The following is a 144,179-nucleotide window of genomic DNA, read 5'->3' as shown; positions in this document are numbered from 1 at the left end:
GTGTGTAAGTGGGGGAACTGCTCTCTGTTTATGGTTTTATCAAACATAAGTTGAGTGACACTTTCAAATTGATTTAATTTATAAAGACAATGGAAAGAATGAATGATGCAAACCACTGTGGTAACATCCAAATCCCCTAGTTGGAGCTCAGTGCCTTCTACACATCCGCACAGCCAGGCCAACCTTTACACAGAGGAGCTGATAGGATCTCTGTCATTTAGGTCATTTGCTTTCTTTGTTTGCTTTTCTAACATTCCTGAACATGAAAAGTTTTATCCACCCTGGTAGTAATGGTAGAGTATTTCACAGTGTTCAAAATGTGATCACATTCAATCACAGTGAGGGCTTAACTGAAATAAGACCCCACACTAATACAAGATAGTCGATAAACTTGAATCTGTAAATGAAACACTTGGGGAGGACTCCAGGTTTACAATATATAAACCACAGCAGATTTGCTGCTGAAATAAGAGAAGAGAAAAAGAGAATTAATGTTGTTCAACTATTTACTATATGCTAGACCCTCGGGGGTACAGTCTTTGTTTTCTCTTTTAACTCTTGCTACAGCTAATGAAGTATGTGTTCTTATTCCTATTTTATAGATATGGAAACTGAGGCACAAAGAAGTTAAGCCTCTTGTTCAAGGAAGATTTCTAATGAGTATAAGAGCCAGGATTTGAACCCAGCTGGTTTGACTTCAAAGTCCACACATTCTCTTCTAAACCAAAATACCAGTGGAAACACAGTTTAGTTTGATTGTAATGAAAAATAAAAACAAACCAAAAATGGATCAACTAATTCAAAGTGAAGCTACCCGTGCCTATGTATGTTTCAGCCAATTGAACTGATATAGCACACTGGCCTCCAATAAATCATTCTCTGTTTTTGAGATAAGATCGTGCTCTATCACCCAGCCTGGAGTGCAGTTGTGTGATCATAACTCACTGCAGCCTCAAAACCTTGGGGTCCAGCCATCCTCCCCATGTCAGCCTCCTGGGTAGCTGGGACTACAGGCACATACCGCTACAGCCAGCCAATTTTTTTCCCCATTTTTTGTAGATATGGGATCTCACTATTTGCCCACCTTGATCTCAAATTCCAGCTTCAAGTGATCATCCTGCTTCAGCCTCCCAAAGCATAGAGATTACAGGTTTGAGTCACCACACCCAGCTCAATAAATTAGAAGAGATATAATATTTTCTGTAATACCTGTGCCAGTTTGAGAGTCATTCGACTCATTTATTTACTTGTTTGTTTGTTTTAAGGTCTATGGCGTGATGCTTTGACATACATATACCTAGTGAATTCATTACTATAGGCAAGCCAATTAACACATAGATCACCTTCCACAATCACCTTTTGTGTGTGTGTGTGTGTATGTGTGTGTGTGTGTGTATGGTAAGAGCACCAAAAATCTACTCTTAGCTAATCTTCAATATACAATACAATATAGTTAATGTTTGACTCCCTTACTCAAATCAGTGGTTTTAGGAGGCACTTTTATCTTTCTCCTTCCCCCAAGCACATCCCCAAGAGATTTTCAGAGCTGGTTCTAACCTGGAGCTGTCAGTTCTAGGGTTCAGAGGTCTCCATAAAGATTTACCTTCTGTCTCACGGCAGCTTCAGGGTGAAAGCAACAGATGAAGGCACGTTTGCCTGGTGAGGGTCCCGCTACTACCGGCCAGCAAGGCTGAGCCAGCTGTTGAGACCCAGAATGGAGCCAGCCCCTGGAGGCCAGAGCTGCTGAGAAGCCAGTTGGAAATCCAAGTATCTTAAGCAGAATGGTCAGGCCAGGCCCAGTCTGCGCTGCCAAACACAGCCGGCCACGTGGAGCAATTCCTACACTGTACATTCCCATTGATGCAGCAATCCCCCTTCTGAGAATTTGTCCCAAGGGAATTAATGTGGAAACTACAAAGATGTGGCTACCAAGTATCTTTCAGAATTGATTATAGTAACCAAAGATGAGAGGTAACATAAATACTCCACATGGGGGATTGAATAAACCAAATGCAACAAACCCATGGAACGAAATATAATTCAACCATTAAAGGAATGCCAAAGAAAAAGTAATTTTTTGACATAGAAAGTTGTTCTGTTAAGTGAAAACAAGAGTTAAGTCAAAAGGATAATAAAGCAGTGTTTTCTGTCCATCTATGGATCCATCTCCCTACCTGCAGTGCCTGACAGTGTACACCTGCTGGCAATGACAGAGCCCAGCCACGGAAATTTTTATGCTTCCCTGTACTCTCCAGACTTTTCTGTAATTTACATGCTATTCTTTTAAATGATAAAAAATATTTAAACACAAGTAAAATAGAGCCAGAGTCTCCTAGCTTTGTTTGGAGAAGATCATAAGATCTCAGATCTTCAATAGTCTACTTTCCAGAGGTGACACTCGTGATCTTAAACGTGTATTTAGGCCACTTCCCCGATGAACCTGGAGAGCTGAGAGCAGGTCACGTCATGGCTGTGGGACTCTGGGAGCTCTCTCGCCCCTCCCCAGGACTGCTACCTCTTAGCAGAGTGGGCTCCTGTGTGTGATTGGCACGTCCCCTGAGGAGCCACAGAGCAGCTGCCCGGCAGCCCACCAGGTGTGGGAGGCCCAGTGCCTTGCACATGATTCCCACTCGCTGCGTGTTTGTTGATTGACTGATAGAGCTCAGTGGCTGCCCTGGGCGGTCCCTCTATGCCCGGGAGGGAGGTCAGCCCATAACCATCCCACTCTTCACTAACCTCTTCAGATAGAGAAGGGCTGACAACACATGCTTTAAACACACTCATAAAGATGAGACACTTTCTTTTTATGCCTCATTTGTGTTCATGCTTGCCATTAGGGAGCAAGCGTTGGCTTGGGGTCACTCAGACCCCCACTCCTGAAACCTCATGGAAGAGAGAGGCCCCACCGGCTCCCAGCAGGTGAGAACCAGCAGGGCCACGGGAGGTGGGCACAGGGCAGGCGGCTCCCCTCACCTCCACGTCCCCCTGCAAGAGGACCTGGGGCCAGTCGCTCATCTTTCCGGGCCTCAGTTTCTGCATTTTAGGAACAGGAATGACAATCCTCCCTGCGCAGGGTTGCCGTGAGCCTTAAGTAAGGCTGGAAAACACGTGGCTGCAGCTGTGTCACAGAGCGTGCGTCCTCTGTCTCAGAGGTTCCCTCATTCTCCAAAGCCACCCTGGTGGGGCTTCCATCCCAGCTCTCCTGTCCACCCACGGGGTGGCCTTGGGCAAAGGAATGAACTTCTCAGTGCCTCCGTTTCTTCCTCTATAAAACGGGAGTAATCATAGAAATACTTCGTGTGTTTTTTCTGGAGATCAAATGTGTGAAAGTATAAACAGACCGTACAGCAGTGCTCGGCTACATACGTAATAGCTGTTTGCCATTATTATCATCATCATTGTGATCTTCTCACTCTTTCAGCAAGGGAAAAAAATGGGATGTGCAATAGCCACAAGGCAGTAACATATTGAAGAATAGATTTAACAATAGATTTGTTAACCCTTTAGGATAAAAATTATAAAACTTCATGAGCCTTAAAAGAAGATGATGAAATTTCAATGATCTGTCTGATAAGACAACTCACTCCTTTTTTTCTTTCTCCAAGGTTTTCTTAACTACTCTTTGTGCCTTTGCTCTTCCAAGACAATCGTAAAATCAGGGGAGTTTTCAGATGGATTTTGTGAGGCTTGAAATCTTCATGATGTTGAGTCCATGTTGCTGGACTGGAGTGGCCCAAGCCCCACGGGACCATTGGCCTCCCCCACACAGTCCAAAGGGCCATGCACAGATGAGCCTTTCCCGTGTGTTCATGGAATGGTTATGCGGCTCTGGAGCAGAGCAGAGGAGCAGAAGGGAGAACTCACAGGTATCCTCATATAGGAGGAAATTTTATCATCTCCAGAAGTACCAGCATTGGTCTGTTGGGACGACAGGGATTATTCGATAAATGGTACAGCTAGTTATGTATATACACAATACAATATTAATAAAATTGCTTTCTTACCTCATGCCAGGAACAATATTCAATTTCAAATGAGTTGAAGACCTAAATGTAAAAATGCAAAATATTATAATTTTCTTTAATGTAGGAGAATATTTTGATGACATTAAATAAGGAACCACATAACACAAGCAGAGAAAGCTCAAATCCTAAAATGAAACACAAATAAATTGGACCATACGCATGGGAAAAACCACTGTGAGTATAGACAAAAGGTCAGTGATCCAACTGGAAAAAAAATCTACAATTTATGTCACAGACAAAGAGCTAGTTTCACCTACAAAGAACTTTTGCCATTAACTAAAGTACCAATAATTTGATATGAACAGACAAATCACAGAAAAGTATACATAAGTGGTCTTAAAAATGTAAAACTATACAATTTCTGTGCCCTAAGTGCAACTTCACCAATAGTAACAGAAATGCAAATCAAAACCACTCTGAGATCCCATTTTCCACCTATCAGGCTGGTAAAAATCCAGAAGTCTGATTTATGATATTGTTCTCCATGGAGGAAACAGACCTTACAGTGCTGCGGGGAGTGAAGTTTTCCAACCCCTATGGAGGGAATCGGCAAGATCTATCAAATCACAGTAGCACAAACCCTTTGGCCCTACATTTCCATATGGAGGAATGTGTTCCCCAGACATATCCACACACATGCCAAGATAAAAGACCAAGGTTACTCAATGCAACATTGCTGGTAATAGCAAAAGATGGGAAAGAAACCACTAAATATTAATCAGCAAGGAACTGGTTAAACACAAATTGCAGTACACTCATACTATGGGCTATTATGGAGCCGTAAAAAAAATGAGGAAACTCTTTTAAGTATAGTACCAATGTGGAATAACCCCCAGCATATGCAGTAAAGGAAGAAAGAAACCCAAGGTGAATAACAGTGCACACACTATGCTAATACTTGGATTCAAAAAGTGAAAATACTTATTTATGTTTTGTTTTTATGTACACAGGTAATTCTGGGAGGAGACCAAGGGGAATTGCATGATCGAAGAGACAGAAAAGAGATTTTTCAATTTGTCTCTTGAATTCCGAGCTTTGTGCATGTATTATCTTTCAAAAGAAAGATTAATATATAGATTCAGTAAATCGACTACAGTAAAATTAAAATTTGCGATACAGTCAAACGCATCATAAAAAGTTTAAAAGATAAGTAACATATGAGGAGAATGTATTTTCAACACATGTAACTGAGGAAAGACTAGTATCCAGAATTTGAAATCAATAAGAAAAAGAAATTTAGTATAAAAATGGGCAGAAAATACAATTAAAGCATTCACAGAAGAAACATGAATGGCCACTCAACATAATCAAAAAGGCTCATTGTAACAATGAGGGAACTATAAATCAAAATAAGCTTCCATTTTACTGCCAATAGATTGGAAAACATTTGACATTATGATAGTCCCAAGTATTGGTGAGGATACAGGATATGGAAAGCACTCTTACCTTCCTGGTGGGTGTGTAAGTTGGTCTTTCCACGTTGGAGAACTACATGGCAGTAAAGCAGAAAATATTCCTGTCCTTTGACACAGTAACTGTACTTTGTTGGAAAACATCCTGGAAAACTTCTAGCATATCTGCATAAAGAGGTGCACAGAAAATATCCACTGACCTATTATTTGTATTAGCAAGGAACAACAGGAAAATGGATAAATAATAGTATTATTACAAAATGGAATACTGTATAGCAATATTCCTATACATGTCCACATGCATAAACTGCAAACACATACAGGGGAGTGAAAAGCAAATTTAGAAGGATACTATTTAAATAGAATTTTAAAACATTAAAATAATTCTATGTAATGTTTCTGCTTATCTACATATGTAGTAAGAATATAACAAATATACTGGAATTAGAAAGACCAAATTCAAGTAATGGTTACCTCTGGGCATAGAGGGAGGGTGACAGGACTGGGGAAATGCTTATGGGCTATTTTCTGTGGGAATAATATATATATTTTTAAAACCAATGATTGAAAAGAACAAATAAAAAGGTAACCAAAAAGGTAACATTTTATACAACTGGTTGGTGGGTACAATAGTATTATTTTCTATACTTTTCATGCTTGAAATAGTTCATTAAAATTAAAATTAACACAGGAATTTAGTACAGAATACTAAAAAGCACAGGGTTTTTATTTATTTTTTTGCCTGAGTTTACTTCCTAGCTTTACCATTTGTAAGCGTTATGACCCTGGGCAAGTCACATAATCTCTTTAAGCCTAATTTTCCTCAGCTGCAAGATGGGGATGAGTAGAGTACCCAGGAGATGAAGTACGATAACGCTCACACAACCTTCTCGGTGCCTGAGCCTTGCACACAGTAAGTGCTGAGTGTCAGCCAGTCTCAGCACCATCTTCATTTGACAGGGGAAGGGCATTCTTGAACCCCTTTGACTCTCTTCTCTTGACTCTCTTCAGAAGGTGAGAGGTGGGTGTCAGGTTTGCATAAGGAGTCTCTGGAAATGAGGATGTCACCCTGGAACATTTTTTAAGTCTGATTTTACCAAGAAGCTGAGTTCTGACAAGGAGCCGCTGATGAAGTCTGCGAGGACACGGTGCTGATTAACCCAGCTGTACCTGCTGGGAGACGGTCCTCTGAAAGCATGAAAAGCTGTCAAATTCTCCCAGCGCTGTGGGGCCACAGTTACATGCCCAGCTCGGGGGGGCTTGTTTCATGTGATCCGCCAGGACACCCACAGCGGCGCCCACTGCAGGCTTCTTGGTGGGAAGACAGGAGCTCATCCTGCCCAGTCCCTCTGCAGTCACCCCTGTGCACCTGCTCCCTGCCTGCATCACACGAGGGCTGGCTGTGACCCGGATGTGCCCTGGCCTTATCAGTCAAAAAGACCAAAGAACTAAGACTGGAACGTTAGGACAAAAGTACGTAATCAACTGCTTCATGGACTCTGAAACAATGAGCCCCGACAATGCGTAGGAGGGGCTTCCACAAAGCCCCTGCTGGGAAAGCCTGCTCTAGCTTAAATGTCAGACTCAGGGAGGTTGGGAACCACCCCCCTCCCGCCTCCAGGGAGGCCCGCCCTTCCCAGCCCTGTCTCTGGCTTGCCCAGGGGACCAGCTTTAGCCAGTGGGACCTTAGTGGAAGTGACCCGACCGAAGCCTTCAGATGTGCTTGCACAATTAGTTCTGCTTTTGAGTGTTTTTGCGATGAGACTGTCAGGGAGGAAAGACTTTTACTCTACCCTCTTATGTTTTTGTTCCCAGGGGTTGAGAATTAAAGCAACAAAAGACAGATTGACAGAAGACATACAAGTTTTAGGAATATTTTACCTGCACAGGAGTTGACAGAAAGACCTTAAACTCAGGTTGTTAGAGTCAGGGTCTTACGTACCATTTTAACAAAGGAAAGGAGCCAAAGCTTGGGAAAAAAAAAAAAAGCTTGGAAAGGCTTGGAAGAACGATGACTCCTGGGGAAGTGACTAGGACACTAGGGGAAGACGGAGTCACTGTAGTCAGGTGTGTTGTGCAGACTCCTGCAGGTGCTGACTCTCCACCTCTGGGGAGGAGTCTCTCTTCCTCCTCCTACACGGAAGGAGGACAACTTCCCAAGGAAGATGCACACCCTGCTTGTAGGCAGCAAAGGGGAGGGCACGGAACTCTTCTGCCTCCACTGACTCTCAATAATCCCCAAACCAAAGTGGCGTATTTGGGTGTGGCAGACACTGGTCCCACTTAAGACACACATGCCCCACTTGCCCACTGATGCCAGAAGAATAAAACTATGTGGGACCAAACCTGGACCTACTATCGCCTGGAACCAGGTCCCCTGAGTCCCCCTACCCACAGGGGCCTGGGTGAGAAATAAACATGTAAAGCTATGTCCCTCTGAGACTTTGTGGTTGCTTATTACTCAGTGTTATTACAGCAATAGTTTATTTATCTGTTAAATGGCGAAACATTTATTGATATCTTAACTTGCAGTGGTTTTATGAGGATTAAGCAAACTATAAGCCTAATGTCTCAGATTGCAACATGCTGAGGATGCAGCAGTGGTCACACTGATATTGCCACCTGACTTGCAGTGGCTCCTCTACTCATGAGGAATCTCCCTTCCCAGAGGAAGCTGCACAGATAGTCCTGATGTTGCTCAGTGTCACTGCGATCCCCACACGCCGACCCCACTGCCAGCCGCTGGTGCTCAGGGCTCTGCCAGGTGACACTTGAAGTTGAGGTTCAGCACCTGCTGATAGACTCAGCCTTGTCATTGGGTGGAGCTGTCTGGAGAGTCACAAACAGCAGAGGTCTTGAACTTCATCATGCAAGACAGCTCCACTCATCTGTTTACTTAGCAAACATCTACCATGTACTTATTACTCTCTGAGCAGTGTAGTTAGTGTACACTAAGCCAGGTTCAGGACTTACAGTAATTGCTTTGAGAAGGGGGATGAGGGTAGAAAATATTCTCTCCCTCTTTTATACTCAATTAGTGAAGTCCACAGCCTGGTACAGCCCCAGAGAGTCAGAACTGAGTGAAATGGCTCTTTCGATTTTGAAATGTTTCTAGAATGGCAGGCTTAAGGAAAGCTCCGCTGATACTGCAACAGCAAACCCAAACCACTTTGCCCTGCAGCCTGTGGCCGAGCCTGGGTCGCAGCTCCCTACAGTCAGTTTCCTCTCCAGCCCCTCTAAGTCCTTCCCGGCCAGTGGCCCCCAAATCTGTCAGGCATGTCTGGCCATGTCCCAGACACAAGCATGAATAACAGAGAAGACATTTCCCCACAGGACATTCCAGTCTCCATGCAAATGTGAGTCCGCAGTGGCCTCTTGAGAGCTGAGGTGTCCTCCAACTGTTCCCAATGCAGAGATGGGGTCTTTGCTAGAACCAGCTGACAGAGATGATGTATGGAAAGTGCCAGGTGAACAGTAGCTAGTAGTCAAGAAGTGTCAGCTCTCTTCTATTTCCTGGAGTGGAGGAAACATGAGTTTTGGAGCATTTGGAATGACAAAGGGAAGGGCCAGAAAAACCCAATGTTGTACTTCAGACCTTGATGACAGCTCAGAGACATCAGAGTCAAGCCAGTGAAGTGGTGTGGCTGTTGGCTGCTGGAGCTTACCCAGTGGGGAGAAGAGGCCAGGTGTCCTTGCTCTGGGTAATTTCAGACATGGAGATACAAGACACCCTTTGGGTGGTGAAGTTATTAGAAGGCTTCTAGGAATTCCTGTAAACATTTCTAAGTACTAATAAATACTACTTACCCAATAGTACTATTTACCTAATAGTACTACCTAATAGTATTATAAGTACTATTTTTCTGACATTTGTGACTACGTATTATTTAGGCCTGCCATAACAAAAGACCACAAGAATTTATTTTCTCAAAGTCCTGGAGGCTGGAAGGCCAAGTTCAAGGTGTTGCCAGGTTTGGTTGCTTCTATGGCTGCTCACCTTGGCTTGCAGACCGGTGTCTTCTCTGTGTTCTCACCTGGTGGTCTCCCTGTGCACTCGTGCCCCTGGTATCTCTGTGTCCAAATTTCCTCTTCTTATAAGGCCACCCTGTTCGATTAGGGCCCACCCTAATGGCCTCATTTGAACTTAATCACGTCTCTAAAGAACCTCTCTCCGAATACAGTCTCATTTTGAGGCACTGGGTGTTAGGACTTCAACATTTTACATGTTGAAGGGGACACCATTTAGCCCATAACACTCTTCTTCAAATATAAATTGGCATTATTCATCTAAAATGTCATTGCATTTTTATTTGGGGATGGAGGCGGGACCCACATGTATAACCATTGTGGGAACCACTTTGCAGTCTCCTGGGCTTGCCCTGGCTGACCTTGCCTGTGCTCCTGCCCAGACACCCTTCTTCCTGCTCTTCAAAGCTGCTAGTCCTGCGGTTCACAGTCTCTGTGCCAAGTGGAGGGAAGAGCAGGAGGGGGCTTCACAAACCAGCAACCCCTGAGACACGCTGACACTCCAGATGCAGACAGGAGGCCTGGGGTGCAGCCCATGATGGGAAACCAGGGTCAGAGGGAGAGAGATCTGGTGCCTGACAGGGACAATTAATTGAAAGCAGCTTTGGTGGGGAGGGGACAGGCTGTGCCCAGGCATCAGAGCCACACCTACCAATGCCCTTCCTGGTTTCGTGGCCTCTGAGCAAGATGTTCTGCCTGGCTGAGCAGCTGGGCCACAAGAAGTGATGTGACATGTGAGCCAGGCCAGTTCTCGAAGCTCACTCCAGTACATATTCTGCAGGGAGTGAACACACGGTAGAAAAGAAGAGCTCGCCTTGCAGGGTGCCAGCCAGCTTTGTTCCCAGCCCCGGATTTCCTTATGTTGACGACAGGGGGAGTGACTGCTAGTATGTCTAGTGCCTCAGACTTGCCCCCTAAGAACAGGCTTGGTTTCCTCAAGTGACACATTGAAGCTGTTTGCTACTCTGCGAGTTGTCATTGGGCCACTTTTAGTTTCTGGACCCATGGAGGAACCAACTGACATGCGTTCAGGTAGCCACCTTCTCTGGCTTTCTGTTTGCATAGTTTCCAGAGGGCAAGTGCAGGCCTGTAGACAGCTCGCTCACGGCTGAGTTCCTGGGTCACGCTAAGCAACTGGGCTCCAGGGCTCTGTTGTCAACAGAAGCGTCTGCCCTGCTCTCTTTCCCACTGTTCCTTGAAACGCCATGTGCACGTCCTCACCCAGTGCCCTTGCTCACATGGCTCTCCCCATCTGACACGTCCCCTCCTACCTGCCTGACCCAAATCCTGTCCACCCATCAAGACTCAGCCCCTCCCTGTGACCATCTTGCCCTTCATGGCTGCCACCCATTGCCCTAAATAAAATAAAAATAAAATAAAATCCTAAGCCCCTCGATACACTGAACAGATCCCTCTTGGCCAAAGAGACTCCAGGAAAACTTTTTAAAAAATGAAGTGTCCCAGCCGTAATGAGACTGGAGGTCACTCACACCTCAGTACACCCTTTTCCTCAGTGCCTGTCACCAGACTTTTTTTTCTGAGAGTTGAAAAGAAGTCAGCCCTAGAAAACGAAAAGGAAGATTCCTCCACTGACTTCAACTAACGGCTTGATGCTGTGGCCAGAGCCCTCTCCCTTTTTAAGTAGCTGGCCTGTTTACAAAGCGTTTCTTCCTGATGAACAACCACTGACCACCGGCCAGGGACTGGTTCTGCCCTATTTACGAAGGCCGTGCGCAACGGGCGTTTGTGTTCTTTGTTTCACCTTTTCATGTACAGAGACGAACTTTACTGCATCTTAAGGTTAAGTCTCTACCCCAAAGTGAACATGGCATTTATGTAACACTCATGTTTGCTTAACACACGTGTGCATGACCGCCTTCATGGATATTCACAGCTCCTCCTCTGATACGTACCTGTTCAAGGTGTATATTTAGCCGACCCATTTAGGGTAAACCCTTGTCCTCCCTTTCCCCGAGGGAGGTGGCTGCTTTTGGTCTCATCTCAGCCAGAGTCCGCTTCCCAGCCTGCCGGTTGCAACCTATCATGAGAAATACGTTGACACCCTTGATCATCAAATGCCTTGAAACAGTTCTTGTATTAATATTATCTTCATAGTGGGGTTTCAGATTTATTTGCAGCACACTCAGCTGTGCATTTGAATGTGTTTCTGGATGTAGATAGGGGTGTGTGGCGGAGGGGCTTCAGTGAACTATTTAGTCCTACGTGACAAGCTAATAGGGTGCCTTTGGGTGATGCTCAGGTTCTTTAGGTAAAACGCCTCCTCTCCCAGGATCCCCCTGCCACAGAGATGTGATCCCTCTGTACGCTGGTACAGTGGCAAAGCCTACTGGCTGCTCCTGTTGGCTAACGTATATGTTTTGCAGATACATTCTCCAGGTTTGTGGCTTGCCTTTTCATTTCTATAACAGTGTCTTTTGAAGAATAAGAGGTTTTCGTTTTGATCAGGTCTGATTAACTAATATATTTTTATAGTTCATGGTTTTTTGTGCCCTATTACAAAATCTCTGCCAAATTCAAAGGTACTAATATTTTCTTCTAGAATTTTTATAATTATGGCCTGTACATTTAGGTCTGTGATCCATTTGAGTTAATTTTTGTATATGGTGTAAGGGGTCAGGTCTTTTTATTTTTTTTTTCATATAGCTATCAAGTTGTTTTTACAAAAAAGATTATTCTTTCTCCAAGGCAATTAGATGCTTTGGGAACTTTGTTGAAAATCAATTGACCACATATGTGTGGTTCTCTTTCTGGAAACTCTATTCTATCCGATTTATCTATGTATCTATATTTATGCCAATACACTGTCTTAATGACTATAGCATCATAGTAAGTCATGAAATCAGGTGGTGTTAGTCCTCCAACTCTGTTACTTTTTTTTTTTTTTTTTTTTAACATAGCTTTAGGTATTCTAGGTCCACTGCATTTCTACATAAATTTTGGAATGAAGCTGGTTAAGGTGATTCACTCCTGTAATCCAAGCATTTCGAGAGGCACAGGGAGGAGGATTGCCTAAGACCAGGAATTGAAGACCAGCCTGGGGAACATAGCAAGATCCCATCTCTAAAAAAATTTTTAAAAATTACTCAGGCTTGGTGAGTGAGGAAGGGGGCATAATGGGATGTGACCAACCTCCTATGTCATCATCTCATCATGGCTGGGAAACAGTTTTTAAAAAGTTTTGCTGGAGTCTCTTTGGCCAAGAAGGGTACATTCAGTGTATCAAGAGCTTAGGATTTTATTTTTACTTCACAGGGCAATGAGTGGCAGCCACTAAGTGCAAGATGGTCACAGGGGTGGGGGTGAGTCTTGATGGATGGGCAGGATTTGGGTCAGGCAGGTAGGAGGGGACGTGTCAGATGGGCAGAGCCATGTGAGCAAGGGCACTGGGTGAGGATGTGCACATGGCATTTCAAGGAACAGTGGGAAAGAGAGCAGGGCAGAGGCTTCTGTTGACAAGCAGAGCACTGGAGCCCAGGTGCTTAGCGTGACCCAGGAACTCAGCCGTGAGTGAGCTGTCTGCAGGCCTGCACTTGCCCTCTCCAAACTATGCAAACAGAGAAGGTGGCTACCTGAACGCACGTCAGTTGGTCTCGTAATTAAAAAAAAAAAAGAAAAAAAGAAACTGAAAGTGGCCCAATGACAGCTTGCAGAGTAGCAAACAACTTCAATGTGTCATTTGGGGAAAACAAGCCTATTCTTAAGGGTAACTATGATGCACTAGAGATACTAACAGTCATTCCTCTGTGGTCAACATAAGGAAATCAAGGACTGGGGGGAAAAAAGAGTTTTTCTTTTCTATTGTGTGTTCACTCCCTGCAGAATATGTACTGGAGTGAGCTTCGAGAACTGGTCTGGCTCACATGTCACATCACCTCTTGCAGCCGAGCTGCTCGGCCAGGCAGAACATCTTGCTCAGAGGCCACGAAACCAGGAAGGGCATTGGTAGGTGTGGCTCTGATGCCTGGGCACAACCTGTCCCCTCCCCACCAAAGCTGCTTTCAATTAATTGTCCCTGTCAGGCACCTGATCTCTCTGACCCTGGTTTCCCATCATGGGCTGCACCCCAGCTCTCCTGTCTGCACCTGGAGTGTCAGCGTGTCTCAGGGGGTGCTGGTTTATGAAGCCCCCTCCTGCTCTTCCCTCCATGTAGCATAGAGACTGTGAACCGAGGACTAGCAGCTTTGAAGAGCAGGAAGAAGGGTGTCTGGGCAGGAGCACAGGCAAAGTCAGCCAGGGCAAGCCCAGGAGACTGCAAAGTGGTTCCCACAATGGTTATACGTGTGGGTCCCACCTTCATCCCCAAATAAAATGCAATGACATTTTAGATGAATAACACCAATTAATACTTGAAGTGTGTTATGGGCTAAATGGTGTCCCCTCAAAATTTACATGTTGAAGTCCTAACACCGAGTGCCTCAAAATGAGACTGTATTCGGAGAGAGGTTCTTTAGAGACGTGATTAAGTTCAAATGAGGCCATTAGGGTGGGCCCTAATCGAACAGGGTGGCCTTATAAGAAGAGGAAATTTGGACACAGAGACACCAGGGGCACGAGTGCACAGGGAGACCACCAGGTGAGAACACAGAGAAGGCATCTGTCTACAAGCCAAAGTGAGCAGCCATGGAAGGAACCAAACCTGGCAACACCTTGAACTTGGCCTTCCAGCCTCCCGGACTTTGAGAAAATAAATTCCTGTGGTCTTTTGTTATGGCAAGCCTAAATAATACGTAGTCACAAATGTCAGAAAAATAGTACTCATAATACTATTAGGTAGTACTATTAGGTATATAGTACTATTGGGTAAGTAGTATTTATTAGTACTTAGAAATGTTTACAGGAATTCCTAGAAGCCTTCTAATAACTTCACCACCCAAAGGGTGTCTTGTATCTCCATGTCTGAAATCACCCAGAGCAAGGACACCTGGCCTCTTCTCCCCACTGGGTAAGCTCCAGCGGCCAACAGCCACACCACTTCACTGGCCTGACTCTGATGTCTCTGAGCTGTCATCAAGGTCTGAAGTACAACATTAGGTTTTTCTGGCCCTTCCCTTTGTCATTCCAAATGCTCCAAAACTCATGTTTCCTCCACTCCAGGAAATAGAAGAGAGCTGACACTTCTTGACTACTAGCTACTCTTGACCTGGCACTTTCCATACATCATTTCTGTCAGCTGGTTCTAGCAAGACCCCCATCTCTGTATTGGGAACAGTTGGAGGACACCTCAGCTCTCAAGAGGCCACTGTGGACTCACATTTGCATGGAGACTGGAATGTCCTGTGGGGAAATGTCTTCTCTGTTATTCATGCTTGTGTCTGGGACAGGCCCAGACATGCCTGACAGATTTGGGGGCCACTGGCCGGGAAGGACTTAGAGGGGCTGGAGAGGAAACTGACTGTAGGGAGCTGCGACCCAGGCTCGGCCACAGGCTGCAGGGCAAAGTGGTTTGGGTTTGCTGTTGCAGTATCAGCGGAGCTTTCCTTAAGCCTGCCATTCTAGAAACGTTTCAAAATCGAAAGAGCCATTTCACTCAGTTCTGACTCTCTGGGGCTGTACCAGGCTGTGGACTTCACTAATTGAGTATAAATGAGGGAGAGAATATTTTCTACCCTCATCCCCCTTCTCAAAGCAATTACAGTAAGTCCTGAACCTGGCTTAGTGTACACTAACTACACTGCTCAGAGAGTAATAAGTACAAGGTAGATGTTTGCTAAGTAAACACATGAGTGAAGCTGTCTTGCATGATGAAGTTCAAGACCTTTGCTGTTTGTGACTCTCCAGACAGTTCCACCCAATGACAAGGCTGTGTCTATCAGCAGGTGCTGAACCTCAACTTCTAGTGTCACCTGGCAGAGCCCTGAGCACCAGCGGCTGGCAGTGGGGTCGGCGTGTGGGGATCACAGTGACACTGAGCAACATCAGGACTATCTGTGCAGCTTCCTCTGGGAAGGGAGATTCCTCATGAGTAGAGGAGCCACTGCAAGTCAGGTGGCAATATCAGTGTGACCACTGCTGCATCCTCAGCATGTTGCAATCTGAGACATTAGGCTTATAGTTTGCTTAATCCTCATAAAACCACTGCAAGTTAAGATATTAATAAATGTTTTGCCATTTAACAGATAAATAAACTATTGCTGTAATAACACTGAGTAATAAGCAACCACAAAGTCTCAGAGGGACATAGCTTTACATGTTTATTTCTCACCCAGGCCCCTGTGGGTAGGGGACTCAGGGGACCTGGTTCCAGGCGATAGTAGGTCCAGGTTTGGTCCCACATAGTTTTATTCTTCTGGCATCAGTGGGCAAGTGGGGCATGTGTGTCTTAAGTGGGACCAGTGTCTGCCACACCCAAATATGCCACTTTGGTTTGGGGATTATTGAGAGTCAGTGGAGGCAGAAGAGTTCCGTGCCCTCCCCTTTGCTGCCTACAAGCAGGGTGTGCATCTTCCTTGGGAAGTTGTCCTCCTTCCTTGTAGGAGGAAGAAGAGAGACTCCTCCCCAGAGGTGGAGAGTCAGCACCTGCAGGAGTCTGCACAACACACCTGACTACAGTGACTCCGTCTCCCCTTAGTGTCCCAGTCACTTCCCCAGGAGTCATCGTTCTTCCAAGCCTTTCCAAGCTTTTTTTTTTTTCCCAAGCTTTGGCTCCTTTCCTTTGTTAAAATGGTACATAAGACCCTGAGTCTAACAACCTGAGTTTAATGTCTTTCTGTCAACTCCTGTGCAGGTAAAATATTCCTAAAACTTGTATGTCTTCTGTCAATCTGTCTTTTGTTACTTTAATTCTCAACCCCTGGGAACAAAAACATAAGAGTGTAGAGTAAAAGTCTTTCCTCCCTGACAGTCTCATCGCAAAAACGCTCAAAAGCACAACTAACTGTGCAAGCACATCTGAAGGCTTCGGTCGGGTCACTTCCACTAAGGTCCCACTGGCTAAAGCTGGTCCCCTGGGCAAGCCAGAGACAGGGCTGGGAAGGGCGGGCCTCCCTGGAGGTGGGAGGGGGGTTGTTCCCAACCTCCCTGAGTCTGACATTTAGGCTAGAGCAGGTTGTCGCAGCAGGGGCTTTGTGGAAGCCCCTCCTATGCATTGTCGGGGCTCATTGTTTCAGAGTCCATGAAGCAGTTGATTACGTACTTTTGTCCTAACGTTCCAGTCTTAGTTCTTTGGTCTTTTTGACTGATAAGGCCAGGGCACATCCGGGTCACAGCCAGCCCTCGTGTGATGCAGGCAGGGAGCAGGTGCACAGGGGTGACTGCAGAGGGACTGGGCAGGATGAGTTCCTGTCTTCCCACCAAGAAGCCTGCAGTGGGCGCCGCTGTGGGTGTCCTGGCGGATCACATGAAACCAGCCCCCCGAGCTGAGCATGTAACTGTGGCCCCACAGCGCTGGGAGAATTTGACAGCTTTTCATGCTTTCAGAGGACCGTCTCCCAGCAGGTACAGCTGGGTTAATCAGCACCGTGTCCTTGCAGACTTCATCAGCAGCTCCTTGTCAGAACTCAGCTTCTTGGTAAAATCAGACTTAAAAAATGTTCCAGGGTTGACATCCTCATTTCCAGAGACTCCTTATGCAAACCTGACACCCACCTCTCACCTTCTGAAGAGAGTCAAGAGAAGAGAGTCAAAGGGGTTCAAGAATGCCCTTCCCCTGTCAAATGAAGATGGTGCTGAGACTGGCTGACACTCAGCACTTACTGTGTGCAAGGCTCAGGCACCGAGAAGGCTGTGTGATCGTTATCGTACTTCATCTCCTGGGTACTCTACTTACCCCCCTCTTGCAGCTGAGGAAAATTAGGCTTAAAGAGATTATGTGACTTGCCCAGGGTCACAAAGCTTACAAATGGTAAAGCTAGGAAGTAAACTCAGGCAAAAAAATAAATAAACAAATACTATTCTGTGCTGAATTCCTGTGTTAATTTTAATTTTAATGAATTATTTCAAGCATGAAAAGTATAGAAAATAATACTATTGTACCCGCCAACCAGTTTTAGAAAATGTTACCTTTTATGTTACCTTTGTGTTTGTTCCTGTCAATCATTGGTTTAAAAAATATATATATTATACCCACAGAAAATAGCCCATAAGCATTTCCCCAGTCCTGTCACCCTCCCTCTATGCCCAGAGGTAACCATTACTTGAATTTGGTCTTTCTAATTCCAGTATATTTGTTATATTCTTACTACATATGTAGATAAGCAGAAACATTACATAGAATTATTTTAATTTTTTAAAATTCTATTTGAATAGTATCCTTCTAAAATTTGCTTTTCGCTCCCCTGTATGTGTTTGCAGTTTAAGCATGTGGATATGTATAGGAATATTGCCATATAGTATTCCATTTTGTAATAATACTATTATTTATCCATTTTCCTGTTGTTTCTTGCTAGTACAAATAATAGGTCAACGGATTTTTACTATACACTCCCACCGGGAAGGTAAGAGTGTTCTCCATTTCCTGTATCCTCACCAATACTTGGGACTGTTGGAATTTCAAATATTTTCCAATCTATTGGCAGTGAAATGGCAGCTTATTTTGATTTATAGTTTCTTCATTGTTAGAATGAGCCTTTTTTATTATGTTGAGTGGCCATTCATGTTTCTTCTGTGAATGTTTTGGATTGTATTTTCTGCCCATTCTTATACTGGATTTCTTTTTTCTTGTTGATTTGGAACTCTGGAGACTAATCTTTTCTCAGTTACACATGATTGAAAATTTATTCTCCTGGTATGTTACTTATCTTTTAACCTTTTTATGATGGTTTTACTATGTCACAAATTTTAAACTTAATGTAGTTAATTTACTAAATTTAAATATATTAGTCTTTCTTTTGAAAGATAATGCATGGACATCCTTCAGAATTCGAGAGGTAAAGTGAAAAGTCTCTTCTCTGCCTCTTCAATCACCCAATTCCCCTTGGACTCCATCTAGAATTATTTTTTGCACATAAAAGTAAAATATAAGTAAATATTTTCACTTTTTAATCCACGTATTAGCATAGTGTGTGCACTGTTATTCACCTTGGGTTTCTTTCTTCCTTTACTACGTATGCTGGGAGTTATTCCACATTGGTACTATACTTAAAAGAGTTTCCTCATTTTTTTTTATGGCTCCATAATAGCCCATAGTATGAGTGTACTGCAATTTGTGTTTAACCAGTTCCTTGCTGATTAATATTTAGTGGTTTCTTTCCCATCTTTTGCTATTACCAGCAATGTTGCATTGAGTAACCTTGGTCTTTTATCTTGGCATGTGTGTGGATATGTCTGGGGAACACATTCCTCCATATGGAAATGTATGGCCAAAGGGTTTGTGCTACTGTCTGTGATTTTGATAGATCTTGCCGATTCCCTCCATAGGGGTTGGAAAACTTCACTCCCCACGGCACTCTAAGAAGGTCTGTTTCCTCCATGGAGAACAACATCATAAATCAGACTTCTGGATTTTTACCAGCCTGATAGGTGGAAAATGGGATCTCAGTGTGGTTTTGATTTGCATTTCTGTTACTATTGGTGAAGTTGCACTTAGGGCACAGAAATTGTATAGTTTTAGATTTTTAAGACCACTTATGTATACTTTTCTGTGATTTGTCTGTTCATATCAAATTATTGGTACTTTAGTTACTGGTAAAAGTTCTTTATAGATGAAACTAGCTCTTTGTCTGTGACACAATTTGTAGATTTTTTTTCCAGTTGAATCACTGATCTTTTGTCTATACTCACAGTGGTTTTTCCCATGCGTATGGTCCAATTTATTTGTGTTTCATTTTAGGATTTGAGCTTTCTCTGCTTGTGTTATGTGGTTCCTTATTTAATGTCATCAAAATATTCTCCTACATTAAAGAAAATTATAATATTTTGCATTTTTACATTTAGGTCTTCAACTCATTTGAAATTGAATACTGTTCCTGGCATGAGGTAAGAAAGCAATTTTATTAGTATTGTATTGTGTATATACATAACTAGCTGTACCATTTATCGAATAATCCCTGTCGTCCCAACAGACCAGTGCTGTCACTTCTTGGAATCAGTACCATTTCCATGTATATGAGGATACCTGTGAGTTCTCCTTTCTGCTCCTCTGCTCTGCTCCAGAGCCGCATAACCATTCCATGAACACACGGGAAAGGCTCATCTGTGCATGGCCCTTTGGACTGTGTTGGGGAGGCCGATGGTCCCGTGGGGCTTGGGCCACTCCAGTCCAGGAACATGGACTCAACATCATGAAGATTTCAAGCCTCCCAAAATCCATCTGAAAACTCCCCTGATTTTACAATTGTCTTGGAGGAGCAAAGACACAAAGAGTAGTTAAGAAAATCTTGGAGAAAGACAAAAAGGAGTGAGTTGTCTTATCAGACAGATCATTGAAATTTCATCATCTTCTTTTAAGGCTCATGAAGTTTTATAATTTTTATCCTAAAGGGTTAACAAATCTATTGTTAAATCTATTCTTCAATATATTACTGCCTTGTGGCTATTGCACATCCCGTTTTTTCCCCTTGCTGAAAGAGTGAGAAGATCACAATGATGATGATAATAATGGCAAACAGCCATTACGTATGTAGCCGAGCACTGCTGTACGGTCTGTTTATACTTTCACACATTTGATCTCCAGAAAAAACACACGAAGTATTTCTATGATTACTCCCGTTTTATAGAGGAAGAAACGGAGGCACTGAGAAGTTCATTCCTTTGTCCAAGGCCACCCCGTGGGTGGACAGGAGAGCTGGGATGGAAGCCCCACCAGGGTGGCTTTGGAGAATGAGGGAACCTCTGAGACAGAGGACGCACGCTCTGTGACACAGCTGCAGCCACGTGTTTTCCAGCCTTACTTAAGGCTCACGGCAACCCTGCGCAGGGAGGATTGTCATTCCTGTTCCTAAAATGCAGAAACTGAGGCCCGGAAAGATGAGCGACTGGCCCCAGGTCCTCTTGCAGGGGGACGTGGAGGTGAGGGGAGCCGCCTGCCCTGTGCCCACCCCCCGTGGCGCTGCTGGTTCTCTCCTGCTGGGAGCTGGTGGGGCCTCTCTCTTCCATGAGGTTTCAGGAGTGGGGGTCTGAGTGACCCCAAGCCAACACTTGCTCCCTAATGCCAAGTATGAACACAAATGAGGCATAAAAAGAAAATGTCTCATCTTTATGAGTGTGTTTAAAGCACGTGTTGTCAGCCCTTCACTATCTGAAGAAGTTAGTGAAGAGTGGTAAGGTTATGGGCTGACCTCCCCGCTGGGCCTGGAGGGACCGCCCAGGGCAGTCACGGAGCTCCATCAGTCAATCAACAAACACGCAGCAAGTGGGAATCATGTGCAAGGCACTGGGCCTCCCACACCTGGTGGGCTGCCGGGTAGCTGCTCTGTGGCTGCTCAGGGGACGTGCCAATCACACACAGGAGCCCGCTCTGCTAAGAGGTAGCAGTCCTGAGGAGGGGGGAGAGAGCTCCCGGAGTCCCACAGCCATGACGTGACCTGCTCTCAGCTCTCCAGGTTCATCGGGGAAGTGGCCTAAATACACGTTTAAGATCACGAGTGTCACCTCTGGAAAGTAGACTATTGAAGATCTGAGATCTTATGATCTTCTCCAAACAAAACTAGGAGACTCTGGCTCTATTTTACTTGTGTTTAAATATTTTTTATCATTTAAAAGAATAGCATGTAAATTACAGAAAAGTCTGGAGAGTACAGGGAAGCATAAAAATTTCCGTGGCTGGGCTCTGTCATTGCCAGCAGGTGTACACTGTCAGACACTGCAGGTAGGGAGATGGATCCACAGATGGACAGAAAACACTGCTTTATTATCTTTTTGACTTAACTCTTGTTTTCACTTAACAGAACAACTTTCTATGTCAAAAAATTACTTTTTATTTAGCATTCCTTTAATGGTTGAATTGTATGTCGTTCCATGGGTTTATTGCATTTAGTTTATTCAATTCAATTCATCATGCTATACACTTTAAAACAAACTAGTAAGTAAATAAATAAACGAGTCAAATGACTCTCAAGCTGGCACTGGTATTATATAAAATATTAGTTCTCTTCTGTTGATAATATATTTAGCTGGGGGTGATGGCTCATGCCTCTAATCTTCCTGCTCTGGGAGGCTGAGGTGGGAGGATTGCTTGAGCCCAGGACTTCGAGATCAGCCTGGGCAGCATAGCAAACCCCACCTGTATAAAAAATGACAACAAAGAAAATTAGCTGGGCATGGTGGTGATCACCTGTGGTCCCAGCTAGTCAAGAGACTGAAACAGGAGGATCACTTGAGCCTAGGAATTGGATTCTGCGGTGAGCTATGATCAGACCCAGTGCACTGTAGCCCGAGTGACAGAACAAGACTCTGCCTCAAAAAAAAAAAAAAAAAAGAAAAGAAAAGAAAAAATTTATTGGTGGCCAGTGCACTATTTCAGTTCAACTGGCTGAAATATGCATAGGCAAGAACAGCTCCGCTTTGAATTAGTTGGGCCATTTTTCGTTTGTTTTTCTTTTCCATTACAATCGAACTAAACTGTGTTTCCACTGATATTTTAGCCTTTAAAAGAGAATGTGTGGACTTTGTTTTTTATTTTTTTCCTGAGACAGAGTCTCTCTCTGTTGCTTGGAGTAGAGTGGCATGGCATCGGCCTAGCTCACAGCAACCTCAACTCCTGGGCTCAAGCGATCCTCCTGCCTCAGCCTCCCGAGTAGCTGGGACTACAGGCATGTGCCACCATGCCCGGCTAATTTTTTCTATTTTAGTAGAGACGGGATCTCGCTCTTGCTCAGGCTGGTCTCAAACTCCTGACCTCAAGCGATCCTCCCACCTTGGCCTCGAGAATGTGTGGACTTTGAAAGCATACCATCTGGGCTGAAGTGCTGGCTCTTATACTCCTTAGAAATCTGCCTTGAACGAGAGATTTAAGTACTTTGTGCCTTAGTTTCCCTATCTGTACAACAGGAATAAGAACACCTACTTCATAAACTGTTGCAAAGATTAAAAGATAAAACAAAGATCGTGCACCTAAGGGCTTAGCATATAGTAAATACTTAGAAAACATTAATTATCTGTTTCACTTCTCTTAGCAGCAAAGCTGCTGTAGTTTATGTATTATAAACATGGAGTCCTTCCCAAGTGTTTTATTTATAAATTCAAGTTTATTGACTATGTTGAATTAGAGTGGGGTCTTATTTCAGTTAAATGCTCACTGTAATAAAATGTGAATACATTCTGAGCACTGGAGAGTACTATGCCATAACCACCAGGTTGGATAAAACTTTTCACATTCAGGAATGTTAGAAAAGCAAACAGAGAAAATAAATGACCCGAATGATAGAAATCGTATCAGTGCCCTGTACAGATACTGCCCTTGTGTGCGGGTGTGTAGCATGCGCTGAGCTCCTACTAGGGGATTCGGATGTTTCCATAACGGTTTGCGTCATTAGTCCTTCCCACTGCATCTTCTAAATTAAGCCATTTCGAAAGCATCACTCAACTTATTTTTAATAAAATCATAAACGGAGAGCAGTTTCTCCAGTTACATGCACGGCAAAAGCTCTAGAAATCTTCCTCACTACTCTTTGACATGCTGAGGAACCTGTGCTAGCCCCTCCCTTGTTCCCAGACCATTCTAGATACCGATCCTTTGCGGGTGGGAAATGCCTTCTCCCTGTCCGTCACCTGTCTACCAACTGTGTCTGCGGTATTCTTTCTTGAACAGAAATCCTTCATTTTTGGAAAAGGAAGATATGTTTATTTTTGCATATTGTTTAAGAAACCTTTCCTCATTCAATATGTGTAAGATTTTCTCCTACATTTTCTACCACTAGTCTTGTATTTTAACTTTCACAGTTAAGTTTTAAATTCATTTGGAGTTTATTTTATTTATTTATTATTCATTCATTCATTTAGAGACAGGATCTCATTCTGTGACCCAGGCTGGAGTACCGTGATGCAATCATAGCTCACTGTAGCCGCAAACTCCTAAGCTGAAGGGATCCTCCTGCCTCAGCCTCCCATGTGGCTAGGATTACAGCCACATGTCACCATGCTCAGCTAATTTTTAAAAAAAATTTTTGTAGAGACGTGGTCTTGCTATATTGGCCAGGCTGGTCTCGAACTCCTGGCCTCAAGTGATCCTCCAGACTCGGCCTCTCAAAGTGCTGGGATTATAGGCTTGAGCCACTGCATCCAGCTGGAGTTAATTTTTTTTAATAAAGGACATAAGATATAGTTCTAATCTTATTTTTTTATATATGATTAGCCAATATGCTAACTCTATCTACTAAATATTCCATACCTAGCCCAGCTGGTTTGCGATGCCTCTTTATCATGTACCAAATTTCCATATGTACCTGGTCTGCTTCTGGGCTCTCTATTCTTGTCCATTAAACCATTCGTCTATTCCTGTGTTACCGCCTCATTGTTTCTGTTATTATGGCCATGTAGTACAGCAGTATTTGGTAGGTCAGTTCTTTTTTCTTTTCTCAAACCTTCCTTAGCTATGCATGGATTTCTGTTCTTTCATACAAATTTTAAAATCAGCTTTTCAGTTCCTCACAACTCACACAATTAGAACTTTGAATGGAATATCATTAAATTTGTACATTAATTCTGAGGAAAATTAATATATTTGTGTATTACTACTCTATCCATGAACATGATATATGGCTTTATTTATATCTTATGTCCTTGAATAGAATTTTTAAATTTTCTTGGTAAAGATCTAATGCGTTTATTGGTTAATTTTTAGACACTAACTGCATTGCTATTTTAAATGAAACCTTATTTACATTTAATATTACTTTGTATTTAAGTTTCTAGTCAGTTACGGCTGGTGTAGGAAAACACGAATGATTTTTCTTCAATTGGCATTTTGGCGTGCAATTTCATTGGATACGTTATTGGGATGCCAAATCACCGGCTGTTTGTCAACTCCCTCTACCAAAGATTGCAAAAGAAGACTACCACTTCCTCAGCTCCCAAAGGCTCAGCAGTGAGTAAGCAGTGTGTGAATTTGGAGGTCTCTCTCAGACTTGCCACAGTGAAATCATTAAGAATGAAGCGAAGGAGCTCCAAAGCAGGGACCGTGAATTGCCATGCCTGCATAAAGGAATAAGTGGTCTCAGTGTGAGGCAACAGGGAATAGTGAGGACTGGGGCGAGAGGTGTAACCAGAAGGGGCAGACCTACTCAGCCTCCACTACCTGTTGCTATGTAGCAACGAAAGTCCAGTTTTTCTCACATTGTTAGAGTTTTAAGGAGAAGCTCTAAAAATCCTTGCTTTTACGATGTTAGAAACTGAGATTTTTAAAAATATTGAGTGGGCCAGAAAAATTACATCTGTTGGCTAGATTTGTTTTGCAATCTACTGGTCCACACCCTTGGTCTAAGAGTGTCCCAAGGGGAGGGGACAATAGGGCAATAACGGATTATCACCTCTGTCCCCTAGCCTCCATTCCCTTTTTCCATCCCCCTACCCCATGTTGCCTTCACTGTGCAGGGCTCTATTCCAGCCAGCTTGGACACCAGCCTTGTGGGAAGATGGTTTAGAACTTAGGGAGAGAAGGTCGAGGCTTGAGATGGTCTGGGATGGACCCAGATCCTACACCCTTGGGACCTCCCCAGAGAGCGGAAGTCTCAGATGGGACAGGAATTGATAGTTGGACTACCAGCTTCACCTGAAGTGGTTTGGGCCTGGAACCACACCGGCACTTCCTGGCCGCACTTAAAGAAGAGCAGTATTTGAACAACCATCTCAGATCAGGGTGGCTTCCACGCATGAGCCCATATTCTGGGCCTGAGCCAGCCCTCCACAGTGTCTTAAGTTGCTGGTCAGGGCTGATTGGTGTCTCCTGCACCCACCCTGCCGAATTCATTATGTTAAAGTCCTAACCTCGAGCACCTCAGAATGTGACTCTATTTGAGGATAGGGCTTTTAAAGAGATAATTAAGGCAAAATGAGGTCATATGTGTGTGCCTTAGTCCAATATGACTGGTGTCTTTGTAAGATTAGGACACAGACACAGAGGGAAGACCCTGTGAAGACACCGAGCAATGACAGCCATCTTATAGATGGCCGAGGAGAGAAGGCTTAGAAGGAACCAACCCTACTGACACCTTGATCTTGGACTTCCAGCATCCAGAATTGTGAGAAAATAAATTTCTGTTGTTTAAACCACCCGCTATATGGCACTTTGTTATGGTAGCCCCAGCAAACTAGTACATTTGGGAAATTCAGGTACAGAGTTGGGTGTGAAGGTTTATTGGGATTGATGTTAGGAAATCATACAAGAATGAGATGAAGGCAGAATTGGGCAGAGTGAGAAGCTGGACTGCAATGAAGTTGCAACCAAGGTGGAGTTCTGGAGCTGGGATGTCCTTCAGGGCTGTTCCAAATTGAGGAAAGGGACCTTTGCTTTCCTACATCAGTCATTCTCAAGGTGAAGGGGTATGACTTGGCTCCCAAGGGAATATTTGGCAGTGTGTGGAGACAGTTTTGGCTGTCATGCTGGAGTGGGGGGATGTTCACTACTGACACCCAGGAGGTAGAGGTTAGGGATGCTGCTTCCCGTTCTACAATGCACAAGGCACTCACCCCTTTCAACAAAGAACCATCCAGCCCACACGTCAGCAGTGCTGAGATGGAGAAACCCCGCCTCCATCAACATGTCGACCACCATTGGCACGGGCTGCTCTGGCAAGGGCATGACCTTGGGCAGGTCTCCGCAGCCGAGGCCCATTCCCAGGGAGGGGCGTAGCTGTGAGCTGTCAGTATCCCGTGTTCTCAGCAGGGGCGAGATGGGTGTGTTTGCCATGAAGAGAGGATCTGGGCAGAGCAAAGCGTCCACTCTCTGAACCCTCAGATTTCTCTAATAAAAATCCCAACCAACTGTGTTCAGGGCACTATCCCGGAAGCTTTGCCTATGTTATCTCACTGAAGCCTCGGGAGAAGCCCAAGAGGTGGGTTTTATAAGCCCATTTTACAGTCCTCTGCTCTGCCAGCTGAGCTATCGAAGGGACTGTCAGCCCAATTTATAGCACAGGAACCTGAGACTCACAGAGGGTTACCCCCTTCCCCAAGGTTACCGAGTCATAGGCCCAGAATCTGAATCCAGGACTGTGAGCCTCCAAAGTCTGGCTCTTTTGCAAACAGGAAGGACAACATTTGCTAAAATGAGAGCAGCACACATAGGAGAAAGAAGATGAACCACAGGCTTAACCCGTAATTAATATAAAACCCGGCGTCAGAGCAGCACGAAGTCCTGAAACAAGGTCTGATACTGCGCAAACATCACGGGGCCAGACCCTGAGCTCAGGATATCTGGAGCAGCGCCTCCTGCCACCTTTGTGTCCACAAACATTAATGGGTTACCAGAAATAATCCCCCTCAGAAGGAGGACTTTTATTTTTGTGGCCCCAAGGAGAAAGCATGGACCTTAGGACTTTGTAGGACGACAGAAACTACGAAAAAGAAGAAAAAAGCCACGTCCCAGTAGTCAACTGTATAAAAATAATTTTATTTACTACTGTAAATAAAGTAGTGCAAAGAGTAGTTTGGACCCACAATATTGCATTACTGATTTATTTACTACCTTAGCAGCATATAGTATACAGACACTCTGCTCTTCCTCTTATACACACACACACACACACACACACACACAGAAACACACACACACACACACACACACAGACTCAGGCAGGCATAAGGGGTGGGGATGACACTATGAGCTAAAGGCTTGCTTTCCGCATATTCCGTTGCTGCCAGTCTATTCTAATGGGTAATTCATGGAGAAGACTACACTTAAATACTAAGAATCTCCTAAATGTTATTTCATGGATTGCAATTGAAACGTAAAAGATATCCAACAACATCGTTAAATGATTTGGAAGCATTAGGACCCTAGAAAAATTCAAGGAGAAAAATGTAAACCAATTTACAAAGCCATCGCCTTCCCTGCCTTTCCAGCCATAAACTATTTATTTCAAGGTGCCTTATAACTGCTGGGTCTTGGAAGTCAAAGAGAAATCTGTCAGTTCAGCTTTGAGGCAAACATAGGTACCAACATATTACCTAGCTTGTAGAGAAGTCTCAGTTTTCTGTTCTCATTTTCAATAAAAGGGAATGAACGATGCACTAAGATTCTTAAAATACATCTTAGCGTTTGAGAATCCAGATACGCCACAGGGGAAACTGTGACTCCTAGTACACACAATCACAGGAACGACAGTCTGTGATGACCCAGTAACCTCCCCACGCCCCCCGCCCCCCATATCCCACGATCAAGACGCTCCTTATATGTGTTTGGTAGCCTTTGGTATGACCACTGCCTGCTCTGGGCACTTCCTTATAATTTGATTTTTTTAAAAAAACGACACCAAGTGCAAAATTCGCATCCAGTTGACAAGACATTTAAGGTGTTTATCGGGATAATGCCCTGACCCCAGCTTTCCCATACCAGCCGTTTAAAGGATTCTCTCTCATCTGGAGAGACCTGGAGTGCACAGTTCACCCACGTGGCTCCGGGTTACTAGCGACCGTGGGCTGGTCCCGGTCAGAGGCATCTGCAGCTGGAGTCACAGCTGGGCTTGCAGCGGCTGCGGTGGGGTCTGAGGAGGCGCGAGCTGGTGTTGGAGAACTGCTGGCTGCAGAGACACACGTACAACAGGGGCTGAGCATTCGAGACAGTGCACGCAGGACACACAACCACACCTAGACTCTAGCAAGCCAGGAGGACATGCCTCCAGTCTGGTGACCCTGACGCTAACTAGACAGGCAACTTTGGACTCATTATTTAGGTTTTCTGGACTTTGGTGTACCCTTCTATAAAATGACAGGTTGGAATGGATATGCAAGGATTTCTGATGCTTCTGATATCCTGAGATTCTAAGCTATTATTAATACATGTATACCGTGACATCCAGATAAATATCTCAATTTAAACAAACAAACAAATAACCCTTTGATTTATGTTTCATGAGCTGTGGTTATATCTTTTTATCCTGTAGTGTCAATGGAATTCCTACAATGCAAGCTATGAATTATACCAGTCAATTAGGAGCATTGGTTTTATTCACATTCTTATTCTATTTGATGATGTGCCAAATTTGGTTTAAATTATTTAAATAAATGTGTATACATTTTGAAAAACATAATTACTAGGTTTAATTATGTATCAATCTACCTTTAGTAAGGAGGCCGGACCACCATCAACTTTAGGGAGGCTTAAAGTTTAATATTTTATGTAGTTTTCAAATGGGGGCAATGTTGCCTCCCAGGGGACAGTTGGCAGTGTCTGGAGACATTTTTTTGATTGTCACCAGCCTGGGGGAGGAGGTGCTGCTGGCATGCAGTGGGTCAAGGCCAGAGGAGCTGCTGAGCATCCTCCAGTGCACAAGACAGTACCGTCCCCTACCGCAAAGAACAATCCAGCTCCAAATGTCACCAGCGCTGAGGCTGACACACCTGCTTCACGTACCGAGACGGAGACATATCCCGGTTAAGACTCTAGGCTCTGGAGGCTGCCTGCTCTGCCCTTTAACAGCTGTGCGGCCTTGGACAAGTTACCTGCCTTCCTTCTGCTTCCAAAAGGTGGAGAAAATAAAAATGTCTAGACCTCCTTCAGCTGTTGTAACAGTTAAATGAGTTAACGAATATAAAGGGCTTAGAACAGTGTCTGACATTGCTGAGTACTCAACACATGTTAGCTACTACCACTGGTGACCTGGTTTCCCATGGAAATGTGTTAAGATTTATTAATTTCAGCTGCATGGCTTATAGGACTGATAAGAGTTGGTACATCTGTTTCTGGGATGCCTAAAGTTCTCGTTTAGGCCCGAGTACCCTGAGAACACAGCACAAACTTTGAAACCAGAGAGACCAGGAGTCAAATAGCTCTGACATTTAGCAGCTGGGTGATCTTGGGCAAGTTCCTTAACTTCTCTGAGCTGTAGTTTCTTCATCTGTGAAACACCGATAACAATTTGCAGGGTTTCATGATGTATGGTTAGCTCAGAGGCCATAGTTTGTGCAAACAATTGTTAGTTTGCCTTTGAGCAGCAATCTTAATTAACCTCCGCAATATTTTAGTCTCACACAATTTTCAGTAGGTGGGGCCATTTTTAAAGCTTCCCAAATGTCCATCCTGAAATGTACAGACTTTAAGAGGATGCCACTGCATGCTGACAATCCAACTTCTAGATAAAAACCCTCCAAGAGTTCCACCTCCACGCACCTATAGTCAGCCCAAGGGGCCATTCTAGGAAGTTCAGGAATGGGCCCGCAAACCTGGCCTTCCTGCATATATGTTCAGGAATTCTCCTTAGGTTCCCTTTCCCACATCTACAGAGGATGCTGTGGACTCAGAGACTATTCTGAAAGAACAGGACAGTGCGGGGAGGGTCGGATGTTGTAGAATGACGCGACGTTTCTAGGGTCATGAAAGCTATCCCTGTTGTAGGTGATCCTGTCACTAGAGGCCCAGTAATGAGGAAAGAACCTTTCGCTGCAGTCAGGAGACTTGGTCTAGCCAAGTCCCATCTGCCGCTAACAGGTGACCTTGGGACAGATACTGGATGGCAGACATTTCGGTTCTAAAATGGTTGAATCTTATGGGCCTCAGTTTCCTCATAGGGGAACTGAGGGTCTTGGATTAGGAAGTGTGCAAACCCCCTTTGATCCTGAGATTTATCTTTCCGACGATTTCTGAGGAAGTTAATAAAGTACTAAGGCATGTATTTTCAAGCTCAGGGAATGTTTAAATCACCATGGTAACAAGATAAATCAGCAATCAGTTTTCTGATTGAAAAAAAAAGCACCAGTGTGTAAATGTAGAAGGAATGCATAATTAGCGTTGCTACCATTTAAATCTTCTGGTAAGGGCATAATAAAAATGCGTGATGTTTCTACAGTAAATTTGTCATTATCCGTGCGAGAACTCTCCCCTTCCACTGGGGGTTTGCAATCACTGCAAAAGCCCCCCCACGGCCCATCCTAATTTTAAGGTGGCCTCTCTGTCTCTGCTTACCTGGAATACGTGCTAATTTTATTACTAGACAAGAATCAAGGTAGCCAGAAAAATAAGCGTGCTGTTTAAAAAATTACAGAGTATATTGCAGAGCCAAACAGAGGTGATTTGTGGATTACTTGCTGCCTGGGGGATCATTTTCTGTGCATGAGTAAGAATGATCAAGAGCTGGCCCAAACCACGGCCCACGGGCCAAACGCAGCCACTGCCCGCTTTTGTGCAGCTCACGAGCTAAAAATGGGTTTTACATGTTTACATGGCTGAACAAAAATCAAAAGAAGAGTAATATTCACAACATGAAAAATATATGAAATTCTCAAGTAGTTCTTCTGGAGTAGTAATATATATATTTATGAAATTCAAATTGTGTGTCCATAGGAGAGTTTTATTAGAAACCTGGCCACAATGGCTGCTCTTGAGCTAAGAAGGCACAGTTGAATAGTTGTGACAGAAATGGCCCTGAAAGCCCAAAATGTTTATTATCTGGCCCTTTACAGAAAAAGTTTGCGGTCCCCTGTTATGGATCATTGTAGGAAAAACATCTGCTTGCAATTGACCAGATGGGAGCATAAAACAAAGAAAAATGTGACAGAAAATATTGGGTTAATCCTGAAATGGCAGAATGTTTGCAAAGATGAGAAGCCCTAGAAAAGCCCTAGAAATGGTATGCTATGGATAAGATCTAGCCTACTTCATTAGAGCCTCTGGGCCTAGTGGGGCCCAGTACAGGTATAAGATTCACATCACTGAACCATTTCCTTTTTTTTTTTTCCGTTTTCTTTCTTTCTTTCTTTGTTTCTTTTTTTTTTTTTTCTGAGATGGGATCTTGCTATGTTGCCCAGGCTGGTCTCAAAGTCCTGGCCTCAAGTGATCCTCCCTCCTCAGCCTCCCAAAGTGCTAGGATTACAGGCATGTGCCACCATACGGAGCTGAAACATTTCTTACGAGTGGCCATACTACTAAGTGCCAAGCGTAATGAGATGGGACCAGAGTACAACCTCACCATTAAATCTCTCTGACAATAAGGCTACTGCTTTTTTCATGAGCACCGCTTTGTGACATTTTACTGTAATTTTAGTACAAACCTCATTAACTAGAAATGCAGAAGACAGGAAAAGAGTAGGAAAAGGATTAATGAATCTTGTTCATATCATCTTACTCTTTTCAAATGAATGCTAGGCTAACCACTTAGCCGGAAGGGATGCGTTGGCTTAAATTATGAATGTATTGACTAGACTCACGTTGGTTTAAAAGGTTACCTAGTTGTACCCTGGAGCTGGTAGTTCTGCAGCTCTTGCTCTGTAGTGTATATTCTATTGAGACATAAAGTTGGCACTAACACAAGCAAGGCAGGGCTCCTTCTTTGAAATGGTGGCTTCTATTTTCTCTCTGTTCTTCCCTTTCCCTGCCTTCGGGCGGCTGGTCAAGCTCCATGGTTTTTTTGTTTGGTCTCAGGGGAGATTTGTGGAAGGGCAGAAGTGGAAATGGCTCCAGACATACTTTACTTTGGGATTTTTTGTTTCTCTAAAGTCTGATCCATTAAGGCAATTATGTTTGGTGTCCTTGACCGAGACAGGAGAGGGAGAGTGCTTTTGAGATGCACGGGCAGGAAGAGGCACTTTCTGGAGTCTGGGAAAGGGGCCGAGCCTGTCTGTGGGCAGTACCCGCAGCGGGACCCTTACCTTTCTGCTTCAGCAAAATCAGAAATGAACACGGACGGGAAAAAAGGCAACTGGTGCCGGCACTGGCAACGATGATGGAGCTCCCGGGTGACCCAGAAGCCGCGAAGCCAATAACCTGGAGGGATGGCCTAGGCCCAGGGTGATCTGTATTCTGCTATCAGACTGGTGACTCTCTGAGTGACCTAGGGCCACCCAGGACCCAGGGACCTTTGCTCCACCTCGGGAGGCATTAGCCTCAAGAATGACTGAGCTGCCTGGAACACGAGCAGAAGTCAAGAACAAGTTCCCTAAAAGGACATAAAAGTGCCGTACAATATTTTTTGTCCACTCTCTTGGTACTTTTGATAGATTTGTGGATGTCTTTGTTTAGATGCTTTAAAAAAGAGTTTTACGTTTTAGAAAGAGTCTAACAGCATAGAAAAGCATGCGAGGCGCTGGCCATTAAGTCTGTTACTTACTGAAGTAAATCAAGCTATTTAAGTGCAGGCGCTACCTGGTGTCAGCGTGTTTTAATCACAGCTAAGATGCCCCGCACGGAGGACTAGTTCTTGGGAGCTACCAGCTGGCATCTTCAATTGCCTTGTCTTGTTTGCTTCTCTCAACTACGACAGGCCATAGGTGTCCTATTATTTCCGCTCTTTTACAGAAGGGGAAACTGAGGCACAGACGGGATCCCTCCTTTGCCCAAGGTCACACAGCCAGCAGCAGCGCCGGCTCGGCCGCCTGACTCCCGCGCCGGTGCTGGTGACTACCGCCCTGCACTGCCAGCCTTCCGAACGCAGGACAATTGAATGTGGCAAATGCCGTGACGTGTCGGCCATATATCACCGAGCTTACAAACTCAGGAGGAAAATGAAGGTAGTTGGAGCTGAACGCAAAATGGATGGACAGCTCAATTGAAAGGCTTGACTATAAATCATTGATTTATAAAAACAACCGACTGGAAAAAATGCAAATCACGAAATGACAAAGCTCCCCAACTTGTAGCAACAATCCTCACCCAAAGCTGCTGATGGGAGCTCCTAACTTTTAAATCCATTTCCTCTTCTTACACTGTCACTCGGCACCCAGAGTGCGTTACTGCACTTGCTTTACAAGGCCCCGGCCACGCAAGCACCTACCGCTGCCTCCCCCGCTCCGTGGGACAGGCCCCAGAACCTCGCACTCCACTTTATCAGGGGGACTTTGGCCTCTGAGCACCCCCCTGCAGCTGCCCCCCCCACCTCCTCTGGGCCTCGGTGTCTGACTCTCATCCCAGCAGTCACCTGCTCCACTGCGCTGACGGGGTGCCTTCTTATTTCAGAATTATTAACAAATTGGCATTTACGATGAGGATTTTAAAAAAGATAAAACATAATTTATTACATGTTGCGACTCTTAGCATTAGTTCTTTTTTTCTTGTCTTTTCTTTTTTTCTTCAAGACAAGGTCTCAGCCTGTCACCCAAGCTGTAGTGTACGTAGTGCAGTGGTGTCATGATAGCTCACAGCAGCCTCAAACTCCTGGGCTCAAGCCATCCTCCTGTCTCAGCCTCCCAAGTAGCTGGGATCACAGGTATGTGCCATCACATCCAGCTAATTTTTTTTACTTTTTGTAGAGATGAGGTCTTGCTATGTTGCCCAAGCTGGTCTTGAAATCTTGGCCTCAGGAGATTCTCCTGCCTCGGCCTCCCAGAGTGCTGGGATTCCATGGGTGAGCCACTGTGCTTGGCCTTTATTATTAGTTTTAACAGGCGTGGTGGGTACCAACATGAAGGCATGCTTTGGAAATGTGTGGAGACTTGTTTTTTTACTTCTAGTCTCTTACTACTCAAAGTACGGTCTACTGGATAGGCATCGCCTAGATTGTTAGAAATGTGGAATCTCAGCCCCGACCCCAGGCTTCCTGAACCAGAATTTGCATTTAATAAAATCCTGGAATGATTCATGTGCACATTAGAATTAAGATGCACTGGGCTAAAATTTACATATTGAAATCAACATTATTTTATTATAATTAGTTTCTTTTTATTACTCCTTTTATATTGCTGTTAGAGCACTGTATTGATTTTTTTTTTAAATGTGTGTAGGTGGGTTAATTATCATGAATTTCATTTCAAGGTACTAAAAAATGTGTTATAAAATATTTCTCAGGTGAGGGGGCGATGGGTTTCAGACAGATGACAACCGCCGGTTTAAAGTATTTTGATTCCGGGAAAAAAAGTTTGAAAGTCTGCCGCCATACATCCTTTCTAGGCTTTTATTTCTCTATTTGGGCCAGCAACTTCACTCTCCATTTCCTCATTTGTAAAATGAAGGACATAGAATTAAGTAATTTTTAAGGTCCTGTCCAGACGTAGCCATCTCCAGGCTGGTGGAGAGGGAAGGAGGTATGTGCTGGAAGAAGCATATGAAGAAGTTTGGGGAAACAAAGAAAATGTGTGAAACAACCATGGGGACACAGAAGGGAAGAACACATCACAGGACGGGAGGGACACAGAGACAAGAATGCCAAGGGACTGATAATGCAGCCGTGAAGACAGGGAAGAGGTGACTTCTGATCAAAGCACTTGCACCCGCCCATGAATTTTCATGGCTACCAGCTGGCATAAAATCATAAAGTCAAATTTCGGCTCCTCTAACGGAATTGCATTTGTAATAATCACAACAATATTTCTACAGAGTAAAAAATGACAAAGATAATTTGAAATGGAAAACACTGACAAGATGCAAAATAAATGTCTGTACCTGGCAACAAATTTAGGGACGGGACAGAATTTGCATGAGGGAAATTTATTAACTGGCAGACTACGGGCGTCAAGCCCGGAAGGTTGTGATGGTTCCTTGTTAACCTCCTCAGGTAAATCAGAGGGAAATGCTTCCGTAATAGCCTCTCCCAACGGTGACTTCCTTATCGCCGTGGAAGAGAAGGGGATGCACGCTCCTTTCGCTTTTCATTATCTGCAACATGAATAACAGCTACGCAAATGCTCAAATGCCATGTCCCCTCCTAATTTATCCATTTGTGAATGTCTCTGTTAGCTTTTGTGAGTTATTATGTCTTTTCGGAGCCGTCCAAGATGGTGGGAGATGAACTTTCCATCGGGAGACGTTTGTGGGCGTTTGTGAGCACCTACTAAGTGTGACGGGACTAGGGCCTTGCTCTGACCCAGCTGATGGTCTAGTAGGAGAGAGAAACATTGTAGCTGACATTTATTGGGAGGGTTTTATATGCCAGATAAATAGAATAGCTAATATTTAACTACAGTTGTCATTTTGATAAGTGTCTTACGTGCACTTTTTTCACTTAACACTTTTTCCATTTCACATCTTGGAAAGTAGCTGCTATTATAACCTCATTTTATTGAGGAAGGTTAAATAACTCACCTAAGTCATAGAGCTAATGAGTAGCCAAGCCTGGATGCTGAGCCCGAACAGAAGCCACTGTGGCTCCCATGTCCTTAACGACTCTTCTACGCTAGCTCAGAGAAGCAGCAGTCAGTGGAAACCATGCTAGACCAACAGCCCACTTTGTATTCCTGCTCGGTCCCTCCCTTTCAGCCCATGTGCTGGGTATTTTTATTCATTGTGAGTGTGTGTTTGTCCTCTCCCGCATTTGATTGCTTGACTGGAATGAACTGAAGACTTCACGCTGCAGGGGGCTTTGGAGCTAGATTTTCAGGCACACAGAGGTAGAATTTGATAGAAGATGAATTTTCTTTCTTTCTTTTTTTTTTTAATAAAATATTCTTTTCTATTTTGCGTTTGGATTCAGTTGGAATAGAAGCTGACTTTTCAATGGGAGAAGTAATAAGTGTTCAGTTTCTTAAGTTCTTTTAAGAAAATCCTGACTTGGAAAAACACGATTACTTTGCGGCCTCCCGCCAGCCAGGGATTCTGACACACCCCCCCGGAGGAACCCTCACCCAGGGGAAGGACACCCTAAAGACAGCAAGTAGCAAGACCAAGGGCGTGCGGAGGGAGAGTGTAATCTTTCTGGTGAAGAATCCCTACTTTTTTATATGGCCTCGTTTTTTTATAAATCTTTACCTGAGACAGACTGGAAATACTGCACAGTCCAGGCGATCAATACAGACAGCAGAAAGGTTCCCAGAAAGTAGATCTGCAAACATCCGAAGCACGCGTCAGATGGCTGACAAGGGGCAGGGGCCACAGGGGCGGGGCTGGGGGAGTCTGACACCCACCAGGGCTGAGTGCAGGACGGCGCCCCAGACGAGCCGCAAGCGAAGGTAGAGCCAGGCCAGGGAGCAGGGGCTGAAGGACTCCTCGTTGCTGTGGCTCCAGCACCTGCAGACAAAGCCCAGGGCATCGTGACGTGCCGGCCAGCTGTGGTGGCACGACGCGTGACTGGTATTTTCAGATCCTCAAACCTACGTTCTTCTACTTTCGGACAAAAGGGCACACTCGAGATGCGAGACAAGGAAATAAAGCCAGTTCTAAGTGGTTTGGCCTGACCTGAAATTCTGGGATCCGAGCAGAAATCTCAGAAGAAAGGTCAGTCCTATCTATCCTTAATTAAAAGTCAAGGAACTCTGAAGCACAGGGCCAGACAGAATAATATTTCTGTCTGAGTGTGTGTCCAAAGTCCAGACGTAGAATATCTCTCTATCAGAAAAGCATGTGTTTTATTTTTTCCACTCTCGTAGAAATTCTTGGTCAGCACTTGAACGTCAGGTCAAGCATCTTCTATATATTGAGCCTCAGATACTAAAAAGGGGAAGTGGCTGAGTGTCTCTAATAGAAGCAATTTCTGGGTCCTTTTCATAACAATTGACATTACAAAATACGGGTAAGACTCACTTTAACCAAGAAGCACACACCGCCCACTTGGGTTCCTCCAGGTTCCACAGCACTAGAGAGGCTCCGAGCTCACCTTTCGTATAGTTCCCGGAGAATGGAGATGTTATTAGAATGGATAGTTGAGTCAATTTCCAAGAAATCCAAAATATGGTGTGGGATTATAGCACCTTCCTCAATTAGCAGGGCCAGGTTAAAAAATCCCTAAAAACAAGCCACAAACCAATCTCATCAACTCCTTGTAATAAAACCCAGACACACACCCTTCATCAGAATGTAAACTTTTACAACCTCTAAATTTTTTTTTTCTGTCCTAGAGCCAGATGGTTTTGTCATCTTCATTGATGAATTGTTTCCCTAAATATATGCATCTGAGAAATTTATTTGCAGGAGAACCAGGAGGCTTTCAGAGGATGCTGGGTCCCATCTGCTCAGAAGCCAGTCAACCGGGAGATGTGTCCTTTCTTGCTCATTCTCTCAAAACAGAACTTGCTGGAAAACGTGCCCTTGTATCATCAACAAAACCAGAATACCGAGTCGAAGGCAACGTCCGTCACTTACAGACTATGCCCTCGGTTGCCATCACCCAGTCAGACATCTGACAAAAGGTTTTTGTGGCTGAGGGTGTGTCCCATGACTGTCATTCCAGTGCAGAGTGTCTCCTTTATGCACAGAATAACGTCTGGGCATTTGCCTCGGCTTTCCTAGGTCACAATTGCTCTTGGCACAGATCTCCACCTCTTCTCCCACCTCTTCCTTCAGCATCTCGTTCTTGCCTCTCAGAAGTGGGACCTACCTTATTGGGCTGTATGGATCCAATACAGTGGCACAGTTAAAGGGCCTGATCTTTAATAGAGGATGGATACTATCGCACTACCTGGAGGAAATGCACTCTCCACCACGAGCTAAGAAACAAGCAAAAACCAATGTGGTACTTACCATTAGGGCTTTACAAATTAAACTGAATTGTTGCCCTTCAAACAATCCACGATCATGGGTTAATGGCTTACATCCTCCCTCTGACCTTGCCTTTCAGTTGCCATTGACAACGATCTAAGTGAAAATCACCATCCACCAGGTTGTGCACTCCAGAATTCTCACAACCATCTTAGGTAACAATCATGAAAATACTAGCAGCTAACATTTTCTGAGTGCTTGCTGTATGCAAAGCATTGTTCTGTTTATATATATATTCATTTACTTCTCATAACAACAAATTGATACAGGTACTATTATCCTCTCTATTTTATAGATAAGGAAACTAAGGCATAGAGAAGTTAAGGAACTTGCCCAAGGTCACACAGCTGGAAGGGTGGCAGAGCTGGGATTTAAACACAAGCAGACAGGATCCAGAGTTTCAAACCTTAACCTCCACCATCGTGCCAAATAACCTCTGAATAGATGAAAGTGTTAAGTATCTTTAAGATGCACGCGCGCGAGCGCACACACACACACAGCAGAAAATGAAATACTTCTTTACTCTTTGAAGGGAAGGCACTATTAAAACTTGAGATAATTAAAAGGGAAAAAATGACTTTATAAAATTTTAAAGTCTCTGATCAATGGAATAACAAGATTAAAATAAGAGAAAATAGACTAGGGGAATATTTGTATGCAATGTACTAGCTTAAGGTTCATTATCTAGTAGGCAAATATATGAAGAACTAATTATGATTGGAATTTTAAAAAGCATCAAAACTTCAATAAATAAACAGGCAAAGAATAAGAATAGAGAATTTACATAAAAAATATCAAAAGTAAATTATCATAAACAAGTATATGTAAAAGTGTTCATCCTCGCTAGTAATTAAATAAATGCAAGTAAAACCAATAAGGAAGTATCAACTTCTCATTATTCAATTAGTAAAATTAAATCATAAAAACATCCAGCGCTGACAAGATTTCAATCATCTTTCTCTACTTAACCACTGCTCAGTGAGGTATTAATTGGAAAACCCTTTCAGAAATCAAATTGGCAATACACTATCGTGCAGTCATAAAGCCATTTAGACGGCTTGATTCAGTAATCCTATGTTTCAGATTATAAGTATTCAAACAAAGAGAAAAGATGGAAGTATGAAAATGTTCATTGTAGCATGGGCTGTAATTGCCACACGATAGGAAACAACCTCTAAGTCTTCCTTGGTAGACTCTAAATCACATGAAGGCAAGAATATTATCTGTCATTTTTATCTCATGTTCCCACTGCTAAGCATTGTCTAAGACATGGTAGGATTAGCTAAATAGGTGCTGAAACAATGAATGAGTTAGCAAGCAAAAGAATGGTGCCCACCAACAAGGTAAAGCGTAAGATATTACAGTCCATTAGCTCAACAGAATACGGGGCAGCTGTTAGAGTAATAATTAAAGAGACCATGCAATAAAATGCACACAGTCCTACAATGAATGATAAGACAGATTTTAAAAGTGGCAGGTACAACATAGATAGCATCACAGACACATTTGCCTGTCGGCAGAGACTACAAGGAAACGTAAAGATGTAATGGAGTAAAAGTCCCTGCCATGGAATTATGGGTGCATTCTTTGATTTTTTTTATTTAAAAATTAGCCTTTATTGTACCAGCTGGACAACAGAGAGAGATCCCCATGTCTACGGAAAAAAAGAAAAAAAATTATTCTTTATTGCTTTTGTAACATTGTCTTCCCAAAAAATACAAACCAAAATTGAAAAAAAATTATCCAGGCCTAATTTTAAATGACAGGCGATAATCATCTAAGAGAGTTTGTTTCTACAGAAAATCCCTTTAGGAGCAACTCCTACTTCGTAATAATAATAGAAATAATAATAGAATAGATCATGTTCATTGAGTGTACCCAGCATTGGGCTCAGAGCTTTATACCGAACGTCTCATTTAATCCTCACAACCTATGAGATAGATGCTATTATTACCCCTGTTAACAGATGAGCAAATGGACGCGCAGAGATTTAGTGACTCGCCATGCACAAAACGCTACGGAGTGAGAGGACCTGGGATTTCCACGCAGGTCCACAACTGCTCTGAGACAGTACCTCCATTAAAAAAAAAAAAAGATAAGACTCAGGTAGGAATGAGTCTCCAACTTCTGCTCTTTGTTCAGATTCTAAAGCACAACACCAGAAACTTGTTGCATAAAGAGGATGACAATAATTCCAACATCACAAAAATGACCCTGAGAGCCTTGCAGTAGAATTTCAATTAGCTAATGTAGAAGGAACAAGGGAAACAGAGTCGTCATTAGAACACCACAGCGATAACTGTTGCAGGCAAGATCTGTTAAAATTTGTGGGTAAAAGTTTGAGAAACAAGAGATCAAGTAGTTTCAGACTATCTCCCTAAGGCATCTACAAATCAGAAAGGGAAAAATACTGACTTTACCGTGGAGAAACCACCCTACCCAAACAACTGAGCTTGATCTCGCCAGTAATAAGACACACTGGCATCACCTGCCCCTGCCTGACTCAACGTACCGAGGACACAGCGCCTCTACAGCATTCTTGCCCCAAATGCATAACTTCAATCTATTCATGAGAAAACAGAAGATTTAGACCCAAATTAGGGGACATTTATAAACTACCCAACCAATACTCTCCAAAACTATCACGGGTCATGAGGATAAGAAAAGACTGAGGAACTGTCATAGATTGGAGAAGATTGGAAAGAAACATAACAACTAAATATAATGTGGGATCCTGGGTTGGATCCTGCAACAAAAAAAAGGACATTAGTGGAAAAACTGGTGAAATACACATAAAGTCTGAAGTGTAGTTGATAATACCACGCCAACGTTAATTTCTTAGTTTGACAATTGGCATTGTGGTTATAAAAGATGTTAACCTTAGAGTAAGCTGAGTGAAAGGTATACAGGAACTCCCAACTCTTTCTATAACTTTTCTATAAATCAAAAATCATTTCAAAATAAGAAACTTCAAAAAAAAGTCATTGAGAGAAAAGTCGTCTCACTGATGTACGCATTTGTCTAGCCGTACAAGCAAACCACTTCGTATTAGGGGCACACTTCTAATTTCCGAAGTTTCCACCTGGTAAGTTAGTCTGATAGAATCTGGTAGAAACACTCTCAGGTTAGGAGCCAGAGACTGGGTTTAGGCTCTGGGTGCTTTGTTTACTACTTGATTTTTTGGCCTTCAATAATTTATTACCTTATTGTATCTTTGACTATAAAATGGGCAGACTGGTCCCCACCCCCCACCGGGTTGTATGAGAATGGCATGAGGAGCACGGCGGATTTTCAGCGAAGGTCACCATTACGGCTAGTGTCCTCACAGGGCTGTTGCGTAGGGTGTGTGACATGGATGAACCATGCCTGTAGACTGTGCGGTGTGAGCAGACAGAAAGGATTATTAGGACCCCAGGCCTCACACGCTCACAGATGGCCACCCCCACGAGCTGGTTTGCTGCTGTTTACCTGGGAGTCTCCGTCCAGCGCTGCTTGGGCATACATCTGCACGGACAGCTCCAGGTCCTGGGACTGGTTTTGGTGGCCATAGTAGTAAAGGTCTCCCATTTTCAAATACGCTGCAGGACACAAAGCACAGAGGCATCTGTCGAGTGGTTTTATTTCAGACTTTCATTTTAAATCACTGGCCCACTCACGTGACTGAGCGTTTTGCCTGTTAGAATCTGAACACAGAACATCTTTGCATTTCCTTGGCATGTCAAGAGGAACAAAAAACAGCTTTGCCCCGAGCACCCCTATTTCTAGACACATTTTCCATTCTGCCAAGTAACCCTCCTAGATAGCTGTTGCAGATTCTCAGTCTGCAACCTCGCAGCCCCATCAGCCAAGGCTGTTGTGGGCACTTTATTTCACATCTGAAATTTTGCTGCCCATGTTCAATGTCTCTTATGGGCATCTCTTGGTTTTAGCCACATATTTTATTTTTCCTCTGAGAAAAAACTTGTGTTTAAAGGTGCATGTATCACTCAATGTCCAATCATAAAAACAAAAATCCATTTCAGGTGGTTCAAAAGAGGGATTTTTATCATGGGAAAGTAGTTAATAGGGTGTTGGAAGAGCTGAAAAGACAAATAGAAAACAACAGGTAACCCAGAGATCAGCAACGAGGAAGCCACTATTATCACAAGGGCTGGGGAACCAGAGGGTGGGTGTGATGTCACCAGAGCCCAGAGCCTCATGGGAGCTGAAACCAAAGAGGGTGGAGTTGCCAGGCAGGGGCTGGGACCACGGAAATGCCGCCACTGCCAGAGATACAGTTCAAAGCAGGGAGAAGGGGAGAAATGTTAATACTTGGGCTTCTTCTCCCATCCTGCAATCTTCTGCCAGTGCCTCCTGTTGGCTGAAACTAATCAGAAGCCGGTGGGCAGAGGGGTCTGGGAACTGCAGCGCCTGGAGGCAGCCCCCTACCATGCAGAGCACAGCGGAGGAAGCCCAGAGCACATATGAGGGCAAAAAGGTGAATAACTGGCCCAGGGAATCGCTCCGTCGTAGCTTTCTCTTTTGAACTCTCATTGACTCGGAAGAAACGATGGGTTTGAGCACACAACGGGGCAGTGGGTGAGGAGAGTGTCTTGCGGGAGGCTGAGAGCAGAATTTAGCCATGATCTTAATAGCAGAGACTTTTCACTTTCTTTCCTAATTGCTTAGAAATACCACACTTCACACGAAGCTGTTAGATGTTCCCTGTTACTAAAGACTGAAAGCCGCTAATGCTTCAATTTTGCACCCGTTTTTCTCTATACATACCAAATGAAGGAGCATCGATTTGAAAAACAGAGAAATTATAGTATCTCCAAACACAATTAACACCCAAGTATCTCCTGGCAAGATCCTAAGGGGTAGAGGGGAGAGAAAGTTAATTCATTAATATTTTGGCCAAGTGACCAATTTTGCCTCTGTAAAACCCAATTCATTATCCTTAACCTCAGAGCTTCTACTCGGAGAAGAATACATTTACTTACTGGCCTCTCCTCACAGATGTGTGCTAAATTTGTCTGTGACACTTCAATTCCAGTTTCTGCTGCTAAAACATAATACAGCAAAGCTTCATGCCTAAAAATAGATGATTAATAATAAATTTCATATAGTGGCTCCTACTAATATTCACAGAGAGCTTTATATTCAAACATAAGAGGGCACAAAATAAGCAAGTTTTTTTTTAAAACCACAAAATCATGAGTTGTTTTTTTTTTTAAATAAATACTGTTAAAAATACTGCATGCACTGATTTATTTTCTATCTTAAAGGCTGAACTCACAGACAAGGCTGGGGAGCTAGTTGATGCAACAGCTACCTCTACTGGCTGAGTGGTGTGTCGGTGCTGGCTACTAGTCTTCAGTCCTCGAATCCTTCTTCCATCCTCACTTACAGGAGATAAGTGGTATTAAGAAAAACCCATGTCCTCTAGAGACCTCTGTTTTGTGAAAGGTTTTGTAGCACTTACGATTCTGAACAAGCTTAATTAAAGCTGAGCTTTTGTTGTGCATTAGAAGTGTGGCAAAGGAGAGGGAGTTTACAAGGGGCTTGACCAATGGCCAAAACATATTTGAAACAATAAATATTCGACACCACTAGTAATTGAATAATTGCAAAATAATGAGTGTCCACTTTACATCTGTTGAAAGAGTGGCACAAGATTCACATATGGAATAATGGCAAGGGCTTGGAGAAATGGACACATTCCTACAGCCATTGCCAGGTCGAGGGCCAATTAATGAGATGGTTCTGGAGGACAGGAGGGGAAAGTCTTAAAAATGCATATACCGGCCGGGCGCGGTGGCTCACGCCTGTAATCCTAGCACTCTGGGAGGCCGAGGCGGGTGGATCGCTCAAGGTCAGGAGTTCGAGACCAGCCTGAGCAAGAGCGAGACCCCGTCTCTACTAAAAATAGAAAAAAATTATATGGACAACTAAAAAATATATATATATAGAAAAATTAGCCGGGCATAGTGGCACATGCCTGTAGTCCCAGCTACTCGGGAGGCTGAGGCAGGAGGATCGCTTGAGCTCAGGAGTTTGAGGTTGCTGTGAGCTAGACTGACGCCACGGCACTCACTCTAGCCTGGGCAACAAAGTGAGACTCTGTCTCAAAACAAAAAAAAAAAAAAAAAAAAAAATGCATATACCATTCGGCCCTGCAGGTCTCCCTTGAGGGTGGTTTTCTAAAGAAACAATCAGAGACATGTGCAAAGATTCCATTGCCACAGAGTTCATGGTAGAACTGTTTACGTGAACAGAAAAAGCTGGGAAGAACTTAAATATCTGAAAAATCAGTGATTAGTTAAATTAACCCATGGTGCAGCCACTTTCAGATGTGGCCATTAAAAATGATGTGTGGAAGAGTGTTCAAAAACACAGAAAAATTTTTATGCAAAATTTTCCATTCAGTGGAAAAAAAAAAAAAGCAGAGTATAAAACAATGCCTCCCATTTTGCAAAACAAAAATAAAGCTGAACACACACGTACACACATACACATACGAATATATGCCAAGAAAAAAAATTTAAAAATATCTACCAAAATGCTAACAATACATATCTCTGTGTGGTGAGGGTGCAAGTAATTTTTATTTCCTTCTTTTCACTTATCTGATTTCCTCAATTTTCTATGTTACCCAGTTTAAGAGTAAAAATCTATTTTAACCATAAGTACTTGTTCCTAAAGCTTTTTTTTTTTTCATTTTAAGTAGTTGATATTAATAACTTCTTAATTTTAGCTCCATCTAGGAACTGATTTAGGGAAGGGTGGGGGAAGATTGGGTGAGGGTGAATAAAGGAAGAAGATTCTGAAATCATCTTTGCTAAACTGCTAAAAGCAGTTCCTGGCAGACCATCCCTTGGAGACCGAGAGAGGTTTGGGGTTCAAATTAGGACAGTCAGACCTTCAGTCAGACATGCTGCAGGTCACGGGCCCCATGGCTGCTGAGTGAGCCAATTCTCAGCCTCTGCGATACCTAAGGCAGCTGACCAATTAGCCATGACTCATGCTAAAGCGAGACGAGGTCGGCTAAGCAGTGTCCCCTGCAGAGGCAGCCAGATAACAAGCCTGCAGGTGCAGCTGCAACAACAATGCAAAAGACACTGGGAATTTTCTAACAAAGCTGCAAAAATCAAGTTTGGTTGCAAGAATTCTCAGGGCAGACCCAAGACCCCAGACAGAGGGCCTGCAAGGGAGGCCCAGTGGAAAGTCCCCATCATTTTGCAACAAGGTCCTGTTCCTACGGTCTTACAATCTCAAGTGTCTTCAGAGACACCCAGGCTTATGCCAGTGCCTCAGTTTCCACCAAGGATCGATAAGGGAAGGAGATGGTGTAGACCTGCAACCCAAGGTCAAATATCATGCCAGCACCTTCTACCACCACAACTGGCCGCCATGTGGCTCATGTTACTAAAATGCAATAAAATGAGTTTTTCTTGGACAGCAGAAAACCAGTAGGCTGGCTGTTAGAATTGGGGGTGGAGGGAATGCAGGTTGACACTCTCTGTAAGAACACTCACTACAATAAACTTCATAAAGAAAATATCCTGTCTCTAAAGTTACCTTGGTGGTGGAGGATGGAGGAAAGAAACAAGTTGTATAGAAGACTTCTGCCAAATTATCATATAAACCAGGAGGAAATGTCATAGCATTCTCAACCATTTCCATTGAGGAAGCACTGAAATCCATCAAAAAGAGACGTCTAAAAAAGTACTTGATGTCCACAGAAGCACTAAACAGAAACCCCCAGAAACTGTCTTCCATCTTGCAGAATCAATCCCCAGACACCTGTGCACCCGAGACCACCACCATCTACTTTCAGATATTGGTGTGTGAGCTCCAGGGAGGGGCTGCGTAGTCAAGAGCAGACTTTCTCAGCTTATTGAAACTTACGAGACACGACGCCTCTGCAGAAACCCTATCCACACTTAGCCTCCCAGCACTGGGCTTTCACTTAACTATGTTTCAACGAAACATCTGAAGTATTTATTACAGATATTTCTACACTTACATTCATGGAACAAACATTTACTCAGCATTTGCCAATTGCAGGAAGCCCAAAGACAAGCTACAAAACTATTGTCCTTCCATGAATTTCCTTAAGGTTTAGGAAGTCAACCGGAGCTTCAAGCCTTATTTCCAATGCATTAAAGTAAAATTGTCCCCCAGACAATCATTTTGACAGGGATGGGGTTGGGTGGGTGCAAGAGAGAAGGGGATTGAGAGAAAAGAAATAGTTTAGGGTCACATTTACTACCCTCCCATTTCAAACCCAGCACATGCATTTCTAGAACTTTTATAATGAGATATCTTAATAATCAATCCTTTGGCTGTTTGCTGTGAATTGTGAATTTGAGTACCTCTGAGCAGTTTCTTAATTATATTGTTTTCTCTGTGCTTCTTACTGCCAATGCCTGAAGCAGCTCAGAACGGAAGGATAAAAAAAACTTCTAAGGTCTCAGTGGAATTCAGGACCCCTGCTCTATCGCAAAAAGTGAATCTCTTTCAACGGAAACTTTGCATGCCTACTTGTCTTGCCTCGAGCCCGCTATAATCTGGCTAACCTCCTGGGTTAAGTATTTTTGGTATATTTAAGACAAAGGACAATAAAACACATAGCCTGCAGATGAGACACATGTAGGGGGAAGGCAGAGAGAAATGGAACATGACAGCTGGCCTTTCCTTCCCTAACTTCTTCTGGTGTCCGAGGACAGCCTGGGGCATGACAGCATTATCTTCCGTATTATGCCGATACAGCAAAAAGCCCTTTTCTCAATCACGCTCCTCTTTTAAACCACCCCATATAAATCTTGGAACACCATAGAAAAGCACAAGCTCATCAAACTGACACATGTAATTTGAAAATAACGTCCAGAATAAATTCACTCACACAAAAATGAAAAAAGGAGATGGACTGGAGACATTGATGGATGAATTTAGTTCTATTACAGCAAAATAGATGGTACCAAAAATCATCACGTTGTGGTGTGAAAAGGCCAACACACATATATTATATTTCCTGTTTAACCCCTGGGGAGGGCTGGAGGCTTGGAGAGCAAGAAGAGATAGAAGCATTTTGCCCCAAATATATGTTGACAAAGATTTTCTCACGTAATGGATACTAGATGCTTCTTCCTGTGGATACTGAGATGGCTCAAATCCAGACTGAGACTCATCTTTAACAATACTTAGCATCAGTATCAAGGTTCGCAACGACATGGAGAAACAGAAATTTATACCTGGTGGCAAGAGAGTAAATTGGTGAAACCACCTAGGAAAACAATTGGCATCGTCTTGTATGGTCGAACATGAGTACCCAAAATGACCCGGAGCCCCACTCCTAAATGTAAATTCTAGAGCAACGCTTCCTAGGTGTACTAGGAGATACATAAAAAATGTTCATGACCACACTGTTCTTAAAAACCAAGAAAAAAAAAGAAAGAAAGGAAATAAAAAAGAAAAGAACCCAAACATGCATTAAGAGGAGAACTGGTAAATCAGTTGTGGTCTCTTACAGCAGTAAATATGAATAACCTACAGGTACATGCATCAAAATGTATGAATCTTAGAAACATAATATTCAGTAAAAGAGCAGTTGAAGAATTATATATAATATGATTTTAATAACATAAAGGTCAGAAATAAGCCAAACCAAATCCCTTGCTTTGGAATATATCCATATATAGCAAAACATAAAGAAAGCAAGGGGTGGATCAACCAGAGAATAGGACAGGGGTTACTTCTGGGTGCTGGGCGGTAGGGGTCAGATTTAATTTGGGAGCGACATACAGGGGCTTCAACAGAACTGGCAATGTTCATTTTGTTAAGTAAGGTGGTAGGTTTTCACCTGTTCATTTTATTTTTATGCCTTGGAACTTACAATTATATCACATATTATTTCATATGTATCAATGATTATATGATAAAAGAATAGAAAAGCCACTCAACCGGCTCATGCCAGTTCAATGCTCAACTCCTTTTACCTGGATTTGAACTAGCTCCCCTTGCGGGCTCTCCCTTCTCATCATCATGCACAGCTGTTTGGTTAAGCAGCTTAGAAACGGGATCTGTCATGTCACTCTCTCTCCAAAACTATCAATGGCTCCCCATTGCTTCACAGATGTATAACCTGCCATTCAAAATTCCATAAAGTAGCACCTTTTTGGGCTCATTATGTATGACTTTCAAGTCTTACTCTCGTGGCAAACTGGATGGCTTAAAATTTTCTAGGCTCACCCAGAATTTTCCTATCTCTTTGCTTTTGTTTCTGCAGTTCCCTTCACCACAAACGTTGTTCCCTGCATGGCAAAGTGCAAGTTCCTTCCATCCTTCAAGGCCACATCACCCACTCCGTCCATCGTGAAGGCTGTCCGACACTTCCCAAGCCAGGGAGCACCTTCTCCTCCTCAGAATCCACAACGCTCTTTACACACTGCTCGTGGCCCTTGAGTTACAGCTGTCCCCTCTATTTGCTTTAGTTCATTCATTCAGTAGTTTCCGAGCACTCCCAGATGCCCCCATACGCGGGGCATTGGGACACAAGTCATGGGCCAACTGACATGTATGGACATCATGCAAAATTCATGGAAGGACTGAAGGGAGTAAAGAGTTAGGCAGGGCTCCTGGGCAGAGGGAAAAGTGAGTACAGAGGCTCAGGGATCAGACGGAACATGGGCAGAGGAGAAACTGCATGCAGAACAGATGAGGCAGCGAATTCCCCCAAGCCCCACTCGAGGCATCCCTGGAGGTGCACAGAAGGCGTCCTGCATTTAAGCATACTCAGTAAACCTGCTGAACTGAATCAAAACGCACACACAGTGCGGGACACACTTCAGTTCTCCTTCCTTCCCCACAATAACAGCAGAGAAACCCCATGTTGTGACTAAGTATTCTAAGAGAGAGAGCAAGCCACAAAAATCTTAACTCCTATAGCCCTTCATAGCAAATTTTTTAAATGTGCTAGCTAAAGTGTTTTGCAATGGTAAATTCAAATGTAGTCCAAAAAGCTAAGCTTTTTACACTCTCTTTCTGGGAAAAACAGTGTCAGACATCCTGGGGCGGGTATGTGTGTGCAGATGTTTTTACAGGTGTGCTCTCCCTTTGGGAAAACCCCACACAGAAACACTTCGATAGCTGAACGTTCAGTTCACCGTAAGAAGTTTGCGGCGAGCAGAGGGTGGGAGGCTGGCAGGATGAGAAGTAGAAAACGAGTTAAAGTCAAATTTGGGAATTTTAGGAACTGAAGTTCACTTGGGAAACAAGATAAAGCGCCACAAAAATTGTAAGGTACAATTTAGAATTGGGAAACAGTGATTTCCTTAAAAACATTTCTTTCCAATTGTACAAAGTAAAGCCACAGATAATAAACTTTCATAGGAGGATAATAATAAACATTTATATTTGGTGCTTTCTTTCACTGGGCTCATTACCTCCACATGCTCTAATTTAAGATTGAAATCTTGAGATGCTAGTTGTTGGTCGGGTGTGCAGCCATGGACTAAGGGAGAAAATGCATTCTATTAGACTTATATTTTAATTTTTAATTAAGGTTCAGATCAGAGTGTGAGCGATGTTAGGTCTGGTTTAATGTCTTTGAGGCAGCGGACCAAGGGGATAGACGCTGATTTGCATATCTTTTTTAGTTATGACTGAAATACCCAGATCATTTAGGCAATAAACCAGCCAAGGAAATGTGGCCCAAGGGAAAATGAAGATGGAGTGCTAGAACTGACAGAAGAAAACAAAAAACTACTCAGGTAGAGTTTGGAGAGGCGTCCCAAGTAACAACAAACAGAGGGCATTTGTAAGTCCTCGTGTGCCATGTCTCATCCCATACAGGACAGGATAAAATCTGCTAACTCCACCAGAAGGTTAGGAAAGGGGGCATCTGTTTGGCTATGACCCTGGGCACTGGTGAGTGACTGACTTCCAGCAATTCCAGGGTCCCGGTCATTGCAGATGTAGTAACATATTTATGGAAAGAGGCACCCTGAGCCTTAAACATACTGATCTCTCTTCTTCCTGGGAACAAGATGGAAATCCTGGACTTCCGTGGCCTGGAAGTGAGAAGCGGAGGGTCTCACCCAAGATCCCCTGTGCTATCTCCAGGCTCTAAAACCAAGAGCAACTGGCTTGAAGGAAAGAGAAGTCAACGTATTTGTGTGTCTCTCAACTTGATGAATGTGGACGCTCCCCCCCAGAGAACAAATTTTTGTGTATAATTAAACATGGAAATGCTGTTTTCCAATCAACAGCCAATCAGTCTGTGATACTCTGAATATCATTACTGGGAAGCTGTGATTTCCCTGCAAATTGCTTTTTCAGTTGCATTTTAAGACTCCTTCTGATAAGGCTATACTGACAGACTAAAAGTTAAGGGCTGAGAAAGGGCATTCCAAAGTGGGTCCCAAGCTTACCATGAACCCTCCAGGTAGGCATTGAGGCCTTTGCGAATGACATGGCCCAGGTAGCCATTTTTCTCAGCTACGTGCTTTGCCCATCTGAAAAGAAAAGGGAATAGAAAATATGCAAACTGTGGCAAGTTTAATAATCACTTTTTTCTTCATATGATCCCAATAAATCCCACTTGGGGAATATTTTGCTTGTTAGAATTTTTATAGAGCAACAAACCAGAACTGAATGTTAAGAAGGTAAATAAAATGCATTTTGAAAGGTTTTCGTTCAATGCCCTTTCTTATGATTGCTTAGGTGTTGCATTTATGGAAACAATGACATGTAAGGTACATAATGAAAAATGTCCACGCATTCGGAAAAATACAATCTTCACCAAGAGTTACAGTACACTCTCTACAAACATGTTCACTAGTTTATTGTTAGGTTTCTATATTTTGTTTCTGTCCCCTAATTTATCTTGGAGGGGTTTATTAGTAATGAACTAGTTTGTTGTAATCTTTAGACTTATAACCACTATAACAATAATATAAGAATGCATAACTATTATAATAAGCTAATAGAAGGGGGAAATGGAATAACTTTTAAATATATTTGATTAATACAAAAGAAGGGCAAGAAAAGAGAAAGAAAGGCACACATATAAAAAAAAAAAAACCCCTATATGGGGCAAATAGGAATAAATAGTAAACTGGTAGATTTAAAGCCAAACATATCCATAATTATATTAAATTTAAATGGACTAAATCCACCAATTAAAAAACTAAACCTGTCAAACTGAATAAAAATATACAAAAATTCAATTATATGTTGCTTACAAAAGACATACATTGAAGTTAAAGAATGGAGAAAGATTGAAATAAAAGGATGGAAAAAGATATATAAACTCTAAGAACAAAACCTGGTATAATTATATGAACATCAGAAAAAATAGACTTTAAGGCAAGAATCATCAACAGAGATAAAGAGGACATTGTAAAATGATAAAAGGGTCAAGTAGAAAGGCAAAATGATTCTAAATCTGTATGACCCAATAACATACATTCAGGACATATAGATGTAAAATTGAACTATAAGGATAGATAAGGCAACACACATAGTTGGAGGTTTTAACATATTTCTTTCAATAACTGACATAACAAGCAGAAAAAGAAATGTCAGAAATGATAGAGAAGATCTGAACCATATAATTAACAAACCTGATATAATGGATATATATGTAGACATTGTACCTAACAAGTTCAGAAAACACACTCTTTTGAAGAGACCCATAGAGGATATGCCGAAATTGACCAAATACTGGTCATCAAGCAAGGCCCAGCAAATTTCAAAGGAATGAAGTCATTCAGAATATGTTCTCCGATCACAGTGGAATTAAACTAGAAATCAATAACAAAAGATTAACATGAAAGTCCATTAGACATGAATAATTTCTTCTGGGAAGATGCTTAAAACAAACAAATAAGCAAATCCATGAATATTCATGCCAAATATTCTAAGTAACTGTGATGAAACCTTCAAGTCAAGTTTTATCACTGAGGTCAGGGGTAAGATTGGATTTGATCCCAAATGTCTTATGGAAAAATATTTTGGAGAGAGGAGGCAGGACGGCTGACTAGAGACATTCACCAGATTGTCTCAGAAAGAAGGAGAAGTTTTAGATTGAAAAAACATAGCCCAGGTGTAATTCGGAGGCAAAAGTGCCAGAAACTACCAGAGATTCCATGGGAAGAAGTTGTAGAGCAGAATAAGTAGTAAGGTTTCAGCAGAGATCAACATCTGAGGAATCTGTAACTCTGTGGAAAGGGTAGGTGTGAGTGTTTGTTTTTCTTCCCCTCACCCCTCTGGCAGAGTGCAGACTCCCCAACTGCTAGAGCACTTCTCTACCCTCTAGCCCAAAAGTTGCTGCCACCAGTGAACTGGGAGCTTCTTGAGAACAGAGCACCGGGCTGCCAGCCCCCTGAGGTCGCTCCCCCTCACCACAGACCCGGGCCAAGGCGGCAGGCACCATACTGCCTCTCCACCCATCGTGTGCCTTTATCCTCCCCAGGGAGCTTCAGACCTTCAGTTTTCTTGTCACTTGTTTCCATGCAAACATTTCCCAACTCCTGCCAAGACTGCGGTGGCCACAGGGGAACTGTGTGATCCCAAGGCTTGGACATTAAGGGCAGGCTACCTTCAGGGGAGAGGAGAATGCAGCAAGCCAGGGGAGTCCCTCGGGACAAAGGGGACCAGAGTGGCCAGCTCTCCTCCATGCAGACTCTTCTCCTCCTCCTTCTCTGCCCTGCCCACAGCTGCCAACGCAGCCATGGCAGTTCCCACATTGAGTCGGCATGGGCGCCCAAAGGGACGATTGAGCTGGAGCTCTCAGAAGCGGTGCTTGCCCTCTCTTGGGGCACCCACCACACTGAGGCTTCCCCAGAGAGCAGAGCTCACACCTTTCTTCTTAAAGACCTGCAGTGGACCAAGGGGTGCTCGAGCTGTGAGCTCCCTGCCTGTCTGCCCTGCTGGTGCTGCCCACCTGGCTGCTCCAGTAGAGCAGAGTATATTCCAAAGTGGAGGGACATTAAGCCTGCTTGAGCATTACATGGGCAACTTGGGACCAGCACGCTTCTCTCTGGCACAGTCAGGGGGGACCAGAGGACAGGCTTGCCGGCCAGATCCCATACCCCCAGGACTCAGTTCTGGAGCATGAAGAGGAGATTTGTGAACTAATCTTAGAAGGCAAGGGAACCCACACGTGCAGAACTAAACAGAGAGTGCAAGTGCGGGTCTGAGCTGCGGTGCACTTGCGCAGCACCCTCCCCTCACAGGAAAGCCGCTCTTTGGTCTGGGGCAGGGTGCTGGGCAGAGAAGCTTCCAGCCTGTCATAGCACTGCTGGTGAGCTCTGCTGGTTTGGGCTGCTGCTTGTGGTCAGATGCTAGAAGGAGACCCACAGAGCAGGGGAGTGGAGGAAGAACGAAACTCACTCACAACAGCTAGTGAATCTGGAGCTATACTGCTCCTCCCCAACAAGCAGACTTTCTGGTTTGGTGGGGCCACTTCAGCCCCTCCCTGGTGGCTTTCCCCAGTGGCCTGGGAGCTGACCCTCGAACCTCTGCTGAGACAGCTCTTGTGCCTGCCTTTGTGGAGCCTGAACACAGGCTTGTCAGACCCAGACCTGCCCAGCTTCATTACTCCACCCACCTCTGCTGTGGTGGAGAATGAGTCCCTTGGCAGGTCCAGGACCCCACCCACTGCCCAGGGCATTGGAATGCTTCTCCTGATTGACTAGAGCTGGTCACAGGTCCCAAGAAGCATCGCTACCCTGGCTTTTTCCAGCAATCGCTACCTTCTGGCAGGGAGGATAACTTGTACAGCCCATTACAGTATCTACTGACTCAATGACACAGAGTGTGGCTGACTCTTACCACAAGCACCATCTATCTCAGAGATTAAACTGGGAGTCCCAATATAATTCACGCTGTTAAGAAGACCACAGGGCTAGGGAAAGAGAAAGGATTTTAAAGACTTCCATTTCCCCTAGTCCACAAGGGAAAGAAAATCTGCCCATGTAGTACACCATTGCTACAGCCTACAAATAACTAGCAATTGAGAAAACCACTAGGCTAAGAATATCTATAACGAAGGTATCCATCCAGAACCTACCATCAAAGTACCCACAAGCAAAGCCAAAGGTCCTTACCCAACATATGCTACACTCTTAAGAGTGAAGGAAAAAAAAACAAAATTCAAAACAAGAGTGACAGCTACTCCAGATGAGAAGGAATCAGTACAAGAACTCTAGAAGTATGAAAAATCAGAGGGAAAGGACCCAGCACCAAAGGAGCACACCAGCTCTCTACCAATGGCTCCCAATCCAAACAAAAATTGTGAAATGACAGATAAAGAATTCCTAATAGGGATTGTAAGGAATCTCAATGAGATCCAAGAGAAAATGGAAAAGCAACTCAAAGAAACAAGAAAAATAATTCAGAAAATGAATGAAAAATTTACTGAAGAGATAGATTAAAAAAAAAAAAAGAACTTCTAGAAATAAAAAATTCATCTAGGGAAATATAAAACACATTGGAAAGTTTTAAAAATAGACTAGACCAAGCAGAAGAAAGAATTTCAGAGCCTGAAGACAACTCTGTTGAATTAACCCAGTCAGTCAAAAATAAAGAACAAAGAGTCAAGAGGAATGAACGAAGTCTACAAGAAATATGGGATTATCTAAAATGGCCAAATATAAGAATCACAGACATCCCTGAGGATGAAGAAGAAAAAGCAAAAGGCCTGGAAAACCTATTAGAGGGAATAATTGAGGAAAAATTCCCTGGTCTTGCTAGAGATTTAGACATCCAGATATAAGAAGCTCAACAAATACCTGGGAGATTCATTGCAAAAAGGGCATCACCAACACATACAGTCATCACATTGGCCAAAGTCAACATGAAGCAGGAACTCCTATGAGCCAAGAGGTGAAAACATCAAGTAACTTACAAGTGAAAACCCATCAGACTAAAAGCAGACTTCTCAAAAGAAACCTTATAAGCCAGAAAGGAATGGGGTCCTATTTTTAGCCTCCTTAAACAGAATAACTACTGGCCAAGAATTTCATATCCTGTAAAACTGTTTCATAAATGAAGGAGAAATAAAATCTTTCCCAGACAAGCACACACTAAGGGAATTTGTCACCACTAGACCTTCCCTACAAAAATGCTTAAAAGTGTTCTATACATGGAACAGAATAATTAATATCTACCAGTGTAAAAATACCCAAAAGTTAAAACTCACAGCTCTTATAGAACAGTAACACAAGGAAGAGAACAAAGCAACTAGGTAACAATCAAAATGATGACCAGAACAGTATCTCACACACCAACACTAACATTGAACGTAAACGGTCTTAATGCCCCCCTTAAAAGATGTAGATTGGCTGAATGGATTAAAAAACACAACCCAAATATATACTATCTCCAAGAAACCCATTTAACTAGCAAAGATTCTCATAGACTCAAGGTAAAAGGGTAGAAAAAATATTCCATGCAAATAGAAACCAAAAGCAAGCAGGAGTAGCTATTCTCACATCAGATAAAGTAGGCTTTAAATCAACGATGTTAAAAAAAAGACAAAGCTGGTCATTATATAATGATAAAGGGATTGATTCAACAAGAAGATATAACAATCCTAAATATATATGCACCTAATACAGCAGCTCAAATTCTACCAGATCTAAGGAAAGAAATAAATAGCAACATAATGGCTAGGGACTTTGACACTCTACTAACAGAACTGAACAGATCATTGAGGCAGAAGATTAACAAAGAAACACTGGAATTCAATGGGACTCTACAACTAATGGACCTAACAGACATTTACAGAACACTCTACCCCCAAATTGAAGACTATACACATTCTTCTCATCACATTTTTTCAAGATAGATCATATGTTAGGTCACAAAACAAGTCTCAGCAAATTTAGAAAAATTGAAATCATACCATATATTTTCTCAGAACACAGTGGAATAAAACTAGAAATCAATTCCAAAAGAAACTCTCAAAATTACACAAATAGATGGAAATTAAACAACCTGCTGCTCAATGATCCTTGGGTTATTGATGAAATCAAGATGGAAATTTAAAAAGTTTCAAATTGAATAACAAAGGTGACACAAGCTTCTAAAAATCTATGGGATAGACAAAAAGCAGTGCTAAGGTGAAAGTTCATAGCGTTAAATGCTTACATCAAAAACACAGAAAGATCACAAATTACCAACCTGATGTCACACCTCAAGGAACTAGAAAAAGAAGAACAAACCAAACCTAAAGCTAGCAGAAGGAAAGAAATAACAAAGCTCAGAGCAAAACTAAACAAAATGGAAACCAGAAAAACAATACAAAGAGTCAATGAAACAAAAAATTGTTTCCTTGAAAAGATATACAAAATCGATAGAGCACTAGCTAGATTAACCAGAAACAAAGGGGAAAGAACTCAAATTAGCTCAATCAGAAATGAAAAGGGAGACATTACAACTAAAACCACAGAAATACAAAATATTATCTGTGACTACTATGAAAACCTCTATGCACACAAACTAGAAAACCTGGAGGAAATGGATAAATTCTTGGAAACACACAACCTCAAGCCCTGGACCAGATGGATTCATAGCTGAATTCTACCAGACTTATAAAGAACTGGCACTCATTCTACTGAAACTGTTCCACAACATTGAGAAGGAGGGAACCCTCCCTAAGTCATTCTATGAAGCCAGTATCACTTTGATACCAAAGCCAAGAAAGGACACAACAAAAAAAGGAAAACTACAGACCAATATCCCTTATGAATATAGATGCAAAAATCCTCAAGAAAATACTAGCAAACTGAATTCAATAGCACATCAAAAAGATAATCCACCATGATCAAGTGTGTTTCATCTCAGAGATGCAAGGATGGTTCAACATACACAAATCAATGTATGTGACTCACCACATAAATAGAAGTAAAAACAAAGACCATATGATCATCTCAATAGATATAGAAAAAGCATTCAATAAAATCCAGGATCCCTTCATGATAAAAACTCTCAAAAAACTAGGCATAGAAAGAACATACCTCAAAATTATAAAAGCCATATATGACAAACACACAGCCAACATCACACTGAATTGGGAAAAGATGACAGCATTCCCCCTAAGCACTGGAACAAGACAAGGGTGCCCACTGTCACCACTTCTATTCAACATAATACTGGATGTCCTACCCAGAGCAATCAGGCAAGAGAAAGAAATAAAGGGCACCCAAATTGGGAAAGAGGAGGTCAAATTATCCCTGTTTGACAATGATATGATCTTGTGTCTAGAAAACCCTAAAGACTCCACCAAAAGACTACTAGAATTGATAAATAAATTCAGCAAAGTCTCAGGTTATAAAATAAATGTACACAAATGAGAAGCATAGCTGCAAAGAAAATATCTAGGAATATACTTAACTAAGGAGATGAAAGATCTTTACAGGGAGAATTATAAAACACTGATGAAAGAAATCATAGATGATGCAAACAAATCGAAAAAATTCCCTTGCTCATGGATTGAAAGAATCAATATTGTTAAAATGTCCATGCTGCCCAAACTGATTTACAGATTCAATGCAAATCCCATCAAAATACCAATGTCATTTTTCACAGATCTAGGAAAAATAATCCTAAACTTCATATGGAACCAAAAAAGAGCCCAAATAACCAAAGCAGTCTTAAGCAAAAGGTTCAAATCTAGAGGCATCACATTACCTGACTTCAAATGATACAAGGCTATAGTAACCAAAACAGCACAGTACTGGTATAAAGGTAGAGACATAGATTAATAGAATAGAGAACCCAGAAATAAAACCATATAGCTATGACCAACTGATTTTTGACAAAGCAGGCAAAAACATGCACTGAGGAAAGGATGCCCTATTCAATGAATGATGCTGGGAAAATTGGATAGCCACATGCAAAAGAATGAAATAGTATTCCTATCTCTCGCCATATATAAAAATGAACTCAAGATGGATTAAAAACCTAAATGTAAGACCTGAAACCACAAAAATTCTGGAAAAAACCATGAGAAAAACTCTTCTAGACATTAGCCTAGGCAAAGAATTTATGACTAAGACCTCAAAGACAAATACAGCAATAACAAAAATAAATGGGACACAATTAAATTAAAAAATTTATGCACACCAAAGGAAACATTCAACAGAGTAAATAGACAACCTACAGAATGGGAGAAAATATTCACAGTCTATACATCTGACAAACGGCTAATATCCAGAATCTATAAAAAACCTAAACAAATCAGCAAGAAAAAAACAATCCCATTAAAAAGTAGGCGAAAGACATGAACAGAATTTTTTCAAAAGAAGATATACAAATGGCCAACAGACATATGAAAAAATGCTCAACATTACTAATCACCAGGGACATGCAAATTAAAACCACAAGGAGATACCACCTTAACCTTATCAGAATGGCCATTATTTAAAAAATCAAAAAACAATAGATGTTGGGTTGGATGTAGTAAAAAAGGAATGCTTATATACTGTTGGTGGGACTGTAAATTAGTACCTCTATGGAAAACAGTATGGAGATTCCTCAAAGAACTAAAAGTAGACTTAGCATTTGATCCAGCAATCCCACTGCTGGGTATCTACTCAAAGGAAAAGAATTCATTACATCAAAAAGATACCTGTACCCAAATGTTTATTGCAGCACAATTCACAGTTGCAAAGATGTGGAATCTACCTAAGTGACCATCAACTGATGAGTGGATAAAGAAAATGTGGTATACATATCCCATGGAGTACTACTCAGTCATAAAAAGGAATGAAATAATGTCATTTGCAGCAACTTGGATGGAACTGGAGAATATTATCCTAAGTGAAATATGTCAGGAATGGAAAAACAGACATCACATGTTCTCACTAATAAGTGGGAGCTAAACGATGGGTACACATGGTCATAAAGTGGTGTAAAGGACACTGGAAACTAAGAAGGGGAGAGAGTGGGAGGGGAGTGAGGGGAAAAAACTTACCTATCAGGTACAATGTACACTGTTCTGGTGATGGATAAACTAAAAGCCCTGACTTCAGTATTATACAATTCATCCATGTAACAAGAACACTTGTACCCCTAATATTTTGAAATAAAAATTATGAAAAAAGAAAAACCACCTTTTGGAGAGCCAGGTTATTGGTTTGCAGAAGTTGGCAAACTTTTTTCTATAAAGGGCAAGAGAGTAAATATTTTAAGCTTTGTGTTGCACATTCCTCTTTGCTTGTTTTATAACTCTTTAAAAATGTGAAAAGCATTCTTAGCCCTTGGAACCACACAAAACAGGCACCAGACCACATTTCATCTATGGGCTATAGTTTGACAAGCCTTATAAAACATTTTCATATATGCTGAATCTCAAAAATGTGCCTCCTCTTCAGCATTCATTCTTCAGAAAGTTGGTCTCTACCAAAATATAGGCGCAGACCACGAAAGAGAAAGAAAGGGGTCCAGCAAAGAGGAGAACCAAAAAAGAAAGAGAGAGAGGGAAAGGGAACTCCTACAATGATGACAAAGTTCATCTCAGGATGATAGCACTGTCCTGAACAGAAACTCCAGGACAGATGTTGCCAAGAAGATTAAATTGATAGAATACCTAGATAGGTCTGGACATACGGAGAAGAAATTTAGACACCTGGAGGAGAATTTGGAGATGAAGTACATAGAAAATGATAAGGATATGGAGAGCTAAGCAAATAAACAGCAATAAAAAGTAATTAGTATGTCATAGAAAAGAAGAAGTTGTGCAAGAAAGAAAAAGTAATCATAGTATACTACATGGCTCAGCTGTGAATAGAATTTACATGGTCATAAGAATGTAAACCCTGGTCCTAATCTAAACAAAGTGATACACTTACTGGGAAGATGAAAGAGGGCAGGACGTGTGAATGTGTGGAGTAGTGGGAGGTGGCAGAGAACTAAGTCTTCACCTTTCACAGTGGGACAACAGTAGACAATGCTTATGATGACAATACCAAGAAACAGTGGTATAAGCTATGTTATTTAGCGACAGGCAAATAAAAAAGAAATAACTAAAAGGTTAAAAGTGATTTATTCCAGGGAGTAGGAAATAGAGTCTGGAGGTGGGGTGGGGTGAGGCCGGCAGAGTTTTTCTGGTTTTTTCTTGTCAAATTATTTTTTAATTTTTGCTTTGTCAAAAGATTTGGCTTTTTAAAGTACATGCATGCATAACTGATAAAAATAAAAACTCAATTTAAGAAATGCTCAGGCATAGTGAATATGGGCTACAGCTTTCCCTGCACATGCAACATTCGACAGATTCTTACACAACGGCTTTCTCGGGATCTCTAGGGAATGTCTCCAGGTTGCCTGTGATATAGTAGAGAGAACACCATAAGGTCCCTTCCATGTGTCCGCCTTGCGCAGCCTTATGGAAATATTCACCAGCTAACGTCTGTAAAGAGAGATGAACAAAACATCGAGTCCTCCTGACCGGGCTGGTTTCACCAGAGACAAGGTAGTGAGAGACTTAAAGCCTGGCTTGGAACTTCTGACAGCTTTTAAAAAAAAAAACAAAACAAGAAAAACCAAACCAGGGTAAGCCAACAGTTCCGGGAAGAAACCCAATCACAGAAGCCAGCCTCTGGGACGTATGACCTCGCCTCAGCTATTCTGTTGATTAAGTTTACCCAATAAATGAGACAATGTGTCACTATGAATAGCATTGCCATCTCATTTGATCCTCACATAACCCCTGCAGGCTGGATAGAAGACTTTATCAGAAGTCACACCAGGTGAAAATCCAGGCATTTGCTTTCCTAACCTCACTTAATACTTTCTTCAAACTCATGCGTAAAAATTGCATTTCCAGTAGGAAGGTGAGAATTAGAATTTGACAATAAAAAATCCCACACTCCCAGATGTGTGGGAGGGTTACCAGACATTTGCAATGCAGAAAAATATACAGCCTCCTGTGTCATCACAGAGGAAGAGGGAGAGAGTAAGAACAAATACTTAAATGGATACACTTCCACTGATTACTGTTATTTTTCTCAGGCAGTTAACTATGGTTTTTAAAAGCATGGGTTTGAAGTCAGACAGACTTGGGTTCAAATTCCAGTCCCCCTCCTTACTAGCTGTGTGGCCTTGGGCATGTTAGTTGATCTCTCTAAACCTCTTGCCTTCAACTGAAAAATGTGGCTTCTGTTAGGAAAGGGTTGTTGTGAGGATTAAATGAGATAACATATTCTTGAGGTTTAGTGCTTAACGAAGAATAATCTTCCAATCCCCCCCACACTCAAATCTGCTGCTGCCCCAGTCTTGTCCCTCCTAATAAATGCCACCTCCATTCTTCCATCTTAAATGCTGAACGCCCTGGAGTCATCCCTGACACCGCTCACACCCCACATCCAATCCATCAGCAAATTCTGTCGCCTGGACCTTTCGAATACCTGTCGGATCCAATCACGTCTCAGCCCTGCCACTGCTCCTGCCCTGGTCTCACCCACCATCCTCTCTCGCTTGGATCCAAAGCAGGAACCCCCCACCCCACTGCCACCCACGCCTCCCTTCCGTTAGTCTCTGCTAGGATCCATCACTGCCCTGTTCAAGACTGTCCAGTGGTTTCCATCTCCCCCAGAGCAGAAGCTGAGTCTCACACTGACCTTGTCAGCTACCTCGCCAGCCTTATCTCCCATCCTCCCCACCTCTCCTGCTCTGTGCTGGCCTCTCTGCTGTTCCTCTAGCACGCAGAGCCTGCTTTCCTTCTTGGGGCTTTTGCTCCGGCTCTTTTCCCTCCCTCTGGAATGTTCTCTCTCAGATATCTGCAAGACTCCTTTAGGAGTCTGTACAAGGTCATCTTCTCAGAGAGGCCTTCCCTGGTGTCCCTTGTGTAATAACATCCCCCAATCTCCACCCTGTCTTCCCTCTCCTGTTTTATTTCTCCCCGTAATAGCTGTCCTCCAGTCTTCCTTACATTGTATATTTATGTATTGTCTTTCCCTTCCATGGGAATGAAAGCTTCATAAGAGCAGGGACCCTGCTATATCCCCAGGGCCCAGAGGAGCGCCTGGCATTGGGTGGGTGTTCCCTAGATTTGGTTGAATGCAATGAGCTCGGGCTATTATTATCATTATCAATATTGCTATTAATAAAGAGGGCTTACATTTCACACTGGGGCCAGGTCCTGACTCCACTGAGTGTATGGCTCAAAGTTACTTAATCTCTCAGAGCCTCAGCCACCTAGTCTCCAAAATGGACATAACCACAGTGGCTAGTTGGGAGGAGAGGCAGGATTACATGAGACAGCACGTGGAAGGTGTTTCGCCCGGTGCGTGGCACAGAGGAAGCGCTCAGTAAACACTGGAGATTGCCATTGTTTTCGTTATTATTAAATCTGGTCTCACACCAAGCAACGCTATCTGGACTCAGCTCTCTTTGCTTCTAGGAAGATCAATCTCTGCACCATCTCACACTCATTCCCCCTTGTATCATCTCCCTTTTCTCCCCCCTGTTCGACCCCCCACCCCCCGCCCCCCGCCATGAAGCCTTCCTGACTGCTTTCCCCACCACCCCCCTCTCCAGAAGTGTTTGGGTCATGCCACTGACCACACACTTGGCACTTGGTTAAATGCCACCCTTTGTTCTGCACTATCTTATCTTCCTAACTGGACCCCCTGAGCTCTGTGAGGGCAGGGATTGTGTCTGGGGTGTGTCTTTGGGCCCCACAGTGCCTGGCCCAGGCTGGACCCACAGTGCACCCTCGAGTGGCTGCCCAGCTGCAGAGCTGCCTCAGGTGCAACTCACTTGATTCCTGCCAGGAACTCCTGGGAAAACGCCATCCAAATACAGGACTCCAAGATTGTACGATGCGTCTGGGTTCCCCATATCTTCTGCTTTTAACCAGTACTTTGCCGCTTTGGTGTAATTTTTCTTGAATTTGTGGTAATACCATCCCAAGCCATTGACTGCTTGATGCAATCCCTGAATTTTAGAATAAGGAAGAAATTAATTTTTTTAATGAAATCTAAAGAGATTTGGAAGCAATTGTTATGGAAGCATTCTGCCTGAGTCTGAACAAAACCTTCCCTTTCTCTATTTTGGGGCAGATGGCATTAAAGAAAAGCTAAGTGCCAGGAAACATGAGTCCGCCTCAGTGTCTTCCCAGGTGAGTCTCCCAGGCTGCTGCCAGGATTTCTGGCTCCAGCTCAATGGTGCTGCTGGCCCCAAATCACTGTTCGGCTCCTGTGGGCTCCTATGTCCCGCCCTTGTCTACGAAAGGCCTCCTATCGCCCTGAGGTATCAGCAGTGCCCTTAAAATTCATGAGCACTTGGCTGAGGCCTGAAACTTGCCCTGGCTGGGACAGTTTCTAGGTGACCTGCTTGCCCATCTTTTGATTCCTCTGCCCTGAACACCGACATGCACTCTGAGCGAAGCAGCCACCACATCCTACTTGCAAAGCACAGGTGCTCTGTGTCTGCTGGGCACCCCAGTTCCGACAGGAGATATAGAGTCTGGTAGAGGCAGAAGCAGAAGGGGAGGGTGGTGCAGAAGACGGGAGAGTTTCAGAGCTGTGTCTAAATCTGGACCTGGTACCAGAGAAGGGCCCACCCATGTCCATCTGGCCTCCAGCCTCCTGTTCTTGTCGTATTCATTCTACAGGTACTGCTGTCTGCTTGGCCCAGATGCTCCCACTTGCGTCGTATGACAGCCTCGAGCCTGCTTGTTAAAAGCTCAAGAGTCCTGCACAGGTGCGAGTGGTCCTGACAGAGCCTCCTGCCCAACCGTGAGACACCTGTGTGCACACCTTGGCCTACAGCACTCTCATTCCTCACTTCCTGCCAGAGCTGCACAAGACCATGAACGAGCAGGGGAAAAGAGGGTTTGAGGGGCAAATAGTGCCCTTGCCTCAGTAAACTTGTTAAGTCAGAGTCTAAGTGGGCAACCAAATCTCTTTAGCCTCCCCTATCACCAGTGAAGAATGGGTGTCTCTGGTGTCTCTTTTTTTTTTTTTTTTTTTTTTGAGACGGAGTCTCACTCTGTTGCCCAGGCTAGAGTGAGTGCCGTGGCGTCAGCGTAGATCACAGCAACCTCAAACTCCTGGGCTTAAGCGATCCTCCTGCCTCAGCCTTCCAAGTAGCTGGGACTGCGCCACCATGCCCGGCTAATTTTTTCTATGTATACTTTTAGTTGGCCAGATAATTTCTTTCTATTTTTAGTAGAGACGGGGTCTCGCTCTTGCTAAGGCTGGTCTTGAACTCCTGACCTTGAGCGATCCACCCGCCTCAGCTTCCCAGAGTGCTAGGATTACAGGCGTGAGCCACCACGTCCGGCCTTCTGGTGTCTCTTAACAATAGACAGATGCCCAGAGTCCAGCCTGCAGCTCTCCCAGCCTGCAATGGCTCCCAAAATGCTAAACTTCTAGTCTGCACGTTGTAATCCAGGTGCCAGAATGACCGAGTGAGAAACTAGCAACGCTCGTTAGAATACAAGCTCCATGAGGGCTGGGATCTTGGATTTGTATCCCAATCACAGAGTAGGCACTCAATAAATAGTTGACAAATGAACAACAGCCACTCTCTGAATGATGCAAAACAAAGTGGAATCCAAATCCTAACCCTCAGGAGGGAGAGTAGGGCTCACATCTGCAGACTTCCCGAATACCCGACCTTGGAGAGCCACGTGTGGAAACGTCAGTGCCGTGGATCCGTCACGGAAGCATTTTTCCATGACTTTTTTCAGCTTCCAAGGTAAGCTTCCACTAAGTACTGCAGAATGCGCTTTAACGAGGTAATAGACCAGGCCACACTAAAGTGGCAAGAGCCATCTTTGGGACAAGCCCACAGAAGCTACACAGCAAGATGGCTTTGTGTAGCTCAGGAGAACACAGCTTTATTCAGATGCACCCGTCACTGCTCAAAACATTTTCAAAACTCCTTGTTTAGGAATTGCATCGGGTCCCAGTTCAGGAGACCCACAAGGAATCCTGTCTTACTGATGAATGCTCATACTTTGTTCTGGATATTCACCCAGCTCGATCGACGGATCTGCCTCTGTGTGCCCTTTGGCTAGTTCCAAAAATCAAATTATGTGCACTCTTCGCCACAGCGTCCAACAAGGAGTGGGGACTTAATAAGGCCTTGCTGAGTGAGTAATGAGAATCCCATAAACACTTTCAAGGACATGACTACTCCAGACCATAAAGCTGCATTTCCCAATACTTCTCTAAGCTCTGCTAAAAGCCATTCAAAATACAGCACAGTAGACATCACTTCACCACTAGGAAACCCCCTCTCTGCCCCACTTTTTAGGGTGCACCGGAACCGACACCCTCAATGACTACCATCAAGTTGCTTTTCTATGTCTGCCCTATAATTTGTGTTGAGATCAGGAGCTGGTGTGCACATCAGGGGTGCCCTCTTCCTGGCTTGTGTGCCCTCTGGACAGCACACAGATGGAGGAAAGGCCTCTTGGGTCTCCTACTCCATGCTCTGACTTCCTGCTCCAGAGAACGAGACACTCTGAGCTCCTCAAGAAAAAAAGAACGGGGAAGAAAAATCAGCATGGTCACTTGAGTAGTCTTCATTGTTACGGCAAATACTAGCAGCCTTAGAAACAGAGCCCATCCAAGAGCCAAAAGGGTTATAAAATGCCTCATCAAGGTGTAGAGTTATAAGTTTCTACAAATCCGTTTATTTGCCCCTCTGTACGCATGCACACGTGAGTGTGCGTGTGGGTGTGCATGCACTGGGCGCGCGCGCGCGCGTGTGTGTGTGTGTGTGTCCTCACCACCAAGCGACATCACAACCTCTATTCTGTAGCACTGCATAGAAACGAGCTGACTTGAAGACACCACTGAAGTGTAAATAATGACAAAAGCAAAATAACTCCTAAACCTGGCAATAAACTTGATAAACAGCCCAGTCATCAAAGCACAAGAAGCAAATGGGAAATGGACACGACAGGGTTAACCTTCAAAGGAATTAGGCTTCTGGTTTTCCTAATTCAATGGCATTTATACCCATTCAGTCTCCAGGAGTCCCGCTGCTTGTTATCAGGGCAGTTCCTGATTATAATTTTAGCCTTCAAACAAAATCAGCCTGAATTCTATTGACTGGAAGGTGAATTCAGCTTTTGAATGTTGCTGCCCCCATTGTGGCAAGTTTCTGCACGGATTGTAGCTCAAAAGTGACTAATCACGGGCAGTGCCACCACCCCTCCCCACCTCACCCCGTTTCCACCTTGGGCTTTGTAGGAAGAGGCCGGCCCTTTCCTCTTTTAGACGTGTGAGCGTGTGGGTGTGTGGCGGAGCTGTTTCCCTCCACAATGTGCGTGCGTTACCTTGGAAGCTGCTTTCTTCATCAGCTCTAAGGCAAGCCGTCTGTTCTTTTTCACTCCTTGACCCTAAACATTGATAAACTGCAATGATTATGAAGAAAATAAACCCAGAGCGCACTCAACAGCATCACACAGATACATCAGAGTTTGATATGAAGTATTTAAGAATAAAACCCTAAACTTCTCCATTTAAACCCAATATTAAAGATCTATATGCAGCGCTGTTACATCACCACCGTCACCGTCATGTTATTATTTTGCTTGTATTTGAGGAACAGAGGTAACAAACCTCCACCTCCCAGTTTAGCAGTCACCACCACGTGAACTGCATTCCCGTCAACCCACAGGTGCTGTTGGGAGAAGCCAGGAATCAGGTTAAATGAGTTTAGTCATCCTGGCTGCTGTCCCCTGGGGATTATCTAATTGGCCAGCCAGAAAGCACTTTATATGTGTTGGACAGTCCAGAGTTATTAGGCTATCACTTGCAGCCTTCCTCGGTCCTGGCTGGGGTCCCCAGGGTGGAACATCATGGCTTCAGAGCCAGCTTGAGGACCTGCCATGGAGGAGACAGAACCCAGAGGAATTGGTGGCCTCAGATGCAACTAACAGAAAACTAACAAGCCTCTTCCAGCAAGAAGAATATTCTTCCAGAAGAGGTGGTATTTCCACCGCAGAGCCAACATGGGCCGTGGGGCTCTTGTTACAAGACAGGAACTCTGCAGACCACGCTGAGATGTCTGGAGGACCCTGTGGGGAAGTGGTGGGTCTGAGGGTGGGGTGCAAGGGGGTCCCTGAGGTCTCTCTTGACACAGACGAGGAGAGCCAGCTGAAAACTGCAGCTGCTTCCAAACTCACTTAGAATTACTGATGCTGCCCACCCCCCACGTGCCACATAGGGTCCTCCTGGACTCAGACACAGCGGTTGACAGGATCGCACGTGACATGAATATGAGAGGGTTTTGCAACAAACAGCTATTAACTCTATTTAAGTGCTTAGCGGGATGGTAAATGGAGACAGCACTAGTTAACATTCCTGCGTTACTGAACGTGGGCCAAGCACTGTCTAGTACATCCAATCGCCACGTCAGCCCACCCGAGGTGCTGCTGTTATTCCCATCTGAGAAACTCGCCCAGGGCCACACAGTGAGTGGGGAGTGAGATCAGGATTGGAATCCGGGCAGGTGGGCTCCAGAATCCAAGCTCGTAACACCATACTCTGTTTCCTTCCGTATGTTTCAGCTCATAACCTCCTCGTAGGGTACGGTGAACTTGCTTGACTCGCTATTTTTTATGACCCCAAATAAAACTGGGAATCCAACCAAAGGTTAAAATTATACACATCAAGTTTCTACTAGACTTTAACTTACCTAGTTAATAAAACCCATGAGCTGAAGCTAAGTGGAGGATGAAAATATTTTTCAGAACTGCATCATTACTTCATTTAATTAAAGAGGGAGACGAAAGAGGGAAGGGCATAGGATACTTGGAATAATGGGATGGCAAATGAGACAGTTTCTTTGGACTTCCAGAAAAGCATCAGAAACACCAGAATCAGAGACCGTTAGAACCTGGTTGGACTCAAAGTTTATCTTCTCCAACTTCTTTGTTTTGAGGGAGTAAAACTGGGGCCCAGAGAGGTTGGCTTATCCAAAGCTTCACAGTTAGAGCTGCAACTACAACCCAGATATGATTTCTAGAGTAGGGATGTGTCCAGGGTAGCTGCTGTTTAATCACAAGTGGATAACTTCTCGCACAAAGACCTGCACTGTACATGAATCCGAGCAGTACTGGAAGTTGTTAAATGAGAGAGGCGTAAAGTCCTAGTACACAGGTAAGTACGTAGCAAGTACTCGGTGATTATCCACTGAATGAATTGATGGGGGGCAGTTGCTGCCGTCAAAGCCAAAGCTTCGTCCTCATGTGGATGCAGGATGGGACCCACAGGACTGCCAAGAACCAATCACAGCCACCAGCCTGGGGCAGTCTTCGCACACAGCAAGCCAGGAGCCCACATGGCCAAGTGCACTTGCTGTTCTTTACATATGGAAAGCACATTTCCGCACGGGGTGCTTTCACGTGGAATATCCCTGGGGAGACCTTCCGGCCAGAGGTGAAAATCTTCCCTGAGATGCTGATCAAGGGCCTGCTTCATCCCACCAGAAATAGCTTAGCTAGATCATAGAAACCCCCTAAAAACTTTAGGGTGTGGGGACATCAGACGCTGAGGAAACATGTCACTTCCACAGTCATTTAGTTACATGTTTGCCTCTCCCCCTAGATTGCAAGATCCCAGTGGGCAGAAATAATGCCTGATTTGTGCCTTTATCTTCTCCACACTTTGGACAGTGACCAGCCCCAACTTTGGAGGACAGGTGCCGCCCCTCTGCTCCTATTGACCCTATCTTCTGTCGTCCCTTCCAGCGTATGAGCCCCCAGAGGTCAGGGACGTGGCTCAGGCGTCCCTGTGCCCCTCCATCCAGCACAGGGTCTGGCACTGGTCAGCCCTGCATGGTGCCTGTTAAACAAACACACCAGTGCCCTGGCACATGGCGAAGGCTCAAGCAATTCCTACGCTGGCTTGGCAACTGGAAAGAGACGTCTGGGCTCTCGGTGTGGAAACCATAACAACCAATAGGTTTTCAGCCTTTGGCACAGTAGCGAGGGTTAGAAACGTAGCAAAAGTCATGGTTGTCAGCGAGCGAGTGGCCACAGCTGTGCTCTGGAGCTAGGCCTGGCCATGTGCATACATGTCCTTGTTGGAAGACACTCGCTTTTGGGGGGCAGGCAGCTGCTTTCTTTGGGCATGAACATAAGGTCCAAGAGTTTCCTCACCAAAGCCACAGCTTTTTACTTTTCCAAGGTTGATGAATTGGTGTCTCTGTGTTTGGGGATGAAGAGCACAGACTGTGAAGCCAGACTGCCTGGATCCCAGACCTATGTCGAAAATGTCCCAGTTGGGAGACCCTGGGCAAGTCACAAACCCTTTCTGTGCCTTTGTTTCCATATATTAATATATAAACAGCAATCGCAATCCACTAAGGTGCCCACCTCATAAGCTGGTGTGAGGACGAAATGCATTAACCCATGTGAGGCAGGTAGCAAGCGTTCAACCAGTGTGAACCGTTACTTATTTCGTGCAGGGCACACAGCACTGCAGTTCCCACAGCCCACTGGTTATACTGTCTCGCTCAGTCTGGTGGTTGCCATCATCCCACGAGATCAGATGACTCCAGGGACATGCACAACGGGTGCAGAGGTGGGACTTTAACGCCCGTCCTCATGTCCTAGGCTCTTCCCACCCCTCTCCTGTTGGCTTACACCCAAGATCTTTATTTTCATCAGCGGGACTGTCGGGATCCAGCCGGATCACACTCTGTGTTTAGGCTGTAATTCAAGGAGAACAATGCGGGTGGCAAACTCGCAGCACCTGTGGGGGCTGGCGGCCGCGTGCCAGTCCCTAAAATATGGGTGTCTCCTCCAGGAGGCCACAGTTCTTGCAAAAGCAAAGAGAATCCAGGTGCCAAACATAAGGCTAATGATTAAAAATGAGAACAGAGATCTGCTTGTGACGCTGCCTTTTCCACCAACATCCCTTTCCATCAAGAGTGACAGCAGCATACACTAAGCTGCTTCAACTGCCGGCTCTGTTTGCCTGCACGCCCACAGGAAACTGCTTGGCATGCCTGATAAGAATTGCATAATTCAGTACAAATTAAGTGACTCGTACCTTGAACAGCACAATGGCATAGTCGTATATTAACGCGGGATCCTCGGTCTCCAGGGCACCCTTGGCGTACCACTCGATCGCGGCTTCCGGATTCTTGGCCACACCTTGCTGCCCCCAGAACAGCATCTGGGCCAGTCGTTGCTTAAAGACAACAGCAGTTGAGAACAGTGACTTTCCTGTGTAATGCTTAATATAGGACTTTAGAAGGTGGGAGGACAAACCTAGTTTACATGTTTTATATTAAGAAGGAAGGAATCGCTAGACACACATTGTATCTTCCAACTGGAGGCCAGAGCTCTGAACATGGACTTGTGTAAATGCAAACCCTTAACACAAGATGGAAATGATCCACGTGTGTGTGTGTGTGTGTGTGTGTGTATCTACTGCACCCAGGGCCAGAGCTGGATGGAGCTTGGTCAACAATCAGAACTCTCTCCCCTCCCCCACTGCCCACTCCTTTGGGTGCTATTGCCCATCTTTTTGGCCCAGTGATCAGCGTGGTGTCTGCACACCTGGATCATTGGGGCACCCTTCTATAGCACTAATCTCCTGTCTCCTCATTGGTCAACATGGCTGGCTCCACCTCCAGACTGGAGGCTGGGAGCTCCTGAGGGGTAGGACCCCCAAGGTGTTATTTGTCTTTGCCCCCGTCCCCTTGGCCCCCACCAGCAGAGCTCAACAGAAGCTCATAGAAGCTGCTCAGCAAAGATTTGCTGAATGACGGAAGGAAGACGTGCCCATTGTCAGGAAAGTTAATGCAGGCCTTAGGGCACCTAGGAAATGGCTCTGGCATTGGCATTTCCAGAACTACGAACTAGAATTCCTTCCTAGGAAAGACTGCAGGCTGGGATCAGGTGCCCAGGGATGGGACCGGGGCAACGTGCATTAACATTCTGGCCTCATATGTGTACCTTATTGCCTGTCTTTCTTCCTACTTCTCCTCTCATCTCCTTCTCTTCCTCTTTCCCTCCAAATACTTACAACTCCCAGCAAAGTATCTCCTGAAATGCAAGGCCAAAGTCTGCAGAGGGGTGAGAGACTGGTTACAAACGAGCCTCTGAACTGCTTGTTGGTTAATGCCTGTGACTCTTTTCTCTTTTCCTTCCCTTTTCCATCTCTGGTCTTCTGCCCGCTTAGCAGCCCCAGACAGAGGGTCTTCCCAGCGCTGCTGTGCTTGGGAGCACTAAGCTAAAGCGAAACCCACCCTTTGGGCAGGAGGCTTCTGCCCAGTACAATCAGCCTTAGCAGGCTCCCATCAAGGGCTTTTCTTCATGGTGAACTCAAAGCCAGGGGAGTAGAGAGAGGATGTCTTCCCAGCCTCCTGCCCTTTCTTGCATCTCTTAAAAGTTCATCCAAAAGACAAGAGATGTTCAAAAGACAAGGTTGATCCTTGTGGCCTAAGACACCAGAAATGATTTTCTATTATTTTCCTAGCTGAATTCAGGGCCGTCTTCTCAATGCTCATCTAATTTCTCCTGTATCGCACGATGCTTCTTGTTTTTCTCTCTGATGCATGCACCAAAATACACGACGGTAATCTTTAGGGGTGCTCATAAACATTGTGGCTCTCTCTCCTTCTGGGTGAGTGGCAGGACTACATTCTGGCCCACTTGAAGTCAAGAATGGCCATGTGACTTGCTTTGGCTGATGAAATGTGAGAAGTGACTTGTGCCACTGAAGTGTTAAGAGCCAGCCTGTAATGTGCCATGGCTGTGGCCATCCTGCGATGGTTCTGGAAGCCTCTGTCAGCTTGGGCTCCTAAGGGACTGTGACAGCAAGGCCCCCTGCCAACCCCCACTGGACATGCCATGTGAACAAGAAACCAAATGACATCGTTTTTAGCCACTGAGGTTTGGGATGTTTTGTTACCATGGTATAACCTGGTCTCTCTTAGCTGATAGAATCTCCAAGACAGCAGATTGCATTTACCTGAGCTGCTGCATTGCCTCGGGTAGCTTCGTGCTTCAACCACATAAAGATGTCTCCATCTTCTTTGGTTTGTACCTTGAGTATTTCGTCATCTTTTAGTCTAATTGTTTCAACATAAGCCTAGGAAGGAAGGAAGGAAGGAAAGAAGGAAGGAAGGAAGGAAGGAAATATCCAAATGAATAATATGAGCATGCAAAAGACATGACCTTATTCTTAAACCAGCACTTGCTCATGCAAAAACTATACGAGTAGTTGAAATATGAGGTGTGCCTACAATGACAAAAGATCAAACTCATTTTAAATGAATATATCACATCTCTTACATCTAAATGGGTGTTTGTTCACATCAAAGTATTTGCCTTGGGAAGCCAAAATTATTTCCACTTCTCCTTCTATTGCTCAAGCTTGTTCAAAAGTCCACTTTGTGCCAGTGATTTCAGAGCCAGATTATACACATGCAGCATCAAAAACGGTAAATCAATATTTTCTAAGTATAACCTTATTTTTGATCCTAAAGTATTACCACCCTGCATGGCTAACCCCTTTTATTTCACAGGCTTAGCTTCAAATATCTTTTGGCTGTTTCCAAAAATTAAATCTACCCTGAAAAGAAGAGGGCATGTTAACTCTGAGCATGCGAGAAAGAATGTGCTAGAGGCGCTGAAGATGAATCCAAAGAGAAAATTTAACAAAGTGTTTAGAATTTGCACACAGCCTCCCAGGTATCTGGCTCCTTTGAAGAAAATAAGATTCATTTTGATGTCTAAATTTTTGCTGTTTATTAAAAATCCGGTCCCGTTGTTTCACGGTCTCGCCTTATGCATAATGAAATCTATCTAACGGTGCCATGAGGGGATACTGGAGGGGACTTCCCGTGCCCACAGCACGCCACAGGCAGATGGTGACAAAATCGGATGTGGACTAGTTTGGGGAAGAAGCCTCAGAGAACCAGGAGCCAGGCCCGATTTCCCTCCTGACTGTCTGCCTGTTTGGTAAGAGTACGGAGAGTCAGGAACTCCAGCCTGCAGCCTGTTTCTCAGAAGGTCTCTCAGCTGTCACCTCCACCGTGGCCGTGTGGAGCCAGGAATCCCTTTCAGGGGCATTAGGGGGCTGAGACTTGGGGACGGTGCCAGGCTCAGAACCCAGCAGGTGGCCTTCCCTGCTGGACATCTAACCCGGGGAGGCCACCAAGCCAATAGCACCAGTTAGAATAATGACGGTCACTACCTTTTATTGAAACAAACTCTGTGCCGAGTGTTCAACAAATATTTTTTCATTTAATCCTCACAACAAAGCTGTGGCCCCGGTATCACTGCCCCCAATTTATAGGCAAAGAAACTGAGACTCACAAGGTAAAACCATGAACTCAAAGTCAAATTATGGAGCTGGTCCTGGAAGCCAGGTTGGCTTGACTCCAAAGACAGCTCTCCAGAGCGCCTACAAAACATCACCCTCTAGCAAGAAGGCGCTGGAATCCAGGCTGGGCACAAGCCACTTTGTCTGGTCTCCTCTTTGCCAAGCGTGTGGCCAGCGTGTACGGAGGGCGCCCCATGAGCGGGTGTGTCAGCTCAAACTCCAGGGACTCTGTTCTGCTGCGAGTCTGGAATTCGGCCGAAGCTTGAGCTGCCCTGATAAGGAATTCTCAGCTGGAGGGTTTCTGTGCAGCCAGAGTGTGGGTGTTTTGGGTTCTGATTGTTTTTCTTCTTCTCCTTGTTTTGTTCCTTCCTCCTTCTCCTTGTCATGGAACTTGAATGAAAGACATGACACGTGGAGACATAGTACCCACCCTGCAGAGATTTACACTCTTCCATCTTTCTGCCCCTCTCTGGCAGAGATAATGTATATATTATTATTATATTCTTGTTATATAACACATATAACAACCATCATGTATGGTGTGCCAGGCATTGTTCTGATGCTTTACTCAGATCGACTCATCAAATCTCTGTAATCTAACAAGACAGTCTCCATCCATATCCCCATTTCACATATGTGGAAACTGAGGCACAGAGAGGTTAAGTAACTTGCCCAGGGTCAGACACTGAGTTCTTCAAATTTAGGAGTCAAGTCCAGGCCAGGTGGTTGTGGGGCCCCCACTCCTCAGCCAGCCTTACCATCCCGTGAGGGACTCAGGCATCTGGGAGGAAGAGCTGGTGAGGTGACTGTTTCACTACCGCCCTACCCATAACACACTCCAGCTAACAGTGCTGTCGGGGGGTCTTGGCAGAGATCCTGTTTCCAGGGGACCAGTGCAAAACTGTGAAGAAGGAACACATTTGTCTTTTGTATCTGTCCGATGACCTAGCCCTGTCCCACTCCCCTGGGTGGGGCCACTTAGCTTCACAGAAGGGTGGTGCCATCAGGAGCACCACCTTTCATATCAGACCCTGGGGACTTGAATTGTAACTCACCACTAACTACCTGTGCACGTTGGGCCAGTTACTTTATTTATCTGAGACTCAGTTTCTGCATTCATAAAATGGAGTTTAGCAGGGTACTTGCTATACCAAAAGCACTCAACCTATTAGCCATTATTTTCTACAACGCATAGAGTTAGAAAGACCTAAGCTCAAATCTAGGCTCCACCACTCAGTTGCTGTGTGACTTTGAGCAAGTTCTTTAGCTTCTCTGAGTCTCCGTTGCCTCATCTGTAAAATGGGAATAATATTGGCCTCATAGAGTTGCATGAGGATTAAATGAGGTTGTTTATGAAAGACCTTAGCAGAGTGCCTGGGTTATGGCACGCTTTCAGTAATGGCAAATCAGCATTTTTTTAGGGCCTTAATTCATTCTAAAGTGTACAAAGCTGATAGCAGCTTAGAACATTAGCCCTTTGAGTATTTGCAGTTTTATGCAGCTCAAAGCCTTATGCTGTGGGGATGAAGATGTACCTAAGATAATTTTATGCTTCAGAAAACAGAAAAAAAAAGAATTTGTGGGTGGGGGGCAGTGTTGGGGCCAGAAACATTTTAGAGAGCTCACACTGCATGCTGGGCTCAGCTCAGCATGTGGATTGACTTATTTGTGCTTAACAACCACGTGGGGCACAACCGCCATGGCGCCCACTTCACAGGGGAGAGACTGGGCAGAGCGGCGAGCGGAATTAGTCAGGATTTCACGCGCAGTGAACGGCGGGCCTGGGACCCGCACCACACTGCCTGCTATCCCCAGGGGTTGCTTCTCCATGGTTCTGGGGCCACCGCAGTAGCAACTGGCACCACACTGCGAAAGCAGACCACCTACAAAGACATCTGCAGAAGGAACGGCCTTGAAAAACAGCTGTGCTACTGTTCATTCACTCACACGACACTTTGTGACCAGGAAACGCCGGGGAGAAACTGCGGGATGGGGAAGAAACATTAGGGGTAAGCTGGGGGATGCGGACAGAGCCGGGGGACGCTGGCGGGAACCGAGAGTCCCAGACTGACCAGTTCTGGGATCTTCCATGGCTTCCAGGAAGTTCTTTTGTTGCCATTTTACAAAATCGATATCTCTAGGATGAGCAGCTCAAAAGCAGGAATAAAACCTGCTGGCCAGGTCACCAGAGCCCAATGTCTGGAGCCACTGCACTCCTCAGGTCACCCTGGACCAAGCCCCAGAGAAGGCCCCACACTGTCCCCGAGACAAGACACTTCCTTCCCGCCGGTCAGCCTGCGCCTGCCAAGGGCGGCGTCCCATCAGGTCCACGGTCCGTGTCTGTCGCTGACTTCAAGAAAGGGGAGAGTGGGGAGGGTGAAGAGAGAAGTGGAGACAGAGAAAGGAGGAGAGATAGTGAGAGGAAGGAAAGAGAAAAAAGAGAGAGAAGGGGAGAAAGAGGAAGGAAGAGAAGGAAAGAAAAAGAGACAAAGGAAGAGAGAAGAGGGAGGGAGAGAAGAGAGGAGAGAGGGAGGGAGAGAGACAGAGGGGGAGGGGGAGACACAGGAGGGAGGAGAGAGAGGAAAGGAAGAAAAGAAAGAAAAGGGGAAAAAAGGGAGGGGGAGAGAATGGAAGGAATACAAAAAAAAAAAAACAAAAAAAACCTCTAATTTATGAGCTGGGGAGCGAAGGCTGTCAGCGGCCCCACATTTTCCAGAAGCATCTGCCTTCCCTGAAGTCGTGAAACACAACGTTCCGCCAGCACCCCTGGGACCTGGGGAGCAGGCCCGGCCAGAGGAGCAGCAATTTCCCGGCCCACACTGAAACCACCTGCCACCACTAACTTCCTGCAGGCCGTCAGGAGCACCGGGAGGGACCTGCCTCTCAGAGTGTTTAAAATCAGCTCTAATGTTTGGCTTCCAGTAGGGGGGTGTGTGGTTTTTTTTTTGGCTGAAATTTAACACTGTAGAGATTTAAACACAGGAATGGGGAAATATCAGCTGTAACAGTAGGGAGACAGAAGCAAATACCCAAGAGTCCCCAAATGTGGGCTGTCACATACGAAAGCGGTGCTGAATGCGAGAGCAACAGAGTCTGAAGGTGAGTGCCCTGGACACCTGCCTCGAGGATGACACACTGGTCTCCTCGAAAAGCACCAGCACCCGCAAGACACTGCAGTCCCTCTGTGTGCATCCCTGGGTGAGCTCTGCCCTCACATCCTATCGTCACCCCATCGGTGAACACCAAGCGCTGGCTACATGTCAAGCCCGGCGCTGAGCCCTGGGGTCACCGAGGGAGCTCAGTCTACCGGGGCGCCGGCTCCGTGAGCCTGCACACAGCCCCCAGCACAGGAGCAATGACAGAGGCGTGCCCAGGTGTTATCATGGCACAGCAAGGAGAGATCCAGGGAGGCTTCCAGAGGAGGTGACATCTGAGCATGAGTTAACGTAGGAGTCAGTGGGGAAAGGGGAGTGGGTGTGGAGAAAGAAACCAGATCAAGGCGCGCCCCACACGGCACGCGCTGAGCTAGACTTATTCTTCCGGGTGGGCACTTCCCAACCCCGGCTGCACGTTCCAGTCCTCTGAGGAGCTTTTACAAAGCACACGTACACATATCCACATATCCACATTACACACGTGTGCCTGGGCCCCACCCCACGTCACTTCTGTAAGACCCTCTGCGGTGAAGCCTGTGCAGAGACACTCGGCAAACCCCGGGGGACTCTGACAGCAGCCCTTATCAGTGGCCCAGTGAGAAGAGAATGTGAAGGGACAAGACTGGTGACAGAACAACCCATCAGGAGGAGTCTCAGTCTGCTGGGGTTGCCTTAACCAAGTTCCACAGCCTAGGTAACTTAGACATTTATTTTCTCACGATCTGGGAGACTGGAAGTTCAAGATCAAGGTGTTGGCAGGGTTGGTTTCTACTAAGACCTCTTTCCATGGCTTGCAAGTGGCCACCTTCTTTCTGCATCCTCACGTGGTCCTCCCTCTGTGTTGTCTGTGTCCTAATCTCCTCTTTTTATAGGGACACCAATCCTGCTGGATTAGGGCCCCACCCTAACGACCTCATTTTAACTTAATCACCTCTTTGAAGATCTTGTTTACAAGGATGGTCACATTCCGAGATACTGCGGATGGGGACCTCCACGTGAATCTTGAGGGGGCACGATCTAGCTCGTAGGAGGAGGCTGCTGCAGCCGCTCAGGGGAGAGATGACGAAGGACGATTCTAGGCCATGACAGGAGGGGTGGGGGGGAGAGAGAAATTGGCATGGAGAGCCGTTGAGGGCTGTGAATCAATAGGATGATGGGGGACCAAAGGTGACTCCCCAGTTCCTAGAATGGACGATGGTGCCATCAGTTGAGGTGTTTGCAGGGAAGAGAGAGGAGGAGATGATGTGTTCCCTTCGTAGTATGTCATGATTGAAGATGGAGATTTGTAAGAAAAATTTCAGCCACAGATGAGGGTCAGAGTATCACCAGTGTGTGGAGGGCAGCTGAAACCAAGAGGGTGGAGGAGACCCCTGTCCCCTCCCAGAAGACGCAGAAAGAGAAAGACGAGGCACCATTCCTTGAGGAAGAGCAACGTCTAAGGAGTGGGCAGAATGAGAGGCTTAATCATTTGCAATTAAGCCACAAAAACAAACAGAAACACTAGCCGTCTTCTCTCTGTTTAACCTGAAGCAGAGTCCTACTAAATCATAAAGAAGTGACAAGGAGAAAGATTACTAATAAAGAAGATGAAATGATGTGAACCACGAGTGACACAAAAGAGAAAATGAAACAAGAATCAAGAATCAAGAAAGGAGTTATTGATGGATCCTTGGTTTGTTAATTAGGGGTCTGCCTTTCTGTATCTCCTCATTTGCTACATTATGTTGATGAATTAATAGATTTCTCAACAAAAGGACATTTAAATCAACGTATGACACCTGCTTAAATTCTCAAGAAGCCATTAATTACACATTCTTAAGAAAATGAGCTATGACACAACTCTTCTAACTGCATAATTCCTATCTGTGATTCTCAATCAGACGACTTTCAGCTGCAAGATGGATCTTTTCTGTTCATCTCCTCTGGTTCTGACCAATTACACGTTTTCTTTCATAATCATAACATTTCATATGCCAAATCTTCAAAAGAAAGGGAGCTTGTTAGCAACATACCATTTCCCATTGCTAATTTATGCTGAATTCGAACTCTTAAAAGTATCATATAGACATATAGGACATTATTAACACATTCAGGCTGAGTAAAAAAACAACAGTGATATTATTTTGTGGCTTGATTTTGTGCAAATGTTTTTCAGGACAATTCTTTTTTTAAAAAAAAAACGTTACCAATTAGTAAATTAATTGGTTCCTGCAGATTGAGATCAAATTTTGCACATAGCTTTTACAGACGGAGCAAATACATGTACAAATTATAAGGCTAGGTTTATTCAGAACGAATCATTATTTTCTAAAGGAGTTAAAATGCTGATATAAACAGTCTTTTGGCGTGTTACAGCTCGACTCATGTGTAACGTTCACTGACAGCACACATCTTCGAGTCATTTATTTCACCACTGTACAGCGGCCACTGTAGATTTCTGTTCCAGAAATGATCCCTTCCCAAACATCAAAGTGTAAATTTTCTGCACTGTCAGTTTCTGAGCCCAATCCAGGAGCAGAGCTGGGGACCAGTGGTCTGGTTCCCGGTTAGCTGCTCAGCCAAAGATTCAACAATCCCAACGGAGCCAGGCCCTACCCCTCAGGCCTGCTCACCAAGCAGGGGAAAATCAAGAGTTTGCGGCAGAGACCGGGGCCAAATCTGGCCACGCAGTTACATACTGTCTGTGGCTGCACAACTCGGCTATTCAGTGTGTTTACATATCGCCTATGGAGAGTTGAGTGTTTGCAACAAAGACTGCATATGCAAAGCCTAAAATATTTACCATGTAGCCATTTACAGAAAAAACATTTGCTGACTCCTGATATAGACTATTTGCACTTCTCAATTCCACCACTTCAAGCGCTATGACCATGAAAACTGTTCCTGGAGAAAGAGGATATATAACCCATTCTAAGATGCCAATCACTTCACTGTCTACTACCACTCGATGCAGATCTGCGTCATGAAGAGGCAGCTTTCCTCTGATTCTTACACTGTCACCTTTAGTGAGTTCCTTTTATTCCCTGTCCTCAAATGAAGTCTGGAAACAAACCATCAGCTGGTGTAATGTAACACGTTATGGTTTTTTAGCAGATGTGAGCCACTGATTTCTTTGCCCAATGAGTCATTAAGATCTGGGAGCCTGCAAAACTAGGGGCTGGAGTTAGTGCCCCTAATTCAGTCCTTCATCTGTGATGGGGCGGAGTCTTCAAACACCAAGGCCATTGTCAGTCACCCGAGAGCAAGGCTCACGGGATGGGGCCAGACATTTCTCAAGTGCCCAGCCGTGGGAGCCTAGCTGGGCATGAAGCTTGCTTCTGTATATTGCAGACGCTGCTTGCTCATTGGGTATTGATGGGAGCCCTCGGAGCTCACTGCCTCCACTCAGTCTGACTCAATCCCACCTCACCTCTCCAGGCTCTCCCATCTCACATGGTCTTAGAACAAAGACAAGATGCCTAGTTTCTGGCACACACGTTTTGCAAAATCAAAATCTGTCTAAGGCTAAATTTACTCTTCGTATACCAGTGCTCTCACTAATGAGAAGCTTTTCATGCATAGATGTAGGACTGTACCTGTGCTCAGCCTGAGAACATAGTCAGGAAATATGAATTGGAGAGTACAAAAAAGCTTTTCTCTCCATTCGATTTATGTTCATCCTCTGAAGGCCAATGGCTAAACCAGCCACAGGTGCAGACACTTCATGCAATCATTCAGGAAGCCCTGTAAGCAGGGCCATGACCATGTCTACCCTTTTCTCTCTCTCTTACCTGATCTCCCTGTAGCGTGTGCTGGTCAAGGGGTGTCTTCGTGGCAATGTTGCTGTAGTAGGCATACGACAGTTCCCAGTCCAGGGGGTAGGTGTCAATACCCTGATAGTGTTTGTACCCGAGATTCATTGAAGACAGCCTCTCACTGCCCTGGCCTCCAACCAAACTATACAGCATGCCCTGTTAGGAAGAAATTGGCAAAGTGTTCACAAGATTATAGATAGGATCATAAAGTCCTAATACTGAAAGGTCATCTGGCCCAGTTCCTAGATATAATCCTAGCCATTCCAGAAATATGTTAATTTGCCTTTTTTAAAAAAAAAAAAAAACAAATCTTGGCCGGGCGCGGTGGCTCACGCCTGTAATCCTAGCACTCTGGGAGGCCGAGGCGGGTGGATCGCTCGAGGTCAGGAGTTCGAGACCAGCCTGAGCAAGAGCGAGACCCCCGTCTCTACTAAAAAATAGAAAGAAATTATCTGGCCAACTAAAATATATACAGAAAAAATTATCCGGGCATGGTGGCGCATGCCTGTAGTCCCAGCTACTCGGGAGGCTGAGGCAGGAGGATTGCTTGAGCTCAGGAGTTTGAGGTTGCTGTGAGCTAGGCTGACGCCATGGCACTCACTCTAGCCAGGGCAACAAAGCGACACTCTGTCTCAAAAAACAAACAAACAGACAAACAAATCTTTTGAATGAATAATACTTGATAGCACAACAAAGTGACTATAATCTACAATAAGTTAGGGTATACTTTAAAATAACCCAAAGAGGCCGGGCACGGTGGCTCACGCCTGTAATCCTAGCACTCTGGGAGGCCGAGGTGGGTGGATCGTTTGAGCTCAGGAGTTCGAGACCAGCCTGAGCAAGAGCAAGACCCCCGTCTCTACTAAAAATAGAAAGAAATTATATGGACAGCTAAAAATATATATAGAAAAAATTAGCCGGGCATGGTGGTGCATGCCTGTAGTCCCAGCTACTTGGGAGGCTGAGGCAGGAGGATTGCTTGAGCTCAGGAATTTGAGGTTGCTGTGAGCTAGGCTGACGCCACGGTACTCACTCTAGCCTGGGCAACAGAGTGAGACTCTGTCTCAAAAAAATAAATAAATAAATAAAATAAAATAAAATAACCAAAAGAGCAGAATTGGAATGTTCCTAACACAAATGATAAATGCCTGAGGTGATGGATAGCCCAATTACCCTGATTTGATTAATTCACATTGTACGCCTGTATCAGAACATCACATGTACCCTGTAACAATATACAATTATTAGTGCCCATAGTAATTAAAAGTGAAAAAAAAATTTTTAATAAAATAACAAATCTTCAGGAAAAAAGCCAACCCAGCTTTCTAATGGTTTCCAAATTCCCAGCTATCTGTCCTTCCTAATGTCTAATAGTGTAAAATGCCCTGACTTTTGCCTTTTCTTGGTAAAAGTGGGGATCGTTCCTGACCTCTCTCACAGCACCCTTCTGTGTATCGGCCAACTGTTCTAAGCATCCCCGATCTGCTTCAGCCACAGGATTTGAAGAGTGGGTCCGTGTCTCAATCTCACGCTCTCGGAATGTTAGTGCTAGAAGCGTCTTTAGAGATTGACTGGTCCAACAACTGATTTCATATTTGAGAAAATAGGGGCCCAGGAAGGTGAGGTCATTTGTCCATGGGTCCACCAGCCCCTTTGTGGCAGAGACAGGCCTAGAATTTTCTCACTATTCCACTTTACGGGGGCTGCTTCAGGGACTCAGGAAAACATGCCATCATGCAGGAGCATCTACCGACCAGAGACTCCACAAACCAACCACTAAAAAGGAACACGGAGCCACTGGGGTGCCTCTAAACAGTCCGAGTCTCCCCACACCGAAGATAAACAACCCTGGTTTATCCTTGCAAATGTGAGCAGTGTAAGTGATCAGGGAACATTCAGCAGTACTTATTGTGATGGCTAATTTTATGTGCCAGCTTGACTCGCCATCAGGCACCCAGATAAAACATTATTTCCGGGTGTGTCCACGAGAGTGTTTCCACACGAGATTAGCATTGGAATTGGTGAAGTGAGCGTAGCAGAATGCCCCCTTCAATGCCGGTGGGCTTCACCCAATCCTTTGGGGGCCTAAGTGGGACAAAAAGGCAGAAGAAGGAGGAATTGGTCTCTGGTTGCTTCCTTCTGCCTACTTGAGCTGTGACATCGGTCTTTTCCTGCCCTTGGACTGGGATTTACAACGTCGGCTTCCCCGATACTCAAGCCTCCAGACTTGGACTAGAACCACACCACCGGCTTTCCTGGCCCTCACTTGCAGACTGCAGACTGTGGGACTTCTCAGCCTCCAGAACTGCACGAGCCAATTCTTCATAATAAATCTCCTCCTATATATATAATCCCATTGGTTCTGTTTCTCTGAAGAACCCTGACTAATACACTTATGAAAATGTGATTCTAAATGTTAGGCAAGTTGCATAATAAATTTGGATTCAAAACCAAAAACGAAACCGTCTGGTATGGCATTTGTTTTGATGGTAGACTCGTGGATGTAACAATACTTTGCTTAGAAGTCCAAATGACTTCATTTAGCTAAAAAGGAATATGGGATAATAGCTTCGCAGCCAGAGCAGTCACAAGAATTAGGTAACAGGCACCTGTTCTTGAAGGATTGGGATGCTGGCAAGCATCTAGGTGGCATGCCAGTTACACCCCCAAGGCCGTGTCCAGAAATGAAGTACTCTTTTTCCCCCACTGGAAGCCGGGGATCCTGTATTCAACACAGCCCCAGGACATCGCTCCTGAGTGTGAAGATTTTTGAAGGACTCCAAGGAGCTGCAACATGTCCAGTTCTACCCGTGGGCACGAGAGCATTTGCTCTGCAAATATAAGGCGGGTGACGGATGTTCCTGGAGCCCGTGATATACTCTACCTGCAGCGGATCCCGAGGAACACTTAATCCAGTTTCATAAAAGACTGCGAGGTAGTAGGATGCTTTATGGTATCCACAGCAGCTGGAATCCATCAGAAAGGGGACGATAGAGCTAATTTGGTGAAGCCCATCGACGCTAGAGAGTCTCTTTATAGCCTTTTCAAATATCCTCCCACCGATTTCTGATACAGATTCATTTTGGTTCCTTGGCACTGTAAATAATCCAATAGAGAGCACACACAATCAATTACCATGGGAGCGACATGGCTTTAGAAAAAGGAAAAGTCAATTGAATCACCTGTGTTATTGATATGGTTGGCCCTGCAGTGCCTTGAAATATACCACCTTCCGGGGAGGTAAATTAAACCTTTTGAGGATGCCAGGGTGTCATTCTGTAAATAGCTTTTTCTTTGGCACTAAATGACAGCCTGTATCTTGGGAAAAAGGATGTGCCGTAGGTAGCTGAGGAAGTGCCTCAAGAGAGTAATTTACTCAGTGTAACCACCAAATCAGGACCACGGAAACTTCCAGAGAGACTTTTTTTTCCCTCTAAGACTCTCTAAAGAAAAATGTTTTATCTCAGAAATAGTTCCTAGGTGCTGCTCTAAAAAGTTGGGCAAAAGAACTTTATTTTTAGATGCTTTCTTAACATTTTTTGCCTCCAGTTTTTTTCTCATGGGTATCTAAATATAACAAAAAGAATGTCAACTTTTATCGAGAGCTTACAACATGCCAAATACTGGGTTAAGTGTCTTACGTAAATTATGTCGTTCAATTTGTACGGTTTTAAAAGACAGGTGCTATTGAAACCATCCCCATTTTTCACATGAGGAGCTTGAGGCCTGGAGAATAACTTGTCTAAAGTTACAAAGGCTGGCAAGAGGCTGGGTCCAGCTTGGAGCCCAGGTTGCAAGTCACTAAAGCCAGAGTTCAGTCACCCTGCTGCACTTAACCCTTGATGAACAGGTAATCAGGTAATCAGTTGTCTTAACAAGCACTTTACCACCTCCGATAAAGACTTGTTTACACAATTGCTTTAAGCTATATGGTGCTTCCTTTTACCCAATCCTCCCATATACCAATAAGCTAGTCAACATTTACACCCAAACAAGCAAGTTTTATGGCCCTAAATGTAACTGTTAGAGTCTTTTAAAGCCTATCTTTACTATTCATCTCTCTTGTTTATTAATTCAGCAATCCAATGTTTACTTTCTATCACATGCAAGGCACATTCTAGACGCTGTGCTACAAAAGACCATGTAGGATTGCAAAGATACTATTTATATTTAACTTAAGACTTAAGTTAAATGTAAATAATGTCAATTTAAATGTTAAGTTAAATGTCAACTTAAGACTCAAACTTCACCTGCCTAAAAACTGTTCTGTGCAACGTTTTTCTTTGATTTTCTTCATTCTGTACAAAATAAAAATGTTATTTAAAAAAAAAAAAACAACTCAGGAATCAGTAACAGACTCACTTTTATCAGCACTTCATCAGGAAGGAACAGAGAAGAGCTTCCAATGTGGAAAGGTTTGGGACGGGTTTATTTAAGGGCAAATGGAGACGCAGATGAGAAGGCTCCACAGATGAAACCGTGAAAGCTGACATGTCTGTGAGCTGGTGCTGGTCCTGTGGGCACACGGGTGGGCTGGAGGTCCCTGAGAGGAGGGCACTGTGCCTGCACTTCCAGACCCCTGAGCCGCGGGAAGGCAGCCTGCCCCGGACCTCTGCCCGGCTCCAAGGCATCCTCCCTCTACCGGCTCCTGGAACTCCTCACCCGCTAGCTGAGTCTGCTTTTGTCCCTTTGATCCCAAGAACCTGGCACGGTAGGTGCTAAAAAAAAAATCACTTTGCTGAACAAATAGAGTTTGCTCCTTTTTCTGTTTTTTAGTTACTCCCTAAAGCAACAGGGGCTTGTTGTAAAAAAAAAAAAAAAATCAATGCAGATTTGTGTAATATAAAAACAGAAGTCTCCTCTCCCCCAATCTTTCTTTAGTAGTGAAGATAAAAACTGTTAAAAGATTGGTATGTAAGCTTTGAGACTTTTCCTTTGCATATACAATAATTCATACACACATCTATTGACATGTATACATACATGTCTTCTTCCCAAAGATGGCATAGTATGCTATTATAGATTCTGATTCTCAATTTCCTTGTTTAAATGTACTACATGTTATGAATATCTCCCTGTGGCTGTCAGAAGTGCATTCCTTCTCATGCTTCCATAGTATCGCATTCTATAGCTGTACCATTTTCCCAACCAGTTCTCTTATTTTTAGACTCTTGGGTTGTTTCCAGTGGTTTTGCTATAACCAACAACACGGCAATGAACATCCTTGAACATTTCCCTCGTTCATCTGTTGGGATGATATTTGAATGATAACACCCTTTTCCACTAGGAGCCTGGGGATCTCATTTTGGATTTTCGCTTTGCACAGTTGAGAGAAGAATTCTGTCCTACCTAACCGCTAGCCACAATCAGAACCTTCACCGGATTCAGTATGCACTGCAGCACTCAGAGCTGCAAAATAAATTCTACTGCTACTTATTCATATATTTACTTTTAAATATGTGCTCGTCTCAGATGCCCCTCTGTGCACATTCGCAGCAAAGCAACATTAACATTTGTTAACCATCCAGCCCTGCCTCACCTGCTCTGCCAAATGCCTGACTATGATGAGTTTTGCCCGAGTACCCACAGACCCAAGCTTTGTGGGCTCAGAAGAAGGAAGAGACTCCAAACCAAATGAAGCTTCAAATGAAACACTTGCCCTGCTGACCCCCAGCACAGAACCCAGAAATCATTAGCAGGAGCGCCCGGGTAGCTGGAGAATAAGGAGCAAAAGGAGAATCCTTCACAAAGCTCAAATCCTCAGCACAAAAAACTTTGCAGATTGAAATCTAGGCAGGTTGAAAGGGCCTCATTATTTCTTTTGTACATTAAAATTCTAAACTCCCCCCAAGATATTACCAATCAGTATTTTCTCTGCAAAAAAAAAAAAAAAAAAAAAATCTAAACCATTTTCTGTACTAGTGAATATAATAAAAAATAATAATTCTAAGGTAAAACTGCTCGTTTCGCACATTTGTTAAACTTTGAATTCCAACTGTCACCCAAAATCAAAGGCATGATGTCTTGGGTGATATTGTGAAACTGGCGATTTTAAAGTCAGTTTAATGAAACTGTTAATTTCACCCATCTGGCTTAGCATATGCATTTTTTTCTAGTCGATCTGTAACTAAAAACATGCCTTGTTTATGGAGATTAATGGTGCAAGGAGAAAACAAACAAACAAAATAGAAGAAGGAACCATTTTCTGAATTCTTTCTTTCTGCACTGGAAACTAAGGAACAAAAGCCACGTCCACCATTAATTAACCCTTACTATTAATATCTTCCAAGTAGCACAGCATCGTTTATTTTACTCTTTTTTTTCCTTCTGTACAGTAATATCATAAGGTCACCATTTGTGTGTTCCTTGTTAGAAGAGGCCAAAAGCAAAAAACGAGAAGGTAGCCACTGTCCAAAGGCCCCAGAGCTGGAACCAGCATCTGTTTGAGAATTCAGACAGAGACAAGCACCCTCATTCCTTGTGAGGGACGGAGAGACATCAATAGGAAAGTCATTTTTAGTTTCAAGGCTCCAAAAGGTGTAATGCATCCAAAGTAGAAGTTTGAAAGAGGAAAAAAAGTACAGGAAAAAAATGTCATTTAACCATTAAGAGGAATGATCTTCACCAACTTCACTGGTTCTAAAACAAGCAGTGCCTTCCTCATTTGCATTCTGACCTGGTGAGCCCGGTGGGCTCTAGGGGCTTAAGGAGCTGGCTTATTTCTCTCTCAGAAGTAAACTATTTGCATCTTTCTGTACTGTATACATTTTCTGATTTTATACATGTCATTTTCCTCCCGCCCTCTCTCCCTTCCTGACTCCATCTCCTCTCTCTCTCTCTCCTTGCAGGACTCTTATTCTCTGGGCAAGAAAATCATAGCCTATTCTTTGTTTTCTTCTTCATGCCTCTGTGTATTTTTTAAATACTTTGATGTATTTTAAAAAAATAATAAAGATAATGGTTCTTGAACAAACCACATTCAACACAGCTCCTAAAAGGAAAGGTATTCTGCTGTTATTATGTAACATAATTGTGTTTCCACCATTTCCGTGATCTGCATTTTAGGGTCTCCAAACAAACATTGCAATTCTTGGCAAAAATCAGGTTAAAAACAAATAGAGTTTCGTTATGGCAGCCAGCAAGCCCTTGGCATATTTTGTGGGGACCCCACTTCCCCCATATTCAGCGCTCCAAAGCCCGGGGGACAAGACACAGGCAGTGGCCCTGAAGGAACAACGCAGATGGTGTCAGCCCTGGGAGGCGAGCCCAACCTCCGACCTGGCCTCATTCCAGAGAACCATTTGCTGGCAGAGCTTGGACTTCCTCTGGCCACGGGCACCAACTCCTGTGGGCTCAGCAGTGCCCACGCAGGATGAAAGGCCGGAAAAGAGCAAACAGGTCTGGCCTTGGGGCACAAGTCCCTAGAGGTGTCCTGGCCAGCTCACCTGTTTGGTTCACCCATCCCTCCCTGCCTTTGTGTCACCTGTTCAGAGCCCTTGTGTCCTTCCGCACTGCTCCCTGCCATAACCAACTCTCGGGCCTCAAGACTGGCCTGCCATCTGCCATCGCCCTTCCTGCAGCCTCTGCGCGGACCCTTCCCCGTCACCTCTCTTCTCTGGACGCCAGAGCTCCATTCAAAGGGGTTTTCAATTCAAACGGTTCAATTTTGACAAGCAAGGTGTGACAGGAAAGTAAAAGAAGGCAATAGCCAGCACAACTCTTAAATAATGAAAAAATATGCATACTAAAACACCACCGTAGTAGCATTAGAAAAAGCCCAAATGCTAATAGGGCAATTTCTATGCTCTGGCAGGAGCCATTTTCCTAGAGAATTGGAGGCTCCCCAGGAAAAAACATAGAGGTTGACCAATTATAATGCCACCCCCAAAGTCCTGAACATGGGGTCTTGTGTTAGATGCCACCCCAGAGCCTGGACAGCCCTGAACTCAGGGACAGAGCAGCACAGGAGGATTCTCCTGCCAAGCGAGGTAATCAGAATGCAGAGCGGTGGCTCTGGAAAGCCCGAGGCAGGAAGGGTACTCGGCCACATCTGCATGCACTGCAGCTGGGCGCCCAGAGCGGCCCTGCCATCTTTAATTCAAAGGTGTGCCGACGCTGGGAGGTGAGAACAGGCCCCGTTATACTCCAGAGTGCGGAGCACCAGCTGGAACAGCCGTATTTTACACCAGGTTAGCGCATCAGTGGTCCATATTTAACAAGCTTCTCTCCTCTGCACCCCCTGGCCCTTGGCACAGATTGTGCGGGGGCTGGTTTGCAATATTCACTGTGGCCACCCCAGCGCCTAGCACAGGGGAAGGATGCACCCAACACACGGGTCCCGAGTTGGGCGAGCATGTGGAGCTGTTTTACGTCTGGGCACCTGCATATCTCAGCAACTAGATTACAGATAATATGAAAGCAAGAACCATGAGGGCAGCATTTCTGGAATTCCTTTGTAAACGAGTGGATCCACAGGGCTCTGGTCCACCTTTGCTGACAGTGGAGAGCTGGAAACAGGGTCTCAGTAACCCTGAGAAACAGAACTGTGCAGAGACAGGACAGACACTCCTGAGAGGAAACAGGCTGAGGAAGAGTGGGAGAAATGAGAAAAATTGTAGGAAGAAGGAAAATAAGAACTCTAACAGTCTGGATTGGAGCCACGGCTTGGCTAGAGCAGACCTTGAACTTGTGTCTCCTGGAAGTTAAATTCCTCATTTCTTCAGTGATTCATTGACCCAGCAAAGATGTTTTGATACTAACCGTGAGATCACTTATTCATTTGGATTGGATTCAGCTACTCAGCAAATACCTAGTGAGGTGAGGGTCTTCAAAGAAAACCTACATACTGTTCCTGCCTTTGAGAACCTCTAAGCACTACTGTGGCATCAGGAAAATGAGCCATCATAATACAGGAAGATAGTTACCATAAAGGGGACACCTACAGGATGGCATGGGAGGGGAGAGGAGCTGCCTGCCTGGGGAGACGGGAGAGATGACAGAAGGAGGCTGTATCTGAGTTGGGACATGAAGGCTGTTTGCCATTGGGTAAGGTATGCTCTTTGAAGAATGCAGGGCACAAATGTGCTGTGTGGGGTCGCATGGAAGAAGGATTGATTCACTAGGCGGCTAACATATGCCCAGCACTGTTGCACACACTGTCAAGAACTGAAAGTAAGAGAACTTGCACTTCTTCCCCTAACCCTCAGCAAGTTTGCAGCTGAGTAATAGAGACACATGGAGACACATACAGAACCCCGTAGCTGGAACCCAAGGCAGAGTAAGACCAGCTCTGTTCAGGCGAGCCCACCCCTCACGTCCATATGGTACCTTTCTGTCCATGAAGCTCTGTCATAGATATCACATCAGTTTATAAATGCTCTACATTCTTAATTCCAACCAAACCAGACTTCTCTAGCATATAAATGGCTGCATAAAAACAAACCACACCTCATGCCATGAGGATGGCTACTATCAAACAACTAGGAAGTAACTAGTATCGGTGAGGATGTGGGAAAGTTGGAGCCCTTGTTTGTGCACTGTTGGTGGGAATAAAAAATGGTGCAGCTGCTATGGAAACCAGTATGGAGGTTCCTCAAAAAATTGAACATAGAATTACCATATGATCCAGCAATTCTGCTTCCAAATACAGTATATATCCAAAAACATTGAGAGCAGGGTTCTGAAGAGATGTTTGTACACCCGTGTTAATGGCAGCCTTCTTCACAATAGCCAAAGGTGGAAGCAACCAAGTGTCCATGGATGGATAAATGGATGAATACAATGTAGTGTATATATACCATGAAATGCTATTCGGCCTTAAAAAGAAAGGAAATTCTAACACACGCTGCAACACAGATGAACCTTGAGGACATTATGCTAAGTCAAATAAGCCTGTCACAAACACACAAATACTGAGTCAGATACCACTTACATCAGGTCTCTAGAGCAGTCAAATCCACGGAAATAGAGAGTGGGATGGTGGCTTGCAGGGTCGGGGGCAGGGGAGGCGTGGGAAGTTGTTCAGTACTCACTCACGGTTTCAGCTCTGCAGGATGGAGCAGCCCTGGAGATCTGTTGCACAACAATGTGAACATACTTCACACCATCGACTTGTACACTTGAAAATGGTTAAGATGGCAAATTTCATCTTATGTGTATTTTACCATGAATTTGTAAAATTTTAAAAATAAAAAAATTGCTGTCCTTACAGGGTAAAAGTATAAATCCTTGGCGACTCTCTTTTGCAGAAGAAAAATACAGTGGCTCTGGAAACAACTGAAGGTGATGCCCAGCGCCCACCCCGCTAGACGGGAACGTGGAGGACACTCTCTACCCACTTGCTACTGGTGGTTGAGGAGGCTGAAGCCTCCCCACTCTCCACCCTCGGCAACGCTCTCATCTCTCCTTTGAAGTGCGTTGTTGGCTGAGATCGAGAGCAGATGATGCATCTAAAATCACACAGTGTGGGGGGAAGAGACACTCTCCGGTCTGAAACGTGCATATGTAGCAGCCTGGAAGTGAGTGTCGGCTGTATACACGAGGAGGCGCTGCCAAGGAAGAAGACGACTCTCACACAGAACCAGAAACCACAGGCCTCGGTCTCTTATGCCATCCACCACGTTATTTGTTAAAAATTCCTGCAAAAGTCATTCCAGAAATTAAGTCCCTTTGAGGGAACTACAGGAGCTGCCTACATAACTCTCATTCCAAACACAGCCACATTTTGTTCTATCCCAGCTCACCGGGGGCACTCAGTCAATGCTTGTTTAGTGAGTGAACGAATAAACAAATGGTTTGAGTGACTTAAAAACACAGCTCACTGAGTGAACTTCCTTATCTTTGTTCCTGCAGCTACTCAGTTCCTACAGCAAGAATTCCAAGCATCAAATATCTGACACTTGAGTCTGTTCTCGTAGCTTAACTCAGATATGAAAAATGTAATATGATGAGGATGTTCCAATAAAGTCTATTAATCACCAGGACAGGACAGGTCAGGGCAGCAGCAGAAAATAGAATGCAAACACAGTTCCCATGAACTGGAGTTGTCCAAGCATGCCAGAGCCAGGCTAGAGCCAGACACCGAGGGCAGGATGAACTTGGAATGAAGGGTATTTGGGGAACCAGGAATGGCTGTAATGTCACACCTGTCTTACTATGATTCTTTTCATAGGAGACCAGAGTAAAGATATGCTGAAAATGTAAACTTATTTTTTAACATCAATTTACAAAATCATATTTTCTGCATTCTCTCAGTCTTGCTAGGAAACTGGGTACAATGTAAGACACCAATCTCTCCTCCAGGTTAGCCGGAAGGTGCTATTACAGCCCCAAGCAAGGGCACTGTGCCAGGCAGAGAGATGAATTTGAATGAGCGTACGCCCTACCTCTGCAGAAGGCTCCCCGATCCTTCCAATGTAACCTAGAAAAATAGGCGCTGACGGCAGAATGAGGGTGTGGGGGTGGTTCTAGAGATTCACCCACCCCAGGGAAAGGCAGGCAGAGGAGGACGGTGGGTGCCCCAGGAAGCGGAGGCTGTGGGGCAGGGGAGGCTGGCACGTACAGCCCCTGGGGGCAGGCTCCTTGGCACTCTCTGATTTGGCACCAGAATCATGTGACTGGCAAGCTGGGCAAGAACACTGGATCATAAAGTGGGTCCCACCACTAACGGAGGCCCCAGAAGCCTAGGAGAGGTCAGCGGAACTGGTTCTGTGGCGCTGGAATCTGACAGCTCCGCAGCACCGACACCCAGGAAGATTGGAGGTTCCAGAGCTCGTGATTTGGGTTTTTAATTAGATTCTGTTCCCAGGCCTCCGTGGAGAATAAAATAATCCTAAATTCTTATGAACAAAACTTTGAGCTGTAACCATAACACGAAAACATTCTCATTGAGAGTACTTACTTACAAACAAATGTTTCGTGAAAATGATTCACTCCTGTTCCCAATCAGCAAAACTATATTTAAATATGATCAGAAATCTCACAAAAACAGTTTTGGTGTGGATGTGGTCTTGGCCCATTTAGCCCAAATTATCCAACGTGCATCTCCCTCTCCTGTTTGCCTGTCTTGGGGGGCAGCTTCACCCCCTCCCAGACAACCGAGGAAAACCTGGCATTATCTCTGCCTGGTAACAATGCCAGCAATGTTGGCACAGCAGTGGCTCTCCACTGGGGGTGATTTAGTGTCCTTGGGGACATCTGTCTATGTCTGGAGACATTTTTGGAGAGGAGGATGGAGAGGGGTACCTGGCGGGTAGAGGTGAGAAATGCAGGTAAACATCCTGCATGCACAGGACAGTCCCCAACAACAAAGAATTCTCCAGTCCAAAGTGTCAATGGCACCGAGGCTGAGAACCCTGCTTACAGAGGGCCTGCTCCGTGCTGCCACTGTTCTAAGTATTTTGTATATGTCGATTCAGTGAATTCAACGCTGGGAGAGAGGTGCTATTATTGTTCCCATTTTGCAGATGAGAAAACTGAGGCTCAAAAATTAGGTGACTTGCCCAAGACCAAGTGAGTGTTAAGTTAAAATTGGAACCAGGCCATTCGGTTCCAGACGCTACACTGTCACAACATGACATGGCCTCCCAGCTCCTGGTCCTTCTTGTTCACACCCAAGAAGTCACAGAATCCTTTAGAGCCAACCTCTACATCCTTCAGCCCGGTCCCTGTCATTGTGTCCCACTCAGGCCTGTGTTCTCTCCTCCCAGGACCATGGCAATGTGCTCCCTGCTTCTGGCTCCACACCCCTCTTGTTCTCCTGCTCCATCCTCTGCCACTGACCTCAGAAACCCAAATTTGATCATGCCTCTACCTTCCGCTTGAAACCCTTCGACAGGCCCCCGCCACCTACCAGGTAAAGCCAAAACTCTTCAGGATGGTGTCCGAGCTTTAGCCAGAACCATCACTCTCCAGGGCTCCTCCTGCCTCCCCAAGGTCGCTGCCTGTCATTCAACACGCTGTGCCGTTCCCACCTCTCATCCTCCACTCTGCCTGCAATACCCACCTCTGCCTCGATGATCTGGCAAACACCTACCGACCCTTCAGGCATCAGTCCTAGTGTCACCTCCTCCAAGAAGCCTTCCTGGAACACCTTGTCCAGGTAGAACTGACCGCTCCCTTCTTTGTGCCTCCACCATTCACTTCCACAGCCTTTGTTCAAATGCATCACTACTTTTCTTTACTTTCAAGTCCGTCCCTCAAGGACGGGAACTTTATGTTGTTTCACTTATCTCTGAAGTCAAGCCAAGTAACTGAGTAGTCACTTAGCAAGTACTGGAAGAATGAAAGATGAAATCCCCCATATGGCTTGAATTCTTCCAGGCTTGGGGGGCGGGTCACTATCTGCAAAGGAAACCCATGCTGTTGGACACTATTGTTCTTGGGAAGTTCCTAATGAGGGAGAAGTCAGTTTCTGCACTGCCTCAACATAAGGTCTGGTTCTACCCCCAGGACTACCAAGGCTTGCCCCCCAGTGCTGAGACAGATATAACCCACGTTAGGATCCGCTTAACCAGACAGAGCATCTCCAGCGTCCTCTCCACTTCCTAACAAGCAAAGTTTCAAGCTCCTGCACGGCCCTACGGTGTATACACAATGACTAAGCAAACCCAAATCACAACAGGCCTGCGGAGAGGCTGGTAGTACTTGGGAAGTATACACAGATTCCTGAGACGATGCCTAAAGTGTACTTCACACTGGGGGTCTCAAGTTCAAATGCATAAAGGCCCAGGCAGGTCAGATCCATGAACGAAGTGGGCAGGAGGGGCTGTGGGTGGACAGAGCGTGCCTGCGCCCTCCTCCAGGATGGCTGCCACGGAGGAAGCAAAGGCCCAGTGTCGCCAGATCTTTGGGTTTTTCAAGAAAAGCTTGAAATTTGCATTTTCTTACAAGTTTTAGATACTGGTAATTGTTATTATTTTTCTAATACACAATAAGGTATTTTCCAAACTGACCGCATTCGGGGCCAGCTCTGGCTGTAGGCTGTCCATTTGTGGCCTTGGCTTTAAATAAAGAATTGCATGAGCAATTCCTAAATTTAAGTTTTTGCATTTAGTGTTGGAAATGTGCACAGATATATCGAGAGTTGTGGACATACAAGGGCAGAATTTAAATTTGAAATTAAGCTAGAACACTAGGGTTAAAAATAACTTTGAGGCATAAATCACCAAAGAGGGTGAGTGAAACAGAGAAAAACAGGGAGTCTTTCTAACCAGTGCCCAAAGCTGCAGCAAAGACTCAATTACCGCTCGGCAAATCCATCTCCAGCAACGCCTGGAACAAGCTGGGGTGTGTGTCTTTCAGCTCCTTCTCCCAGGGGAAGGCTCTGCATGTCGAGGGTCTCCCATACCGGCGCTTGAGGTCCAGGTAGGAGTTGCGGAGGTGGCCTACACAGTAGGGGAAGCACAAGATACCACACCCTTTAGGAGAGGGAAAAACTCACCTCCCTAAAACCTTCCTAAGCGGAGCTAGAAATTAGAGGCCAGACTTAACGTTAGTGGATGTTGGTTTGGGCACTTTAGGGATGTGAAACTGGCTATGATGCCTTTACCTCCAGGTCACAAATTCAAAGCCAAGTCCAAGGGAAAGGTGCCAAAGTTGCGATGGCTGTGAATAATTCTACAGAGTGAGCAGCTGGCCTCTGCCTGGTCCCCAGGAGGCCAATATCTAGGCCATTTGGTTGGCATGCGCGTTGAGGAGCACAGTGCAAGTACCCCCAGGGAGGCAAGGCAGCCGAAGACGTTAAGCCAAGTCCTCCTAAGGCCACCAAACAGGTCAGCATGCAAGGCTGGCCTTCCAACCCAGGGCATCTCTCCTGAGAGTACATGAGTTACTTGGCCAAAATCAGTTTCTTTCCTGTTTGGGATATTACTGTTCCTACATATCTTCCCCCTCCTCTGACAGCATCATAATTTCTGGATGATTCAGCCGTGAGAGCAGCAGCTGGGGACAACATAGCCTATTCTTAAATCGAATCGCAGAAGCGCTGCCTTTCCACACTCACCTATCACCATCTGTAATCGCTACCTGGGACCATTTTATGTGAGCCCTATTGGACCGGGGCATGTCTGAGACGCATCTATCCCTCCACGGCCTGGAACGGGAAGTTCCGCCCTGGAGACAGAGAGACATATGGGCAGGACTGAAATACTCAATTCGCTTTTGCTGATGGCAAAGGCCCCACAGGAATTTCTCTTCCAGAAGGAACATATGTGAATAACTTTAGTGCCCTATATCAAACAACCAAGGTCTATAGCACAGAGAAATTTATGAGTGCTAGATCCAAGCTGGAACACTGGAAGAGCAGACAGGACCAAGTTTTGTAACCGATAAACACCCTGTATGAGTAAAAGGATGTCCGTGGGCAAATATGAGCATGCATGACAGCAGTCTACTTGAAATTCATCCCTTCTGCTGAACATTACCAATGCCTTTGAGAATGAGTCAATTTCAGGGATTTAAAAATTAAAGCCGAGCCCCAAACAACAAAGTCGTTGTTCAACATTTCTGAAAGCTAATATTCAGATATTAATGATCCAAGACAAAAGCTCACCGATGGGGAAACATTTCTAATGATTAATTTATTTTCCAATTCATTTTTATTTTCTTAGGCTGGTCTTATGGATGGGAATCACGCCACGCGAAGCACAAAACACCCACTTTCATTTGTATTCTTAAACTAGATTTTTGTGGGTGAAGCTATGACACATGTTTTGGTTCTTCCTGGCTGTCATTGGTCTTTCTGGAATCCAGGTGGACACTTGCACTTGCAACCATCTGTGGAGGGTGGGAGGTGACACTTTTCCCCACTGGTCTCTGAGCCCAGTCATATATGTTAGACTTTAATCCCATTAGGGAGAAGCCAAACATGTGTTAACACATATGCACAGAGCTTCAAACGGCTCCCCTGAAGCTCAACACTTACATGCTTCCTGTCGCTCTCCCCCGTGCTGTGCCGCGGATGCATACACAGATATTATTTCTTGAACCTCAGCACACCTTTCGTAATATAACTTGATTTGTTCAGCAAGTTGCTTCTCAAGGAGGGGATTAAAAATCTACAAGAAGGCAAGAAGGTTGAATGAACAACAATTGCCATGAAATAGCCATCCACCTCTATGAGGATGTGCTCAGGTTGACTTCATTTTTCCACTGACATTTCCAGGTGTCTTGTTGATACACATGCTCCATCCACTCTGGATTGGCAAACCAGAGTTGTTTGTGTATTAACTCAAGGACATGCCAGCTCTGGCCGCTTCCCTCCAGCTTCTTTTCGTAGCCTCTTCTCCTCTGCAGACCTTCTTAAATGGCAGGATTTCCCACAGACTGGGCCTCCACCCTCTTCTTTTCCCCCGCTGTGCACGTTCCTAGAAAATCACATTCATCTCCACCTTCCCACCAAGAGACGCAGGGGTACCTGTGCTGTGCCTGCTGCCCAGGAGCCCTCAACCCCTTTTCTTCTGCTCTGCAGGCTGGTTGGTACTCAAGCCCCAGGAGCCGGGTGCAAAGCCACTGCTTCCGGCAAGCTTCCTTGGAGCTCACCCCCCTCCCTTGTGGGCAGACACACCTTTCCCCACTCAGTGCTCCCAAACACTGTGTCTCATATTCTCCCACGACTTACCTATGACCCAGAAAGGGAGCTCCTTGGGAACAGGGGACTTATCTTAACTCGCTGTGATTGCAAATACAGACTGGGACCCACTAGAGGGTCATGCAATTGTTTCAGCGTGCATTGACCAGCAGAGTGTGGGTGGCATTGTTTTGTTTTTATAAAGTAGAACACAAAACATCAAAGTGCATTGAACAAAGCAAGGGTTGTGTTCTTAGCATAATGTCTGTTTCAGTTTTGTGTGTAAATATATATATGCCTATGTATGTTTTGTTCATGATGTTAAATAGACTTCATATTCCAAACTACATTCCAAAAAAAATTTTATTTATTTTTTTATTTAACATTTTTTTTATTTCATGAAATTATGAGGGCATAAATATTTTGGTTACATGTTATGACTTTGCCACATCCCAACCGTGATTTGAGACGTGCCCTTTGCCCCCATCAATGCTCACCGCATCCATTAGTTGTGAGTTTACCCACCCCCAACCCCCAACCCCCTACCCCCAAAGAATATCACTACTGTGTGAGCACCTTAGTGTAGATCAGTCAGTGCCAGTTTGATGGTGAGTACATGTGGTGCCTATTCTTCCATTCTTGTGATACCTCACTTCAGAGGATGGGCCCAAGCTCCATCCAGGAAAATATAAGAGGTGCTGGATCACCATCGTTTCTTATAATTGAGTAGTATTCCCTGGTATGCATATACAATTTTTTATTAATCCACTCATGGATTGACAGGCACTTGGGTTGTTTCCACATCCTTGCTATAGTGACTTGTGCTGCCATAAACATTCGAGTGCAGATGTCTTTATTATAGAATGACTCCAAAAAAAATTTTTAAGCTACCTTCTTTTTTTTTGTTTGTTTTTCAGCTCATTATGGGGGTACAAAAGATCAGGCTAAATACATTGCCCATGCCTCCCCATCACCCCGAGTCTGAGCTTCAATTGTGTCCATTCCCTAGACAGTGCACATCGCACTCATCATGTAGGTGTGCAACCATCCCTTCCACCCAGCCCCGACCTCTGTCCGATACCCAATTGGTGTTATTCCCAAATGTGCACTCAGGGAAACCAGTTTGCTGGTGAGTACATGTGGTGCTTATTTTTCCATTCTTGGGATACTTCACTTAATAGAATGGGTTCCAGCTCTCTCCAGGAGAACCAAAGAGATGCCATATCGACATTATTTCTAATAGTAAAGCTACCTTCTTAATCCATCTTGCTTGACTCAGCACTAGCCCAGAGCCTGGCACATAGTAGGTACTCAACACGCATTTGTTGAACTAATGAACACATGATGTCATTTTCTCTCTTCACAGAGGTCTCTCAACAGAGGCTCTAAGACGTCACCCATGGGCAGTAGGGCCCCCCAGTTTTCCTAATTATGGCTTTGCCTAGTGACATTTGCTTTTCCCAGAATAAACCCCACAGGGTCAAGGGAATGAACGAATGTTCCTCTCTCAGGTGTCAGTGGGGTCCTGATCTCCTTATCACAGCCCAGAAAGCAGCTGTGAGGGCGCCCACATGGGGAAACAGCCCTCTCCCAGACCAGCCTGGCTGGAGTTGGCCCGGAGAGTCCGGCAGTTCCATTCGGGGTGGGTTTGGGATGTGAGAACCACTGTGCGGTAGATTCAGTTCTGAACACAAAGCCCTCTTCCATCCGTAAAGACACTGCCAACCCGCCCCAGTGTGAGCCTGCGTTTCTGGAGAGAGCAGCCAATGGAACCAAGATTTTAATTTGCTGCAGCCTCTCCTCTTCTGATACTTTAAATAATAGCATACAAGAGAAGCTTTACCAAATAACTAAGATTCTCTCCTTTCATTAGCTTAATCACTGGATAGGCAACAGCCTGATAAAAATCTACTCTGTAATTAAGCTAGTAGTTATTAAAACAGAGGAGGTAAATGATTTCCATTTTATGAGTACTAAATGAACCAAACCTTAACAGAAATCTACTATTGCGTTTGCTGGGGGTGGGGAGGAGTGTCCATATTAGTTATGTTCCATGACAGAGGTGACGCACCGTCCGGCCTGGGTGCCATACCCCCGAGCCGCACACCCATCACCCATGGGCGCTGCAAACTTTCTGATCCCCTGGACTCACCTGGGCGGGGTGCAGACTGCGGAGACGGTAGTACTTCAGGGGTCCAAAAAACCCTTCAATGCCAGCCACGTACCTGCTCCCTCCAATAATGAAGTACCCAGCTGTGTCATTGTAATGGAAATCCTCCCGGAAGCTAGGCGAGAGCACAGAGGATTTAGACAGCCCTGGGCTGGAACCAGATTATTTAAAAAGACACTCTTTCATTGACCCTCCTAGACTTAACCCACGTTGTCCCCACCCCTTCACTCTGGGTTTTAGCAGATGGGACCAGTGTGGGTGGGCTGGGATCCCTGCTCTGCTATTTACCAGCCGAGGGACCTCGGCCCAGTCACCTAACCTCTCTAAGACTGTTTTCTCATTTTTCTCGTTTGTTTTTCGCACGTGGGATTGTCAAAAGGATTAAGTGAAATGTAAAGATGTAAGGCATCTAGCAGAGTGCCTAACCCACAGTGAACACTCAATCCGTGCTATTAGTATTGGTGATATTGCTTGCAATCAATAGAATTATTTGGAATTGTTGGTTTTAATTGGAAATATTCTGCTCTAAAAGGAAAAAAAAGCTTGTTGAATGAATAGAAGGGGGCTGTGGGGATACTGAAAATGTGGACTATCAGATGAGGACTGCCGTGAAATTCAGTTAGAGGAGGACGCCCCAGCAAGGTCAAAGTGCGTGACCAAAGACAGGAGTTCGGCACAGGTGACATGTCAGGTCCACTCCACGCTGTCCTGAAGGGCTTAAAGCGTCAGGAAGGAAATGGAGGCAAAAATCAGGTGGCGAGAAATAAAATGCATGAAAGTGTTCCTAGCAGTTGTTTTATATTCACCAAAAATTGGCAAACCCTGGGTGTCTGTCTGTGAGAACTGGCCCATCCACCCAATGGGCCCTGGACTGGAGCTTTTTTATACATTTGAAAAAAGAGTTAAAGATCTGAAGAGATCTCCAAAATATGTTAAGTGAAAAAATAAAAGTGCAGAACACAGAGTATACCTCTTATCTAAGAAACAGGAGAATGGATTTTTTTTTTGTATTTGCATAAAGAAACTCTGGAAGTATACACAAGAGACTAATACAAGTATTTCCTCACCGGGTGCGGGATGGGAAGGGATACATGGGAGTAGAGTTGGAGGCGAGACGTTCAACTGTATTTTCATGTAATTTTGACTTTTTAAACCATGTGCATTTATTGCCTATTTAAAAACTGAAATAGCAATGGGTAGACAAGATGTGAACAGCAAGGGGGGGTCAAGTGGGAGGCCAGGCAAAGAGGAAAGAGCCAGGGAGCACAGAAGACAGATGGAAGCACAAGGAAAGGACACAAGAGGCAGGCAGGCCGCCAGGAGCCCGGGGGGCTGAGGCAGCAAAGGGCCAGGGTGACGTGGATGGAGACAGCGAGCTACCCTCAGTTGAATCAGGAAAGCCAGGCAGCCCAGGCTTATTCCAGAGCAAGGGATGAGAACCCAACCTCTAGCAGGTGCATCTGGCTAGAGAGGAAGCACCACAGGGTGAAGCAATGGGCACGCTCAGAAATTAGCTCTGTACAAATGCAACCAAAATGCAAAAGAAGGGCTCCAGCTCCTGCTATTTTCCTGTTCAGAATCTCAGCCTTGAAGGACTGTGAGCATTAGGGCCTCTTCCCTTTTTCTCAGGAGAGGCCGCAAAGTTACCACCTCCGAGAAGTGTGAATCGATTCTATCTTTCAAGACCTTGGAAAGACGTGAACATTCCAACAGCCCTCAGGAGACAGCACCTGGCACTGGACTGATGTTAAGCGATGCTTCTCAGGACAAACTCTCACTCTTCACTTGTCCCCTCGCCAGCTTACCTGTCGGTCTCCACTCCTCTGCAAAACTTTAACTGACGCCTGCAGCGTGCTAGCTGCTCGCTGCCAGAAGGCCACTCTCTGGAGCCTTAGTCTCCCCATTTTAAAAATGGAAATAGTAATAGTACCTACCTATATGGTTGTTGTGAAGATTAAATAAACTAATACATAAGCAAAGCATTTGCACAGTCAGGCACACAGTAAGCACCATAACTGTTAGCTACAGTTGTAATTATTTTTAACTTAGTCCACTATTAGACTTTTGCTCTCACCGTTTGAGTTGCATGCTTAGCAAAGGAAAGATGTGTTTATTCTCAAACCACTTAATGCCAATCACATGGTCATTGTAATCATACCACTTATTAATATATAAATATGTAATCTGATAAAACATGAGTGTAGAACAAAGACTTGTTCTTTCCACAAAAACTAACTTGATTATTTTGGATAGACTCAGCAAAGAGAGGTTACTAAAAAAATTGTGGCATTAAGACAACTATGAAAGGTTGGGAAAATAAATTGAGGAAATCTGGATGGGTTTTGGACTCTGTTTCCTAAATGTCTTTGTTTTCTTTTCATTTGGAAAAAACAGAAATTGTGTGTTGTACATATGAGAAAGACCACAAGAAACTCCAATTCGCAGATCTGTACTCAAAGGAAGGCCCTGTATCTAGAAAGACTGGCCAATAAATGTACACTTATATGTATTTTTTAATTAAAATAAAATGTTTAAGGTAAATGGTCGGGTGCAGTGGCTCATGCCTGTAATTCCAGTGCTTTGGGAGGCCAAGGCAGGAGGATCATTTGAGGCCAGGAGTTCAAGACTGGCCTGGGCAACATAGTGAGACCCCATTATCTACAAAAAATTTAAAAATAATAATAATTAGCTGGGCATAATGACACACGCCTGTAGTCCCAGCTACTTGGAGGGCTGAGGTGGGAGGATCATTTGAGCCCAGGAGTTCAAGGGTGCAGTGAGCTATGATCAGGCCACTACACCTCTGGCCTGGGTGACAGAAAGAGACTCTACCTCAAAAAAGAAAAACAAAAATAAAAACAAAAACAGAAAAACTGCTTAAAAAATGTTTAAGGTAAGTATCTGTTTTTATGAATCCCTGCTTTAGTGGAGTTTTTCAACTAATAACAAATCACTTGGTCCCAGTGGCACTGGACTGTAATCTTTAAGTTGTCATTATCAACCAACAGGAGATTTGTCCAGCCTGGTCTCCGTCTATACCAGCGTGTCCACATTTTTCTTCTCTAAAATTCTGTGTCTGCACAAAGATTGCAAGAGATTCCTTGTACCACGCACTGTTTGATGGCCATCAATTTAGCTGACATAAAAGCTGAGCTAGGCTCCTACAAAGACCAAGCCGATCCCTTTCGAAAACCTCAGACACGACACTGGCAAACAGTCTTTATTCTTATCTGGACACAGGAGAGTGCGCTGGCTGATTGCGGCAGAGCGCCAGCAGCCCGAAAGAATCAGGAAATAGCTCCGGCTTGAGGGTTCTCTGGTAGGAGAACTTAGAGCCTCAAATTAGCTGCCTCCTGTACCTTTTATAGTAATTATCACCTTACATGTCCTTTCCTCGGGACCTGCTCTAAATTCTGACCCCTTTGTTCTCCTCTCAAGCCACCCTAAGCATTTCCTTCCTGGCATTCACCGCAACTTGTAATTTTAAATTTATCTGTGAATTTACTTGTTTAACATCTGTCTCCCCCACTAGATTCTTTAGCTCCGTGAAGGAAGGGACTGTATTCTTTTTGTTCATCATTTTATTCCCCGAGTCAAGCTCTGTGTTTGGCATATGATAGATGCTCAACAAATACGTGCTGGATGAGTGAATAAATGAATGAGTTTAATACTCTGGAGGACTGACGCTGTTTCCTGTCACCGAGTGTTACTGACAGCCTCTCACTTGTGCATAGCACTGCCATTCTGAGCACTTAATTCCTGATCCTCCTACACCACCTTTGTGGGACAGCAGCCGTCATTATGTTTTCAAGAACAAACAAAAGGGAGGGTGGTGAAGAGGCTTCCCTTGGAACACCTATAATCAGTAAATGGGGAGATGCTTGATGTTTAGTCCACTGGCTTGGTCCACTCTGAAAACAGGGTTCCTGGTAGAGATGAGATTCCAAATACCCAACCACGGGACCCCAGGGGGCTTCTGAACACCCCCCACTGGGCTTGGCTTTACCTCTAGTTGGTCTGGGACAGGGAGGTCCCAGGAGCATGCGAAGGGAGCCGAGGCAGTGGGGAGAGGCGCTCCCGGGTCTGGGCGCCGCCACTCTTACTAGGTAAGGAATCATTTCGCTCTTTAACTGGGATGTCGAATCGGTATATACCCCAAAATCAGTCCCGATCCCTAGAACCTCATACGCTCATACTGATCCTGTCTTAAAATATTGATATTTTGTTCATCACGGATTCTTTGCATTCATTTCAGTTTTTAAATCAATATTGTATTAAGATACTATTTATCACGATTACTGTTGGGTTGAATTGTGCCCCACCCCCACCCCTCAAATCCATATGCTGAAGTCTCAATCTCCAGGGCCTCAGATTGTGACCTTATTTGGAAATAAGGCCATTGCAGATATATTAATAATTAGTTAAGATGAGGAGTAGGGTGGCCCATCACCCGATGTGACTGGTGTCTTTAAGAAAAGGCAAAATTTGGACCCAGGCACACAGAGACAGGGAGAACGCCACGTGGAGTTTAGAGCTATGTTGCCACAAGCCAAAGAGCCAGCAGAAGCTGGAAGAGCTGCTTTTCTGTCCTGGAACGGAGCACGTTCAGAGGGAGCTCGGCCCTGCCAGCACCATGACCTTGGGCCTCCGGCCTCGGGAACTAACACGATATATTTCTGTTGTTTAAGCCACTCAGTTTCGGTACTTGGTTCCGTCCAGCAGCCCTAGCTAACAAATGAGTTCCCCGAGCTTTCGGGCACCCCCTTAAGTTTTAGGCTCAAGGTAGGTCCCTCACTCGTCTCCCCTTGGTGCCAGCCGAGGATCACCGTGACACTCCGTCTATCATTCACTCAGGTTGGCCTCTAAATCTCTGGCAGTTGAGAGGAAAGGGAGCCCTTATACAGAAAATGAAAAGGAGCCTATGCAATTCAATCAGTGGTCAAAAACGTCCTGGGGTTGGGGGCGGGGAAGAAAGGGGAAGCCGCTATGTTAGACTTCACATCCTGAAACAAAAACTTTAATTTCTGGAGCCCGCTTCACAGAACACAGTGCTGGAAGAGATTTCCAGAGGACCCACAGATCATCTGTGTCTCCAAAGAGAGTGCTCAGGCTTTGCTATTCTCGAGCTTTCCAGAGAAGACCCCACGGCCAGCTGTTACGTAACAGAACTCCGGCTGTCGAACGCTGTCTGGTGAGCCATGGCCACCTTGGTGCACTCGAAGACTTTTGCTCTGCCCTCAGCCCTCACCCTCTACGCTGCAACACAGCCATCAAGCCACCCCACACCTTCTCATTGCAGGCTAAGTAACAACGCTTCTCCAGCCTTTCTATAAAACTCTAATCCTTTAATCCAGCCATGAAAATAAGAATTGTTCTATGTGCCCAGAGCCTAAAAGAAATCAGTTTGATTTGAATGAAAACAAGTATGGTGAAAAAAAAATCCCTCTATTCCTATCTCTGTCTCTCTTTCCTTGTTTTAATAATCAGTTTCCAAGAGAATTCCGGTTGCATGGAATGCTGCTTACCTGGAACCTCTTTGGAAGGGCAGCGTTCTGCCTGCTGCACTGAAATGACCAAAGACTGCAGGAATAAACCAGCCTCCACCCCAGACAAAGGGCCCAGCAGTCCTGATACACTTTTTCAAAATTATACATACAAAACTGGTCATTTTTGTTTCTGATTTTTACACTTATTTTTAAATATTCAATTACAGATGCTCCTTGACATATGATGGGGTTATGTCCCGATAAACCCAACATAAGTTGAAAATATTGTAACTCAAAAATGCATTTATTACCCCAATAAACCCATCATAAAGTCAAAAAATCATAAGTCGGGGACCATCTGCACGCATATATTATCTAACTATGACGGGGCATCCCGCATTCCTAATGAAGGTTGCCCTGTGGTTCTGACACTATAAAACCTAGTAATATATGTGGATCTAGGAGCAAATTAAAAAATTATGAAACACAAGGCAAGAGACCTAATGCTCAGTTTCTATGACTCTTGTAGAGAATGGTTATATAAGAATGAAAAGTGACACCAATATCAATAGTTGCATACATTTCAAATCCAGATTATAAACATAAATATGAAGGCTGTCTGCTTTTATGTTTTATACTAGGCCAAAGTTACCAACGATCCTCAATAAGCAACATTAATACTTTGATTTATTTTTTAGAATCCTTCACAGAAGATAATTTTCAAAGAAAATGAATTATAAAGTGCCATGAAAGGAAGAATTTACAATGAGATCTGGAGAGAGGACTAGTTTCTCTTGTTTGGAGAAAAATGTTGTACGGGAAACCAGGAGAGTTTGTACATGGTAACAAAAAAAAAAGTACAAAGACTAGCTACAGGGCAGAGAAGAGTCCATGCTTGGAAAAGCTCAGTGAGGAGATAGGAAATAACATTAGGGTTGAGGACTAAAGAATGAAATTCTTTAACCCTTGTCCAGCCAAATTTTGAATAAAAAGAAAAACTGCGCTTACCTAATGATCTGATCATGGTAGCTTCTCAAATCTTGTCCAAGGCTAGTGGTTACGACTATCTGTGATGGGAGAGATATACAAGGATCAGTTATGCCTCAACGCCCCACAGGATAAATACAGTCCTGGGTATAAAGTACTCATCACATGTGCTGGAGAGTCTTTCACCTGATCAGTTTCCGCAGAAGTAACAGTAACGCTTTACTAGCCCTGTGCATGTTTTAAGACTTAATAAATTTAACTTCCTCAAATGACTTGAGGTGGCTAAAAATATCTACAGTGCAGCTTCTGCCAGTGGGTTTCAGATCCTTCCAAACTCCACGCTGAAGTTTTGTTTGATCTATTTGTCTAGAAAGACAAGAAAATGTGTATGATACTACAAGGAGTTTTTAAAAATTTACTCTGATTCCATGAGAGCCTTAGCAGGAAAACAAGATTGAGGCTGTGCGTTCTTCACGCGCCATGGTTCCCACCACCCCTTCCCTAAGCACTGGGTAATGTTTGTCATGAATGTTGTTAGCTGTCGCACGTGGGTTCTTTCCGTGTCTTGGACTCCAGCATCAGCCTCTGGACTTAAGGGGCCACTTATATTCCCCCAGTGCTACCGCAGAGCAAGTGTTTAGGAACCTTGCGCTGGCCGACCTAGATTTTCAAAGATGTGGCTACAACACTGTGTCTGTGAAAGACAAACTAACCCATTCAAAACCAACGCAACGCAGCCATACAACTTACTGGTTCAGAAAAGAAAATTACTCAAGTCAGATGTTTCCCTAAACCAAGCATTCGCCTTAAGTCACTTGCCCATTCAGTCAAAGCAGTGAGTATGGCAGTCCCACCACAAAGGTGGATTTTGGGTGAAAAGCTTTAAGCATTGTTTACAACCTGCATAGGGAAACCAGATGGGATAGAAAGAAGGACAAATGGGCAAAAGTCTACATGCACCAAAAAAATATTCTTTTTTCTTCCACCTACCTGGTCTCTCTAATTCTCTCCTGCTCGACTCCAGCATATGCCCTGCCATTAAATTCACCTCTTTCATTAGAGGACCACTTTTACTCTTCTGCTCAAAAATCTTTCATGATACCCTATTGCCTTGCAAATTGAAGTCCAAATTCCCTGATTTTCAAGATCTTCCAAATTCTAGCCTTAAAGCCATAACTTGTTTTCTTCTATCAGTTTTCTACAGTCTGCAAACTTCTACTTCAGTCAAACTGGTTTATCTGCTAACCTCCAATAATGTACTGAAACGCCCACCCTCTTCTTTCTTCTCCATTTAAATTCTGCCCAAACGTAGAAACCTACTCCGAGGAACTTCCCCTGAGCATCCCAGCATGAAATGCTGTCTCCCTTCTAGTAATCAATACGAATCATTTGGCAGTTAAGCTTGCCTTACGACATCCCTTCACCTGCTTAATGTTACTTCCATAAATAGTCTATAAGCAACTTGAGCATAGTGTCTTGCATACAGCAGGTGCAAAATAAGATCTGTGAATTTCCTCAGATGATTTGATATCTGTTTCAGGGACACAGAGCACTGAGATGACCTTCTCCTTAGGAGAAAGCAGCAACCAAGCTATAATGCCATCATAATCCTCACATACATAGGGAGCTAAAACGAGGACCGTAGCTATGTCACCTAACATTTTTAAGGACACGGACATTCAGAAAATCCCAGCTAACATTTTACAGACTCTTCTCAGGAAGGCAGCAAGGACTGACCTGATTTCTTTTCTCTTCAGAAAAAGGAAATGTGATAAACCTCAACACCAAGAGAAGACTGTGTATCGTCTAATGCACAAGACAAACAAAATTTCTCTTCCAGTTTTGTTACAGGAAAATCGCAAATCAATAAGAAAAGCTGATGAGAAAATCAAGTAACCAGAAAAAGGTAGCAAAGTGGCATCATGTATATCGAGAAATGGAATTGTCTTCAATTATAACAACAGATTTGCTATAATCCATAAAATTGGTGCTATGAGAGTTTGGAACAGTTATGTGCAATGTTTTACAGTACAAAGTAGATAAAGATCCTCCACCCCACCAGGATTACCATGTATGTTTGTTAGTTATTATGAGTCTATTTAATGCCAAACAGAAGCAATTATTTCAACTGCCAAAAACAGTCAAACCATTTCTTAGCTGAACTAACCAATAAATTTCCTTTAAAAACAAAAAAAGCTGTAGATCTAATAACACTATATAAACATGGCCAATGCTTTTTTAGCATTTATCTCCACAAAGCCTGTCTCCCTAGGGGAAAAGGACTGAATTGCTCAGATCATTGTGGCCATAGATCTGCCTATATTCTTTATTCATTCACAACATAGTTGAAAGAAGCACTTTAAAAGTTAATTAAATGGAATGGGATTCTTATGATTTAAACTCCCATCTATAAAAGTTTGATTTAGCAAGTGTGTAGTTGTAATGAGTCTATCATTTCCCACAAATTTGCTTTTGCAGATTTGGTTGTTCCCTGGCTTTATAGCAATGCTTAACTTTAAGTGAAAATGCTCATACAGTTCATGATGGAGTGTGCATACAGATACCTGGCCTCCATTGAAAGAGATATCCAGTCGGAACCACTCCTTCAAAGGTACGATGAATTTAGTTTTTACAGCAAGGTCTTCTCCTTTGACAAGGTGCATTTGAATATGCAAATGGCCTAAAAGGAAAATCAAAGCTCATGAAAATGACAAAAAATACCTAGGAGTGAATGAAGTAGCTATACCTTTTCAACAATGGTCCTAAGAAGCTACAAGACTAAATCACATTCCTTTTTCCTTTAAACAAAAAGCAAAACCAAAAAATACATTTACAAATGCATTCCTTTGCAAGGAAGACATTTGTTTTAAGCTTCTAGAAAAAACTACAAGTTCCATTTGAAGCCATGTTTGGAAACCATCACTCTTGCTGAGCTGCCACGTTGACAATATCTTCCTTATTCTAGACAGACGTGTCTGTCAATAGAGCATGAGAAGATTACAATATCATTTTAAAGGTTCTGTTTTATACTCACCCTCTTCAGTGAGAAACACGGAAGGCGTGCCATACATCTCATTAGAATCAACAAAGTACAGAATCCCGCAGAGATTGGCCTTGCAATAATGGAGTAAATAAAGCCACAATGAAACAGTAAACCTATAAAAGTGAGGGGGAAAAAAATTCTGCAGACTGATATCATCCAAGAACAGGTAATTACAGTTAACAATGACCAAGTAAATTGCTTTCTTTCCAACGAAGGGATGAATTTGCCTTCGTGTTCATCATGGGAGATCAGCTTGCAAAGCTTGATTTTTGAGACAAAAGAGATAGTTATAGTAACTGCAAAAGACAGGAGTTAAGCTTCACTGTACAAAAACTAGCAGACATTCTACCTTGCACCAAAAACTCTGTTTCTGCTTCTTCTTTGAGAATCTCACATGCCTGATATTTGAATTCTTGATTGAGGCTTATAAAGTCAGACATAAAATAAAAATCTGGATTTTAATAAGAGGTGATTTGGTAAGAAGCTATTCCAATTTCTATGATTAAAAGAAAAAACATAATTAGGGCTTTTTGAGCAATTTTGTTTCTTTCAAAGATAAAAGTCGTAAGGTAGAAAAATGCAGTCATCTACAAATGGCATCGCTATGTGGTAGCTGGGACACATCTATACTATTTTAATGCTCACATTAGGTGAACTGGATACAGTGTCACGGCTCTGGCTGACCAACACAGAACAACTAATCTAGTCCATTCCTGGATTGGGGCTATTTTAATTAAAGAAAAATATCGTACATCTGTGATTTGTAGAGTGAAGATAAAATACTGAAACAGTAGCCAACTTAACTAGGACACATTTAGCCAAGATATGTGGTCCATTAATCATTCAGAAAAGATCTGCCGAACTCCTGCCTGATGCCACACATTGTGTTAGTGACCAGTAGTTCAAAGATGAGGAGGTGGGAATAACTGCATTTGCCACATGCAACATGGATCAAGGTCAAAAGAAATGCATCAATTTCTCTCCATTTACCCCAGTAACCAATTCACAGTTTGGTTTAAAGTAGCAGCAGCCCCAGGGTTCTTTGGGGATACATCCTAACAAGTCCTTTAGCATATTCTGGGCTTTATAATCTGGCCTGAAAATTAGTGGTACGATACGCAAACAGATGGTGCCACATAACTCCCTCCTGACCCACCCAGCTGAGCAAGCTCATGAAGATAAGTTATTACAAGGAAGCTTAGCAAGAACATACGCTCAGTAAAGTGACTCAAGATCTTTCTACAGCCAGCAGCACGGGAAGAATTAAATCCCTCTGTTAAATCCATCCAGTCTGAGGTGACTCGGGAACCATTTTCAGCATCCTCAATTCAGCAGAAGGAAAAAAATATACACCTGGGTTTTGCTGAAAATCAGTGGAGGAGATCAGAAGTTGTGAGATTTCAGGCAGCTCATCCAGTCTTTCGAGACAGAAAAGGCAAGGCCAAGGCTGCAGTCTGTGCCGGCTCTGGCTGGCTGCACCTGCAACCTTGCAAGGCCTCAGGCTTCTACACCTTACTGCCTACTCACATCATTCCTGGAACCTACATATTAAGGCGAAGGCACGCTGAGGATTGCTACGTGCAAGAATAATTCAAAACTAATTTGAGGTTTTCAGGTCCACAAATTCTGTCTAAGCCATTTAGATCGCAATGTGTTTTGCAGAACACCTTACAAAGGTGTGTTCTCCTACGTTCTTCCTCTAGCCTGCTCTGATCCTCACTAAAACAAGCACCGCCCGCCCAGCCCCCATCTGCCGCCCATCCTTACACTGGGTAATCCATCCGCTGGCGTCGCGTGGCCTCCAGTTCCCGGTTCTGAAACCTCAGGAATTTCTTTATGATGCCGGTGTTTTCTCCACTGGAGGCATAGGGAAAGCCAAGAAGGGTGATCACATCTGCAAACAGCAAAATGACTCCCTCTCAATTCTCTCCAGAAAAGCATTCCTTCCCGAATCACAATCTTCCTAGAACCTTCTGCCCAGCTCCAATCAAACATTTAAATGAGGCAGCCTAAAATATTAGCAAACATTTACTGAACACGGCATATATGCCAGGCACCGTGCTAAGTGCTTTACAGAGACCATCTCAATTAGTGTTCATAACAACCCGAGGAAGCCGATTCTGTGATTAGTCCCATTCTACAGATGAAAAGCCCACTCCTAAGTTTACAAAGTTAATGCCTAGTGGAACCAAATTTCAGGTTTCAAACTCAGGCTTCTGTGTTCTTAACCATTTTACATACTGCCCTCCTAATGCTCAGGAAAGCATTTTGCATTTGTGTTCTAACAGTAAGTTAATGCTTCCGTCACACTGACTAAGGCCCAGGCACTGCTGGAACTAATTTACGTACATTAGTCCATTTAGTCCTCATTGTTATCTGCAGTCTACAGATGAGGAAATAGAGGCACAGTTGCCAAAATAACATTTAGTGTATGCCAGGCAACATGCTAAGCACAATCCAAGGATAATCTCACTAAATTTCACAATAAACTATGAAGTCAGTTCTATTATCCCCGTTTAGCAGATGAAAAACTGAGGCCCAGAGAGGGGCATAGTAAGAGGTGGAGCTGGGGTTCAAGCTCAAGCAATTTGGTTTTAGAATCCATGGTCTTAAAACTGCAGTTTTTTTTTCTTTTGTGCAGACTTTCCACATAAACTCAACACACTACCCTACACAAAAATTACTAACCACACCCCTCCAAACTGGAAAGTCTTCCGCTTTATTTCACAGACGTGGGAGAACTCTTTTCTGTAGCTCTAGAAAACACAGGGATGTCCATAACAAATTTTAAAGGGAGAACTGAGTTGTTTCGTCTATATTTAATACCTGCTGCTTTTCACAAGGCTAAGTATGAATTTTCTGTTTTCCATAGTCCCCCCACCAAAGAGAAGAGAACTTAACTCAGCCTAGGAATAAAGACACTTTTTGCTTTCTTAAAACACTCCTTGGTTTAAATATCTATGATTAAATGGTGGAAACATTCTATTTTCCTGAGCTTCTTGGAGAGAGAAGAGTTGACTTCTGTGTAAGTCACCAAACATCAATATTGGCACAAATTATGGGGGCCTCAGCCTAGGGTGCTGGACATGTCGGTTCTCATTTCCTAAAGGAAAATAATTTATAATAAAGAGTGGTAACTCTGGTTCATTATAATATGAAAAGCATAAGAGTAGTTTTTAGAATCTTAGGCCCTTGTGTATATATTTCATAGGATTAAATAAGCCAATTTTTCCCCAGTATCCACAAATCTACCTGTTCTGTTACAGGTGGAGGTATATTTGGAAAGCCACAGGGTGGAATTATCAATTTCAACAGAAACACTTCAATTTTTTTTTTGTTTGTTGTTTTTGTTTTTTGTTTTGTAATTTGAGCTCAATTTGGGCACACTGGACTTGCTGGTGTGTTAGGGGAGCAGCAAGGGGCGTTAGAAATGGAAATGGTGCTAAGGTGTCTTTGAACGTGGAGAAAAAACTCACCAGAGAGGCTGATATCGGCTCAATCTTGGTTTGGCTTCCACCGTGTTGAGTGGAGCATGAGAGACCAGATGGCCACGTTAGACCCCTAGGAAGCCTTCTGCTAGTGATTGCTGTTGAGTGATCTAGTGTGTAGTAGAAACATTTGTCAAAACAGACGGGATTTGATTCTGCCCAACCTGACTCCAAGAAAAAGAGGCTTCATAAAGGAGGTTTCCAAAGCGAAAAGAGTTAAAAGTGCACGTTGGTGAGCCTCTCCTTTATCCCAGGATCAAAGTAAAACAGGTCAAACAGGACACCTCGCAGCAAAAGACTCTGGAGAGAAAAATCTCAGACCCAAAGATCTAAAATGATTTTACAGACACACATGCCTTTTGTAGCCAACAAAACCAAAGGAATGGTAGATTTCTTGTAAAATCGGTAGCTTCAATACTTCTATAATTTGGAGGTCTACTGTAGTTTCCCCTCATTATAAATATTATCTCTTCATTATAATTAGAAGTAATTAAGAGGAATGAACTCTGGAGCAGGAAAGGACTTCATAATTGATCTAGGCCAGGATAACGTGTAGGCTTATTGTCTAGTAAGCACTATCATTGATTGGAGTTGCCTATCACAGGCAACAGATGGGGAGGAACAGGGCCAGTGCCACCCACTATCAAAGCACTTACAGGTTTTCCTGCCTAGGAAAACTTAGGTGCAAAGAGGTTTAGTGGCTTGTCCAATTTCCTCTAGAGTGTGAGCTCCATGAAGGCAGGGACCTTACTTCATTCGCTATTCCATCCCTGCAGCCTAGAACAGGGCCCAGCACTTGAAAGGGACTCCACAAATATTTGATGAATGAATGAATGAATGAATATAGCTGTGGCCAACTCAGCATTTGGACAATCTCCTTTTTGCCCAACACTTTCCACAATTCTATTATGTGCATCATGATGCCTAAGCCAGATAATGACCTCTCTTCTTTCAAGTCCTTCCTCCAAATCCATTGCTTTGGCTTATCTTGCATGAGGAGGTTAAGGTAGGGGGGGGGAAAAAAGACATCATTAAGACATAAACTAAAATGTCAGGAAAACAGTTCATGTTTAGAACCCTTCCCCATTGGCTGTTTTGCTTGCATTATTTCCTCAAATTTTAGAGCAAGAAGAGATATCAGGTATTATATGGTGCAAACGCCTTCATTTGGAGACAAGAAAAATGTGTCTAGTTGCAGGCTGTATAGCAGAATAAGAGGCTCAGCTCTGACTCAAACCTGGCCTCCCCACTGCAGACCAATGAATGGGCTTTTAAAAACATTAACCACACTTCCCTACAAGTCCTTCCAGAGAGAAACTCAGCTGACATTCAGCTGCTAGCATGCCCCTTGAGTGGCTACACCAGTGGCTAACGCACGGAAATATTTCTATATTGGTTAGATAATTGGTGCTACCTTAAATGCCCAAGGCCCCACCGTGGCCCCTCCTTCAGGCTAGAGCCTGGCTCAGCAGGGGCCCCCACAGCCCAGCCATTCTCCAGTACAGAGTCCTGACACAGACACCTTGCTTTGGGGATGGTCCCCTTTCCTTGTAACAAAGCCCTTCTCAGGATGTGCCTCAAACACACCACACTGACACTGCTGAGGTCCTCAGCCACATGTGGAGAGGTGACAGCGTCTCAACGTAAGGAATCGCCGTGACTCAAAGTCAATATGCAGAAACTGGGGAAAAAGAAGGTAAGATTTTTCAACTTGGAGAAGTAAAGCTAGAGCACAGGTGACGCCATAATGTCTTCCAAACACAGGACATTGAAAAGGCAGCGGCAGTCAGGCCGTTTGGTTTTCTCTAAAGCCAAAGCCGGCGAATAAAAACTCTGTTTTCCAGCAAATACGATTTAGGTCAGAACTTCCCCGAAAGAGGATACTGGGCGGTGTGAAGTGTGTTACTAAGGAAGGCTGTGGAACATGCAATACCAGGAGTCTTAAGAATAAATATCACTCCTACTAATTTACCCTCCAAACATACTTATATGTGTGCACAAAGATACATGTACAGGAATGTTCAGTGAAGCCTTGTTGTTAAAAGCAAAAGACTAGAATTGACCCGCGTGACCATCAGCAGAAGATAGATTAAATAAATTATGGGCTGTCGGGCAATGGAAGGAACGCTAAGGAGCCGTTGAAAAGCATGAATTCCTGCACCATGCCTTGATATAGAGAGATCTCTCCCATGCCATTAGTGAGTGCGGGCAGACTTTCTAGTATCCTCTCACTTGTGCAGGGAGAGAAGGGGCTACAGCTGAACACTTCTGTGTGCAGAGAACATTTCTGCAAGGAGACACGAGAAACTGTTACTAATAAGTTTGCTTCTGGGAATAGGACCAGAAGACTGGGGGTGGGTGGAAACTTACTCTTTCCCCTAAACCCTTTTACACTATTCAAACTTTTTCTTTTATCAACGGTTACATGTATGACTTTTTTGGCTAAAAAAGAAGGGAACAAAAGCTCAGAGCACATTTCCCTGCAACAGGGAGAAGGAACACCCGGAGGCCGCCCCACCCGCGGCCTTGGAGGCTGTTCGGCCTCAGCCACCCAATCTGCTTTAAAGACACAAAGTCCAGTGGGTGAAGAAAACAGGATGATTCACGTCGATAAAAATTCAACTTTAAAAATAAAGTATTCCTTCTAATTTAGAACCTGGGTTAGGACTGTATTAGCATATTTCAGAGAGGCGGCATAACAAAGTCAAAAGAATCAGGAAGTTTGGACTCCAGTTAGACAAACTCCCTGAGTCTCAGTTTTCTCCTTTGTTAACGAAAGGATGAGAATAACACTGTCTTTCCCATGTGACTATTATGAGAATTAAATGAGACAATGTGCATGGAAAAAGTGTTTTGAAAATCAAAAAGGGCAATGCAGATGCTAGGCATTAATTAGTGTTATTACCGAAAAATTCAGACTACCATCATTCACTGGGGAAAAAAGAAACTAGGTCTGTTTTTTTTTAAGTGCCAAATATATAGCTTGTAATTACAAAAAGTTGTCATCATACCATTGATTTGAATAGTCCTGCTGTATAAACTTTTTTCACAAAGACAAGTCAAGCCTGGCTCCAACACTTAATTTAACTTTCAATCACTTTGTTGTAATGGAATTTTGTTATAAGAAATCATGCTTCCAATCCATTGGATCTTAAGATGAGAATGCATTTTTAGTGAAAGAAAAGAAGGAAATTGCCATGTTCCCCCAGAATTTCTTATCTAAGAAGGGAGATCAGAGAAAAGTTCATAAAGGCAGACACTAACACAGAATGTTTAATGCCCATTGACACGGCATTTAAGAACCTTTGAAGTGTGCTCCTAAATTGCCTTTCTAGTCTTATTTCCCGAATTGCCCATCTCACACCTGACATTCTACCTTGGTGAACAAATATATAACAAGCTTGTCGCTGCTCCACATTTCCATACCTCGGCAGACAGTAATCAGTCGACATGGCACTCTTTCTCACCAAGTGCAGACTCTGCCTCAGAATCCTTCTCAACACCACGTCTAGGCAGCCACCCCCAGTCAACCCAAGTTGGTGTGTGAGATGAGACTTCACTGCATCCCTCATGTCAAGGGATACAGGCTCGTCAGCATTGCCCCATCGGGCTGCCTTTTCTCCTGCATGTGCCATGGCTCGTGCCTTCCCCTCTGCCTGCATGTCCTTCCCTTCATGCCTTCTCTGACTGCAAGAACTCTACTCATCTTTCGAGTCTGTTCAAATGTCACCTCTGTGAAGAGCCTAGCAAAGCGCCTAACTCAGAACTTTTCTCAATGAATAAATCACTTAAAATAAATAAATAGCAAGCTTCATGACATCATGCAGCAGTATAGCCTAGTGGTTGCATGTGGAGTTTGGGAACCAACCTACCCACGTACAAATCCCAGCTCCATCATTAGTAACTGTGTACTTGAGACAAGCTACTCTACCTCTCTGACTCAGTTTCCTCCTCTGTAAATGCGGCAGTAGAGTATCGGGCAGATTACATTAGATCTCTGTGTAAAGCACTTAGCACAGCGCCTGGCACCTAGTGAGCACTCAGGAACAGTGCGTGGCTGCAACTGTCGGCAGCTGTTTTGACCTCCCACATAACCACCTTAAAGAGAGGGACTGCATCTTCACCTTTGAGCCTCCAGACTTGATTAAGAAATCGGTACATAGTAGGCGTTCACTCAATCTTTGCCTAATTGAACTGAACATGATACACATCACAGGAGAGGCACCAACAGAGAGTTCTGGGATACCAGTGGTTAGAGAGTTAATTTCTGATTGTGGGGAAAAAAAAAAATCCAAAACTTCAGGGTCAGGAAGGGGGAAGGTTGGAAATGCAAGCTATTGAAATATGGGCAAGACTTTGCCAAGAAGACATGGAAGGTGGCAGTGTGGGAGGTGTTGGCTTGTGGGGTAGGCGTTGGGGTGAGGAGTCAGGGACGGGACGGTAGCTATTCTAGATAAAGGGAAGTGCTTTAGCAAAGGCAGAGGGGTGGAGAATCACAGACTTGAACTACAGTGGCAAAGCCGAGCTCACCAGTGGTTGCAAAGGGGGAAGGCTGAGCAGGAGCCTGCAGCCTTAACCAGCGCAGCCCCGGTGGGTTCTGGCTGGGGCAGCCTGGCGTGTGTGCAGAGGGCCTAGGGAAGGAACCCAGCCACCCCTGCCCCACATGTTCCCTCTGTGGCCACACGGCCGAATGGGGGCACCAGTGTGTTGTCACAGTATGACGCTCACACATGAGCGTAAGAGAATGCTGTCCTCCCCCCTTGGCTAAGAGCACCCATTCACTCCACCGACAAAGGGGCACTGGGTGCCTACTGCCAGGCCCTGGGACACAGCAAACAAGGCCCCTGGCCTTGTGGAGCTTGCCTTCTAGTGTGGGAGGAAGTCAACAAGCACTGTGGTCCCCAACCCCGGGCCACAGCCTGGTACCAGTCCATGGCCTGTTAGGAAATGGCCCACGCATCACAGCCTGAGCTCCACCCCGCTCACCCCTGGTCCGTGGAAAAACCATCTTCCATGAAACCAGTCCCTGGTGCCAAAAAGGTTGGGACCGCTAAACAAGCACATAAGCAATTGAATATATTTGATGACACTGTCCAGGCTGTGAAGGAAATAAAGGTGGACAATGACAGGCAGGGGAGGGGCTGCCATCCTAGACGAGGTGGCCAGGGGAGCCGCCTGGATGAGATGGCATCTGAGCAAGGACATGAGTGAGCTAAGGAAGCAAGCCACATAGTGAGCAGGGAGAAGAGCACTTAGGAGGCAGGGATGGTCACACAAATGTCCCCAAGTGGGAATCAATTTGGTATGCTCGAGGAGAAGCAAGCAGGCCCGTGTGCACTTAGGAACTGGTGGGCAAGGGGGTGCAGGGTAGGAGATGAGGCTGGCAAGGGACAGGGACAGGCCCCACAGGTCCCAGTAAGGGGCACGGGTTGACCCTACCTGGGATCAATGGGCAGTGGGAGGACCTGGGGGCTTAAGCAGGGAGTGATGTCACCATCTCACCCTGGCTGCTTGCAGGCAGGGGCAGGAGTCCAGGCGGGAGGGTGGTGACAGACCAGGATGACAGCAGTACTTGCAGTGAGACGTGTGAGGAGTGGCTGAATGTGTGACCTACACACAGTCTGCAGGTGGAGCAACAGCATAGGTGACTCTCACAATAGGGTGTGACAGGAAGAGAAATCCAGGTGGCCCCCAGGTCTGGGCCCGAGACACTGGCCTGCAAGGTTGATTCCTTTCTTTCGGTGAGCTCAGGCATGAGTCAGGCACACATGTGACTTGTGAGGGACAACAGCTAGCGCCCAGTCCCCCCGCCCAAGGAAATAGGCCACGATAGGTGCAGCCACACATGTTGTCTGCCTGTGGCCACCTAGGCCCACACGCCCAGGATGCAGCAGGGACAGGTGCACAGGAAGGGCACGTGGCTGAGCCCCGGCACACACGTGTTCTGGAAGGCTGCCAACTGCTCATCCGGGTTAGGTTTACCCAGCAGGGCCAGACATAAGGCTGCTGTCCCCCACCAAGAATCAGACCAGGGGCCTGGTCGGGTCCTGGCAAAGATCAGCCACCGAGGGCTGTGTCTGGGCACACGCAGCCCTCGCCTCGGGGGCCTCAGCTGACCGGTGGTGGAGGACACTCCAACCACACTCCTGGAGTGTCCGTGCACGGGGACTTTGACTTGCTTTATAAACGTAAAGGAAAATGAAAACAAGTCCGGGAGTCCTTCAGATCAGAGGCAGGGCCACTGCAGGACACCAGGCACCTGACACAGAAAACATTCCCGGAACACGACATCAGTGCCGGACGCAGAGTGGGATTGGGACCAGGCATGACAGGCGCCCCGTGGCTCGGCCCCACACCTCGCTAATGCCATCTCGCTGTTCCAACTTGACTCCTGTTCATCAGGAAGCCCCTGCTAAGAACCAGCCAGAGGCCTGGCCCCCTTCCCTGTCCACAGCCCAGATCCAGAACAAAGGTCGTGGACACTTCCCACAGGGCCGCTGCGGATGCTCCTGCAATCTGCCTTTTAAAGACAGGGCGAGAATATGCTCCCCTTTTTGGGCAAACAAGTCATAGCTATGCCAACAGAGTTGGTTTTGAGGGTGCCCAGAGCTTCCCCCCATTTTCAGTGACTTTAACTTAAAAAAAAAAGGTTTTTCTCTGCATTACGGTTTTATTAGCTTAATTCTCATTCCAAAAGTAATGCTCTGAAAAAGATGGGGAGAAAAACCCACTGCGCTATTCCCGGGCTTTGTGAATAAGAGAAGGAACAACAAAAGAAGGAAGAGATGTTTCACATGGCAAGGGCACGTTCAGGCACCCTGAGAACTGAGCCACTTCGTAAATGGTTTCATTTAGAAACGTCCAGCTTGCGATTCAGGCGGTCTTCAATGAGAAATACATGATTTGCCAAACATGAAATGAAACCATTAAGCCCTGACAACGTCGGAGGCAAAGCAAAACCGTGGCTGTGTGCGCCCTGTGCTTCCTTCTTCTTCGCCAATTAGGTAGCCCGGTGGAAGGTATTCCAGCCAGCTGCTGGCATGGGGCTCTGCCTGGAAGAGGGATGTACACTGATCATCAAAATGACGCAGCTGGACTTATTTCAGACATTTAGTTGCCCACCCCACCCTACCCGCGATGTGCACACACACACACACACACACACGCACACACACACGGGGAATTTGCCTTCATCTTCTAGGTACCTTTGTATTTAAAGCGTGGCACAAACTCGGAATAAGCCAGACACAGAACAGGGCTATTAAAACAAAATGTAGGATAAAATTGTATAGAACTACAAATACACACACACACACACACACACACACTCACAGACCCCGGTCCATGTAAAAACTGGTGAAATTGGTATTAGATCAACATCTACGTTGGTTCCCTGGTTTTGATACTGTGCTAGAGCTATGGAGGGTGTTGCCCTTAGGGAAGCTGGGGGGAGAAACTCTCTACCATTTTTGCAACTTTCTGTGAATCTACAATGATTTCAAAATAGTTTTTAAAATGTCAAATGTGCTGTTTCTATGGCAAGTATCCTCGGACCAACTGAAATATATGGTTGCAAAGGTCCTTTAAGATCTCATCGTATGCAGAGCAGTTTTGGGGCAATAGTAAGAAATCACCACAGCCATTGTTTCCCCAAAGACAGCTTGACAGAAGTCAAGTCCCAGAGGTGACAAGACGTTGATCACTAGAGGAGGAACTTAGAGTGTGTGTCCTTAAGTCACCTGGTCCCAAAGTCCTGTTGAAGAGTAGGAGGTACCAGGCAAGCACGTCCTGCGGAAGGGTCTGTTGCCACAGGCCCGTGGATTTCTTCCACTCACCAAGCCTGCCTTGGGATCCCGTGACAGGAACTGTAGGACCACAGTCCCACCAGCTCTGCCCCTGGCCCGAGGGTCTCCAGCTTTAGGGTGATTCAGAGTCACAAGCGATGTGTTTAGAATGCAGATTCCAGGGCCTTGCTCCCACAGATCCTGACTGAGTAGATAGACTATGGGGCCTGGGAATCTGCATTCAGCGCAAGAGCACTAGGTGATTCTGTCACAGATGGTTCTAGGGCCACACTAGGAAACACTGCCCGGGAGCCTGCGGGGTCGGGAGAAGAGCAGGCAGGCACTCGGCATCCATGGAGCAAGGTGCTTCTCGTGCCCCTGAGGGAACGTCAGTGCCCTGCTTCTCTGTGTATGCCAGAGATCTTCAACCCCAGTGCTGCTGGCAGGAGAGCACCGGGAGCCCCCTGCGTCGGTCCTGTGGAGGCCGGGACCATGTGCACTTAAGGTAAAATGCATCACAGCTACTTTTTACTGCGTGCTGATGATGGACTAAGCATTCACATCCTCACAACACTGCTCTGAGTGAATTACTCACTACCTCCATTTTACAGACAGGAAAACTGAGGCTCAGAGAGTTCCAGGGTTACATAGATAGAAATCGACAAAGAAGGAGGCAAACTCAGCCAGGATTTGTCATTCTGTGATACAACCTCTCTGTCTGACACAAAGGCTCCTTCAGGTTCTCATCTCTTCCAGGATAAAACATGCTGCTTAAAAAGAACAGAAACCGGCTGGGCGCCGGGGCTCACGTCTATAATCCTAGCACTCTGGGAGGCCGAGGCAGGTGGATCGCTCGAGGTCAGGAGTTCGAGACCAGCCTGAGCAAGAGCGAGAGCCCATCTCTACTAAAAATAGAAAGAAATTATATGGACAGCTAAAAATATATACAGAAAAAATTAGCCGGGCATGGTGGTGCATGCCTGTAGTCCCAGCTACTCGGGAGGCTGAGGCAGGAGGATTGCTTGAGCCCAGGAGTTTGAGGTTGCTGTGAGCTAGGCTGACACCACGGCACTCTAGCCTGGGCAACAGAGTGAGACTCTGTCTCAAAAAAAAAAAAAAAAAAAAGAACAGAAATCTCCCAGGAGGAGAGGGGCGTTGAGGAGAAGGGGAAGGGGAAGAAGATTTTCCCACTCCTTGTTTCAGTGGCGACAGTACTCCTTTCCAACTTACAGCAGATCTAAACCTCTCAAAGTCTCCCTTCCACGGCCACTTTGTCCCTCCCTCCCTTTCATCTTCCGTCCAATTCTCTCCTAATCTTTCTCCTCTCTTCCCTTTTTATTTTTCTCCTTTTGTCTCCAAAGTCCAAAATTACAGACCCAGTGTGTTCCTCCACTTTCCTTTTCTCCCCACCGCTAATAGAAGCATTTTCTCTTGCCAGCCTTTTACGATACGGGCTATCTGAAGACATGAGAATTAGGTTCCTAGCAAGGCAAATGACCTACCGTTTTCCAGAGGACACTGTGGAATCTTGTTTGCCCGAAGGTTCCAAATATAATCCATGTTCCACTCAAGGCACACTTGATGATCTTTGAAAGGGCGTTCAAAGGGCGGGACTGTCTTCAGCAGAGTGTAATTCTTTGCCACGGCGTGTAGCAAGTTTTCCTCCCATTTAACATTCGAGTCTCCACCACCGTATTTGTGAGTAATCCAGGCGCGCAGTATCACCGCAGATACCGAGATGGAGTGTCTGATGAAATAATCATCTCTGTAAACCATAATGCTTGGAAATTTCACATGCACTATTTGTGTCCTGCTGGTGTGAAGATGTTTCTCATTCTTCCACCTTTTTTTGTACACGGGAATGCTACTTCTGAACTCAGATGAAACAACCGCTTCCAAATTGACAACACAGGGCTGGGAGCACAAATACTCCACCGAGACTTCAGAAACGTTGCGAACGTTTCCTTCAAAGACAGTAAAATAAATAAAGTCTTTGTAAGCCACGCTCTGCTCGGCTTTGGGTATCACGGATGTCGTTAGTGCAGTCTGCCTACCCAACGATGGTACAAAGTTCTGAAAAAGAGAGGAAAAAAAATAAGAAATACAGAAAGTTTAAAATTATCATAATAACAGATATGTTAATCACTACTTTCCTGGGATAAAAAAATGTCAATCTACATAAAGCAATGAATGTGGAAGATAAAAGATGTCGAAACCCCTACTGAACGATCGGAGAAAAACCAACAAAAACACAAATAGAGATTAGGCCACGTTAAACTCTCTCCCCAGACTCAGTGGCATCTGCTGATCAAAACGTGACTTTTGAAGCTACGTGGCAATAATTCCAGAGTTGGTTTCTAAACGGAGGAGCTAGTTCACAACAAATCCAGCAGCAACTGAACCTGCCTTAGAATGAAAGAGAGACAACCCAGCTTCAGACGCTTTCAAACTATTGTCCTGACTTCAAATGCTGGGTCGGATGCTGCCAAATCAAAGGCTGGGAGAAAGGTTCAAAGTGCACCCTCGAGGGAACATAACCGGGATGCCAACCTGGCTCATTTTTCTCTAGTAAGTTCTAAGCCAGGACAAGCCTGCATGACGGATGGCCCAGCGGGAGGTTTCTACGGCTCCGATCACACACGGGCAGGCGGGGCCCGTGGACTGGGCCCGTGGACAGCCTTTCACCATGGATGATGCTACACGATGTGCCAGGAAAGATTTCAGCTGCGTGTTTATCTATCTAGTCATGAAACCAAGGCGATGTTTTGAGCATGAGGTGCTGATATAAGGGTGCTAAGAGCTCTTCTAAATATGGCTTTGTGATTCAGGAATCTAAAACACAATAGCAAAAAGGTCACTTCGGACCACTTCACACCCATTAGGGTTGCTATTTATCAAAAAACCAAAAAATAACAAATGTTGGTGAGGATGTGGAGAAATGGAAACGCTTGTGCACTGTTAGTGAGAATGTGAAATGGTGCAGCTGCTATGGAAAACAATACGTCAGTTCCTCAAAAAAATTAAACATGGGATTATCATATAGTACGATCCCACAATTTCACTTCCGGGTATATACCCAAAAGAGGTGACGGCAAGGACTTGAAGAGATGTTTGTACACTCATGTTCATAGCAGCATTATTCACAGTAACTAAAACCAACCCCAGGGTCCATCAGTGGATGAATGGATAAACAAAATGTGGTATATACATACGATGGAATATTATTCAGGCCTAAAAAGGAATGCAATTCTGATATAGGCTAAAAGACAGATGAATTTTGAAGACATGATGTTAAGTGAAGCAAGGTAGACTCAAAGAACAGTGGATATTGTATAATCCACTTATATGAGGTACCTAGGTAGTCAAAATCACAGAGACAGAAAGTAAAATAGAGGTCCCTAGGGTATGGGGGAGTGGGGAACAAGGAGTTAGTGTTTAATAGGGTTTCAGTGATGAAAATAGTGCCAGAGATGGAAGGTGGTGATGGTTGCACAACAATGTGAATTTACTTAACACTACTGAAACTGTACACTTCACGGTTAAAATGGGACATTTTATTTTATAAATGTTTTTGCCAAAATTTTAAAGAAAAAGGTCACTTTGGTCTCCTCCCAGGAAAGAAGAAATAAAGACTCTTTTTTCTAATTCTGGCTTAAAGCTATAGGAGAGGCAAAGGTGAACAAGACATGAAGTCTGGTATCAGGAAATCACAGTTATAAATAACAGTGATATAGGCAGAGCGTGGTCCCTGCTCCAGTCAAACTATAAACAAGCCCAAAGGAACACAGCACCAGAGAGAGTAATTCTGACTTGGGGGGTCTAGGACAGGCTTTATGGAAGAAATGGTATTTCAACTGGGCTTTGAGGGATGAAGAGAAGTTCTTCCAACAGAGATGCAAAGGAAAGGCACTGCAAGTGGCGTAAAGAGCGTGAGGGGCAAGAGACAGGGAAGGGCAGGTGTACTTAGGGAACAGCGAGCAGCTGTGTGGAAATGGGGATATGGGGTCGGAAAGAAAGACAGGGTTTGGGCCCTGGAGAGCACTGAGTTCCAGCCCAAACAATGTGGACTTTTATTCTACTGATAGCAAAGAATCAATGAAGGTTTCTGCAAAAGGGGGTGTTTCCCTTTTAAAGCAACTGACATTAGAAACAAGGCTAACAATCCATTAGAAAACTGAGCAAATGACACAGTTCATCGATACGTGAATTCTCACTCATAGCAAGAGAAATGCAGATTGAAACTACACTCAGATACCATTTTTAACCTATTAGATTCACGAAGATCAAAAAGTCGGATAACACCTTATGCTAGCCAGAGTACAGGGAAGCATGGCCTCTTATGGACTGCTGGTGGCAGTAATCTCTACCGGGCCAATCAAGCAATATCTAGCAAAACTATAAATGTACCCACCCTCTGGCCCAGTAATTCCACCTATAGGAATTTATCCTACAAATACACTCAAATCTCTGCAAAATGAGTTACGTATGCATAAATTTTCACTGCAGCACTGTATAGCAAAAGATGGGAAGCCTAAATGCCCATCAAGAAGGAGCTAGTTAAATAAATTATAGTGCGTCCATTCACAGAGTACTATACAGATATTAAAAAGAGGAAGATCTTCATGTACAGATAAAGGAATGATCTCTGAAAGGTTTTTTGTTTGTTTTTTAAAAAACAGGTTCCTAAATACCACTTGGGTTAAATGTGTGTGTGTGCGCGTGCCTATTCACTTGAATACGCTTATCACTGGTTGCTCACAAGCGTAAGGATGATGTAACCAGGAGACAGGATAAGAGAGACAGATGCACTTATGTTCTTCCTTAATTTTTGAATTCCGTATCAAGTGAATTTTTTTAAAAGGGGAGGAGTGAGAAGAAAGCAACCATCCTAAAAGGTGAAAGTGGCAAATGTGGCTTCCGCAGTGGCAGCGGGAGAACAGGCACGGGGCCAGCCATTCCTCTGGATGAGTCATGGGAAATCGGTGGGAAGAAAGAGGGGGTCACAGTCCAAACTGTCTGCCCCCGCAGGGAGGGGTTCAATTGTTTTATGTTCTTGTTTATACTGCCAAATTATGGGGGGGGAGTAAACAAATATAAAAATAATCTTATAATTACAAGTAGCGAATGTTAGAGTGGATGAGCCCTTGGTGATGAGCCCGTCCGCTCCGGCATTCTGCAGACACCCCGGCTGGTGGGTTAGCAGAGGCAAGCCCGGGAACCTGGCTCCTTTTCTCCCCTCCACCCGCTCCCACGTTCCCACCCCATCGCACAGAACTGCAAGACTACAGAGCCCCATTTCCCGACCGCCTGGGAACTCCAGGCTGAATCCTGCTCCCACACGAACAGAGACGCGCCAGGTATCCGCCCACAGCGGCGGTTCATTCATTCAGCCAGGTGTGCCAAGGTGTTGCCCCCACTCTCGAGAGGGGACTCAAGCTGTGAAGCTCACAACAGTGTTTCACCCAAAGCCAGCAGTCACCGGTGCCCACGGAAGCTGGAGCAGCAGAGCAGCACGAGCAGCCAGCGCGCCGTATTCCAAAGCAAAGCCCCGAATCCTTCCCTCACGAAATCGACGGGAAGAACACGATGCTTATTTAGGGAGACAACAGGCAGCACGGAGTCCAGGACATGTCATGGTATGTTAAATATCGCACTGTGTTCTTTTCGGAAGAATGACTTAAAACCTCTTCCTCATTCTTTTCACATATACCTTAAAAACTTACCCAGACCCAGTTCTCCTGGTTCAGTTTTTTCTTTTTGGTCACATTTTTAATGCTGATGCTAGGAACTCCAGTGAAACTCTCTTTTAAACAGAATGACCATTTGATTTCACTAGAAAAGTGCAGTTAATAGTAATCATGTTCATTATTTCACAGCTTAATGCCAAAGAGGCACCAGTCCACTTTTCTCCATTAGTAAGCACAGCCCGTTGAGCAGAGATTCGGTTTTGGCCATGCTCGTAACACTGCGGATAAAGACAGTATATACACACCTCACCATGCACCTCTCCAGAGCCTTCCCTCCAAATTCTGCCTCAAAGAAAATCTCTGCATACTCATATGACGATTACTTTATTTTCACCCATTTCAGAGTCTCAACTGCAGTAAAACTAACCCAAGAGATGTGAATTTAGACATATGCTATCCAACCTGAGTAGGCACAAGTCATACTGAGCACTTGTAATGTGGCTGGTCTTGAGATGGGCTGTGAGTATAATACGTACACTGGATTTCAAAGCCTTAGTATAAAAAAGAGGCTGTGAAAGATCTCATTAATAATTTTCATATTGCTTGTATGTTGAAATGATATTTGGATACATTGAGTTCAAAAAAATGTATTATTGAAATTAGTTCCGTTTACTTTTTTAATGTGGCTACTTGAGAATTTAAAATTACATACGTGGCTTGCATTTGTGTCTCACCTTATATTTCTACTGGGTGGTGATATTCTAGATTTTAGGCCAGCAGGCTTTTTCTGTAAAACAATGGCCAGATGGTAAGTAAATATTTGGGGTTTTGCGAGCCACTCGGTGTCTATTGCAACTACTCAATTCTGCGGCATCAGCATGAAAACAGCTTTAGGGACACACGACCGAATGAACACATGGCTGTGGTCCGACACACAATGTTGACAAATACAGGCAGCTGGCTGGATTGGCCCATGGGCCGTAGCTTGCTAACCACCGTTCTAGATTATCAAGCTTTTATTCTACATAGAGTTCTGAAGAACACAAGGTGACAGAAGATATGCTTTGTAAGGAGTTATCCTAGAGGAGAAATGGGATGAATAACCCAGTTAGCATAATTTCCTATATGTGCAGTTGACGGCGCTTGACTCCATATTTTTCTAAGGTTCCCTGATGGTGGGTGCTGACATCTTGCTATTGTTTCTTTCAGAAAACATCTAAATCAATGAGAAAGTGAAGCTGGGCTGGGCAAAGAGACAAAGTTGCATGGACTGAGATGGATTATTCGAGAAATGTAAGAAGCCTGAGTGACAGCTTAAGTATAAGACAAGAGCAGCTTCACAGCAACTTCAGGGATGAGGCAATATTCCCCCCCCACCAACATAATGCGGAAGTGCTGGCTCCAAAGAGAGCCTCAAACTCACCGCAGGTGGCCTGTGCAGAGCCACAGGTCTGCACCCCTTGAGAAGGCGCTTTGGGGTGCCTGTGTGATGAAGGAAGCCACCACCTCGTGGGCTGGAGCAGACCCAGTGGGCAGCGACCACACCATGAGTTGTGGCTACCTCTGTTATGTACAAAACCAACACCGATTAGCAACACATCACACTGTAAATATTGATTAAACTGAAGCTGATTTCCTGGCTCAAGTCATGTGTGTGGTTATAAGCTGCTTCCTGCCAGGAAAATAAGGCAATTAACTTGAAGAGTTTCAGCTACAGGCATGACACGTGTCCAACCTTCATAGGTATTTTCACATGCCAGGTTGCATTAACATAAGCTAAAAATTTACCCACACGTTCCTTCGTTTAGAAACTATGAGGTCAGAGTCCATGTCACTGTTATGTCTCCAGCTTCCAAGACAGAGCTTGGCACACAGTAGGAACCTAGTGTTTCTTGCCGAAATAAAGTTCTGGGCATGGGCGCTTCTGCCAGGTGCCTCAGTGGCCCTGGAGGACCCTACATATAAACCAAAAGACCTGATCCAGTCTGGGGCCCCCACTGCCCCTTTCTTTGCGTTCATAAGTTTTCTTATGCACTTCCCCCACGCTGTTCTCTACTTTTCCTCCAGCCTCATTAACGCCTGGCAGAGAGCCCTCACCCTTTGACATCTCACGGGGCCCCAGGGTCAGAGCTGCCTGGGGAAGGTGGCACCTTGGCACCCACTTTACTCATCTGGGGTGGACCTCCCCCCAGCTATTTTGTCCCCCCAGACAACTGCCCTACATTCTAGAACTTTTTCATTACTCCGCACCAAAAACACAAATTAAATTCAAAAAATTTCCCATCCCTCCACCCTCTGCTGGACTCCTATTCACCTGGCAAGTTCATCCATGTTACTGTGAGACTAAAAAAAAAGGCAGAGGTAATGTCACGTATCTGTATTCCTGCGCCAGCTTTGTGAAGACAGTGCCTTAAAAGCACAGCCCAAATGTACCGCAGCTCTAAGCAAGATATTCGGGGTGTAAAGGGGCATTTCTGTGCCCCTCAAATTATGCCATTTAGGCAGCCACATAGACGTTCCACCTCAAAAGCTAATAATCCACTCTACGCCCAACAGAGCTGGGCTCTGAAAGATGCCTGGGCCCTCAAATATCTGTTTATACCAGATGTGAACCCTAATCAAAGTCAAATTTGACAATGTCACGCACAGTCACCAAACATAGATTCCTTTGCCTCTGTGTAAGTGTGCTTGTATTGTAAATTTTTTTAGAAAAGAAAGAAATGGGCCAGTTAATGTGTTTTCATGATAGAAGACCCAAAATAGGAGATCTAAATGCATTGAATTCAGCCTGGGAATCAAGAAGCAGATGAATTTATGTATCTTCTGGATGGAAAAAAAAACTATCAGTACTGCCTAAACTTCTTTTAGGATGACTGCATTTGATTCCTTTAAACAAAATCAATGAAAAGAAACTCTATTCAAATAACCCTCCCTTGTTCCAAAGAGCTGAGAAAACTTGGCCCTGTTCTCTATATGGTCCACTCAGTATTTAAGGAAGGGACAGAGAGACTGGAAAATTTTAAATCATTCAGGTCTCACTGTGGGAAGTTCATTTACATTTATACGCGTACGTGGGAAGGTCTGATACACAAACAATGACGGAGTTCTGTGTTTCTCATTCTTGACCATTCCAGCCCATTAGTCACCTAAGAAAACCCTGGCTCATGAGGGCTTTCTTCTGGCTGGATCTCACTTTCCAGAGGTCAAAAAGGTAATTGTATTGCCTTCACAGGCTTATTTCTCCAATTTCTGCTGACTAGACAGAAGCAAAAATTCTGTTTATGTCAACAAAGCATGCAATTAAGCAAAATGGGTGATGATGTCAATATGGACTTCAAAATCAAGATGTGCCGTGAGAAACATTTCCCAGTTGAGCACTACTCTTTCCCAACCTGAGAGCGGGCTAGAGAAACACCTTCACCATAACGATCAATATTCCTGGTTGTGTAAGATCTCCCCCTGCAATACTATTTAATATGCTGTTTCTTTCTCACTCAAATCATAGAAGGGTAACAAAGGCTGGTTTGGTTTTATTTCATTGAGTTTCTACTGTGTGCTGGGCACTGGGACAGATGAGTTCTATGTTTTTTCTCATTTCCAACCCCATCCTCTCACACAGAACTTCATAGAACTCATGTCTAACCTAATCCTCGCAACAGTCCTGCAAGGGAGATAGCATTCTAGTTTTACAGCAGAGGGAATGAGTTGGACTCAGAGAGGGCAAGTAACTTGCCCAAGGTCAACCAGCAACTAAAAAGCAGAACCAAAATTCAAATCCGTGTTGGCTGACTCCAAAGTCAGCAACGGTGTGCCTCTTGCCTTCCAGAAACACCCAAAACGGTGTCCTTGACTCACCCACTTGCCTTGACACCTGTCACCACTTTCTGGCTACAGGTGAAGAAATCTTGAGACTCAGCTCATTCCACTTGAAAGGGTGCGTCAGTATGCCTCGAGCCTGGGGAGGGGAGGCATCACCCCACCCACAAACACACACACCGGACTGAGCCCCTCCCTGGCACCATCGAGCCCTCCCTCGGGTAAGGAGGGAAACGGGGCTGCCAAAGCCGGATCTCACCAGCAATTCCTCACACGCTGCCCAGGCCTCCTGCCCCTCGGATCCGTTCTCAGGGGAACGTGATGAGCCAATAAACACGGTAACTGGATTCACTTTAGGCTATTTATGGGCCACTTGGGTCTATCCATCTTCTCGGCAAATTGCCTGGGTTCTTTATTTCTTCTCTGCTACCTTTCCCCTGCCCTTTGCCAAGAGGCAGCCAGAAGAAATAGAAGGCAAGGAGCAAACACCACAGCCGGGAGGTTTTAGAAGCTGGGTCAGGATGACTATGGAAGCTATTGGCTGACATGAAATTTGGATATTGTCTCTGCATTTCAAATACTCATAAACCACTCCTCGAGCTGGATGACTGCGGGTCTCTTCACCTGGTTTTGATCTTCTATGTCCTGCATTGCACACACAGTAAGGGGTTAATGAGCACTCCTGGATGGATAACGGATGATGTGCAGACACTTAAGGAGAATCCTGGACAAGACACAGCCACCGTCTGCTAGGTGTCCCCACATACGTCTGTGCTGTTAATGTCCTCTTATTTCTTTGTCTTCTGATTGTCTAACAAACGGAAATGTCTACTCTGAACATTCAGCTGTACAGCTGACATCAATACTGGCCATCGTGAGATTTAATTTTTATGTAAGAAAACATTACACATTCCAGACCAGAGTTGGAGATGGCCAGAACCACCTTCTGGAAGTGCCATTGCCACAGACGGAGCTGGGGCAGCCTCAGGCTGGTTCCAGCCAACTTTGGAGGAAGGTGAGTGTTAGTTAGAAAATGGCAAGGGGGTGCACTGGGGGAATGAGTCCCATGGGGAGCACAGCACCAGCACCAGGGACCTCAGCAGAGGCAATTTCATTACCCTTTGCTTTCGAAGCCCTCACCCTCTCTGAGGAGGCTCTCTGCATCTTGACCTTTGGTGACCTCAGAATTTTCTGGCAGCCACTGGAACCAGGGATCATCTTTTCAGAAATCTGTTTGGCATCGTTCCGTGACTTATCTTTCAGGCCTCATCACAATTATTCATGCTTTGGCAGTATCCTAGCTACAGTCACAGCACTGTTCCTGAGCTGACACTGAAGGTTACGCTGTCCCAGCTGGAGGAGGAGGAAGGTAGCCACCTCCTCAAGACCCCAAGTCCAGGAAGCATGCTTCCCACGAGGGCAGGGGCTTAAAGGCATCTGTTCAGAAGCCACGCTCAACCTCTAGCCCTTGCGAACAGGCAAATAGGTGAAGATAACACAGAACAGGAACTGGTCTCCAAATCATGGACAATTTGGCTTTGGAATGCATTCCAAGGCACACTCACTGTACACTCGATACACGTTCACACAGACTCAAATGCTAAACCCCACCAGCTGTCTCTGGACTATATATAAAGACCCAGTCCTTTACCTCTCCGTTACTGATGGTAAATATTTTCTGGGCTTTACCTTTTTTTTCTTTAACATCCTGCTTCTATTCTGTGGCCTGCACTTCCTGCTTTGTACATTTTAGATTACTTTAGACATGACCTCACATCCTGGTTGACTGCACAGTAGCTGTTAATTGCCAGAGCTTTGCTAATGGCCAGTACATCTATGTAGCTAGGTACGAGAAAAGTGGGTTCCAAGCAGCAAAATGCAGAAAGCAGTAAACTAGCATGGATTACAGCTGGGGCTCTAGAGGTGGACAGACTTTGATTTCAATCTCAGACTGTGTGTCCTGGGGCAACTAACTTAACATCTCTGAGCCTCTGTTACCTCATCTAAATGGAGATCATAATAGCTCCTATCTCACAGGGTTGTTGTTAAGATTGGTATTGGATAATGCCTATAACTGACTTAGCACAATGCAAGCTATTACTATTACTACTTAGGCTTCCAAATTATGGAATAGCTTTCTGCCTCTAGCGTCTACATATTCTGAGATCCTGCCCAGCCATTGTGTTCCACCTGTACCCTCCACCTGCCCACCTCATCCCACTGACCAGTCACTTCCTCCGGGAAGCATTCCTTGATTGAGCAGAATGTACACAAGTATGCATTTGTATTTTTTCTGTTGTATCATGTTTTTCATGTGTTTCATATAGATGTTTCCATTTTCCCCAGTTCACACACCAAGCTTCTCCAAGGTCAAGAAGTCTTACCTTCCAGTAGGACCTCAGGTAGCACATATGTAGGGAGCAAAATCCCTAGACTTGTAGAACAAAATGTGAAGACCTTTTGCTTTTGTTTCTTGGGTTCACAAAACGTTCTCACTCCGTTGCAAAATGGCTCTCTTGTTTATCAAAGTCTTTCTTGTACAGCAGCATGTCAGAAGCTCATCTGAAGGAAGCACACAGAGGCAGGAAATCTGACATTTCCCCCTCCATGAGGTTCCAAAATCCATTCCTTCCCTCTCTGCCAAGACATTCATCCATGCTCTAGTTATTTTCCACATTACAGTATTTTCTATAATCTCTCTTTCCAGGGCCCTGCTCACCACTTCACTGTGTCACTCTAGTCTTACCATGCATCATTCTTCCCTGTCTGTGATCCCTTCTCTCATGTGCCCCTGGGTCCCTACAGAACTTTTGTACTTTCTCCATCCTGTCTCTGTTCACACGTCGCACTTAGGCCCTTAGGCTTTGCTCTTGTTACTCTGATTTCTTGAACTGTCAAGAAGTAGTCAGTCTTTGCCAGGTCTGGAGATTTCCATGTGGAACTTTCTAGACCACCTGTGCATTAATGTTTCACTGCTCTACTACATCATTGCTGTTTCTGTGGGTAGCCAGCAGCGCCTCGTGTACAGGGATCATCTGTTTAAACTGAAATCTTGTCATTTGTTATGGCAGTTTTATTTATGAGCCTGTGTGCTATAAACTTGTGCCATAAATATTAAATAATAATATCTCTTGGGCAAAAAAACCATTCATATTAACTGACAACTTCTTATGAAAATAAGTAAATCCAACCACAAAATTTGGTGTTGGCCAATTTTGAAATATGAGTAAAAGCACGAATTGCTCAACAGGTAGATGCAAAGGCAGAAGTACAATTTGCATTTTTACACGCTCTTGCTTCAAGAAATGAAACATCTAAGAAGTAAAACGCGTTACAAGAAACTTGGGCTGGGTAGGAAATTTCTTCAGAATCAAATTCTAACTCCTGCCAGTACCTCCTAAGCAGTTTTTAGCTTCTACGAAGAAAGACTCCAAATAATGACAATGCCACATAAATGAAAATAATTTTGGACAATGACACTGCTCAATTTTTTTTTTTTTAGCATTCTGTGAATTTCCTATTACATCAGTTTCATGATTCAGCATTTTCCATTTCATTTATTTACAGTAATATATGGCGATATAACCCAAGGTTTCTGCAGGATCCGGGACATAAGGTAGGCTGGGCAGGAAGGGTGTCGCCTTCTGCAAATTTACTATTGTTTAGGAGAATTCAAAACAGAAGAAAGCAAGCCAACAAAGGAATTGAGAAATATTTCCCCACCTTGTTCTGAGGGTCTAAATTACTCTGGTATTTAAAATGAATTGGTTTTGAAAAATAGGTTACTGCCATTTAGTCAATGACTAAAACAGAAGCCAAAAGTGTGCAAATTGCAAACTAACACGCATGAGCCAAACATATTCTCTGAAATGACAATGTTCAAGACGCAACTAAAGTCGCCACTCTGGCGGTAAGCGTGTTAGAGAGAGCTAGATGTCTTTCTGGCATCTGCAACTTGGCTGGAGTGACCAAGGAGGAGTTGAAGAGCGCTGGAGATGCGAGGTGCGTTTACAGAAAGCCGTCCGGGCCGCGAGGACCCGGTGGAAACTGAAAGGAGGGTCGAGGCGGGTGGCGGGCGCGAAGAGAAAGAGGCGAAGTTGGGCAAGGGAAGGAAAGGAGCGGCGAGAAGATCGAGAGGGAAGCCCAGGAGGGTGGGGAGGAGGCTGGAGAGCAGCGCGCGGCGGGGCGGAGAGCGAACGCGGGGTGGCGAGGCTCCCAGATAGAGTGGAGGACAAGAAGGGGTCTCCAGGGGAACCTGACCCAGGTCTAGAACGAGTCTGGGAGCGAGAGGAATGGACACGAGCGAGAGAAGCAGCGCGGCAAGTCCGGTCTACGCGCCCCTCTCCACGCCCCGGGTACCCATTCCAGGTGCTGGGAGCGCCCGGGGCGCAGCGGCCAGGAAGAGAGAAAACTAGCAGCGGCGTCCCCGCCCCGCTTGGCGGGGATCCCCGGCCGCCCCCACCCGCGTCCCCAGGGCCCCGCGCGGAGGGGAGGACCCGAGCAGGGTCCGGCGCTCACCAGGTAGCAGAGCAGGAGCAGCGCGCAGGCAGGGCGGCCGCCGAGGCCCGGGGGGACACCGCCGCTCGGGGGGGCCATAGCTGCAGCCCGGGGGCCGACCGCGGGCGGCGGGGGTTGCTGCTGCTGCTGCCGCGGCCACCCGAGCCCCGCGCCGCGCCGCTGCATGGCGAGGCCGCCCGGATCCGGGCCGGAACAGGTCACCTGGTGCAGGGACCGGCCCCCGCCCGAGGCGCCACCTTCCCGCCCGCCCCCGGCCGGGCCGGCCGCCGCGCGCTGGGCCACCTGCCGCCACCGCCGGACCCGCCGCCGCCGCCACTGCCGCTCCCGCCGTCGCCGCCCCCGCAGCCCCAGCCGAGCGCCGGCTCCTCCCCGCCTCCCAGTCCCCGTCCCCTCCCTCCCCTCTGCCTCCCTGCCCAGCCCGCCTCCCAGGCGCTCCCTCCGGCCCCGGGGCTCCCACCCTTCGGGGCAGCGATCGCCCACGCAGGTGGGAACCGACCCGGTCCCGCCCCCTGGGCGCCCCCGCCCCCTGCCCGGAGCTCTCGGCCCCGGCCCGCCCCCCTTTCGCTTTCTTTCCGCGGCTCCTTCCGCGCTCAGGCTCTCCGCGACCCCCTCCTCTCCCTCCGTTTCCCTTCTTCCCTCTCCCCTCGCGCTTCCTAACCCTCTCTTTTTTTCACTTTCTCCCCTTTCTCCCTTCTCATTCTCTTCCTCCCCCTTTCATTTCCCCCTCCCCCCCGCCACCCCTGTGGGGGTCGCACAGCCCAGTTCCCGCCCGGGCAATGGGTTTTGTCTGCTTTCTGGTTTGGCCGGGGCGCCATTCCCGCAGGGCGCAGGGCGAGTGTGCCCCCTGGAGTTGTGCCTCGCAGCGGCCCAGCTTCGCGTCCTTACAGATGGATTTTGACCCCTGCCAACCTCCACCTGTCCACCTGCAGGGCTGGGACCGCCTCCCTGCTGGCACGTTTTTAGTTCGGGCTGCGCCCCACCCTGCCGCTGCTTCGCCGCACGTTCTGCGTGTTTCCCGAGGGTTTTGTGCGGTGCCGGCGCCACCGCCGCCGCCGCGCTCTTTGTTTTAATTGTCCAGAGTATTGGCACCCAGACCCGGTTTGGATTTCATTTGCATCCCTGTGCTTCGGCTTCCACTTTGGACCGAAAAGAAAATGAATTAATTAGGCTAATACAATTGTACTCAAGCCCCAAATAAAAGGGATGAGGCCCTTGAAGTGCGCAAACAGCTTTTTAAAAAATCAGGACACATCCTCGGCCTTGGGGACGCAGGTTGACTGGCTGCTCTCCGACCCGGGTTCTGCGGCCAGGCGGAGAGGGGCGACTGGGACCGTCGCTCGGGGAGCACCTGGTTGTGTCCAGGGGCTCAGACAACTGGGGCCGGCGGCTGCTGCTTAGTTAACCCACCTTCGAAAGTTCTCAAAAGCTTCTCTTTGGCACTGGTGGATCTGGGCGGGTTGGAACTAATTAATAATAGACCGGGAGTCTGGGAGGACACAGCCCTTTCCCTATGCCACCACCGTAAGTCAAGTCACATCCGGCGTCGGGGACAGGCTGGTGGTTACGGTGGGATGCCTAGGGTGGGTTAGACCCGCAGTGTAGGAGTCCCCTGTGCCTGGACATGCCCACCGCCACCTCCGTAGGGGCCTGACCACACTGGAGATGGCGACTCCTCAGCTGTCGTCTCTTACTTTTTTAGGTCACCTAAGGCCCCTGAACCCCGGTGACACACTGCAAGGTAATGCCTTAGTCCACTGGTTCTCAAACCGCAGCGCATGGGAGTCCCGTGGAGGGTTCGTTAAACACAGATTGCTGGACGCCACCCCTGAAATTTCTGACTCATTTGGTCCTGGGTGGCCCTTGAGAATTTGTCTTCCTAATAAGCTCCCAGCAGCTGCTGCTGCTGCCCCAGAGACCCCCCACCTCCAGAACCACTGGCTTCCGGAAACGGTGGCTCCTGCTCCTCTCTCAGCCAGCTGCCAGCACATGAAAGCATTTGGGGTGGGGGGGAGGTTGACAGATGCTCCCACTGTCCCTGTCCCATTTCCACAGAAACAAAGCACTTAAAATTCTCCTGTGTGATGTGGAAAATCATTTATTCTATCAAGTGTCCAAGGGAACAAAAGATTCGGTGGCTTCGTCCCAGATCCTGTCTATATTTTTTCTGCCAGGTCAAAATTCAGACTATACTTTTAATGAAAATTGTTGGCTACTTCAGGATAATGAGGTTTCAGTAGGCATCCCAAAATTTCTAGGGTTTCCACCTGTCTTCCTGGGCCTTTCTCTGGAGTTGCTCTCCTCCCTCATTGCACACAGACTCTGTTGGTCTTCAGGGAGCTAAATGGTTCCCTCAAGTTGTTTGTAATCAGAATTCATGGAATCAGAGTTTTCAAGGCTTTGTGAGCTTTAAGGGTTTGGATTTACCCAGGTGTAGTTTATGCAGAGGTGCCTCCCAGGAGGCTGGGCTATTCTTAAGGTGGTATATTCAATCACTCGGTCATTATCTTCTTGTGCTCCTACTGTGCGTCAGGTCAGGCACCACCGAAGCCTCCAGAGGAAGGCAGGACCACCCTTCCTGCAAGGAGCAGCAGACAGACAAAACTCTGGCCGAAATATAATTTAGTCCCTCTGCCCCTCCCAGGGCAGGAGGTGCTGGGATTGACTGATTCATCCTGTGTTAGAGAGGGGCAGGGAGAAGGTCAGTGTTTCTTTTCACGGGGGAGTGTGACATTTTAGTCCAGAAGACGGAATCGGTTATTACCCTTGCCTCCTCTCTAGCAGTTCACGTCAGTAATTCGAAGGGTGTAGTCTGATTTCAGAAGAAGGCCTTTTGTTTAAAAATAAATATACTTTTCCCATTGTCCTGTGAAAGAGCTTGAAATTCCACTATCACAATTGATGGGTCTGAATTAAGGTTTAATATTCCACTAAAAGTCGAAGGACCCCGAGGGAGACAGCATTAATCTGGCCTTCCCCATTACTGCCTTAGCATGAGTCAGTTCATCACATCCTCTGGAAGGAGACAGTGAGAGGAGAACGACTCCACACCTCAACACAGGAAAGGACAAGGGCAACAGTCCTGAGGGAGGGTGGTGGCCTGAGCTTATCACAGCCAGGGAGGTGGCCTGGCCCACTGGGTGGAGAAAGGAGGCTGTACCTCCTGGCATAAACCTGCCTCTGCATTCCAGGCCTATTGTTCTACTCTGAAGTGACTTAAGATCAGTCAAATCTCAGGAACCAATGCAGTTGGCCAGCTGTTAACTTGCCAAGTAAAAATATTGAAAAACCAAACAAGATATATTATCTTCTATCAACATCATTTTATTAAAAAGCTGAGGCATTTTTGTTATCAAAAAATCAGGAAGCAGCTAACATCATCATAAAAGACAGTCCTTTGAACCAAATGGAATTTGCTTGTGAAAAACTTCCAACTTGTCTTTATGTGTCTCATTTTGCTGTGGATCAGTAGAAACTCACCTTTGGGCTGGCACTGTCTATGTGGGCACCGGGAAACCACATTTTCTAGGCACTGAGGATGTCTAGGGTAAAGAGATCTGCCCTTGCAGAGACTCACGACCTCTGGGTTACCAGAGGTGGGCAGGAAGGCACTCTCTAAGACTGAAGGATATTTCCTCCACCCACTCCCCTGCTACATAAACTTCGGCGGCCCAGGCAAATCATCAGCTCTAGGGAGGCTTCCTTCATGACCGCAGGTCCAAATGCTATTGGTCAGTCCTCTCTGTCTACTCTGAGCATTGCCTGTAACACTAAGTGGCCACTAGCTAACACTGCCTTATACTGTGCTTGGTTGCTTGGCCTGTTCTCCTCAAATAGACCATTCACTCCTTAAAAGCAGGGGTTGTTTCTTAACCACCTCTGTGTGCTCACCCCATGCTTCGTACATAGAAAGTTCTTCGACATAGTCACTGAAAAAAATTGAATCCAACATCTTCCTTTTTCATTTTTTCTTTTCTTTATTCCCTGCCTCCCGCCCTACCTTTTTTCCTTTTCTTTATTCATTGGTATCTCACCAACGTCTTCCTATAGAACACAGCTATTTCCACACTCTGGGTTCTCTGAATCCTGTGCTCGTCTCCCCTCTTCCATCCCCCTCCTTCTTTTCTCCAATGTCAGTTATTCACAATGAAGATGAATGAACTGTGACATTTGTGTTTTATATCAAAATAGAAGAGAAGAAAGCAAAAATTGAAGATTGCCATCAGGCAGCACGTTCCCCATCCCACCAGTAAAACCCTGGCCTTTCTTTCTGCCCAAGACGACCTGTGGGGTCTAGCTGAGTACTGCACACCATCCCTTCATGTGCAGTTTCCATTTTTCTCGTGACCCCTAGGTTTTGCCTTCCCTAAATCCATTTCCTAGCTCCGTTCCTCCTTGTTTCAGATCCTCCGTATTTCCCGTTTCTTCTTGTGTCTTCCTTCCTTGGAAGTTGCACCAGATACCATCCTCATCTCCTCATCCTCAACCCCATCTTTTGAGTCTCAAGTCTCTGACTCTGCAGACTCTCTTCCCATGGGCCAGAGAGCCCCCGCTTTGAGAAGTTGTGGCACAGAAGGAGGAGGAAGCACTTGTCTAAACTGAAAGCTTTTCCGTGTATTTTTATGAGAATGCTGAAGGTCTCGGAAGCACTCGGTCTGTAGCCCTGGCATGCTCCGAAATGAGCTCTATTTCTGGGGCTGTCAGATGAAATGCTGTTGCTCCTAGTTATTTTTGGCTCTTTGCCCTTCTGAATAGGTGCATATTCAGCTCAATTCTTCCCCCCACCCTGAGCTGAGAAAAAGCAGGCGGCTTCCCTTAGCCAAGCCTTCCCCTGTGTCGGCAGCACTTGCCCCCTTAAGCAGCGGCTAACAACATGAGCTCTCTGGACTGCCCACGAGCTGTTTGTGCAGTGTCCGGGCGGACAGGAAGGAAATCCATTCGCTGGCCCTCTTGGCTCATTGAGGAAGAGCTTTGTGGGCTGAACATCCCTGGGCAGGTGCAGCCAGGTGTCCTGAGCCTCTTCACTCATCTGTGGGTTTGTGTCCTGCCCTGCCAGGCATGGCTGCAGAAACTTCTGCCATCCTTGAGGGGAACTGCGGTGGGAGGAGGGAATTTCAGGCTCAGCATGCACAGAAATCTTTATATACTGAGGGTGTGAGGAAGAAAGGTGCATGGGATGCACAAGGTCAAGGGCATGTGTCCATAGATGTAAGGATGTCTCTGAGTGAGCGTGTTGAGAACAACATGTGTTTGAAAAAGGAGCAAAGTGGAGAGAAGTGGGGGGTGAATGTGCAGATCCACTTGGGACAATGAGTGGGAGGAGAGAGTGGGCACCGAGGGAGAGGATGTCAGTCTAAATAATTGAGGAGAGAGCGAGTGCACATGAGAGCTTGGGGAAAGGCAGTCATGACAATATTTTATAACTGCATCCTGCAGCTGAAATTGCAGTACTTGGACAGGCATTAACATCGACTTAGGGCTTTTAGTCTACTCAGTAATGTGTAATATCAAGCGAAATGAAACCTCATGATCAGCTGGGACGTAAGTAAGGTCTATATAAAATCAAGACACACACAGAGAAGGGGCAGCTGGACCAGATCCTCTTGATAGCTGCTTATCTCTACAGCTTTTCACCGAGAGATTTTTTTTTATGGTTCTTATCAACTATACTTTGAGGCATTAATTCACTTAATCCTCGTGACAACCCTAAGAAGTAGACACTATCACTATCATCAGCCTCATTTTATAGACAAAGAAACTAAGTCGTACAGACCTCAGATCTCTGGCCAGGAGGTAGATTCTGGCAGTTTTGCTGAAAGACTGGTGCTCACACCACTGCGCCCAACTCCTGCCATGAAGGGTGATGCAGAGGCAGCCAGGTGTGGCACAGCATGTGGGGGGTGGTTGTCACACCTGGGTTTTAGGCTTGGGTCTCTGCAGTGCTTGACACACGCGAGCATAGATTGCCAAGTCAAACACACCTGTCCAGGGCCTAACCCACCACCTCCTAGCTGGGTTAGCTTGGGAAGGTCACTGATCTTTTCTGAACCTCAGTCTCTATGTCTGTACAAATGGGGATAAGGTTTCTGATCTGCCCATTTACACAGTGCTGTGAAGCCCAGGTAAGGCAGTATAGTGAGGGTGCATGGTAAATTGTCGAGCCCTAGATGAGAGTAAAGCATTGTTTGTGTGTTATTCATATTTACCAACTTCCAACAAAGAAAGATACAACTCTTATAAGACCATGAAAAATTGAAAAAAGATTTATAAATACCAGTGGTAGCATTTCTCCAAAGATGACCCCACCTGTGAACCACATCTCCCGTTATCACCCCAAGGGAAGTACTCCCCAAGTATTTCCCTGGGGGAAGCCAGCCACCTCCCCCCATGTGAACTGTGACTCCCACCGTGTTGTGACAGAGCCCGAGCTAGGCTTGCCCAGGGAGATATGCTCAACTAACCTCCAGCCAGCCTGGCCAACCCAGCCCAGGGGCCAGACACATGAGCAAGCAGAGCGTCTTGAACGTCTAGCCCAGTTGAGCCTTCATACGAGTCCAATCCTAGCCACCACCCCACTGAAACTGCCCAGGAGTTTCCAAGCAAGAACTGCCCAGCCTAGTCCTGTCCACTCACTGAACCATGAAAGATAAAAATAAACTGTTGTTTTGAGCCACTAAGTTTGGGGGTAGTTTGTTCATAGCAATAGATAACCGAAACAGTGCCCTGAGCAAATATTAGTATTTTAACTGAACAGTATAGTTAGCTCTGAGCTTCCTACCATTCGGAGCAAAAAGGGGAGCAGAGTGGATTATATGCACTTACTATCTTGAGCTACTATGATTTATCTGAATACAGGGTTCCTCTGACTTTCTCCTTGCAGTCAAATCAGAATGAAAATTAAACTGCCTTCCTTCCATGAGAATTTCTCCTATCTTTACCAAAATTACAGTCATGCAAATTCTATCGTCTGCCTTGCTGGAGCAAACTGAAGAATTACAGTGATCACTAACAAGAAAATGTCCCTTGTATCTGGCCCAAGTCTTCCAGACTGTAGGTCAAACCCATTTTCTCCTGCTTGGTTCTCAGCACCTCCTCTGCTTCCTGTCTCATCCCCATCCCGAATTAAGTCACAAACGGGCTAGGTGACTCCGGGGTCCTGAGCAGTCAGAATTAATGATTAAAATAGAAATGCTGAAAATAGTTGAAATTGAAGCAGATTGGATGATTTATTCAAACCTGCAGGAAAAAATTACTATTCAGCCCAGAAATGGAATTTAGACCTGTGGTTCATAATCAATTAGAATGCAACTCTTCCCTGGTGCTAACCCCCAAGAAGAAAAAGGAAAAAAATACACAAAACTTATATATGGCTGTCCTTGTGTCACTCGGAACCTGTGCTCTAGAAGGCTGGGAACCATGTCTACCTTCTGGAGAGTGCAGTGCTTATGCGTTACTGGTGCTTATTAAAGCTTTTCTTCATTAGGTGACCTTCCTAACCTATGATAATAAAAGATATAAAAATGGGGTGAAGCAGTGATTTCCATTCTTTCCAGTGTGGCCTTGCTGAATGGGCATTGCCTCCTGGCTGGTCACATTCTGGGAAGTCTATGTTACCACATAGGGTATTTGAGGTCACCTCACTCACTTGGGACACAAACTAGGTCCAGGCAACCATTTGAAGGTAATGAAATCTGCCTTTTGTGCCTTCAGGAAAAATTACTATTCAGCCCAGAAATTTAGGGCTGAACAGTACTCTTTTCTGTACTCTTTCCCCTCATTAGCCTTCACACCACTCAATTGGGCTTTGGAGGCCTGACGCTATAACTCTGTGGGTGGCCCAATGACTAGGAGAAAGGACCAGACCCAAATTCCAGCTGAGTTTCGGATCCTACGTTTGCATAAACATTTTCCAATCATCCTCTCAACAATCCTGTGATGTAGGTTGTTACAGGTTGAATTGTGTCCCCTGAAAAGATATGTTGGCGTCCTACCCTGGTGCGTGTGGATGGGACTCCATTTGAAAATAGGGTTCATACAGGTGTAATCAAGTTAAAGTCAAGTCATAGGGTGGAACCTAATCCAATATGACTGCTATCCGTATGAGAAGATGGAAATTTGGACCAGACGTGCACAGAAGGATGCCAGTGTGATGACACGGAAGAAAGATGGCCCTGGGAGGATGGAGGCAGAGATTGGAGTTATGATGACGCAAGTCAAAGTATGCCTGGGGCTACCAGAACAGGAAGAGGCAAGGAAGAGTCCTCCTGGAGGGGCTTCAGAGCGAGCACGGCTCTGCCAGTGCCTTGGCTTTGGACTTCTACCTTCCAGAACTGTGAGACAATACAGTTGTGTTGTTTCAAGCCACCCAGTTTGTGGTAGTTTGTTCCGGCAGTTCTAGAAAACTGACACCAAAATAGGTGCTATTTTCCTGTACTTTATAATGCAATGTTATTACTACTGTGTACCTGTGCTGGGCTCTGGAACCCAGACCCAAGGCGACAGGTTGACGCAAAGCAAGACAAAGTTCCCGAGGCTCTGCTGAGTTTCCACGCTCACTCTGTTGTCTCAGGCTCCGCCCAGCGTCCTCACACCCAGGCACCCCGACCCGTCACTGCCGCCTGGTCTGTGCCCATTCCCACAGCTGCTGGAGAGACACACGATGCCGGGACCAGAAGCATCTTCGGCCGTCTGCCGATCCAGCCCCGAGGTTTTCAAGGTGTGCAACGGGAGGTTCAGAGGGGTCCCGTGCCCAGTAGCAAGGCAGCACTGGTCTCCAACACATCTTCTCGCTCCCTGACTCTGACAAACTCATGTTATGAATAAATCCAACAAACAACAAATATTTGTCAGATGAATACTCAATTATTAATGACTAAGAAAGACAATGTGTTACACCTCCCAGAGGTATTCAAAGGTGGAACAATGCCTCAACTCAGAGAAGTGAATTTCTAACGGTGGAATGCAGCCCTGGGGTGGGAGTGGGGTGGGCAAAGCAGGCCAGGGAGATTTGGGACCAGAGGCAGGGTCTTTAGCTGACCCTTTATCTCGTATCCCTAAAGCAACTTCCGTGCCTGCTCAGTATAGAACTGGCCACCTTGGAGAATTCTGGAAGTGAGCTGAGGAGGAGCTTGCTCTCCTCTGCGCTCTGGGAGGCCACGCAGGCTGTGACCAATGCCCTCCTGGACGCAGAAGGCAGCACCGGCCTCATTATATGCACGTATCATGACTGCTGTTTTAAACTCCAATACTGCTGAACCATTCAGAAATAGATCCATTATAGGTCTGCTTTAGCCCCAGGGCTTCAACACAGGTCACTCGAAAATCCAAGATTGCACAGTAATTCAAACTCTTAACAGAGAGAGAGAGAGAAAAAAATTCTCTTCAGCACTTCCTCCTCCAACTCCCCCCCACCCCGCCCCCAGCAAAACCGGGAGCGCCTCTTCATTTCTGTAGTGCTTTGGAATAAATAGCTCTTACATTGAACTTGAAATCTAAATTTTTCTTCAGCTATTAATTGATAAGAGCAGCTCATTTTACCTCTCCTGCTCTGAAGTAAGATTACAGTGTAAATAAACTGGGTCAGGTTTAGCAGGATGGACGTGAACTGTTCTCTAATTCCTCTTAATCTCCGGTGAAGGAATAACTAGGATTGGGACACCAACATTCAATAAGCAATTATGTCGCTCCTGCATACTCGATCTAAATTAGTCCACTATTCCCTCAAAGAGAATCCAACAAACCTCCACCCCCTGCTCTTAAATTGCAATCTCCTTGCATTGTGCTGGCTGATGAGAGGAGAGTCGGGCTGTGGGAGGGGTTTGATTTGATTTCTACCAATTTTGAGGCTATCCGGGATCTCCTGTTTTACTTGACACAGATGGGGGAAAGGGGGGAGTAAACAAGGGTTTCCACCGCCGATAACCACGCCACGCTCGGCGTTGCACAGCCTGGCTTCTCCTTTTCACAGCACATTAGAATCATTATCTAATTATTAATCTCACCCTGGAGTTCTTAGAGCTTATGACGCCTGTTGAAGTTAATGAAGGCTTTTACCTATAGATCTGGCGCCAAATCACTGTGATTGACTGAGGGCCCGCAGTGTGGTGGGCACCGACAGAACTGATGGAAGGGAAACAGAATTAAGCAGACGGGAATTAAGGAGAGGAAGAAGGAGAAGGTGCCGGAAAGGAGGGGGGGGGTAAGAAACCAAAACTGGATTGTAACTTCAAAACACCTCATTAGGAAAATGGGGCAATGAAGGAAGAACTCACCAAGTAATCTGCTTAAACTTTAATTAATAATTCATTTATATATATTTATGTGGCATACTTTCTCTAGGGAACTCAATGTGCTTTGCAAACATGTTAAATAATTAACTCTCTCGAATCTGAGTGAAGTGGAGAGGCAGCTAAATTACTCCAAAACTGGCAAGCAGATTGGCAAGTGACAACCAGATGTGTCACTTGGGAAAGGAAATCCCCCG

The 144,179-nt window shown here is 44.9% G+C and overlaps 1 protein-coding gene across 1 annotated transcript; it reads right to left on the bottom strand.

The window, feature by feature from the left end:
- Window positions 1-27,720: 27,720 nt before the first annotated feature.
- On the bottom strand, window positions 27,721-133,864 carry SEL1L3 (SEL1L family member 3). The gene is made up of 24 exons (XM_069494200.1): window positions 133,700-133,864; window positions 121,181-121,751; window positions 110,174-110,300; window positions 108,398-108,519; window positions 107,928-108,043; window positions 105,385-105,443; window positions 98,873-99,005; window positions 96,076-96,208; window positions 94,397-94,537; window positions 83,038-83,249; window positions 80,130-80,309; window positions 71,849-71,968; window positions 69,920-70,060; window positions 66,196-66,258; window positions 62,661-62,837; window positions 60,182-60,309; window positions 50,324-50,407; window positions 42,893-42,983; window positions 42,678-42,762; window positions 41,379-41,488; window positions 37,030-37,157; window positions 36,341-36,443; window positions 36,186-36,258; window positions 27,721-28,095 (listed from the first exon to the last, which is right to left on the bottom strand). Exons 1-24 carry the CDS (start codon window positions 133,862-133,864, stop codon window positions 27,959-27,961), a joined length of 3,399 nt encoding a protein of 1,132 aa, XP_069350301.1. The 3' UTR covers window positions 27,721-27,958.
- Window positions 133,865-144,179: the final 10,315 nt, after the last annotated feature.

Source organism: Eulemur rufifrons, chromosome 19, assembly GCF_041146395.1.
Source record: "Eulemur rufifrons isolate Redbay chromosome 19, OSU_ERuf_1, whole genome shotgun sequence".
NCBI classification, from domain to species: domain Eukaryota; kingdom Metazoa; phylum Chordata; class Mammalia; order Primates; family Lemuridae; genus Eulemur; species Eulemur rufifrons.
Note: the sequence above shows the minus strand (reverse complement) of the source record. Positions and strands in the feature narration are given on the sequence as shown.

Bases quoted from the DNA above. Each gene is read 5' to 3' on its own strand.
- SEL1L3 (XM_069494200.1), bottom strand. From the start codon at position 133,864: ATGCAGCGGCGCGGCGCGGGGCTCGGGTGGCCGCGGCAGCAGCAGCAG. The intron at 108,044-108,397 runs GTGAGTATAAAA...TTTTCCTTTTAG, and splicing joins CGTGTTTCTCACTGAAGAGG to GCCATTTGCATATTCAAATG. The intron at 36,444-37,029 runs GTGAGCTCGGAG...CTTTGTCTGCAG, and splicing joins CTCCGGGAACTATACGAAAG to GTGCTGGAGCCACAGCAACG.